Genomic DNA, 144,179 nt, shown 5'->3' with positions numbered 1-144,179 from the left:
ACTTACAACAACAGAAGGTGCTTCAAGGATCTCCAGTGGTTCAAACTCTCCTTTCATCACCTGTGTTCACAGTTTCAGTAAAACTCATCAGATAAATCATTTAAATAAGGATTTTTCACTTTACATCCAGTTCTCTCTGCTTCATTCCTATTTATTTAGCTGTGATCAGATTGCATCAGCTGAGGGTCATGCTCTGAGAACCTGAAAGCAAAAGATGAGTATTAAACAAGATGAATTGCACCACCTGTAAGGACTTCCCTTACCTGGGTTTACCAGTGCCTTCTTACCTTTGCCTGCCATACCTTCATCGTGTTCTTGATGAAGGGGAAATTTCAACTGTGAACCCTTCTGGAGGGAGGACTGAGGGGGGACCTTATATCTGCCTATAATTACCTGAAAGGAGGGTGTAGAGAGGTGGGGGTTGGCCTCTTTGCCCAATTAACTTGAGAAAATGGTGTAGAACAGTGTGAGAGAGGTGATCTAAGAGGCACTTCAGCCAAGGACTTCCTTCTTCCTTCCTTATCCACATATACCAGCAGCCCCGTGGATGTGGGGTCTGTTAGCAGTGTGTCAGCATGCAGAACATGCTGTTTCTGGGGTGGTTTGTGTTACCTGGAGAGCTTCAATGTCATGAATACACATTTTGAAGGAGAGAGGGCTGGAGGGTCAGACCATAGGCAGGATTATGGGTTTGTTAGGCTGAGTTGACCAGTGTGTTTTCCTCAGGTCAACTAGGGCTCAGCCCTTTTAGTCCTTGCTCCAGTGGGGGATAGTTTTAGGATGATATTTTCATTACACAGGAGCAAACCAGTATTTTTTCTCTTATATTCTCAGCAATGGCTGAGCCATTTAAGAAGCTCCCATAAAATTCGGGCTGGGGCAGTGAGATTCTCCATCACTTCAGAAAAACAAGCTTTTGCCAAACCTTACCCATGTTTCCTTTGGTACATCGGTGGCTGAGAGGGCTACGTCTGAGCTCAGCAGATACATCCCCACAGCTCAGATGGACCTCTGCCCTCTGTATGCACTCTTCCAAGCAAAGATCCTGAATGTACTCCATCCACTTGTTCCAAGGTCTGTACAGGTTGCTCTCCTTAGAGGTCAGGAAGCACAAAAACAGAATCAAGGTATTTTGGCTCCATCTCCATTTCCTGTAGAAGGCCAGGCTAGGAAACAGATTAAAAGGATTATATTAAATCCAGATTAAATCCTGGCGTATACCCAGGCCTGACTTGCCCATTCACATTGCCAGTTGCTCAGTGCCCATGTGGCCAAAGCATTGCACAAGCAGTTCACGTTCGAGCTAGCAGCCTTGTGAAAGATGTCGGAGGAAGCACCCCAAATTCAGTTTATCTGCTTGACCACAGCTGTGGGGTGTCATTACAAGGAGCTGGGTCCCAGCACTAAAAGACCAGATGAGGGAAGGACACTCTGCACAAACTGTTTACATCACAAGTAAGGGCACAACTGAGCACATACTAAAATACAGCCCAAACCCAGATCTCCTCTTCCTGGCACACCCCGAAGCTTGCTTCTGAACACCACCTGGTAACCTTATAGTATGGCCATTAGGTGATCTGGGGTATGGGCCCAGGTTCAAATACAACCTAAATAACAGGTGCTGCCAGAGCTTTTCCTGCTGACACTGAAGCAGAGGGGCACAGCAAATGGTATGTCAGGCTCTCAAGAGCTAGAAAACACCAGCACAAAACTTCAGTATGTCCCTCTAAGCTGTGAGTGTTACGAGCAGTGTTACCCAGATGCCTGTGGTTGGGTTTTGTTATTTTCCCTATGCCTCACTGGATACCTAGGATGGATAGTGATTCAGAAATAAATCAGGCATTGTTTTCATAATCAAGAGATGCTGGTGAAGATGCTGGAGGATCTAAGGTGGCTGCGATGAGGGGCTGCAGGCTGTGCAAGTGAAAGGAAGACCAAAGACAGACTCACAGTAAATCTTGCTGTCATATGAGTGAGGCTTTCCCAGGAGGGAAGTGGGGCAGTTGGACTGCTCTTAAAACAGAGCACTTCCCATCTGGCACTGCCTAATCTTGGATTTGAAGTAGAGTCATCTTGCCCTGAGCATCTATTGAACAGCAAATGGCTGTTGACAATCACGTGTAATGTTTAGCAGAATGCAAGAGACCAAGGTTTTTGCAGCATATAACAGTGTTTCCTAAGACTGGTATTTCAAGGGTGGATAGAAAGAATTCATTTGTATGTAGGGCAGTTCTTAAGACCTTCGTGTTACCTTGACTGAAAGGGAACAGCTTCTACACCCTCCTCCTCCTCCCTTCTCTTGCATCAAAGAGCCCAGGAGAGGGGTGACTACAATGTTACATGGTCAGGAGTCACTACAAAGTCTGCTCTTATGTTAATGTGCCTGATTTTGCTGCTGCTTATACTTTACAAGCCTCAGATTTCTCCTTGACTTTCTGTGGCCTGGTCTTGCCAGGCTCCTCACAAACCAAAAGGAGGAAAATGCATCTCATTTTTCAAAGGCCTGAACTGCCGGCGCAGAAAATAGCTGAGCGCTAGGCCTCGAGCTCTGGCCCTTTCTCCATCCCTCATCGCCTTCAGCTCGATTTACTCCCCGTTTGGTGTAACCCAAAGCAGAATTTTCCTCTTGCTGCTTTTTCCACGGCATTAAGGCCTTCAAAGAAAATCCCACAAAAAGATTTAGGCACGAACAAAATCTCCTGCTTTCCCCAAATCTGTCTGAACTTACACTGCGAATGAAAGCGCGGAGGAACCGAAGCCTTTTGGGGGGGTGGGGGGCTCTCTAGCAGGGTCAGCTGTGCATATATTTACACATGATATTAGCAGGAAAAAAAGGCAAAATGGGTGCATCGTGACCCAAGGTGGTCCAAATGGTGTGTGCTGTCATTACCTCTGGGGTCAGCTGGTGACTTGATAAGCACAATGAGTTAAAGAGCAACAGCTTAATCAGTAGAGATAATTCTTCTGCAATATATGAGATAATTACACCCTTTTTTTTTCCCCTCTGATTTTTAGGAACCTTGTGGATTTCTTCACTCATAAATATGAGATAATGCCATACAACTCGACCTTCCCTAACAAAGCTTTTGCAGAAAGCAGCATAATACCCACCGGTTGGTTGCGAATATAGCTACTGGCTTATCTAGGATGGGGTTTTTGTCCACTGAGGCTGACTGACTGGAAGGAACACCAGGAAATCTCCAAGAAAAACCTTTAAAATTAATTTCATTTTTTTGTACACATGGATAAAACCCATCAGGTTCTGAGTTGAGGGAGTTGCTCTTGTTATTTTCTGGGAGGCACCAAGGGCAGGATGGAGACATCTGCGGGGTCTCATCTGTCATCTTCCCAGAAAGGACCCAGCTCCGCAGCAATTCTGGGGAAGGAAGCTGTTTGCTAAAGACGTAAGCTTTGTATAACCCATCCCTTCACCTGGCACTTCCTTCCCCTGCCCTGACTAAAATCACACCTCTGAGATGCTGCCAGTAGGACCTCCTGAAACAGCCCTTCCACCGGAGACAAAGAGACACCGTTCAGACAGCCCCTTGGTTCAGACAGCCATGGCAGAGCAGGAGGGAGGCTGGACAGTCTGTGGACTCTGGGGTGGCCACATTGAGATGCCACATTAGTCCTGCACTCCAGACAAGATGTGTCAGAAGTCCAGATTGGAGGGTGGAGGATATTCTGTCTCCCACCTCCTTTGGCTCACTTGAATTTCTCCTGTCTTGGGCCGGCTGGAATTAAAATAAAAGAGTCAGGACTGCACGCTGCCAAATTCCCTTGGTTGCAGTCAGATAGGAATGGCTGCCCATCTCCACCCCTTGCTCATTTGTTTGTGCCTGTAATAACTGGATTTCCCAGCTGGTCTTCCAGCCCAGGACCTGCTTAACTCCAGTGAGCAAACACGAGTAGGGGAATTCTGTCCAAGCAGGCAGGTGCAGTGGCTGGATAGCTTGTGGATTTCCCTTCTGCCACAAAACAACAGTAACTGCACATATGTTGCAAAGATAAGCATTGTTTGCCATCAGTGGAGGAAAAGCCAGAGGCTCGCTGCAATTTGGGAGTCTCGCTGCTGAAGAGATGCGGGAGCGAAAGGTGTATGTGAGAATCAGGGAGGATGCTCTCTCAGCAGCTCAGTAATAAAAGACAAAGCATTCTGACTTCAGCTTCTTGCAAACAGGGAGGGCATCTGCCCTGGAGGTAGCAGGTGTGGGCTTAGATCTGTGGCCAGCACTGGCAGGAGTGTTAGGTTCAGGTTAGGCTTCCCAAGGAGACTTGTTAAAACATAGGAGAGGTCTAAAAACTGCTGTAAAAATCAGTAGGGGTGCAAAAAAACCCCTCGCAGTTCCATTTAGCAATCTACAGCTTAGTGGAGAGGAGGGTAGGCAGTAACTTGACCATGCTCTGTAGGTACCCCATGAGGAGAAGGTTTCTGACATTAGAAGGCTGATTAATTTTGCAGACAAAAAGTCAGCCTGAAGTGCTAAAAGCTGCGATTAGGTAAACTACACCTAGAAGTAAGGTGGGCGGTCCTGAGCGAAGAGAACTAAACACTGGATAAATTTGCCTGAGGAGACATGCACTGGTTCCCTCCTCTGCGTGGTGATGGCCACACACCACACCCCCCCACTTTCTCCTCTTGATGTGCCCTGCTTCTTTTCCAGTTCCCTCTTGTCTTTTCCAGGGGATGCAGGGGACTTGAGATGACTTAAATGTCCCTCAAACTATGTATGGAGACAGACACAATAACAAACAGCCCAGCAGAACATCCAGGCCTGTGGGATTCAGTGTTTACCCACCAGGATACCCCAATTCCCAGACCAGCTGGGAAGACTTGGGTCTCCACTAGAACATTCGCTTTAGGGATGGAGACTCCAGATTTCTTCCACTGTCCCATGCAATATTTCTGAGGGACTAAGACAGGCAGAGTGGTCCGGCCCTGTATATGACACAATCTGTAGATATGACCAGTGCCACCAGCAGCACCGGCCTTATTCCACCCCATAAAACAACATCCCAAAGTCCACGGAGCTCCAGGAGGCCAAGGCTGGGAGGAGAATAAGACCTCCCTGTTTTTAACATCCTCTAATCCCTGCCCTCCATAATCAGTTTTAAAATGGCCATCAAATCTTCCCTCTGCCTCTAATTGAAAAAAGTGATGTCAGCAATAATCTGCTGCCCCAATTTATCTCTGTGTATTTGGGCAGTTGGGGCTAATGCATTGTTTCATAAACATATGTTTTAGCCCAGCCGTGCGAGCGCGCACACAAAGAGAGAGCTCTGAACGCTCTACACTAGTGATGGAGACTAATGCCTTAAATATTACTTTTAATACTAATGTCAGATTATTAAAAACATAATCCATTCTCCTGATTGGACCTAATGTAAGCAGGAGGATAAGAGGGCTTCTATCCATGCATTAACACATTTCATGGAGTGTAAAGCCACTTTCTTCCTCTTAAAACATAAGGTCAGGAACTAATAGAATCTGTACTTGGAGTGGGTTTTTAAAACATATTACATAGAAAGTTTAGTGAAAGTTAATCTGTCACTAAGTGTCGGCTGGAGCTGTGTGGGTAAACAAGAAATAAATATAATTCACATGCAATTTTTCCCCTGTTAAAGGTCTATCTGTGCACTTTAAAACATTTATGTTTAAATAGAACAGAGACCAGCACTTAAGAAGCACTCAGCTCAAAGCAGCTTTATGTAAATGTGTCGTAAGGGACTAAAATAAAGTAAGCTACCCAAATCTCCCAAAGATAAAGGGAGAAGGGCTCTGACCCCGCGTGAATTCTACCCCCATCCCATCCACATGCCATTCCTAGGCTTCACGCCCATTCTCCCATCTGCATCTCTACATGGTGACAGTCTCCATCTCCCTCTGGCTGCCCCACACATCTGCTTTGTGCTCAGGCAGCACTGGGGCTCCGAGATGGTTTGGCACTGGTGGTAGTGGGACCGTTCCTGGCACCCTAGTCCCAACCAGCGGGTCTATCACTGCCAATGTCCTCTTTGCCAACCGCAGGACCTCCTCAGTCACACATTCCTACCATGGCTGGCTGGGTCGTTTCCAAAACCAGCCTGTTTTGCCTATTTCCTTTGCCCAACCTCTGTAGAGAGATTTGGAGAGCCCAAACCAGGTGGTGAAGCAATGATGACATACACAAAGGGCTAGTTTTTGCACAGGACCTGCAAATTTGGTGAAACCATCATTTTTAAGCAGCCTCAGCTCTCCAACGTTGTCAGAGGCCAGGCAGCTGACCCTGTTGCAACTCATTTAATTGCTTATCTGGAGGTTTGGGGGCAGGGAGGGGGCTGGCAGGCGATTCAGAAACCAGGCTTTGGAGCGCAGAGCCGGGGTGACTGTCGTCCCTGGGGGAAGGCACACAGCCAGCTGCTGCCCAGCTCTGCCTCCTCCTTGCTCCAACAGCACATCCTCTGGGCCGCTCCACCACCACCCTGGTTACAACAGGAACCATTTGAGTCCCCGAAAATGGAATTAAGAGTCACTGGGAGGGGTACTGGCTGCGAATGGGGGGAGAAGAGAGGGCAGCGGGAGAAGCAGGAGGTGGAAGCCTGCGCTGGCAGGCACCAGGACTTGGCCCCCGTGCTCCCAGCTACATGCCAGAGATTTAAGCTTCATAAACGGGCTCCAGCCACATGAAAGAGATTGATGACATATGGATTTCATACATTCGGCAAATGAAAGAAAAGCTCTCTACGGCTGCATGAGATTAGCAGAATTTATGTGCTCTTCCTTATAGCAAGGGTCTGGGAGGAGGGCTGTGTCGCTGAGATGCTGGCAAGGGTGTGCATTCAAATCTTTGCAGTGCAACTCTAGGTACAGTCATACTTACCTCGACGACTTCAGAGAGGGCTTGATGCCCTCCGAGAGCCAGGCATGGAGAGGGCATCGCATGGCTGGGGGCACCCACAGGCAAACAATAGGGATGGGGGCCTGGAGGGAATTCAGCCCCAAGTGGGTCCACACCCTCCCTATAATAGACACAAGCGATTCCCCTCCTTCTCCATCTTTCCAGGCCAAAGGCAGCTGGTGTGTGGCACCGGTCCCTGACTGCCACGCGGGGGTGCTGGCAACGTGGGGACTGTGTGGCGTCTCACCCATTACCAGAATGGAGCTGGTGCCTGGAAAGGATAGCAATGGGTTACAAGCTGTGCTGGGACTCAGGGGAGTCGGAGGGTCTTCCTCACTCTCTCTTTTTTAGGATCCCACTCTCCCATCCCTACACAGCATCATGCAAAGGCACGGAGAGGCTGCTCTCCATGCACAGGGAGAGGGAGGGGGCTCTGTGGCTGCAGCAAAGTGGACCAGGGTCCACCCAGGCTGGCACAGCCAGCTTCATTCGAGGCTTGAATTGGCTCTGTAAATCCTAGAGAAGAAGCAGTGATGCAGAGTATTGGGTGAAGGAACAGATAGATAAGAATAAGTGTCAAAATTTTGGCTTTCACACAGTTCCAGGGAAATGTGGAACAAAGTGATTTGGCTTTTCCCACCCCGCAACAGTTGCTGGTCTGAGAATAGATTGCTGATGCTGCTTTCAACCCAGGGCTGCTACAAGTCCTTTAACCAACTAGTCTGGTACCACTAAAATCAACCAGTGAGACCTTTCATTCCAGGGGTCCAGTTTCCAGAAAAACCCTTTTAACTTCAGCTATCCTCAGGACATGACTGTTTCCAACCCACTTAACCCTGTCAAACATCATGTGCTGGTTCATGAGCAAAGTCACTAAAGAAGGAAGAAAAAATCCCAAGTAAAATAAAAAGCCAGGGTGCTGGGTAGCAACCCCCTGGCCATGTTATTTCACTAAAACCTTTAAGACCCCTCTTTGAAACAAATGAAAACTGTTTTGTGAGTCTGATGGTGGTACAGGGGAGGAGGGAGCGGCTACCTAAACCCCTTATGTGGCTTCTGTCCTTAACAGAAGCTGAGCAGGCCTCAGGGGATCAAAAATCCCCACAAATGGGAATTCCCTGGCCATCTCTAAGGCTATGATTTTGTCATGGCAGGCACAGGATCCATGAATGTGAATTAACTCCATGAAATCTTACAAATGGATGGAAAAATACCTCTAATTCAGCAGATTCTTTCTTTTGTTTCCAAAAGATGGTGTCGTGCCACAAGCTGATGGCAATTCCAATCAGAGGAGAGATCACTCAGCGGGGAATTAGCTCTTGTAGCTGTGCCCGTGTCCAAGACAGGCAGCTGACTGGGGATGTGGAAGGAGCAGGGGGACACAACCAAGGTCAGAAGGGGACCTGCCTTAGGCAGAGCATCGTTTCAGCAACAGCAGGTCGGTGGCAGTGCTGGCTTTTAGCACCAGATAAAGAGCAAACCCAGATCAGAGCTGTGAAGGGGCAGTGGCTGGTCTCTTGAGCAGTCACCTATGTGGCAAGCAACCCTGGGTTGCCTCTTTTGGGATTCTGGGCACCAGAGACAACGTCACAACCTCTGTGTCTTTCTGATCCTTCAGCAAGATGTTCCCTCTTCCCCCCACATCCTGAGTAGAGGGAAGATTTCCCTCAGAACAGGATAAGGGCAGACAATGGCTTTATGCCTCGTATTTATTTCAACAAGAGCTCTACTGCAAAGGCATGAAGCAAGGGCATGGTGGGACTTGGCATTGTTGCATCCCAACCTTAGGTGGGCAGAGTGGGTCTTGGCTGGTGGTGAGGTGCCCCGAGGGAACATCTGAAGGGAAAGTAAGGGGTGAAATAAAGATGGATAAAACCATGCCTGGCTTTGGGCACGCAGAAGGGAGCCACAGAATCCCAGAATGACAAGGTTGGAAAAGACCTTTTGAATCATCAAGTCCAACCATACCCATCCATCCAACCATACATGAGACCATGACACAACTACATGATGCAGGTGGCGTAGGGAAAGAGGCAGCTCGTTCACCACGCGTGGGAGAAGCGCGGGGGACAACATGAGGAGGAGAGGCTAAAACCCACCTGAAAACCCAGGCACTGGAGGTTCAAAACATTAACAAATTTGGCAATGTCTCCTGTTTAGCAGTGAGTATGGAAACAAAATGGGGCCAGAAGCTAATTATATGGAAAGATTTCTATTTGCACATTTCACTGGAAGGCAAAAGAGGGGCTATAACAAATACATCTCCACAGCTGACAGGAATATTAAGTTTTCCATCACTTTGCTACCACGGCTACCTTTCTCAGCGTGCATCCTGTCCTAGTTCCTATTAAGGTGAGAGCAGAATCAAACTCATTAATTGTCTGCATTTTAGATATGATAAGAATTTAGTGGTTGGTGTTAATTAAACTACAAAACAACTCCTCTTGCTGCGGTGTGCATTCCAAGTTGGAGCAATTAATTCACTCACTTAAACTGATCAAGATTTAATTACCATCACTCTGTGCAATTACTCCATAATTAAAGTAATTTGGTTCATTCCACTTGCTGACAGTGTCATTGAACAGCCATTCATGGTACCAAAAGAAGTGATAATTAACTTAAAGAACCGCTCAAGGCAGTTTTACATGGACTTTTAGTTATTCCTAAATATACCTATACATGAGGAAGAAGCCCATCACACAATACAGGTGCTTCCCTAGTGGAGGGTCTCAGATATTTTGTGTTCAATTATTTTCCAGCCTGCACACTGTAGCAAATCCCATTTTGGGTGAGGCTCTGTGGTTGTCACCAGACAACATGCCATTTCAGACAGGCAAGCACAATAAAACCCAGATCCCTCCAGCAGTATGGACATTCCCTGCCTGTTCCTGGAGACTCTTCATTAGGAAAGTAACAAAATCCTTGCTAAAAAGCTCCCTCCACCCAGAAAACGTGGCAGCTCTTGGATCTTACCGAGTATCTTGTGGCAGAGCAGGTCCTCCGTCGCTGGGACCAAGGGAAGGCAGAGGAATCTCAGGGTTTCTAACAATCAGTGTGTTTAGTCCCCTGATTTGTTGACAATGGCTCGACAGCTTGATGTAAACATCCTCCAAAAACTGAGGCACCTGAAGACAAGTTAAAAAAAACCCCAAACTTATGACTCTGAAGCTATTCTTGTGAGTAAAGAGTGGTGGACTCTGGCTCAACAGCTTTTAAACTTGGAGAGCTGGAGACACTACAGATAACACCTGAAAGCTGTAGAGCTGATGAAGAGCATCTCCATGATACCTGACCTGCTGCTGTTACCACCTCTCAGCCCACCTGTTTCCCTCTTTCCTCTGTGCAGCATCTTCTCCTCCCATGGCGTGGAGAGCAGCCACAAGCAGCCCTAAGCTCTAACTTGGCTGGCCCTGGAGTTGGACTTGATGATCCTTATGGGTCCCATCCAACTCAGTATATCCTATTTTATCCTAAGCACAGGCTGTTAGGGTGCTTCCCCAGCTGCCCTTGGTGCTGTCACAGGAATGTTGCTGGTGGCCACAAGGCTCAATGAACGTGTCTTCAGTGGGAACTGCAGTAGATGCCTGCTTTGCCTTGCAGAAAGCACTGCACTTGGAGCAAATTGAAGGCTAGAGGTCTCAGGGGTATTTCTGTGTATACTCAGGAGTATTTTTGTGTATGTCAACCTTATTTTTAAGAGAATGTTTAATATCTGGTCTTGCTGCTCACGGTGCATCTGTTCACAACCCAATTTTGTGCTTATTTTATTCTAGGAAATGATTTTGCTGGTTGAATTATTCCTCAAGAATTGGAAGTGAATATTGCTGCCTGTTTTCAGGAAAGGGTGTTTTTCACTCACAAGTACAAAGCTGGTACCAAAAACCTCTGCACTGAGCCACCTTCTAAGAGGTTGGACTTACTAGACCAGCCTAATCTTTCCTTGGTAACCCTGCAAAATGTTCATGCCAAGCTCTCTGCAAGAAGGGCAGAGAAAGGGGCTGACATATCCATCCATGCTTACTTCTGAAGGATGCGGGGGCTGAAGTGGCAAAGGAGACCTTCACCAGATTGTCCACCCATTCCAAAGTTCAGCCTTCTCAGGCCATACATGGAAAACCAAAACCTGACCTGTCACAACTGTTTGGAGATGATGTAGGTGATAATCTGTGATGAATATTTTTTCCCACACACAAAAGTGATTTAATCTAAAGAATCATCTCAAATGGTGGAAGAACTAAACTACGCTGGGAGCTATCTGTGAGTATCAGACTAGTTGCTGGCATAAGCCTTTGCCAGGCTCTCTACTGACTTCATCCAGGCAGACATACAGGATAGATGTCACTTAATTTAAGCTATATTAGAAATAGGCATCTGGTTTTTTGTTAAAAGTACAGATTTCCTTTTCTGGAAAGAAACACCTCTGGAGAGCATCACCTGCTGTTCTGAGTAGGGCTTAAGACAGCTGTGATGTGTTGTCTCCTGTTACCCACCCCACACTTAGATAGGAACATCCTAAAGAACCTTCTGTGGTTCTGTGAAAGAGGTTTAAGCAGAAGGTGAGCAGCCAATACAGGGGATTATGATCCCTGGTTCCTGGTCCTGCGTGATCCTGCAGTCCTGTGACCCACTTTGGAGGTGGGATATGGCAGGGACCCTGTAGCTCTTCTCTCGGTGCTTTTCCATCAGCCATTCAAGTTGCAATTCCTTTTGCCTTTTGGTTGGGCTCCCAAATGCTTGTTAGCCTTCTGTGACTCAGCAGTGGCTAAGTTAATGTCAGCTCTACCCGGGGGAAAATCTCCAATATTTCTTTTTACTTAAAAAGAAAGAAAAAAAAATCCCAAACATTATTTTTAAGCTCCTAAAAGAGCATTACAAAGGAATGAAGAGGAAGAAAAAAGACACTCTGTAAAGATTGCTTACCAGAGCCCTTTTACAATAGTCAGCCACACAACAGAAATAGGTGGACATTAATTCATGCTAACCTTGCACACCTAAATACCATTAATTCATCAAAACTAATAACATTAATTCCTTCAAAAATGAGATTAAAGACAGGCACCCCTTGCAGCCGTAATCTGTAGCTGATGACACTCAAATGAAACCTCTGGTATACAAAGCTACCAGCAGAGCTTGCAGAATCTCATAAATTGCAGCTGGCAATACATAAATCCTCGAGACAATATACGTTATTTTCCTGGGAGCGGGTGTTTGCACACTGATCACCAGCCAGAATGGAAAGCAAAGCCCTGGAACTTCTCTCCCTGCACAGGGGTTGTTGTCAGAGAAGAGTGATGCTGCTCGGACCGTTGCTCGGCTAAATCTGTTGGGTCAGAGCAGGATTTAGGGCACATGTCCTGGGAATCACATTGGGTTTGGATTTGCAAGCCCAGCCAGCAGAAACAAAGCATAACTCAGGGCTGGAGGTGTCTGGATCTGCTGGGAATATGATTTTGGGTACACCACCCACCCTCACCAGTGGTCGAGCTGGAAAATGTTGTTACCAGGACCTGCTGATGCCTGTGATGGGTGCTGAGATGGCATTGGGTGAATAAGGGCTCAGCTCTGCATTGCTTCCTCCCCCAGAGCTGCATCCAAAGGCAGCTGGAAGTCATCTAAAGGTTTCCCTTGGATTTCAGTGGGTTTGGGCTGGTGGCTGGTGGCAGTGGCGTGCTCTAAGGGCAGGTTGGGTGGGACCAGTGAGAAATACGAGGCAAAGTTAGCTCAACAACCCTGCCTCAAAGCAAATGGGAACCTGAGAGCTCATCTCCCACACTCAGAGTCAGAGCTGGCACCAGGATTTGCTTCTCTCTGCTCCCTTTCCATGTTTTTATCCTCAGGCCTCGTCCTGTCCCCTCATCCTGGAGGGATGAGGTGCTCTGCAGACAGAGGGTTTCACCTGTATCCATCAGGATGGGCTTAGACCTCAGCTTTCTCCCCAGGGCTGCATTCGCCTGTGACAGCAATGGGGATCACTGCCCGGAGCAGGACCCTGACAGCAGCATGTCCCATGCCCCACATCCATGTGCTACCTACAGCTGCGTCTGCACCAGCCTGAGGCTTTGACTAACTCCACTGGGAAATGGGGGAGTCGTGGGCAGGCCAGGGAGGGCATTCACAGGCTTGCAAATTCACAAACTTCAGAGGTCTCCAGCCTACAGATCCTGGCCAGGCTCAGACCAAGATCACTGGTGGCCACAGAGACCAGAGATGCTCGCAGGAGGCAGCAGGATGCTCCTTGTGCTGCTGGTTTGCCAGCAGCACTGCCCAGGGCTTGTCAAGGACAGTGTCTGGTCCCACCGACCCTTTGAGGCAGCGCTGATACATCCAAAACACCGGAGGTATTATTTCAGATTAAGCCCAGATTAAGCCCATTTAATTTTAACTCAGATTAATCCCCTATTTAGAACCTGGCCCTGTTTCCGATGCAGCCCAGCCAACCCCCCTCGAGGGGCTGTGAATCACTGCAGCCGGGTGCAGGGTACCACCCAGCCTCTCCCCCACATCCCCATCCTCTTAACACAGACCAGTTAAAATACTGAGTTACTAAAATAAGGCTTGGCTCATGAAAACTCATTTAAGAGCAGAGCCCCACATGGCTTTTGGGATGGGGTTTAATGCATCGTGGCTTCAGGAGGGACCCCCACGCCTGCTGCAGTCCACGGGGGCTTCGGGCAGACGTGAGCGCTAAGGAGCTGTGCTGGTTTAATCTCTAAATAACGATGGAAGTGCAAGTGTGTGTATTACTCCAAATGAATGTATCACCCACACACGCTACGCCCTCTGCATATTTAATTACACAGCGATTCCTCCTGCCCTGCTTTTTAAGAAATAACTCCACATGCCATCAGCGACTTTCAAAGAATAACCAATTTCAGTGAAATTTAGGGAAAGAAGAGTTTTGGACTCATTCAGACTAGCTGGAAATAACCATTGGGGAGAAAGGGGTCAATCTCACTCATTTTTTTATTCCTACTTGTTCTGAAAGTCCAAGCCCAGACCAGACCCAGTTGTGCAATGAGATACACCCCCCTCAAGGCAAGGAACACCCCCCCCCCATCAATTTCTGAGATGTACCAGTGAAATGCAGCATGCAAGGGCTGCACGTCTCCTTCTCTGGAGATATTTAAGACCCGTCTGGATACCTACCTGTGCCATATGTCCTAGGGAACCTGCTTTGGCAAGGGTGTTGGACTCGATGAGCTCTTGAGGTCCCTTCCAACCCCTACAGTTCTGTGGTTCTGTGATTCTGTGAGCGTGCACAGCGAGAGAACGAGATGCCAGATGCTCTTTCTTTGCCCAAGAACCACCAGTCTTTAAGGCGTCTTGAAAACCAGGCAGAGGCGCCGGGGTTTTCCTCAGATGGATTTCGGGAGCAGGTCTTATTCTCACTCACCCACTGCAGCCCCTCATCCTAACCCAGCGTCGGGGCTGTGATATTAGGCGGCCGCGCGGGGTGTTTTCACTTCCTATTGACTGGTTGTGTACTTCCCTCCCGCTAATCCCTCCTTAATGGACACTTTCTTTGAGCCAGCTGAGATCCGAGTTGTGTTGCCTTTGTGCTTCTTGCCGGTTTTATTACTTGGATATCTTTGTTTTCATTATTTTGAGATTTGGGGGATTCTTTGGGGGGGTCTCTTTTCCTTCAGCTTGATTCGCCTGGTTAGAGACGGGCTTGGCCTCCCACGGCTCCTGTTTGCGTTTGAGCCGGGAGCGGAGGGAGAGCAGCTTCTTGGCTGCCAACAGCGCCGTCGTGCTCCGCAGCCACCAAAGCCAGGAGGAGACCCCACTTTTGGCTTTCACTGGAAAACGCCTCTTGTTTGCACAACAGAAAAATAAAGCAGTTACGCTGCTCCCTTCACTGAACTGGGATACGCTGGTTTTAACTGGGCTCTGCTTGCAGGTGCATGCCCAGGAAGCTAGAAAACACTCACAGAGACAGGGAGGCGGCAGCTTGAGCAGGCAGGAGGGGGGGACCCCCTGAACACTGTCCCTGGGATGCTGGGGGATGCTGGGAGTCTCTGAAGCGTGGAGCCCAAGACTGATGGATTGTGTCTGGGAGCAAGCTGCTCGGGTGATGGAGCCCTGGGACAGGCTGCCCAGAGAGGCTGTGGAGTCTCCTTCTCTGGAGACATTCAAACCCACCTGGATGTGTTCCTGTGGGATTTAGTCTGGGTGATCCTGCTCTGGCAGGGGGGTTGGACTAGATGATCCTTTGAGGTCCCTTCCAACTCCTGACCTTCTGTGATCCTGTGATATATGGGGAAGCTAGTGGTGACATCCCTGGGCACCGTACCCATGGCGGTGAAAATGCACGTGCACAGCCGGTTCAGGGGCATCACTCTGACCTTCAGAGGAGGGAAAAAGCACCTGTGGGGCAGTGAGGAAGGATGGAGAGCCCAGACAGAATCCACTGGCAGTGGGATGAAGCTGGGTCTCTCCTCCAGGAGGGATATAGGACCTGCTGGGCAAATCTGGAGTTGGAGTGTGGGTCAAGGACAGGCTCCAGTGGGAAAACAGAGGGGTGGAGATCCAGCCAAGCCATCAGCAGAGGAAGACACACAGTAAAAAATCTTCCCAAACATCTTTTGCCCTTCTGAAACATCCCTAGGTAAGGAGTAGAGCTATATGACTATATTTAGCCCCATCATCCTTAGGATGGGAGGAAGGGCAGAGCAGGCAGTGTTGGCAGAAGTTGTGCAGTCCTTGGTGAGCTGAGCTGGCACTTGGGGACCAGACAGGCCAGCAAGGGCAGGTGGGAACCAAAGCAATGTTTTCTTGGGTTTCCAGGGCAAGGCCAGAGGGTCTTTTCTGGTGCAGAAAACAAACCTTGCCCAGAGGTTCAGGTGACGAGTGAAGAATAAGAAGCCTGACTGCAGCCAAAGGGACATGGTTTGTGGGTGAGTTTCTCAGCTAGGGAAGCAAAGCCCAACACCAGCCATGGCAGAGCTGTGGCCACGATGTCCCTGGAGCTGAAGATTGGCCATTTTCAGACTGGGAGCTGCTTCCAGCCAACTGCCAGAGCCAGGAAATCTCAGTCTCCCCACTTTGCCATCTTAGTGCCCTCTCCTCAAAAACTCCAACGCAAATCTGATGTTTTGATGCTTCCTGTTAAAAGTTACATCTGTCGAAATGACCTTTTGGTTAAACAGCAATAGCTGGCATTAATCCTATTATTTCATCACGATTATTATTTCTTTTCATCAATCCAAAGCAGCTGCCATTTCATCTCACACTAAGTGAATTGAAGTTCTCAGCTGGGGCACGCCGCACTCTCAGATGTGCGAGGCGCTGATAGCTGCGACATGAATCACCTCTCCTTCTCCCTTCTGGGACCCCACACTTGACTCCCAAGTCTACATTGAGATGGTCAGAAAAGTCAGCTCAGCATCAAGGAAAAATTAATCTCTTTCCCCATCGTGGATGCATCAGAAGATTAAATTCATGGTTATCTTCTGTGGTGCCCAGGGCTCCTCGCAGCTGGGCGACGTGAGGATGTTCATTAACTTCTGCTAAAGGAAGAAATGGGATAGAGTTGCTGAGGTCTTACAAGAAATAAGGTACATAAGACAGTCCTATTCCAAGGCTGATTTCAAGGCAGATAAAGATGAGGGCTAAAGCATTTCAAATCCAATCCAACAAAGTCCTTAAGCGCGTGCTTTAAGGCAAGCAGAGGAATAATGCCATCCACTCAAAGGGGCTGTTTATCTGGTTATATTTATGAGGGCGCTTAAGGGCTTTGCTGGATCATGGTGTCAGGTGTGGGAGGTGAAACAACCTGCTTGGCCGCCTGTAGTGATGCCACACACGGCCACGCTGGTGTGAGCTGCTCACAAGCTTCGTGGGGAGATGCACCCAAAGGAAGGTATGGCTGTGACAGAGTTAATTATAGGGAGAGCAAAGCCAGAATGGGGGGCCAGGGGAGGTGGTGAGGTTTCATAGGAGGTCTTTTTGAGCCAGTTAGACAAACATATGTCCAGTTTAAAGATCATTGATTCTACCAGAGGGCCAGGCATAGATTAGGTGGCCTTTTGAGGTTCCTCCTGGCCTTATTTTTGGGTTCTGTGCAAGGGAGGGGTTGAGTTCACAGGGGTTGGGCGTGATGAGCTAGTCCTACTGAGCTGACCATGCTGCACTGACTGTGGATAGACAGGAGAATGGGCATGGATATAAGCATGGGCATGGACAGAGCATGGACACAGGGATGAGCATGGACATGGGCATGGACACAAGCAATGAAGTTAGGCCTGATCCTCACAAAGGCCCTCTGGGACCCACCTGACAGCAGATGCCCAGTGGTGGTGGGAGACTCTCGTGGGACTGGGGATGTCCCAGACCACGCAGTGAAGAAGTGACAATATTCACCAGAGCAATTCCCAAGGACCTCATCTCTAGAGAGATTGCCCAGCACAGCAAGTCCCTTTTCCTCTTGCAACCCTGCAGCTGGACTCCAGGCAAACCAAGGCTGAAGCCTTCTCCAGGACCAGGCTGACACTCCCAGAAGATGATGAGCCTTAGAGGATCCCTCTGTATTTCGGAGACGGTGTCGGACGGCGCCGAGTTCTTCTGCAACTCCTCATTTGTCCTTTACAAGGTTCTGTGATTTAAGAACGTGTGTTAAATCTTCTGCAACAATCAATTCAAATATACAAGTTTGGCTATTCAAATTACTTTTCCAAAAGTACTTTAAAATGCATTAAGTTATTAATTGCCTGCTGGCACTTTAATCAAATGGGAAAATTGACATAGCCAGAGGCATGTATTTTTGTGGAAAGGAAATTTATTTAAGAAGAAACAGCGGCTCTTACTGCTTAATTTAAACTGAGAAAACTGTGGAAAATCAACTGCTATGGAAAATTAATAAAACATTTCCAGCTGCAAACAGTGACTAATTGTACAAGATGAAGACTGCCTGGAATTAATAACTTGCAATCTTCTGTGTGAAGAACCCCCTACCAGTTCAATTTACTGGGAGATTAAATTACTTCTAAGTTTGCCATATTAAAACAGAACATGAATAAAATGTTAGTGAAAGCACATCTATTATTTACTGTCTGTGATATGGATATAATTATTTCCAAACAACCACAATGTGACGTGACTGGCAATATTTAAATTATTTACTAGTGAATGTAGTTACACCACCTCGGTTCTGATAAAAGCCACCCAAATGGGGTCCTACAGATGGCATATTCCTGCCATGGGGAATTATCTCCTCACCCTCTGCCCCTGTGGTGCCCCAGCATCCCTGGTTTTACTGCTCTTTTAGCACCACCACCACCACTGTGCTTCCCCCACTGCCCTGTGCCCTATGAGCTCCGTGCCTCTTTGTTTTGCTCAATCCTTAGGGGGGGGTTCTTCCCCCCCCCTTTTTAAAGTTGAATACCTGGTGCAAACAAGAGCTTCGGCAGTGGTAGAGCATAATCAGGCGAATGTTTTCCCTGCATGCAAGGGCTCCTTGCTGAACCCAGAGCAGAAAGCTCACCTGTGGAGCTGGCAAACCTCACTCTTGCTTTTTCAAAGTGTGCCAGGTTCGTGGGGTGCACGAAAGCCTGTTGCAAGGGAGCAGGAAATAGGAAGGTGAAAAAGAAACAAATCCAGGCGAAAGAGTACTCACTAAAACCCAAACAAAACCCAGCAGGGGGTCAAAGCAACCCGGGAAAGAGCAGGAAGTGGGAGAGCCACGGAGGAGGGAGGAGTTGCCAACCCTTGGGGACACCCACTGGGATGCTGTGCTGTGGACCCAGCGTGTCCATGGGTGAGGAGATGAAGTGAGGAGAGGAGAGGTTGTGCAATGTGTGGTTTAGGCAGCGGAGATTTTCAAAGCACCAAGTGAGCTGGGAAGGGGGAGACGCCACCTGGGACGTGTTTTGGGGCTGATGTGGTTGAGCACATGCCCACTGCCCTGCTGTGAGATGCAAAGCATTGCCAGGACCTTAGCATAAAATTGAGGTCCCTAAAAAGGCCCTGAAGTGCAACGTGTTGCAGAAAGAAGCCATGGGAGGTTGTTAATAGGCTGTGGGGTGTCAGTCCTTGTCCCTCTGCTTGGAGAAGACAGGGAGAAGGACTGTGTAACAGCATCCCTGCTTTACAGAGGGGGAACAGAGGCATGGAATGATCTGGAACAGACAATTTCTGGACATCAGGCTGAGGATCTTGCATCTTGCAATCCCAGCCCTGGCAGAGACACCCCCTCCACATCCCTCTCTGTCCAGCCATCACCAGGAAAGCTTCCTGACTGCTGGGGGATGTGTGGGCACGTCAAAGTGCTCTCAGGAAGCGATAAAAAGCCATGAGAGCAACAGAGCTGGGTGAACCACAGCAGGAATCACTCAGCAACTCATTAAGGTGGAAGTTAATTATTTACCATTAAATAGGACTGTCTTTAAAGCTTCCTACTGATGTTCTTTACAAGTGCAACAAGCCTAAGCTGTCCAGGCAGCAGTGTTGGGGGACAGGCCCAGCCACACCATGCTGCCCCAAAGCCCACCTCACCCCACGGCCCCTCTTCAGTGTTGGCAGTCGCTGCTGCCTGGGTCAGAAGAAGTTAAAAATGGAGCAGCACCTTCACATCTTTTCCTCACCTCCACTGCTCTGCCACACACCAGCTTCCAGCCAGACTGGTGAAGAGGTCCACAGCTTCATCATGTGTCTTGCAAGGCAGGGCTTCCTTTGGACACTTGGGAATGATGTGGTAACCTGTCTTAGGAACCTGCTAGGCTGTGCTTTAAGACACAGAATGGAACAGTGTGCCCTCCTCAGCCATCCCCACTGCTCAAGGCTCTGCAGACCTCTGCCACCTCCCTTTTTTAACTGATGATTTTCTGGAGGGGCTCTCACTGGAACAGGATCTCAACAAGAACCAATTACACATGTTTAAAGGGATTTGTGGATGCTCTGTGAAAATTACTGTATTGCAAAAGAAAAGGTAACTGTGAGCATCCTTATTTGCCACTCATACTCCTAACCACTCCTCCAGTGTCCCTCGCAGATGGAGGTGAGGTGGTCCCTCCTGCTCTCTGCCCAGGAAGGTTTCACCAAGAGGGTGCTGAGCCCAAGCAGAAGGCTCTGCAGAGACAAATCATCTTGCTACCAGCTCCTCAGCTGGTGAAAAGGAGCTCGTGTTCAGAGACAGCCTTTTGCAATGTTTTTCCAGGGCCTGGGTACGATAATGAGCCTAATTATGGGCATTGGGTGGGGAAAGTTGAGAAGTCCTCCTTCTCTGGCCACAAACAAATGAGTTGTAGCTCAGATCTGTGGGTTAATGCAGAGGACGTGCGTGGATGGAGGTGGAGTTTCCCAAAGAGGTTTTCACATTTCAGTAATTGAGTGTGTCACCTTTAATTGCCATAGGCCTGTCACTGTGCAAACCTGGGGATGTCTCATCTGGATGTCAGCTTAGACCCGATTGCCTAATTGCATTACCTGAGTAATTAGATAGAAATACAGGAGCCCTGTGCTGCACAATAGTGAGGATCCACTTCCTGAGACAATTAACCTGGCTTTAATGTGAAGAACTTGTACAACACAGGTACACAGATACATACAACATAACCTGGCTGATATCACACAGATTAGACCCAGTGCCAGTTCCCTTAAAGAAATAGTTTAAAATGATGCAAGTTTGATACCAAAGAGCCTCCTTTCTTCTATAGTTTGGATCCCAGCAACTACCAGAGACCATGGGAGCCACCACACTCCCACCATGCAGCACCTTTGCAGGATCACCCCTGAGCTCAGGCCAGGCCAGCTTGGGATGCTCCAGACCTGGACGCAGCAGCCACAATGGTGCATTTTAGGCTTTGTGGAAGCACGGTGCTGGTAACAAATTTGGGGGGGGGGGGGGGGGGGGGGGGGCGGGTAGTGGGCTTCCTTGATGAGTCATGTGGGTGTTTGGTGCAGGTCTTTTATGGTGGTAGCAGGACAAGAATATTGAGGGACTGGTGGTGTAGGCTGCAGGGTTCACTGCCACCATGACTTGCTGCCACCATGTCTATTGCCACTGTGCCTTTTTCTCAGCCAAGGAGAAGTGGCTTTGCTCTGGAGTGGGTTCAAGAACAAGAAGAAACCAGTAATCCCCCCCACAGCAGGGTGCAAGCCTCATGAAAATGAGTGGCTGTGATGTTCATCTGGAGACCTGGCCAGATTTGTTTGCCTGCCGGTTCCCTTTCCTCCTCATAGCTGTGGCACTGGGGACATGCCAGCCCACAGTTACCTTTCCACTGGCTGGGGACAATCTGCACCAACACTGGCCGTGGAGGAGCAGGAGGAAAAAGGCATCTCCATGTGGCTGGTGTTTAAAGCAGGATCAGCCTTCACACCGCTGTTCACCCTTTACTGGGACAACCTTTCATCTCTTTGAAGGGCCCACCCCTCATCCCATCTCCTCTCTGCCTGCCCCTGTCCCACCCGTTCCTACCACCCTCAACCATCACGTTTCTCTCTGACACGCCACCACCCCTCCCTTTCTCCCCCAGTTTTTGGCCTTTTTCCCCCCTCTCCTTTCTTTTTTTTTCTTCCCCCCCCTTTCTTCTTCCCCTTAAAGACCCAACAGAACACAACAAGAGAAAGCAGTGCCGGGCCGATCCTCTTAGCCCAACGCTCGTACCCCGGGGAGGGCTCCGGCAGCGCCAGGGTGCGCGGGGAGACAACCCACCCCCCACGCATTTCGTCCTGTTTCTTCATAGCAACTGGAGCAAATTGAAAGCCACGGAGGGGTGTGCCCCCAGGCACTGGGTAAATCCACTTCCTTTGTCATAACAAGAACAAATCCCACCTTTGAAGTTTTTCCTTCTTGTTACAAGGGGAATGTCTTTTGTTTAATCCATTTTAGCCTTTAATGCCTGACCTGGATCAATCCTGTTGGGTAGATTACACACTACTCACGCCGACTTTAAACTACCCTACAGGGATTTTTATTCTTTCCCCCCCCCTCCCCTCTCTCTCCCCACCACATTGGTGTGAGAATCTCAGCAATAATCAGCATTACGACTTTAGACCATCTCTCACTTTGAAGGAGGAGACTGTCCTTTAACAAAGAGGAGGGAGGGGGAGGAAACCCTCAAATATCAAGCAGATTTAATCAGCTTTGAGGGCTTTCATTCTCATGTTCATACTGGATCTTTATTAGTTATGAAAATCAGTGCAGAACTTGGCTGGGCTCTGTGTCTCCATGTCCTCCTCCTCCATTTCAAGCTCTGTTTGGGACCGAACTCACACACCCTCGCAGCCTTCCCTGTGCTGATCTGGGGGGAAAGCCTGGGAGACATTCAACCCAACCCAGGACTGGTGCAAATGGATTGTCAGGGTGTCCATCACCCACACTACATCTGAACTGCACTGTCCTCCTCCACCCCGTTGCTCACACAAGTGGAGGAGGATGAAACTTGCTGCCAAGAGGTGCCCTCCATGATGACTCAGACATGGAATCTATACGTGAACCCAAATTTCCTGGTGACATGAGCTGTGAGATCAAGTGGTCCCCCAGCACTCTCTGTTCTGCAGCACTGAAACACTGGCTGTGCTGTAGGTCTCCATGGCAGGTTAACATTGGGTTTGTGGCTTGTTGCTGGCTAATCACCAGCCTTGCTCCTGAAGACAGGCAAAGCAACAGGGCTGCGGCACACACAGGGCTGCAGGGCACCTCCAGACGTGATTACAGGCAGCGTTTCCTAGTCCTCCCCAGATTTGGCACCTGGATGAAGCTAATAACACTCCCATCAGCCTTGCTTTGCTCCTGACAGCCATGAAGTCTGCCCTGGGGAATGACCCAGTCCCTCCCCAGGAGGTCCCTGTCCTATAAAGCTCCAAGATGGGAACTTTATGTGGCCTCTTCAGCGTGTCACTGCCCTTCCAACTCAAACCAGTTTTGCCTTGAGTGTAGTGGCTGATGCTTCCACCTTTCCCAAATGACAGGGGGGGGGATAATTCCTGCTCCTAGAAGCTCCTAGCCCATCTCCCCACACTGGCCATGGCCCAGGATTGCTTTTGTTCCTCCCCTCTGGACTCTGTCCAAGTTGTTTACAATGTATTGATGCCCCAAAGTGGACTCACTTCATGTCTGGTAGGAGCACCTGAGGCAAGACCACTCCCTGCCAGGGGTCACATGTGACCCTCTAATAAATCACTAAATTAAGGGGGTTTTAGTGTCACTTCACCTTTGGACTGCGATTTGCTCTGTTTTCACAACACAGCCCCCGATGCCACTTACTTCCCCATCTCTTCTCCATTTCATCCTCCAGTGTGCAATTTTTCCCTCCTAACTGTACCCAGAAGCCCAGATATGCCAGGAACATCTTGTATTGCAGTCCTTAACACCCCCCCCCCAAACCTCTTGAACAGCAGATCCTGCCCCATAGATGCCCTGTTGCACTGGGGCATGGCTGAGATGGGGCCAAGATGAATTCAGGACTTGCCCATGAGAGGAGATGAAAAGGGAGACTAGTGAGTTGTAAACACACTCAGTGTCACTAAGCAGACACCTCACAGGAACTGGGAAGACTGGAGACATGAGGACATTGAGGATGTGGGACTCCCATAAGAGACCAATGAAAGCCAAGACAAGATTTTGCCAAAGTTGAGTGACTTGAGGACATCTTCCATCCTCACCCCTCAAGCAGTTCACAACCAGCAACCAACCAAAGTAACCCCCAAGCACTCATCCCACAAGAGGTGGGAACCATCTGCTTATGTCACCAGCCGTGGCCCCATTTGGGGACTTGCCAACAGGAGCCATAGAACACCCACTGCAACCCTGCTTCGTCACCCAGGGGGGGAAACAAAGAGTAGGACCATTTTCCAGCAAAAATTCCTCCTGGATTAAAGTGGCTATGGGTTAGAGGAAAAGACATTCCATCCCTGGTCCTGACAGCATCAGGTTGGGAGATGAGGTGGCTTTTCCTTCACTTTTGTAGGGCCAAGCCTCAAGGATGGAGGTGGCAGAGCATTTGGGCGTGTGGAGCCAGTGGCTGGCTGGAGAAGGGGCTCATTAGCCCCCAGACATCCTTCAGGACAGTAGAGTAAAGAACCATCTCCTTTCACTTCTTACGAGCTGGATATGCTTTGAAATTAGTAACCCTCCATTAGCTCTCCAAATAGCTCTGAATCATTAGGGTCAGTACGTCTGCACTCCTCAAAATGAGCTTTTACCTGAATTAGCATCTCAAAGAGGCAGGACTCCCTTCCCTGGCTTTAATTCCAACATCTCCCTGCGCATCAGGATGGTTTTGGTGGCCAATCCAAGCCCTGCATCCCACATACATTCAGGGGAACCTGCTGGCTTGTATAAAATGTTCTTTTTCCTTCCCATTCTTTACTAAATGCCTATTATATTAATGTTTAAAATCCATTTAAGTTCATCATGGGTGGCTTTGCCAAAAGACACCGGCTCCGTCACTGTAATTAGATGATTTATTGCCCTCTCGTGGTGACACACGCTAACTAGAGAAGCTGTGATTTAAATTGGATGATCCTTCCAGAGGGTGTTTGAGTGAGAACTAAAGGGAGAATTATTAATACTATTAGAGAGCAGCAGCATATACGTGCGAGGGATATACTGTGCAAGGAGAGGGATTAGCCAAAACTGGCTGGTGTGCAGCTGAGCTCTGCTTTCACAGGGGTCCAGCCCGATGTGGGACCAACATCGCCTGTCAGCCAGAGCTATGAGTGGGGCCAGATGCTGGCATGGTGATGGCTACATCATAAAAACCGACAGGTTGGCCAAAATCACTGGGGTTAGAGTGGGGAACCACAGGGAAACCATCACCCTGGGATTTACTGCTCCTGCCCTGCCTGTTCCTGGCTCTGCGCTGCCAGCGGGGCCATCTCTGTTCTCCCTCCTTTAAGGATGCTGCTGGCCAGAAAAAGAAGGGAAGGGGTTGATGGTTCTTTGGTTTAAATGAAGTTTTGATTCCTCTCTTCTCCCCACTGATTAAAACTGATTAACCTGGGTTACAAACCTTCATCCCTTTGAGCATGCACCCCTCCTCATCCCCACCCTTGGGAGAGCTAGCTGATTCCCAGAGTTACCCACTGTAGGGTAATTTCCCACCACACATTACCATTTTTCTTTGATTTAATTAAAAACCCAGGCAGGCCAGAACTGCAATAATTCAGTATAAAACCCAAGCATAGACCTAGCCTGGGGCTGTGTTCAAATGCTTGGGTTAATGCAGTGTAAAGCCATGAGCACATCCTCTTACGATGGGGCTTAAATCTGTTAAGAGTGGCTTATATCAATCTAGTTTAAGTCAATTCCTTCCCAAGTTAAGCTAAATTGAAAGAAGCACTCAGACCCCAAACACAGAGCCAGTATTACCTAATCTCTCTGCACAGAGCAGTGAGTTTGGCCAGGTACCTGCTGGCATGGGGGGAGAGGACAGGGTACCAGGGAGCCTTGGCCAGACACCGTTGAGCACCAGGGCAGAAAGTTTCCCGATTTGGTCCATACTGCTCTCTGCAAACTCATCTGCACCCCTCTTAAAGGACCCCAGTGGTAAAGGAAAAATGAAGGAAAAAGGCTTTTCTCCTACCTGACATGAAGCCTGGAGGCCACACACTGGTTCCATGCCCAACTGCGTCAGCTTCCCTGTCAACCTGAGGTCGTGCTGGCTGGCAGGAGACCCAGTACCTCCCATCAGGAGCATCGTGACCTGCACAGAGGCAAACTTCTTTCTGGTAACTAAGCAACACCAAGCCTTGATTTTTGGCAGAGTCATTATGAAGCTTCTTGGTTGGGTCCCATGAACACAAGGGCCATCAGCTTCAAATGCACCAGTACCCTTTATCTCTGCTCTCCTCACCCCCTAGGACCCTCACCCTGGTGCTGAGCAGCACCTTTCCAAAAGAGAGAGGCAACCCCAGATGTTGTGACCTCCAAACTCTTGCTTGTCTACAGCCATGTAGAGTTCCTGCCCTCTGCATCCTCTACAAACCATGAGGAAGGAAATCCCCCAGAAACTAAACAGATAGATGGACCTCCCATTCCTCCTGTTCCCAGAACTGGAGTTTACTCTTTGGGCAGGACAAGAGCTGCTTTTTAATCCACTTCACATGCACTCAGCACTCATTTGGGCAAGTGATAATTGTGACTGTAACGTCAAATGGAAAAAATGACCCTCTGCAGAGAGATGCAGAGTAAGGAACCTGCCACTGAGAACTTTGATGAGTGCTAAATAAACAGAAAGTCATTACAGGCAGCTAAAATACAGAGATTAAGTAGCCCATAAGACTTGACTTGAGGACTCTGTCCTTCTGCAAGCTGCCTGGCTCGCCCACCATTGCAGCTACCAAAGAAACCAACTCCTCGACCTTCCTGGCAGAAAAAGGCCAAGGGGGAGCAGTTTGGGTATGACCAGAGTCCTGGCTGTGGTGAGACAAGAAGGTGGTAGTTTGCCTGTGAGTTTTGGCCGTGCTCAGCCAAGCTGTAACTCAAAAGCACCCTGGGCTACGCTGTGGTCCTGCTCGGCTGCTCCGCAAGGGCACTTGGAGCTGGTTCTTAGGAAGGGAAAATAACTTACCTGCAGAAACAACACCCCTTAAAGGAAGAGGGGGTGGGGAGGTGGCTCCTCTTTTTCTGGCTGCCCAGAGGTGTCTGGTGCCTTCTCCCCGGGTGATGCTGTTCTTCCCGGGCTGCAGGCTGTGGCCGTGCCGTTCCCGAGCCTCCTGCACCATCCGGGATGGGCATTAGATGGCAGCAGTGCCCAGGGATGACGGAGGGGCCGCCGAGCAGCTCCCACCGCCCCCTCCCCGGCACCAGCCGAGTACCGGGCGGGGGGGGTGGATTTCTGCAGGCTGGGGAAAGGGGGGGTTGCATCACCATTGGACACTGGCAATGAATTTTGGAAGGAAGTCGTCAGCGTTATCCTGGATGCATCGCTGAGCGGGGCATCCAGAGCATCTTTGGGATTGATCCCAAAGCTTCTCTTCCAGCCTGGGCCAGGGCAGAGCAGGAGCTAACCCCAGGAGGACGGGGGTGGGTGAGGGTGCTGAGCACAGGGGTGGTGGGGGCAGAGAGGTGGGGATGGCTCCTGCAGATTGTGACTCCATTGATCCTTAAGGAGACACAAGGTCACCTCCTTGTTCCACACAGAGAAGGCATCTGCTGGGGGGGAAAAACCCACAATAGGAAAAATGTCACTTTTAATAGTACAGATTGGGCCCAACATTCACTTGGGGTGCTGGGGGAGCCTTGGGATACCCCCCTGACTGTTGGGCACAATTTGCAGGAGGAAAAGTGATGCCCCCACCTCCAGGCATGATTTTGGGCTAACCCAAACCTGGGTACCCTCATCCCCAGAGACACGATGGCAGCCAAACAGGTGATTAAACCAGCCAGCTCAGTCTCTTGGGTGTGAGCTAAGAAATCCCCACGGCTTTTTGGCTTCACGGGTGGTGTTCAGGAGACGCTGGGGTTTCCTCGGTGCCAGCTGGGATGTGGCACCAGCCCCGGAGCAGTGACACGCAGCGGCTGCTCCATCTGGAGCGCTGGAGCGTGGTCCCACTGCTGGGAGCCGGCTGGGAGCTGCAATGCAGTCCTGTGCCAGGGAACACCTCCAGCCCTGCGCCCAGCCTCGCTGGGCAGGAGCGGGAGAAGAGCTGGTTAATGTCTAAACAGCGATGTTTCCAGCCCTGGCTTGGCGATTCTGTTCCCGTCAGGAACAGCCCCTTACTTTGTAAAACCATTGGAGAAGGGAGAAAGATTTCTTGGCTGCTGCTGCAGCAAATCCTTGGGCACAGGAGGGGCCTCGTAAGGCACAGGATTTGTTTTGTTATCTGACATATCCACGTGCTCAGTCTCACATCACCTTATCCACCGTCCCGATAAGAGCCCCAGAGAAAAACCCAGCAGAGAAATTAGCAATCAGGAGCTGTTTTATCAGGTCTGTGTGGCAAACTAAGGGACAGAGCGCAGCGTTTCCTTTGGCCCCTTGGAGATAGGGGTGCCTGGAAAGCAAAGGGCTGTTGTACAAAGCTGCTCAGAAAGGTGACACGGCTTTGGGTTGTTTTGGTGTGGGGTTTGGGCAGACGCCTGGTGCACCCATCTCCACACCCCATGGGGAACAGCAGCTTCAGGGCCTGACTCTGGAAAGCCTTTGCTTCTGCAAAAATATGCTTTTTTCTTCTTTTTTTTCTTGCTGAACCCTCAGCTGGTTTTGTTCCAGTGCCCAAAGAAAGATGCCCATCCCCACCTGCCTACTGTATTACTGGCATAGCAGCACGTGGAGTGACCCAGATGCTTCATGCGAGTGGCATCCCCCCTAAAAATATCTCTTTGCAAATGCAAAACCCTCATAGCAAAAAAAAACAACCCCAAATCCACCACAGACTGGAGACATCACAGAGAAAAACCACTGACCACAGTCTCCAAACCTGGGAAACAGCCCTTTCCTGAGCCACACAGGGGTCTGGCATCATGTGCTTCCACCTAAATACACCCAGCAGAGCCACGCTGTGCCTTGCAGAGTGAAAGAACCCTGCAAGCTGCAGGCAAGCAAGTTAAACAGATCAATAGTACTCAAATTTATATTGGGGGGTGTGTGTAAAAAAAGGAGGGAAGAATAAAAGGTTGGCTATAACCTTCGACTGTAACCTCTCCCCAGCTCACTGATGAGATTCAGCAGTCTGCCTGCCAAGAAGGAGTCGCAGGGCTTGCCAAGCACTATGGAGCAGCGTGCCCTCTGGCTCAGGGGGATTTCGTGCCTTATCACATGTGCACTGCAGTGATTTCCACCGTTGGGGGGGGGCGGGGAAGGGGGGCGTGGGGGGGAGCAGGAGGTCACATTCACAAATGTTGTGAAAATAAATGAAAAAAAATCCTTAATTACTCCCCCAAGGGCTGTTTTGGAGCTCGTTTGAGGCCAAAAGTGAGATGGGAAAGGTTCATTAAGGGAAGTTGGAGGACAGATGTAGCCGAATCGCTGAGTCGGGTTACAAGGGCTGGGGAACCTGGGCACCGTGTGATGGGAGTGGAGGATGGAAGAGTTCTAAAGCAGCCCCTCTCATCAGGCATGGTGAGGGAGGCAGCTGCACCGAGAGGGGGGTTTTTAATTTGATTCTGGCTGGGGATTTTGCTCTGTGCATCACGCGCTGTGCCAAGAGAGGGCAGCCCAAGCCACCACATCTCACCACCCGGGTTTTCCCCGAGTCTGTGCACCAAGCGGTTAGGATGCTGAGCAAGCAGGAAAAGAAAATAAGGCTATTTATTTATTTATTTTAAAAAATCTATTTAGAGCCCAAATCCCAGATGCAAAAAAGCTGGGAGAGAAAATACAGGGGGACAGTGAGAATCCCAGCCTGGTCTGGGTTGCAAAGGACCCCAAGGATCACAGAGCTCCAACCCCCTGCCACAGGCAGGGACACCAACCTCCAGCCCTGGAGCTACACAAGGTTGCCCAGAGCCCCATCCAACCTGGCCTTGAACACCCCCAGGGATGGGGCACCCACCCCCTCTCTGGGCAGCCTGTTCCAGCCCCTCACCACTCTCTCTGCAAAGAACTTCCCCCTAATATCTCCTCTCCCCCTTCCCTCCTTCAGCCTCACTCCATCCCCCTTGTCCTGCCAGTCTCTGCCCTTTAACAAGCTGATTCCCCTCCTGTTCCTCTGCTCCCTTCAGGGACGGGGAGGCTGCAGTGAGGTCCCCCCACAGCCTTCTCTTCTCCAGGCTGAACCAGCCCAGCTCCCTCAGCCTCTCTTCATAGGGGAGGTAAGGAGGAGACCCCCACCTTTGGAGGGATGGAGGGATTGAAGCCACAAGGTTGCCAACTGCTTGTGGGCAGGAGAATTTTAAGAACTGGGAGATGAACCCATCCCCAGTAAAAAGGGCCTACAAGGGGGATGTGCACACGTGTCCCAGTGCGATAGTTCTAGCCCATGTGAGGGAAGATGAGCCCAGGGGTTGAGGTGTTTGGACGCTTTGTTTTCAAAGTAGTTTGGGAAATAAAGGAGCTGGGAAAGTTTCCTACCCAGGCCGTATGTCGGGTTCACGGCAGCTGGTCCCAGCTACCTCACCAACTCAGAGAGGCGCAGTGATTTTTCACGTGGCTGGGGGGAGATGTCAGGTGTCCCCCCAGCCCTTAAACGAAAGGAAGCAGAAAGAAGCTGCTCTGTGCAGTTCCAGAGTGGGTAATAAACGGTGCTGGTCGAGCTGGGTGATGCACTGGGCCGATGTGCAAACACAGCTTCAGGGCATCTCCAAGCAAGAGGCTTTAGCTCCAGGCCCTAACTGAGGGCAGGGGAGGGGGCAGCAGGTGGGGTCCAGGGCAGGGGGAGGCAGGTGGGGTGCATTGCACTCCCCAGGCGATTCCAAACCCATATTATTCCCAAACACTGAGCCCCTTTCTTCCATTTCAATGCAGATTTGGGCAGTTTTAGAAAGCGGGCACGTGTGGCTGGGATGGTGGGGGGGAGATAATGGCACATCCTAAGCTATTGCTCCCAGAGGGTTTGGGGAAGGGTTTTATCCCTGTTTGTGGCACTGAATGTTTTTCCTTTCTGAAAGAGAATCAAACCACAAGAGCCCTTTTCCCCCCTCACCTTCACAGTGCCCAGCTGAAGCTACATCCCAGTGAGTGTTCGGAGAGACGGCGTTGGTGAAAACCCAGGAGGTGGAGATGAGGGTCTGTCCCTGAAGCATCTGACATTTACCCAGAGAAAAGAAATTAATCAGGAAGAAAAAGAATCACCCAGCGAACTCCCACGACGTGTTGTACCAATTTAAAGCAATGTTAATGTTGATTTATTGATTGGGAAAGGTACTTACATTTATAAAGGCAGCGAGGGCTTGTCTATAGTGCCAATAATGTAACACAGACCTGCTGGCTCTAATCCTTCAAGTCCCTTATCAGCATGTAAAATTCATCACGTGAGAAAGATGCAAAGGGGGAAAAAAAACAACTCAGGAAACTTTCTTCTTCCTGCAAAAAAGGAGAAGGAAATAAGAGGTTAAACCACATTCTCAGTACAAGCCAAGATGCTGTGTAACAAGCCAACTATCCTGCCTTTGCAAGGAGTTAACTAGGCTGGAAATCAAAGCAGAGATTGGAGGGAGCAGCGAGATTACTGGCACATCTGAGGCTTAGGGATCAGTTACTTGAATAACATCATAAATCCCTCAAAAATCCCCAGAAGCAAAAGGCAGTTCCCCCAGGGATTCAATGGAGCAGCTGGAAAGGGATCATATTTCCCAGGCGCTCCCAGAAGGAAAGGTGGGAGCAAGGAGCAGTTTATAGGGTATCTTGGCATGGATGATGCTTTAGGGCTGGTTGAATAAGAGCACAGAGATTGTATGAATAAACCTGACTTTTCCCAAATCCAGGGGTTTTACACCCAGGTTTGATGGCAGAGGTTGGTTTCCATAAAGCCCTGGAGGTGTTAGGTCAGAGTTACTCAGTGAAAGGACACTTTTCAGTAAAGAAGGGCTTTTCAGGCACAGGTTTATTCTGGGCAGCTTGGCAAAGGGTGATGCCAAGTGAAAAAAGGTTTACAGGAGGAAAAAAGGCAGCGAGATGCTGGATGCCAAGGGCCTGGCAATGGCCATGGACTGACAGCCCTGGGGACACCATGAGCTTTTTCCCAGGTCACTGCAGCTCCCTCTGCTTGGCTGTTTGTCCAGGAGAGATTCATCAGTGGGACATGGAGCTGTTGGAGTGAGTTGGAGTGAGTCCAGAGGAGGCCACAGGGATGATCCGAGGGCTGGAGCCTCTCTGCTCTGGAGCCAGGCTGGGAGAGCTGGGCTGGCTCAGCCTGGAGAAGAGAAGCTGCTGGGGAGAGCTCTGAGCCCCTTCCCATCCCTCGAGGGGCTCCAGGAGAGCTGGAGAAGGGCTGGTGCCCAGGGCAGGGAGGGCCAAGCCCAGGGGAACAGCCTCCAGCTGCAGGAGGGGGATGGAGAGGGGCTGGGAGGCAGAAATCCTTCCCAGGGAGGGGGGAGACCCTGGCACAGGGTGCCCAGAGAAGCTGGGGCTGCCCCTGGATCCCTGGCAGGGTTCAAGGCCAGGTTGGATGGGGCTTTGGGTACCCTGGGGTGGTGGGGGTGTCCCTGCCCATGGCAGGGGTGACACTGGGGGGCTTTGAGGTCTCTTCCACCCCAAACCAGCCTGTGAGTCTATGAAAATCTCCTTACATCACAAAAGCAAACGAATAACCTGCTCCAGGCTCCCTGCTCAGAGAGATGTGGGAATAAAGACATTTTTCAGAGTAAGATACAGAAAAGAAACAATTTCTCACGGACCCAGCACAGCCCAGGTCAAACAGGCTCTGTAGGAAGGACTTGCTTGTCCAAAAAAATTCTATATAAGCTCCCCACCATTTGATCAAACTCCTTACCAGCTTTTCAAAGTAAGGGGAAAACTGAGCTTCTTGCACAAATTCTGCCCCTGGGATTTTTCCAGGCTGGGCCAACCCAGAGACAATAGAAAAACAAGAAAACCCAGCCAATTTTCTCAGTCTGGACATCTTCCTCTGCTTCCCATGGATGGACACCCCCCCACACACCATGTCCCCCCTGTGCATTGTGGAGGGTGAGGTACCCCGGCTGCGATGGGGAGGAGGGAGGTTGCTTTCTCAGCAGACAAATTATCCACAAATTGTACAAGCCACAGAGGTTGCTTCAGTTACTAAATGATTAAAGCATCTAATCTCTGGAGCAACGAGGATGAATATGGTTTGGAAAAAGAACCCGGGCTATTTGAGGAGGGGAGGGGGGCTCCTCCGGCGTCTCTCCAGGGCCTGAAGCCATAGGAGCCCTCCAAAAGAGCCCCAGATAAGTAAGACATCATTAATAAATCAATGACAGGGAAATGAAAATGGAAGTAGATGAATCAGCGAGCTGATCGGGTCACAGATGAAAAATAGCACATCTGCTGCTGCTTTCAGTGCATTAACAAATAAGGCCACTGGCTCAGACACACTAATGCTTGGAATAATGAAGCTTCAAGACCGATTAGAGCATAAATCACTTTTTTAAAGCGCTGCAGGTCCCTCCCTGGCCATCAGGAGACATATTTGCTGTGTCCTACGTGTTCCCAGCAGCTGCCGGCTGGTGCAAGGGGAGAGGCTGCTGCTGCGTCCTGCGCCCGGTTCCTGCCTACACCGACTCCCAGTTCCTGCCTACACCGACTCCCAGTTCTACGTTGACTCCCACCGGCTGAAGGCACCAAACCGCAGCTAATCCTTCTGTTAAATCCGTGCCAGTGAACAGCTGCCACCTCCACACCAACCTGCTCGCCGGCCGGGCAGGACTCAGGTGCCTTCCCCTCTCCTCTGCCCACCGGCACCAGTTTTGGGGTTTATGTGGCTTGAAGAGGGCAGCAACCACAGGCTGGAAAGTAATCTGCTCTGTGTTGTCTTCTGGGATTTTGGGAAGATGAAGCGACTTTCAGCTGGTAAAAAGGCTGAGAGCAGGGAGCAGCCCCAGCATTAACCCCGGGGTTTCCCTGGGGACCTTGGGTGCCGGGACATGAGGGTCATGTCCTCACATGGCACATCACAGGCTGACACTGAACAGCCACAGCTCACCAACTCCTGCATTTTCCATCCTTCTCCCCATTCACGTTTCCCCATCTCCCCATTATCGATCACGGTGACAGCACCTGGCACCCCAAAGGCTCCTGCTCATCCATCAGCTCTGCACCAGCCGTCCCACCAGAAAGCAGCCTCTGAGGGAGGGCATTCTGGGGACACAAACCTGGAGATGCCAGCACCATCTGGATACCCACACCATGACACGTGGATGTGGCCAGGGGGTCTCCCCTCCCACCTGCTCCCCAATTTCTCCCTGTGCATCCCCACCTCCCCATCCCCTTTCCTGGACACCATGGTCACTTGCACGTAAACGAGGAGATCTATAAGCTAATCAAGCTGCTTTCCCTCCGGGCTTGATTGAGAGACAGATCATTATTGGTGTTCCTATTTTTAAATACAGGAGAAGTGCCTGGATGTTACAGGAATAGGGTCATCTGTGTCCCCAGTTCCCTGAGTTCTGACCCCTGTTACCCACAGCCATGGTGCATAAAGAGAGGCACAGTCTGTACATGGAAATTTGGCACCCAAAATATCGATGGGAAGAGGCAGTTCTTCAGCCCCCAAGGACAACTCCCCCCCTCTCCACCCTCCCTCCCCAGGCTGCTAACATTGAAAGGGGAAAAGAAGAAAAGACAAGCCCCAGGCTCCTGGCATGGGGACTGGGGCACGGACCATGGAGCTGCATCATCCTTCATCCCGTGTCAGGACTTGCTGGGCTGACCCTGGGTCTCGTCCTGCGCTCAGCCCCCGAGCAGCGCACCCCGAAACGATTCTCCTTCCGCTGCCGCGCTCACACTGCCTGCCCATGAACCCCATCACAGCCAGAGCTTGCCCTTCCAGCCTCGTTAAATGGCATTTAAACGAGGGCAGCGCTCTGCTCGGGGGTGGGGGTGGTGAGAAGGGGGAGCCACCCTCTGCATCCACACGTGGGATTATTGTAGGATGAGATTACTGAGCCATTACCATTCCCTCCGCCGCCACTACCCAGTTACTTACGTACCAACCTCTGTCCCGCACGCCGCGCGAGCCAGCCCGCTCGCTCCCGAGCTCAGCCGCTGCCCCCGCTCCTGCCAGCACGGCCGATCCTCCAGCCTGATTGCTGCCTGTGGAGAGTAAACTGGAATTATCAAGCTGCAGGGAAGGCTGGAGGGGCCAATATCGCTGCTGCGTGTCGGCGGCGGTGGGAGGACGCTGGGCCAAGGGGTTTGCCAAGGGGATGGTGTCAGATCAGGTGGCAGCGAAGAGCTGCTGGGGAGTATCAAGGAGTTTCTAATGCTGAAGGAAGAGGCCTGCTCTGGCTGCAAGATGCTCTGTTTATTCTGGTGGCAGCCACCTCTCTTTGTGTTCATACTGAAAGGCAAAGGACCAGCCAGCCACATTCATTCATTAAGGAGAGGCATGGTGAAGGAGCCTGCTCGGGCTGCCATTACCTGTTTGCAAGGGATATTAATCACTGAAGCAAAAACTAATTATGTGGTTCACTAGTTTTCCCTTTCCCTTCCACAGCTCTGCCGGGAGACCCCGGGCTTGGTGGGCAGGGAGGGGTGCTCTGCCATCATCGGGGCACAAAGTGCCTCCTCCTTCCCAACAGGAAATGTCCGAGCGGTTTCAGCTCAGCCTGGAAGAGCAGCGGGAGCGTCGCGGGGTTTGTGTGTCAAACCCAGACCTCAGCAGTGAGTGACCAGGAGATTTGCACCCGGTGCTGGATGGGGTTTGCCCACCATGAGCCTCCGAGGGGAATCGGAATGAATGGCAGAATGATTAGGTTGGAAAAGACCTTTAAGATCACTGAGTCCAACCGTCCCTGTCCTGTCTAAACCAGATCCCTGAGCACCTCATCTCCCCTCTGTTAAACACACCCAGGGGTGGGGACTCAGCCCCCTCCCTGGGCAGCCTGTGCCAGGCCCTGACAGCTCTGCCAGGGAAGAACTTTGCCCTCCCAGCTGAGCTGACCCTGCCCTGGGGCAGCTTGAGCCCATTGCCCCTTGTCCCATCTCCTGTCCCCTGGCTGCAGAGACCATCGCCCACCTCTCTGCACCCTCCTGGCAGGGCAGGGGAGGTGGGGAGAAGGTCTCCTCTCAGCCTCCTCTTCTCCAGGCTCAACACCCCCAGCTCCCTCAGCTGCTTTTTGTTGGATTTGCCCTCCAGCCCCTTCCCCAGCCTGGTTGCCCCAGGGTAACAGCCCTGACAGCCACACAGCAGCTGAGCACAGGCTCAGAAGTTCATGTGTGTTTAAAGGTCATTACAAAGACCCATCCCAGGGCGAGGTGGCTGCACTTCTGCATTTTTAAAGATGTGCTTATCACATTGTAAAGTGCTTGAAAATGCAAAGTTTGACCTAAAAAGAGCACCTGGGGTGTGCTTTCAAGAAACGCTCCTCCTAAGAATCCAAAAGCCCCTCTGCTTTGTCTGGTGTGGTGGTGTAGGGCACTTACAGCTGCCAGAGTGGACCCTCAGCAAAGCAAAGGAAAGGGAAGGGCGGTGGAAAAAATAGGGGGGAAGGGACAAAGAAGAAAGGTCCAAACGTTTTCCAGTCCTTGAAACAAGGCAAGGGTGGGAGCAGCAGCGGGGACCATGGGAGAGGGACACCTCGAGTCCTCACCAAGGGAGGAACCCAGAGTGCTGCTGATTAAGTGGGTTAATTCCCACCCTGAAATGATTATTTTATCACAGCAGCATGAGGCACGGGCCCTGCCTGCGCCGGCTGCTCCCCAACCCTACTGCCTCTGCCAGCAACAGCCTCCCCCCGAAGAGCTCCCAATCTAGGTCAGAGCCACGCTTTAAACGTCTTTCAATATTAAACAAAACTAAGGCACCGCGAATAACACATCTGGGGGAGGAGAGGGGGGGCGTGGGGAGGGGGATTCTGCTCCCATCCATCAGCTTTGTGGGAAAGGCAGCCTGAAAAAATCCCTGAGATAAAAGGGCTCTTAGTGCTACCTGGGCCTCAGAGCCCAAAACAATAACAATATCATGAGGTATATCATGAGGTATATCGCGAGATATATCGCTTAACCTCACGCCCTGCGATGGTGGGTTTGTGTGGATGCTGGAGAAACCTGAGAGCCTGCTTTCTGCTTGGGCTCCAGGGGTTGAACAAGGCGTCTTGTGTTTTCCCCAGCAACCCACCTCTTCACACAAAGCTCCGTGCTGCTGCTTTCCCATTAACATCAGCATGATGGGTCCAGCACCGCCAAACCCCCAGATGGGATGAACCCCCATGTCTCCAGGGGGTTTTGGGAGTGTTGGCTGTGAGGAAAAGCAGTGGTGCCCTGTATCCACAACCAATAGCTGTGGAATTGCTGTTGAGGGGCTTCTGGTGGGGGGGGTCTGCGAAGGGGATGGAGCTCAGTTTGGCTGCTGCCCAGCTTTGCTGCTTCGTGCCCTGCTCTCTTCCATCCCAGCTGCGAAAGCGCCTGTCGAAAGGGGTTTCAGACCCGATAAATCCAACCTCAATTTAGTGCCTGTTACACTCCACAGGGAGAAGGACGCCCCTGTCCAGAAAAATGCACTCGCTGATTTTCATCCTTTTGATTTATAGAGCTTCTAGTTTAAGAGATGTTCCTCTCCTCTCCAAACGAAGCTGACGCTGACAGCTCCATCCATCACCCGGGCTGTCAGAGGCCCAGTGCTTTAAATAAGCTATTAAAGTGAGATCTAGCTGGTTAACAGTCATAACAGAGCAGAAATCAGAGAGCTGGCTTACTTCAGTGCCCGGTGAAATTAATTTCCTTTTAATGACCAGGGACCAGAGGGAGCGATCGCTCTGATCTGGGAGGCACGAAGGTGTTTCTGACCCCCAGAGGTGGCTGGAGCATCTCTTAGAAACACCTGTCTGCACACATGCTCCTGAGTGGGAATCCATCCTCGTTACTGATAGCAAAGCCTAATTAATGCCCATAAACACCCACACAGCCGGGCGAAGAAGGTGGCAGCACTTTCCACAGCAGCCCCTGGGGACCCCTGGGTGACCTGCTGGGGATGCGCTAGGATGAGACAGGCATAAAACGTGTCGGCTTTAAAACTTGTGTTATGCATTAACATTGCCTGTTCTGCTTTTTGCTTCCTGAAAGCAGATGTTCATTCCTTACAAAATGAGCTAAAGACCAAAGTTTTCTTGTATAATTAACCCCCAAACTTGTTTGGGTAAGCCTTTAAAATCACAGCGTTAATAATTAGTGCTGTTAGCCAAAGTTTCTTGCATATGTATGACTACAGAGAGGAGTCTAAGTGATTATCTGAGGAAAAGTCCTAAGGAAGATTGAAATTGAATGTAGTAACTGTAATTATCTGAAAGGAAATCCATTACTGTATGATAAAACTGTCAAAATAATGATGGAGCCTCCTACAAGTCATGCAGGGATGGGTAACACTAATCCTACATCGTAGCTTGAGAACTTAGAAATCGTATTTTCACCTTAATTCACGATGGAGCCATTCAACACATACTTAATTAATGGGTTACAGTATTTCTTAATTAAAAATTAAAGCTATTCCTGCTGGGCTTGGACCACCCTGGGGCCAGGTCCTGCTGTGCTTTACCCAGCAAACCCCATTGCATCCCCAAAACCAACCAACATCAGCAGCAACGCAACGCGTTCCTCAGTGTTCCGCTTCCCTGCCAGCTCCCCTCAGGAAAATCCCAGCACTTTGTCTTTTTTAGTGAGCCCGGCGTCCTTGTCATCTTTTCCCTTTCGATTTCCAGCAGCCCATTTCATCCCTTCCCACCCCACCATCTGTCTTGCCCACCTTCGCTCCTCAGTCCAATCTCCCTGCTCGCATCCCCTCGCCTCTGCGCTGCAGCTGATTTATTTCGGAGCAGCCGGTTTCTGCGCCGGGTGGGTCAAGACACCTGGAAATTGGCTCAGATTTAATTTCCAGACCCAGCAGGGGACCAGGGAGGGTTTGCTGGAGATGTCCATCAGGAATAGTTCCACCGAGACAGACCCCAAAGGGGAAATCAGCACCCCAAACTTATCCCTGTGCTTTTTCCTCTGGGTAGCTAACAGCCACCGGTGCCTTGGGGGAAAGCCTCCTCTCAACCCTGCACTTGGCTTTAAGGTGTCCACCAAAACAAACTGCTTTGCCTCCAGAGCATATTTGTACCCCGGGCTGGCCAGCAAGTGCTGGTTCCCAGCCATTACAACACTGCTTTTCAGCAGGAGGAACAGTTTGCTGTCTGCTCAGTGAATATTCAGCTCCCCCAGAACATCCTCTGGCCCCATCTGAGCCAGCCCTGTTGACCACAGCTACAGCTGTGTGTTGAGGCAGGGCCACCATCACCCCTCATCAAGCACATGAGTGGTGTGGACACCTACAAAAAACACTTCTCTGTATGTCCACAGGGAAGTGCTTGGATCTGCAGCCCCCCCCAACCCTTCCCAGCCTGGTAGAAAGCAGAGGGCACAGCGCAGAGGGATGCTGCCTCCCCCAGGGTGCTACAGATGGGAAAAAGCCCTCAGAGCAGCCTCCATCTCCAACCTCCATCACCGACCGTGCCAAAAGGCAGCTACAGCTTACGTCACCACCCACACCAAGAGCAGAGCGCGCTCGGAGCTACTCACCTCTGAGCACCATCTCTCCATCCAGCAGCAGCTGCTTCATTGTCAATCCGTGTTAAATGCCTAAAATCGGTCCTTGGGATCGTCCCTCTTGCCCAGGCAGGAGCGGTCCAGGCTTCCGCTATCCCGACACGGAGGTCGCTGCGCAGAGGAGTGGTGAACCTGGGCACTGAGAAGAATTTGAGAGGAGGGGTATGGCCAGGTCTGCAGCTGTAAATTCACCCTCCCCTTTGCCTCGTGTTGGGAAGCAAAACGATGTTCGTTAATACACCAGTTGGGCTCCTCCCTCCCCATTAATTAGGGCATTACCTGTTGCACATCTCATCTGCTGGAGAGGTAAGGCACATCCCTGCCAGAACTCAATGAGACATGGTGCCCTCACCTGCCTTGAAACGAGTTTGTAAACAGGGATTTTGCTGGCATTTGCTTTCATCCAGGGAATGCTTCTGGGCAAGGAGACAAGCCCAGACCTGCTGTCTCATCGCTTCAGTCCCTTTAATACCCAAAAATAGTGATTTTCCTCCCTGTGCTCCCACTACCACTTGTTCTTCACACCTCCCATACACAACCAGTGCTACCAGTGACACACACAGCCGGGTCAGGGGGCTTGTGGGGATTAAACCAGCCTGCAAAGAGAAAAAAAGCCATGATTTAACTCAGGTCAGTTCCCAGACCAGGTTTACAGTGCATCCCTGGGAAGGTTTGCACTGGCACGAGGAGGTGGATACTTGGCAGCAGCACGAGGCGCAGCCAGCTCTGCTAGGCTCAGTTCAAGGCTATTGCCAAAATACAGCTCGATTTACCCTAGTGCTAAGGCTTGGCCAAGATTGGGGAAGAAATAAGATGTGAGGATAACCCAAGTCCACAGATATGTCTGGTTATGGCTACAGAGATCTAATTACAGGTAAGCAGGAGCATCGTGGGTGCCTGAACTGCATCCTGCCCCTCTTCCTTCCCCATGGGACCTTCTGCTGGGGGAGATGCTGAGCGACCTGTTCTCAGGGGCTCCACTGTTCCTTCCATTTTCAAGAAAAATAGATAAAAATAATGATAATGAAGAAAAAAAAAAAAGAATCAAGGCCACAGCATGAGGGCAACTGATTCCTTTTGGGCAAGGAGACGGGGCGAAGAGAAGGGTGACGTGCAGCGGTGGGGAGCGCACCCAGCACCCAGGGAAGCTCAGCCAGACAGTGATGAATGGGGAGGGCGATGGGAAGATACAGCCCTATTTATTACCACTGGTCACTCCTGACAGCAGAATGTTAATAAGAATACTAATAGTCAATATTTCTTCAGGAGAGGCTTCATCCATTTTTAGCAGCTTGGTGGAGCAGAGCAGATGAGTTTCTTATGGGCTGTTTCTTGCGGCTGCCGACATGACGTGATGAAATCTGAGCTCCTCGAGCTACGGCACAGTGCAGTGGCACAACTTTATTGGGCTCTCAGAAATCCAATTCTACTGTGTCCAATATTGTGAGTTGATTAAACCTGATTTGAATCGACAAACGTCTGGGAGGGTGGGCGGCAGCTTGCTGTGAAAGGAGGGAGAGAGTTTAATAAACAGGCTCGGGAGATAAAAATCTACTTCTATTCCAATAAAACTCCCGTGTCAGAAAGCTGATGGGAGCGTGAAGGGTAAGAGACAGAGAGGAAAAAACCCCAAGATGTCTCCAAGCCAATGAAGTCTTGAAGATAGCAAGAGTACAGGAGATTAAAAGGGAAAGGCAGGCATGAAGGTGGTATCTGGGCACAGGGCTCATGGGCAGAGTTTAGGGACAAGGCGCAGAGCTGGGGGTGCAGGAAAGTGCCCCCCAGCATGAACTGAGGCAGCATGTTGGCATTTCAGTGGGGGGGTCGGTCCTGGGAGGGAGCAGCTTCTTCTGAGCCCAGGGCAAGCTCAGCCTTTCCTGCCACCTGCACAAGTCCAGCTGGGCTTGAAAATGGGCGGCTGCTTTGGTTTAAGTTGAGGGATTGTGGCACCCAGGGTGTGGGAGAGCCTGGAGTGGGGGGGCAAAAAGCAAATGGGAGCACCTACCATTCCCATCCTGCACCTTCACCCAGCCTTATCCAGGGTTGGGATGGAACATCAAATCCCACCCCAAAACCCCAGCTCATCTTTCCCCTCCTTCCTGATGCAGCTGCATCAGAAAGCTGCAGTCCCCAGGGGAGGATGGAGTGCTTGGCCATCCCCGTACCACCCCCAGCTCTAAAACCTCTGCTCCCACAGCTTAAACCACCCGAGCTGGGAAGATCCCATCCAGCTCCTGCCTCACATTTGTGCTCCCCTCTCGATAAACCCCGAAATCCTCCACTGCTCAGAGCCTGCATATTAACCAGCAGCAGTCAGTGTGCTATAAATTGTCCTCATCCCTCTCCGGTAGAGCTGTTCAGCGCTGTCAGAGCCCCATAGAAAACCCTCCCCCATGATTTAGATTGTGGTGGGGGCATGGGGGGTGGTGGTGGGGGGAGAGATTAAACACAGAGAGCTCTGCAATAGTCTTTTTTCAACAGCAGCCCCAAAACCAATGGGGTGCAGGCAAACCCCCTGCTCCGCATCGCTCCCACCTTGACAACAGCCGCGGGGATGGGATATGGGGAACGTGCTGTACAGAGCTGTGGCATGGGGCTGAAACCACAGAATGCCATACCCAGCAGAGAGGAGGAAGCAGCTCAGAGCTGGCACGGAGCAGGTTTTACTGCCCTGCAAGAAATATATCGTCCTGTCCACTGCAGCCGCCGGAGTCCTTGTTATTCAGCCCGCGTCCCTGCCGATGGCTCTCTCCCAGGCAGCTGAAGATCACAGCCAGGGCTGCTCGAGACAGTCGCTGTGGCTTTTTTCAAGAGGAGTACGTTGTCAACTCCTACAGGCTTTTTGCTAAAGGTTTAAAAGAATTCTACAGCCAGAGAGCACAGATATAAGCTGTTACTCCCTGTCATCCTGGAGAGACGACAGGCAAGCCGCTGGATCGGTCTCTGGGATGATGCTCACAGCTGTTTGGACAAAAGAAGAGAGCAAACTTCTCCCATCAGGCCACCAAACATGTGGCTTTCCCCAGATTTCTCAGCCTAGACATCTGGTTGGAGCGAAGAGGTAGCATTTTGGCTCTCTGTCCCTGATCTCTGGGCTCCCTCGGCAAATCCCCCCATTGCGCTTGCTAAGGAAGGGTTTCTGTGTGCATGGGCATCCCATCGCCCTGACACATGGTAGACACATCTGCCCCCACCCAGCAAGCACAACGTAGCCCAGCCCTGTTGCTTGCAATCCCCTCTCTGCCCAAACTTCAATTAAATGGGAACACGAACCACCTCACACCACCCACAACCACCGTGGTTACGCTGGATTTTGGTCTCTTTTGGAAAAAGATTGCAACTTTAGCATAACCAGGTAAGGCAAAACTCAGTAGCTGCTTTAAAACCTGCTTGTGGAGCAGCAGCCAGCCCTTGCCATGCAGTTCCCTGCTGGCACTGGCTCCTGCATCTGGGCAGGCACTGAGGAACCCAGAGCAGACACATGCTGCACCTCCTCATTTGATAGATGTTACACTGTCACATGCCCTCTGCATAAGGCATCCAAACACCCACCTGGACAAGAACAATTGTGGGTCTGTATCACAGGGTGACCCCCAGCACCTCTCCTTCACTGCATCTGGCTGATGAACTCATGTGGACAGGGAGGCAGAGGCACAGGGACACCTTCGCTCAGCATCCCTGGTCCCTCCGTGACCTGAGTCCGGCAGCCACTCCAGCCCTCCTCACTGGTCCAGCCCTCCTCCTCACTGGTCCAGCCCTCCTCCTCACTGGTCCAGCCCTCCTCCTCACTGGTCCAGCCCCATGCCAGTGACTTCTTTTTTTGGGGTCCTCGATTCTCTTGACAGCCAAAGCAGAATAGCAACAGTGCTGCTGGGAGCTGGGGGTGGTTATGTGACCATGACTGAATTTGGAGAGGCTTTTCAAAGCCCCCTCCCCACCTTTCCCCTTGGCTGGACAGGAGCATTGCCACCCACGGAAAAGGGTGGACAGACCCTGAGGAAGGAGGTCATGGACCTGGGCTCCATCCCAAACTCACACTATTTTATTGCCCCTGTGGCTATTATAAGATAAACATACCAGAGGATCAGCCCACCCATCCTTTTCCATCCTCCCCCACCCATTTCCCTCAACATCCTGTTTTCCCTTCATCGCTTCCATCCCTCTTTCCTTCTCCCATGAAACCAGGAGCATTTCCAAAGCTGCCAGCCTGAGGGGTTTGCCCCTGACAGGCTTTGACATCCACAGTATGGATGGGTCTCTCCTGTGCATCCCCTGCGAGTGCAAACCCACCAGTGTCCTGGGTGCAGAGTACCCACCCCGCCGTGGAACAGGAGCAGTTACTGCCAGGACCAAAAGCTCTCAGCCCTGGCCAGGGTAAACGTGGATGTGCAACCCCCCAGCTCCCCCATCCCGTTGGTGCTCTGGGTCTCCGAGTTACAGGAATAGGACTAACCTGGGTGGACCCCACAAAACACCCCAGTCAGGCTTATCCTTTGCTAAAGCATCTCTGAATAAGTGTGGGCAGCAGCAGGCAGAGCCCACAGGCAAAGGGAATTGCTGCTGGCCAAGGGAATTGCTCCCCAAAAACCCCTTTAACAGCCCCAGACAGGTTTGTGGGTTTTAAGCACTCTCAAGATAAAACTGGTTTACCACAGACTCACAGAGATTGGAAAGGACCTTCCAGAGACCATCGAGTCCAACCCCCCTGCCAAAGCAGGGTCCCTAGGACAGGTCACACAGATCAGTGTCCAGACAGGGCTGGAATCTCTCCAGAGAAGGAGACTCCACACCCCCTGGGCAGCCTGTCCCAGGGCTCCCTCACCCTCACCAAGAAAAAGTTCTTCCACATTATGCCAGGTGGAGAAACCACCCATCTGCAGGGGAAAGGGTCAGAAGGAGGTGTTCTCAATCCAGCTCATAGGTGAGGGATGGAAATGTCAAGACCAGGCTCTCCCATTTTCTAGAAGATGAGGGCTAAGCAAAAACATTTCTCAGGGATAAAGTTACATGTTGGTGTCATTTCGCTGCTTTAAAAGTTGTATTTCAGAGAGTCCATACTCATATCTCTCAGAGGGATGGGAAAACTAAACAAATCCCCCCCAATTTTTGACCACAGACACTCCAGAACTCTTTTTTTTCCACCTTCTCTGAGAACCAGACCCTGTCCAAACACATCAGGTTTACCTGGGAAAGCTGCATCCTTCCACACACCACCAAGCTAGCAGCCCCTGGTCCTTCACACCAACCCCAAATCCCTGCAGCAAACAGATTTTTATCTGCCAGGGAGAATAAAGAGGGAAACGACTCAATCAACAGGTCTTTCAGCTGAAGGAACCCAGAAGCATCCCTGGCTCCAGCATGGGTGACTGTGACATACCAGACACTGGGACCAAACTCCCTGCCCTGATAAGCAGCATCCCCGTTCCCTCCAGCATCCCCCTCTTCTCTGAGTGCTGCCCACACAGAAGGTCAGTCAGTTCATTAGTGTGTTTATTCCCTCATTCCATTTTCCTGTCCCCAAGTCCCTCAGCATTTTTAAGCCAAACCAAACCCCTGTTTTGGGGGTTGGTTTTTTTTTTTTAATTACTCATAATTAAGTGATTCTTGGCAGAGAAGATCATGAAAACAGCATTATCCCACAGGCAGGAATTCAGCTAGGAATTTCCTCTTACCCCCCTCAGCCCCAAATGCCTCTGGAAAAACGTCTAATCAATTTATTTATTACAGCAAGTATTTCCTTGCATATACAGCCCTCTCACAGCACTCTGGGACTGTATCACAACAGCCCCCAGCAAGGCTTTGAGCCACACTTGCCTTTCACAGGATCACAGAAGGTCAGGAGTTGGAAGGGACCTCCAAAGCTCATCTAGTCCAACCCTCCTGCCAGAGCAGGATCACCCAGACTGAATCCCACAGGAACACATCCAGGTGGGTTTGAATGTCTCCAGAGAAGGAGACTCCACAGCCTCTCTGGGCAGCCTGTCCCAGGGCTCCATCACCCTCACAGTGACAAAGTTCCTCCTGACATTCCCATGGAGCTTCCTCTGCTCCAGCTGCACCCGCTGCCCCTTGTCCCAGCGAGACAGGGAAAGGCAGGAGGATCTTGATAGGAAAGGCCAGGACAGCAGGCTGGGGTGGTTTGCCCTGATGGGAAGGGAGGGGGAAAACAAATCTTACCCAAAGGATCAGGTCGCTCAGAGCCCCATCAAGCCTGACCTTGAATGTCTCCAGGGATGGGGCCTCCACAACCTCTCTGGGCAACCTGTGCCAGTGATTCACCACCCGTATATTGAAGAACTTTTTCCCAGTACCCAACCTAAATCTCCCCTGTTCCAGTTTAAAACCACCCCCCCTCGTCCCATCGCTCCATGCCCTCAGGAACAGTTCTTCCCCAGCTTCCTATAGGCACCTTTCAGGGACTGGAAGGGGCTATCAGGTCCCCCCAGAGCCTTCTCTTCTCCAGGCTGAACCAGCCCAACTCTCTCAGCCTGGCTCCACAGCAGAGGTGCTCCAGCCCTGGGATCATTTTTGTGTCCTACTCTGGATGCGCTACAACAGGTCCATGTCCTCCTTGTGCTGAGGGCTCCAGAGCTGGACACAGCACTGCAGGTGACATCCCACCAGAGCAGAGGGGCAGAATCCCCCCTCTCTCTCTCTCAAGCTGCAGATACCCTTATTCCCATTTCCCCACTTACCACATGAGGTGACAATTCATTGCAGCTCATTAAAAAAACTGAAGTGAAATTAAAATGTACTCACAGGGACTGTGCACAGAAAGGGACAAAGGCACCAACAAACCACCAAATTACCACTCTGGAAATTAATTTTCAGAGTCAGGAAGCATATTATTCCTGGAAATTGCTTTTATTTAGCAATTGTGTTAACACCGCAAGAAGGCAGTCGGCATCGAAACAAACAGTTCCACTGAAAAACCAGGGAAGTGAATGAACTGAAATTTCAGGGCACTCACACCTCAATACACCCCCACTACCCTGAAAGAATCCTCAGAGGCTCAGGTTTTTGCTTGTTGAGGAGCAGAAGAAAGGGGATGAAAGGGTCAGAGAAACTGTTTGATTTGGAGTTAAGTTGGTTTTGCGAGTCGAAGTTCAACCCTGACAGCCAACCAGCAGCAAAGAGAAACCCTGGAGGAGTCAGGGACAATATTGAGATAATATTTTAATTATTTAAAGGTTTTGTTGTGGGTTTTTTCCTGTAAAATGGCTTGTACTTCCACAGGTACAACAGCAATGGAATCACTTCAGTCTGTTTCACACTGTGTATAAAAGACCAATTTTACACACACCCCCCAAGTTTTAACAGCTGCCAACACTGTCTGAAGGCAAACACCACTCCTGCCCTGCACAGGGAACAGGACCTCTGTGAACAAGACCTTTCCTACCATCATGCTGACAGAAGGAGCCTTCGGGGGGTCCCCATCGTGAATCTGATCCGAGAGGAAAGCAACACCCATCCCTCATCACTGTGACACAGAGAGAAGGGATTTCCAGGTGACTCCAAGACTGGTTTGCCCACCATGAAGACATAGAGATGCCTGGCTGTAAAGGAGATCTCGACAGTTGTCAGGTTCAGCGGTAGTTTGGCCATCCCAGCAGTTCAGTCCTTTCATTCTGCTGCCAACAGATGAGAGCTCTGATCAGGCAGACAGTGAAGCTCACCCTTTGCAACCTGTTGAAAGCTGACTGCTGCTCCTCCAAGGCCCATCTGCTGCTCAGTCAACAGGGCACGGTTCACACAGGGGCTGCAGAACTACGGTGACTTCATCCTAGGAACTACCCCCTCCCCACCCCCCAAAAACCACAGCCTTACCTAAGTGTTTCCTTCCCATCCACAACACCAAGTGTGGAGGTTTGTGAAGAGTGCTTATAAAGAAGATCAGAATAACGAGCAAAATCTCTAAGAGACATTTCCAACTCCAATTTATATTCTCCTTGAAGAGAGGAGCAAGCCTGAAGTTCCCTTTAATTCTCTTCCTTGCAGAATAGCTGGGCTGCCCACACCTCAGAGACTTCTGTTCCTACCTGTTCCCATCAACAGCTCAACCCATTGACTCCGCTTTGCCTCCAACATAGCACAGTAACAAGAGTCTTGGGGGAAACCAGACTTAACCACCATGGCAGAGCGTTCCTTTACGAAGGACAGACAAGCACAGCTCGTTTCTAAAGGGTATTTGCAGCTCAGCTTTAAGTAAGACCAGGAGTTGAGTCAGCTCAGCTTTCCTCACGCAGCAAAAATGCATTTAAACACCTTGAGCTGCTCTCACGATGGCCAGATCACTCCCAGCAGTTTGCTGACCCCAGAAAAGCATCAAGACTATCAGCTGGACTAGCAACTGGCTGGGAGGAGCTTCCTTCTGCTTCCTGGAGAACAAAAAAACCCAGGTGAGGACAGTGATCAGCTACTACAGCAGCCCTAAAGGCCAGTTACCACAGTAAAAACCAGGAGCTTCCCCTGGGCAGTGCATGGAGTTGGAAGATAATGAAATTCCATCCAGAAACCATTGGGGTTTCTCACGCTCAGCACCTCTGCTCCTCACTCTGGCTCTGAAGCAGAAGCCTCAAATTCCATCAGCTGCCACAAAACACCAGAGTGGGTTTTGTTGGGAAGGGACCAGCCTTTCCATTTCATCCTGGAGCTTCCTATCCGACCGAGGAGGGTCACTCTTAGGGCATGAACTGGGTTCTGGAACAGCTACAATCACGTTTCTGATCGGTTCCTGGCATGTCTTTGCTTCCAGGGGGGTTGTCCCTACTGACAGCTTTGTCTCTTCTGAGCCCCATTCCCACCTTCACAAAGATGCCCTTCCTTACCCTGCCAGCAGAGTACGACCACCTTGTGCTGCAGGATACAGTAACCACACCTGAAAAGCCCAGACAAACCTGTGATTATAACACAGTGTATCACACCGACTCTTCTGTGCAACCTGGACCACGACTCTGAAGAACACCCCAAGAACAGCGCTTACTGCTTGGTCATCTATTTAAACTTCAGCTCTATCAAAAAGCCATCAGGAAAAAGGAAAGCCTTACAGACCCAGTCTGTGTGGACAACAGACTTCTTTTTTTTTTTGGAGAAAACCGGTTTTAGCTTTAAGTTTCACTGTCAAAGCTGGTTCTGAAGAATTCAAATAGAAGCAACAGTAACAGGTGGGAAAAAAAAGGGTCCTTCCAGAACACACTGTGGCATTTGAAGTGGTGCCCAAGAAACAGAACACTGAAACTGTGAAATAAACTTTAAAAACAAAAGCTTTGAGTGTTGCTCTCCAGTTCACATACTCTGAACTGGTCTGATTTATCCAGGAACAACTTTCTCCTGGAGTTCCCAGGAAAGGTGTTGTGTTTACTGAGATGAGAGAAAAGCAGGGGCCGAGCAGCTGAGACATCCATCCTCTGACCAGAGCAGCGTACAGGACACCAGTGCTTGAGAACAGTGATCCTGTATAAACTCTTCTGCCTTCCCAGTAAATCCAGCTCCGTGGGACTCACCCTAGATTTGAATACTGGTTAATGGCAAAGGACCTGGATCCACGTGCAGGTACCTTGTGAGTTTGTTTCCCAGGCAAGAGGGGTTTCCTTCCTGTGGTGTTTCAAGCATTCCATGGAACTGCCAATGGTGAAAGAAGCCAAAACCCAGTCTTTCTGGACAGTTCCCTTGGATACAAACCACTGGCCAGTGTTGCACCTCAGGCAAGCTGAGCACACCACAACCAGTCAGCGTGCCAGCCTCCCAGCGAGCTCTCTGCCAACACTCCGCTCACACTACAGCTCTAGGAAGCCCCGAAGCAGCAATTACACCACAACAGCACGGGAAGGAAGTCAGGAAGCTCAGCAACAGGGACACCTGGGAACCCATGTGTTTAAATCCATTTACACTGAGAGAGATGACGTGTGCCCAGTCCTGAGCTCAGCAATACAGCTGCCAGCCCAGCCCTGCAAAGCTGCCACACGCGGAGCTCGGGACCTCCAGCCACCGGCATGGACACGCAGCCTAAATTCAAGGAGGAAGATTTCCTGGAAGCATGTGTTCATCTCTTGTGAGAAATAAAGGTCAGTATTTCCCAGAGCCCCATGAGAAGGGGCTGGAGGTGAGGCTGCCTCTCGCGGATGAGGTATATGCTAAAGAGAGAGGATGCTGCAGGATGCGTATGGGACCTGAGGAACCTGTGCTGAATATAAACAAGGAAGAGGCACCTTCACGCTCACGACAGAAACCATGACCAGGAACTGAAGGCCAAAGGCGTTTCCTTCCCAAGCCGGCTGGGCTGCCATTCTTGATGAAGATCAGCCCCAAGGTTGTCCTGTGGGAATAAGGACTTGGAACACGGAATTCACAAGAGGATCTCATTTGAAAAGGCACTAGGAAGAAGCACATAGTTTTAGGTTAACAAGATTCACCCTATTTCCAATCGTTGAGTGGGACAAACACTCTACAGTTTGGGATTTTTAGAGAAGACGCTGCAGAATTTCCTATTTTAAGAGCCAAAAGCATCAAAAGAAAAGTAAAGCTTTTCCCAAATTATTAAAACGCTGAAGATTTATACAGCAAAATCATATTAAAACAGCAGCAGACGAAGTACGTCCCTTTACTGGCAGCAAGGGACATGTAAAATGTTTATAAGGTTAACTATAAAACAATTTTACAACCAAAATATGAACAGGCCAATTCAAGTATATATATACAGAATATATTAAAATCATATAAATTATATATTTATACAAAGGGCACAAGTATAGCGAGAAGCTATAGTTGATTAAACAGATCTGAGCTTGAATGATTAATTTCACCTGGAGATGTTATAATTTTCTCCCAATTTTTTGTTGTTGTTGTTGCTTAACCTGGATAGATTGATACCTCAGATACCAAGAGTAAAGAAAGTAAAAGGGGAAAAGAAAATCCCCCACCCACCACAAATCAAAGAGTTCTGGTTCTGTATGAATTGGAACTAGCCATGGGTGGGGTACACCTCATGAAATTCTGATTTAATTCTTCCCATAGTAAACATTTATCAGCTCTCTTAAAAAAAAAGTCAGGAATTTCAAGGGATCCAACTTCAGATGTATCACCCTGGTGCATATATTTGATTATATTTGAATGTTGTTTGACTTGCAAACATTGGGGGGGGAAAAAAACCCAAACCCAACCAAAAACCTGGATACAAACACATCTCAATCTGCAAAAAAAAAACCAACCCAAAAAGGTGGCAGATGGCAGCAAGTTGAGAACTGAACAAAAATGCTCAGCTGAACTAGAAGCAATGCTCACCTTACAGCGTTTTGGCTAGTAAGTGAGCTTAAAAAAAAAAAGCCTCTTATTTTTAACTGCTTTTTTATTTCAAAATATAACAGTGTATGACCACGATCCACTGAAGCACTCGAGAAGCTAAACAATCCCAACCTGTGGGTTTTAATTTAAACACCAACTAAGTGCTTTCCTGAACTCAGGTCTATTTTAGTAAGTTCTGCATAAGTTGTACCTAAACCTCCCCCCCTTTGTTAACGCAGTTTTCAAAGGCTTCTTGCTACATCTTAATTAACCCAACGACCCTGGGCATGCAAGGAGCAGTTAGGGCACAAGGTAAGTTAAGCAGAAATAAAAAGGCTGGACTACACAGACACAGGACGTTGGCTTAAAAAAAGCCAAAAGTGAATGAGAATTAAGGATGTAAAAGAGTAAAGTGGTTTCACCAGATGCAGGTTGAACTGGGGGAGCTGAGGGGGAGGAGAAAATGAAAGAAGTAAAATAATCAGCCATATCCCATACATAACGAAGAGCAGTTATCTATTACGCTGAAAGGAAATCAATGCAAACAGGATTTCCTCAGTTTCAAGTAATCCTTGATGCCTTTTTGGCCAGCTGTGTTATACCATAATAGATATTTCAATAGCTTTTATACTCTACAATTTAGGCAGCTAATTTTTCCTCTTACATCTCCAATTATCTCTAGTGAACATTCACCTACGGTTGTCCACACATTCTGTATTAGCTCCTTGAGAAACTATTCAAGTTAAATCATATTGCAAATTAAAGACAGTTACATTCTGTACGATCCTTCTAGATTTGAAAAATAGGTTTTAAAGGCTTGTCAAAGTTTAGAAGAAAAAACCTTCCCATTAAAAAATCTTAGCTTAAAAAAATCATTAAGACACCTTTTTGTTTTTTGTCTGATCCAGGGTACTAATAAAAAGGTTACAAATATACTACAATTTGACCAAGAAGACTTCATGAATATGCTGCTTTTGAGCATGCAACACCACTGATATCTGTCAAGTTCCAGGTATCAATGTATCCCAATTCCACCACAGTGCCTCGCAAGTTCCTCGGCAGTTCCCCATCCCCACCCGACCACCCTATTAACACCATTATAAAAAAAGGTAAAATCTAAGAGTTAGTGGCAAAATCTTCACAGTAAATTGTTAAAGACATCGTTATCGTGGTCACTGCGGAGTGTTATCAGTCAACGGGGCCCTGGAAAATCAGCTTGATGCAGTTGTGCTCCCCGGAGAGTTGTGTTGCACAGAAGGGGCAGGCGGCGTGAAATGCATGAGTACCGTGGGGCAGAGGGATCTGGGACCAGTACTTGGCGGATTTCTCAGAGCACACGTGTCCACAGGGGGTGAAAGCGTGCGTGGGAGGGCCAGCATCCACGTAAAAACCAGCCTCGCAACCCAGCCAGAGGGGCACGTAGGGGCCAACGGTTCTGCACATGGGACACTCCCGCTCGTTGGCTTCCGTGTCACTGCGGTGCCCCCAGTTGTGATAGCCGTGGACGTGGCCACAGCTGAGGTATGCCCAGGGCTGCTTCTCCTCCACCACATCTTTGCGGTTGATGCTGGGAAACGCTAAAGTGTTTAGCCCAACGGGACACTGCGGCCTGGCAGCGTTTATCTCCTGGCGCAGAGCTTCAATGTGCTTCTGAGTCGGGGTGTGGAAGAGCCCGTCTGCTGTTCTCCACAGAAGGGTGGCTCCACACAGGTCAATCAGAGAGCCATCTTGTAGGACGTTGGTCTCATTTTCTACCTAGGGGGAGAGCACAAGGACAAGTAGAATCGCAGAATATACCTGGTTGGAGGGGGTCCGTAAGGATCATCAAGTCCAACTCCAAGTAGTTAAGCCCAAGAGCTTTTGCAGACAACTGAGTTTTGTAAGCATGTCACCTCTCTCACCAAACCATCACCCTCCCTAGCATGCTACCTAATTTTCCCATCTTGTTTCCTTGTGCCCCCCCCCCACCCCCCCCCCCATTTACCTGAATCCATCTCATCTCTTATCCCATATTTAAGGCTATAATGAGCATTGATCTCTTACACTGTGCTCGTACAGGAGGTCCTAAGTTTGCAATCGTTACACACTATGACAATACTAATCAGCATACACAGTCCTCCTGCCTGCAGTTCTTTGGGAAAGGCAATTAGTAATCACCAACTACTTCACAAATGCCAGCCACCCCGAGCAAGCCTTTTCTCCTCTCTAATCCTGATCTTCTGCATGTCTTCTCCACATTCAGGGCAAGTCACAATGGACCAAAGGGGAAACCTGCCATTCCTTAAGGGCTGTGTTAACAGACTGCCCCTCTCAAACTCATTGCCCACACAGACTGGCAGAGGCAAAAGATCCTTCTTGGACTAAAAGCTGCCACCCAGGCCTCACTGGCTGTCCTGCCTCTCAGACACCTCTCTGTTTAGGCTTGCAGCAGGCATAAAGCATTCTGCAGAAGCACAAACTGCCCCAGCACAGCTCATCACCCCACAACTCTTCCAGAGAGGAGTGAGAAGAGCCACACCAGCTCTGTGCACAGGCACTTGCAGAGATTATCATTGCATCAGGATGAATTACCAGTTCCCTTCTTCAAGTGACAAGTTCCTCAACTGAAGGCACACAGGCTCAGCTTCTGAACAATTCACCGGCCCAACTAATTAGGCCCTTCATTTAACGAGGTGTTCCATGCAAATACAGCCCCAGTGCACGCTGCCCAAAGGCTTCTCGGCTGACTAAAAGCAGGAGCTTAATCCCTTGAATAGGTTTTTAGCCAAGCACATTGTGCTTTGCTGAAATACTCTTTATTTTAATGTCACAAACACATAAGCAGCCTGTACTATTGCTACCAGCTCAGTAATGATGAATATATGTTTAAAAGGTTCTTTGTGACATTGAAGAGGAAAAAAAAAGAGAGACCCACTGCCTGTCTCTATACATGGAAAGTAGGTAGAAAACAGCACTAAGGTGAAACAAACACACACAAATACGTTAAGTAGGTCACATGAAATCATCCTGTCTGCCTAACAACACTATGAGTGACAACCAATTCGGTATTTACATTTTAATCCAGTTTAAATTCACAGATTAAGCATGGATCATCCCCTCACAAAACACCTCACTGGTACAATGGAGACAAGAGGTCACCGGTGTAAAGTACTTTCAGCAGAGAAATCCAGCAGTTCAAGTACAGATGAGGGAAGCCTTGATTTGATGTACTTCTCAGATAATTCCTTCACAAACAGCAGAGCAAAAAGCTTTCCAGCATGCACTGTGTTCAGTTCATTATACAGCGTGCATTCGGTTTTATGAACCCAATCAACAAATACTGATCACATCAATACCAGTGTGCCATGTAATTTTATTTAAATGAGAATTCGAATCATTTTGGATGCAGGGAAGGGAATGTATTTGTTTTAGCAGTGCTTTTCCTTAGCAGCACTGAGAAGGTGTTTTGCTAACCGCATACAAAGGGCGCAATTGCAACATCATCTGTCCCAGTCCCCCAGGTGATGTTTGCCTGCCACCATTAAAGTGACAAAGCAATTTATGGACTGCAGGTTGTCTGCTGAGAGCAGAACCAAGTAGTCAAACTCCCTTTTCCTAACCCCTTGCAGCAGCCACAGTGTTCTGCAAAGCCAGCGGCGAAGCTGGAAAGCCAGTTCAGGGTGAGGGTGTGTGATCACCTAATGGGAACTCAAGGTAGCAGCAGAACTATCATTGAATCACAGCACAAAAGCAACTCTGACATCAAGATGACAAGCTTATTCCCCCCCCCATGCAGTCTCTCTCATCTTCAAACTCTAACAGCTGGGTGATAAAGTTGCAGAAGAAACAGGGCATCTTCAGTTGCAGTGAAGATGATAGCATAGCATTCTTCCTCCTAGGTTCCACAAACAGTGGGAAGGGGAAGAAGCCAGAGCCCTGTGGGAATTCCCTTTCACCTTCCATGCAGAAGTGGTCACATCCTTTCATGGGAACCTCTCTCCTGGTGATGCATGCCACAGCTCTCTGTGGCAGCCGAAATCTCTCACTTTTGGTAAAGGCAAAGCTCATCCTGCCCCCCAGGGCAGAACAGAAATATACTTAGCAGGCTTCCCTTATCTTCCCAGCAGCAGGTAGATCAAACAGAAGCTGCATTATCCCAACTTGTTTTGCATGCAACTAAAGATAGTACTGCTAAAGACAGCTCCCTACGTGGTAACTTCCAGCTGTCCCTACATCCCAGGAGAACATTTCAGAGATGGAGATTCAAGAGTGAAGCTTATTTAGCTTTTACACTCTGTGCTATTGCAGTCAGGAGAGTGGCATTAGCAGAAAACTTTTAGAAGAGTGTTCTCCTGTATAAACAGAACAGCATGTAACACACATGGGCTTAGATGGTTTCAGTGCCCACTATGCAGGGACAAGGCTTTCCTCTGCAGCCACCTACGACTGCCTCCATCACCAGGAAAACAAGTATCCCCTGCTTCATTATAACTACCAGTTACTTTCAACTTACCAGTTTCCCCCTCTGCTGAGCAGATCTGGTTTCCCGAAGCGTGTACACGTCGCCACAGACAGAGATTTCCCTCCAAACTCCAGGTTTGGACTCCTCGGTGAAGCCTCCCTTGGGATGCATGACCAGCACCCCGTTAGTCGTCAATCCATCCATATGGCCATCAGGATTTTTCCACTTTGCTGCTTTTTCCTGCACATGACAACCACCCCAGAGAGGTTTCTCCATAAGTTTATGGACTAAAGGTTTACACACTGAAGTTTTAACTGTCTAAACCCCAACATTTCCTCACTGGCTGGTAGAGCTTGGGCATAGCTTTTGTAAAGATAGTAAGTGTTTTTAACAACACCTAGTGCCAGACTGGTACCATCTTCTGTTTATGCATCAGCAATAACTATTCTGGCTTAAATATGATTTTTAACTCAGTTGAGCACCTCTGACCACAGGTGAGGTAAGAGTAAAGGCCTTGAGGGTCCTTCTCCACAAGGCAGCTGATGCAGCTCCTTGGTCCTCCCAGCGCTCAGAACAGCAACAGTGGTTTATTCCCAACACGTATCAAGAATATATCAAAGGAACCTAAAGGAAGTCCAACTAAAGCACAGCTTCATTGTTAAAGACAATTATGACCACGAGCCCATGCCAGTAATAATTCAGACATATAAAACTGCAGCTTCTACTTAACACTGCAGCTGGTACACTGGAGTAATAAAAGTCTAACACCAGTGTAAGTTATCAACTAGTACAAGGAAATTTGGGGGCTTGAAAATAAGAAAGTAAAACCCAATTTGCTCACACGTAACGATTATTAGCAGTACTTACACCAAGAAATATATTTTTCGAGGAGTCGAATCCAGCTGCAAAAATCCTGGCTGTGTAGGGTGGGCTCCTGTCACACACAATCCTGCAGGCAAAGCGGGAGATGGTGCTTTGGGTAATCTGGCTTTCATCGTTATTCGGACTTCCAGAAATAGTATCTGTGACTACAAAGTCTATGGGGCTTTCTGTTGACCTCCCAACCTGCAAAAAAACATTAAGATAAAGGTGTAGTTGGACAGAGACACAGAAATGCCAAGCATTAAGCACACAGTTTGGCCAAGGCAATGCTGATGATGTCAGTAAGGTACCGTCTACTGTTTTTTTGGATGGCAAAATCCAACCAGAGACTAATCTGTATTTTCACACGGGTCCCAGGCACAAGTGCATCACTGACCTGGCATGACAGATCTGCACATATTCTCATGCACATACTTAATTTCTCATCATAGAATCACAAGGTTGGAAAAGACCTTTAAGATCATCAACTCCAACCATTCCCATCCTAAGCTAAACCATATCCCTAAATACCTCATCTATCCTTTTTTTAAACACATCCAGGACCCCCTCCCTGGGCAGCCTGTGCCAGGCCCTGACAGCTCTTTCAGGGAAGAGCTTTTCCCTCCCATCTGAGCTGACCCTGCCCTGGGGCAGCTTGAGCCCATTGCCCCTTGTCCCATCTCCTGTCCCCTGGCTGAAGAGACCATCGCCCACCTCTCTGCACCCTCCTGGCAGGGCAGGGGAGGTGGGGAGAAGGTCTCCCCTCAGCCTCCTCTTCTCCAGGCTCAACACCCCCAGCTCCTTCAGCTGCTCCTCAGAGGATTTGCCCTCCAGCCCCTTCCCCAGCCTGGTTGCCCTTCTCTGGACTCGCTCCAGGACCTCAATGTCCTTCTTGTAGTGAGGGGCCCAGAACTGGACCCAGCACTCGAGGTGCAGCCTCACCAGTGCCCAGTACAGAGGCACAACACAGCAGGAATGAATCGTTTGATGGAGTATCATCAACAGCACAGAGGTATCATCACCTTGGTATTTCATAATCCAACCACAGCAAATCACCTACCACCAGATTCTGACCACTGAGAAAATACTACCTGGAACTGGCAGGCTTTATATGCATTTCTACTGCCCAGTTAATTTGCCATGAAAATAAATGACTTCAGACCAAGAACTTGGTTATATTGATATGTCACAACAAAAAACCCTACCTACCTTCATGTTTGCAGAACTTGTAATTCCAGAAAAGAGTTTTCTGGTAAAACCCACAATATGATTGTATTTATTCTTAATCATGCCTGTGCAAGGCTAAAGAAACTTTTAAAACTGCCTTCTTCAAAATAAAACAGCTGATCAGTAGACAAGAACATTCTTCCATCTGACACCTAAAAAAGCCTAAAACCAGAAACTTCTAGGCATCTGGAACAGAAAACTTCATTACAGAATGGAGAGAGGAGTCTGGCTGCCAACCAAACACACAGCGATGCTTTAGCAATAATGCTTCTCCAGGCAAAGCAGTGTTACACCAACTTTGAGCATAACTGGGAAACAGGAGCTGAGGAACCAGGAATAGAATTTGAGAGGCAAAACATCTCTCTTATTTGTGTCAAGTTTGTCTATATTACACCAATTATCTTAAGTATTTGGGTAGGGTTTTTTCCCCACCTCTTGAAAAAGCCTCCTGGACAATGGCTCATGCATTGTGCTACATGTTAACACTAGAAATTATTTTGAGAGGTGCCCTTTGTGACATGGCTATTTCCCCACACTCCATGCCCATTCAAAATTCCATGTTTGAAATCATTAGAAAGGAAAACCCCATGGGAACAGCTGAAGAACTTAATGCTACCAACTTTTACCCACCAAAAATTCTAACTTACCTGATGTTGCAGCCAGACTACAGTCCCTACAGACCTAATTCCATTACTCAAAGCTACTCCTCACACTTTATTACTCAATTTTCTTCCATTTTCCTCTACAGCACAGAATACTACTCCTTTTAGTAATTTTAGGCTATATTTTGGGACTCTACTGGTTAAGTGTGTCATCTTCTGTATTATTTCACTAAGTTACTTCCAATAACAAATCGTAAATCTTCCAACTGATGCATGGGACAGCTTCTGTTGTCTACACTACTGGTTATTGTTAAAGGCTGTGTAAAAGCCAGGCAGTCAATCAATCTGCTAGTGTCTACTGTCAATCAAGGAAGTGCTATTAAAAACACTCACTCCTGAGACAACACAAAACCAGACAACCTGCCAGCAGATAATTTAACAACTGCAGATTCCTGGACTTCAATAGAACTTCCCTCTGATGATACAGAGAGCTGGACCATGCATCTTCAGGCCTGTTCTTCAGGAGAAAAAAAATAAATCAATTTTGACTGAATGTACCTGGGTTCTTGTATAAACTTGTAGTTATTTAGGATTACATGTCTTGGTTCCTTGTGGTGGTACAAACAGGTGTAATCAACTCATGAAGCTACAGGTTCTATTCCAAATGATGTGTCATCAACAGAAGAAAAAGCTTTGAAGAACTCTGAGGAGAATCTTTGTTTTAGCAGCTCAGAGATGTCACAGCATATGGATGCTGCAGCATACAGACTTTAGGAGATGCCAGATGGAACACATTACTATATTCTTTGTGTTATTACGTGAAGAAATCTGATCTGTGTGTCACTAGGACAAAGCCACGTAGATGGTACAGAAATGTCACTATGGAATTACGTGAAGGAAAAATCCAACACACACAACACAGCAGAACAAGTAGAGCAATGGGAGAGAAAAAAGGAGGAAAGAAAACCAACAAAAACAGCCTATTCCTCAAACCAAGAACCAGGCAGAACAGAATCCTGTGAGACCTCCATGACAACCTTGCAAAGCAGCTGAACACCCCCAGGTTTCAAATCCCTGCTGGGCATCCTGAAGCCACTTTGTTGAAAGGATCCACAGCAGGAGCTGGTTGTCAAGTGGCACAAAGGGCTCAAGTAAGCAGGGAAGTCAGGAGCACCCATTTCTGCATCATTTCCAGCTTTCAAGAAACAAAACCATTCCTTAGAAGAGTGTGCTTACTTGTAAGGAACTCTTCATCTTCAGAAAAGAGCTAGTAGAAGGTGGGTAAGATGACTCCTGTCTAAAACTTGCCACTGAATATGCACAAAACCTGCATAGTTAACAAATGATGTCTGCCTGCACGGGGGGAGCTGGTAGAGTACATGCATGGTCATTTAAACTACTTATTAACTGACAAGTTATATTCATGAGAACATGGTCATTTTCATTTTATTATGGAAAGGGTCAGGAAAATTGTCATTTAGCCAGCCTGCTCTTCAGTGCCTCCTGAATCTCTTTACTGCCCCTTGTACAGTCTCCCCACATTTTCCATACGTGCTTTGCTTCTGATAAGCACCTACTCAGGCTTCTGCTGGGTTATGAGCTTGGAAAGCATCAAACAGGAAGCTATTCTGGATTTGCAATCTTCAAAAATTTCCACTTTGTTCATGGAAAAGTTGCAGAATACAAGTCACCAACACAACATTTCCCATGTCTTCCTTCAAAGAGCAAGGCTGACAGCAGACTCTCAAAGCAGAAGGAAGAAAAAGGTGGCAGCTTCCCCCCCTCCCCCCCAAACTCTGAATCTCCCTCATTTTCCCAAGAAATCAGTTCTAACCCAACAGGTTCAGTCCTCACAGGTTATAAATGGTATCTTGAACAAAGCCAGAGACCTCTGCCATCTTTTTTCCCCTATTTTAAGTCCCACAAAGGTATTACTAACCACCACCATTCTGGTTACCTTAGAAAATTCAAGCAGTGATACTATCCCATTTTACAGAGAGGAATACTGAGATTAAAAGACAAAGCTACATGATTTGCCCAGGCTAACACATGTTACCAGCAGGCAAGAAGGGGCCTCAAGATAATCCTGTGGTCCAGGCATTATCCTTCCCCCTTTTCAGCTTCTACATCCTTGCCAGTGTCCTACAAAAGCCAGGGAAATGTATTTGGAAAGAAAAACTCCAAGGACTGTCTATTCAAGCAATGCTCCATCAACAGGAAGGTTTTACTCAGTGGATCAATACAGACAACGTGGAATTTGCCATCACGTACCACAGGGCAGCACAAAGCAGCCCTGCAGCAACCCTCCCTCTTACTGCCTACAATCAGATTACTGAGAATTAAAACCCAATAGCTTATCTAAATAATGGAAAACTCTTCAGCTGCTGTCTGGCATCACTTGAGCAGCAAAATACAGCCAGAGTCTACCAGAATATTCCTTCTGCTGCTCTCACGGCTCTCAGACCCTCAAGGCCAATGCTTGCAGAGCGATGCAGAGAAGGCAGCTACAGGGAATGGGAACCAGGACACAGTGCCTGAGGTGAAGCTGAGATCAAGTCACAGCACGACAGTCTGCACATCTCAAGACAGAATGAACAGACTGCACTGCAAAGAGGAATTTTAGCAGTTCAGAGCCTTCCCCAGATATGTTCAGGCATTTCAGGGGGCACCAGAAGAATTGAGATGCTCTACCAACACAAAACTCAGCTCAGAAAGTTTAATTGTTATTAAGACAGGACAGTTTGACCTGTTATAAGCCAAACCAGTCACATAACTATGCATGTATGGTAGGTAATTGCCTGAACCACAGGCAGCCTCTCTGGGTGATTCAGCACACAGGACACAATGAGGGCTTTTGTGACATTTCACCAGGTACCAGAGACCCACTGGAAGGAAGAAACCATACAGTGACAGTTAGAGACATGTCCCAGTGCCAGCCATGGAGCCACAGCAGGTCTCTGGGCCAGGTAGCACAGCCCAGGCTGTCTCAGTGTAGCACCCTGCCCAAACTCCTCCTCTACTGAGCACCAACAGACGCTGAAGGGGAGCAGAAAATCCATTGGTAGCTGGGCTGTGCTACACTTAACCAGCCCACTCCTTACTACACCAAAGCCCTGCTTTAGATACAAAGCATCTTTAATCAGCTCCCTTAACCTACTCCCTCAGAAAAAGGGCACTTGAAGTGCAGTCTTCAGAGCACTGCTTTGCTGCTGCTCACCTCAGGCTGCTAGATTTCATTCCAGTGGCTGCTAAGCACCTCAATCTACCTAATTCCTTATCAGTACCTCCCGCAAGTAAAAGCTGTACCTACCACTAGGATATTGTGCTATCAAGGAAAACACTGTCTGTACAACAGAGCCAGAGAAGCAGCTGTTCTGCAACTCCAGTCATTGTTTTCATGTATACAAGTGAAACTTCCACCTTTCAGAAATACTATTTTAGAATTTACACACAGAAAAAAAGTTTCACTGGAGCTACTCAAGGCACAAAAGCATCTTGCAAAGATGAACAAGTATCATACAGTAACCCAGAAGGATGGATTATGTTTTGCTTTTACTCTTTTAACATGTAAAAACCTATTTCAGGTCACCCTGGCTGTGTGATCCTTTCCTAATCACCTATTCATGCAGCACCACATGAACAAGAGTGGCTTTTATCAATCTCTATTTGGACCTAATTGTTTCAAAGTCCCATTAGAAACAATTTTATAGAGAGCAAAAAAGAGAAGCCACATGAAGCGAAACCACTTTCATCTTAACAGAGCCATTTCATCTTCTGTCAACAACACTCAACTGCTGACCCTTCTACATATGAAAGGCTGCATGAGGAGGGGTAACAATTCAAGATAAGATGCTCTAATTACAGAGGTCACTGACAAGACACACCCCATTAGTCTAGATTGGAAAAGGTTGGGCGTGTTTGCTTTTCCCTGAGCTTGAGGTTTAAGTTTGTACAGCAAGTCTGCTCTCCTTTTATATATAAAAATAAGCATTGCACAAGACAGTAACAGGTTTATCAGAATGTTAGATGATGCAGAAAAACACAAATCCATATGAGAGCAAAACCACACTGAATAGCAGGCAGCTTCAAGAAACTCAGCAGAGTCCCCTACACCATTCAAGACATCTGCATCCCTTCAGAAACAATTGGTCATTCTACCACCACGTTGTCTCCTTTAGTGCACAGCTCCCCTATTCCCCCCCTACCATTGCTTTTACCTTCCTCCTTCCCATGTCCTACTCCAAGCCACTTCCTTTTTTACTCCAGGTGCTTGGTTAACTGCAGGGTGGGCAGCGTATTCCTGTGCTTGTTCATGAATACACATTTCTTCCTGGTACTAATTGTACAGTCCTTGCAGAGAAAAGCAAGCAGGGTATCAACAGCTACTGGGGCTGGTTTGAGAAGATCCAAAGTTTCAAGCACTCCCATATTAAACACAACAGGGTTCAACCACAAAATATTCCACAATCATGGAGAATACCCAGAAAAATATAATGCAGGACCATGGTTCCACATGTTGCTTTTAAAAACCACTGCATGTAGTGCCCAGAGCCTTACCTGGAACATGTCTGTGTCCTTATCGTGAGTATACTCCACTACCACAGTCTGGTTTCTGGATAACGTGTAGGAGATGCTGTGCTGACCTTTACAGCTGATTGCCTGTTGAATTAAAAACATTAAAAAAAAAAATCTATTATACACAGTTTCCACAGAAATATTATAATCCAATTCCTGCACTATCTAAGCACCTTTACTATGATCAGGAAGAGGAGTGCATCATAACGCTCTGACAAGGCTGTGTAAATACATCCAACAGGACTTTGTTTTGCTTTTAAAGGAAAACCCCAAGCTGCACTTGTTTGTTTCTGGTTCTGAAGTACCCAATACCTACCATTTTCATAGCTGAGACTGCAAATACACCATCTTCTCTTGGATTAAATCCCTAATCTTCACAAGAATTTGTACCCCAGCAAAGACCTGAGCTTTAAGGTCACTTGGTTCATTTGTTTTTTGTAAGCAAGTGAGGAATACAACTGATTTCCAGTTCAAAGTGCCAGGATGTCAGGGATATCATTACAGTTAAACAGAGTTTTAGTTCTATCAAGAAGAGCCTGCCAAGTTTATGTAAATTGTGACACAGAGCGAGCACTGTGAAGTGTACTTCAGGAAACTGAGCTCTCTAGATACAGATACTGCATCACAGACTAAATAGTATTTAAAACCAGACCAGAAGAGGACAATTCCTGGCATCCTGCTCTATCTAAGACCGACTTCTTTACTTATTAAGACTTCCCACGTTTACATCTCAGCTTGAGAAAGACAAGAAGTCCAGGTGTCTTTTTACTGGTCCAGAAACTACTTCAGCAAACAGGACAGAGACATCATCCCAAGATGGGCACAGTCCAAACTTGGAAACAAACAGTGAGAACCAGTTTTCCTTGATAAATGGGCATACAGCACAGTTGTGACAGCAGAGAGCCATGAAGAGTGGTACAGTGATGCTTTCAGGACCTCTGAGACTCAGCACACAAAACCCCCAATCTTTGTGGTACTGATGCTGGTTCCTCAAGCTTAAAAACTACCACTCACTCCAAATGGTTAAGCAGGGTCCAAGTGTGACTGTGTCAGCTAGCAATGTAAATGCAAGAGTAAAAACTTCAGGACAGAGGGAAAAAAGCTGGGAAATTAATTCTTTGGCTAACAGGGAAATGTATGTAAATATAAGGTCCATATAACTGCACACAATTATGACTGCTACTCATCAGAAAACACTCTGCAGACACTTAAGTACTGAATTAATAGGATAATTAAAGCTTTCTTCAGCTTTCTGCCAAGGGGTGTTATCTTCTTGAAGAGTTTCCTTCGCTAGCTCCATTCCTTCGTGCTGCTCTTCCCCTACAAAATTCACAGGTAAGGATGACTAAACTAAGGAACTAAATATAGTCTCCTCATCCTGCTGTCATCTCTCACAAAAGCCTAAATGATCCCAAAGCTACAATCAATTATTAAACAAATCATTACTCAATGTTGGAGGTACTAACAACACCCACCTGCATACTGAAAGTCTACTAAGGATTAGCAGAAGCATTTGAGACAGAATTACTGAAAAAACACAGAGAAGAATTATTTTTTGAGCCACGTGCATTTAGAGCAGCAGATCAGGGCCTTTTACAACACAGCTCCTGCTGAAAGCTCTTAGCAGCTCTGATACCTGAGAACAGCTTAGGTGATAATACCTGGAGGCAAAGGATAGGGCAAGATTTGGTAATCAGCAGTATGAAGATTCTGAGTTCCCAGTTGAGGTTTACAGCGTTCTACAGTAACCATTACACCAGGCACAGATGCTGCAACACCAAAGAGCATCTCAAGATGCAATTCCAATGAAGTCACTAACACTTGGGGACATGCTGGGACACTGAGCTCCAGGTTCGAGGCATTATCATGAGCTTTTCCTCTAAGCATGTTTGACAGCTGGCAAGGGGACCTTCAGTCCTGAGCAGGTCTCAGGTACTATACTCTGCATCAGTGAGGCTGCACCTTGAGTGCTGGGTCCAGTTCTGGGCCCCTCACTACAAGAAGGACATTGAGGTCCTGGAATGTGTCCAGAGAAGGGCAACCAGGCTGGGGAAGGGGCTGGAGGGCAAATCCTCTGAGAAGCAGCTGAGGGAGCTGGGGGTGTTCAGCCTGGAGAAGAGGAGGCTGAGGGGAGACCTTCTCCCCACCTCCCCTGCCCTGCCAGGAGGGTGCAGAGAGGTGGGCGATGGTCTCTTCAGCCAGGGGACAGGAGATGGGACAAGGGGCAATGGGCTCAAGCTGCCCCAGGGCAGGGTCAGCTCAGCTGGGAGGGAAAAGTTCTTCCCTGGCAGAGCTGTCAGGGCCTGGCACAGGCTGCCCAGGGAGGGGGCTGAGTCCCCAGCCCTGGGTGTGTTTAACAGAGGGGAGATGAGGTGCTCAGGGATCTGGTTTAGCACTCAAGATGCAGCCTCACCAGTGCCCAGTACAGGGGCACAATCACCTCCCCAGAAGAGCACACAAAGTTTTTATTTTCAAAAAACTATTTCTTAGCACTCCTTTTTAGCAGGGATGCAGAGAAAGGATGGAATGCAAACCTGAAACCCAGCCTTCAGTGGGTTGGGCACAGCCCAAGCGACCAGCAGTGACACTCAGCACCACATTTACCACCACGCTGCCTTACTCAGGAGTTACACAGCCCCTGCACAGGCACAGCTGAGAGTGTCACCCCTCTCTGACCTGCTGCCCTGGAAATGAGCAGCTGAGAACTTTATAACCGTTCCCTACTGCACAAGGACAGATTAGAGTCAACCACATCTCCAGAAATGCCCTGACTGACTGGCAAGCCACAAGGACACAAGGCAGCAGCCACCTCTTCACCATGAGCATACAAAAAAGCCTGTAAAAACATCTGCCCTAAGCTGGAACTCTCACTCAAGACAGTAACTGCCCTGGTGTTGGCTTTATCCAAGTAGCAGAAAACCTGCATTTTTCCTTGTGCTCTTTTTTTTATGGGCTGTTCTCTGAACTCTGTAAGCTCCTCTTCTCCACATGGTGATGACCTAGCGAATACACTTAGAAGCTGTCTTCTGCAATAAGCATGTCATCATTTCGACCAACTAGAGAGTATACACACAGTATACACAGTCAAACCCAAAGAAAGGCTTGCACAGTAGGCCTGTATTCCCTCCCCCCACAATTACACTAGCTGGTTTAGTAAGAGATCCTACATTTATCTACTACACAGACCTTGTATCTACCCTCAGAGAGATGCTCCCTATCTAGGAGCATCTTCTGGTGTGCTGCAGCTCTAACCAGCACACCGATGCTGATAAAAGTTGCTTGTTTCCCATCTTCAGATCAAGAGTTCAAGAACAGGTCAGGGGCTCACAGCGTGGCCACATTAACCTAACCCTGTTAGGTCAAGCCTGTGTAAGGGGGGGTGCCAAAGAACCAGAGAATTGTCACAGGCTGCTGCTTACAGGGCTTGTGGGGTGCAGGGCTATGCAATTCCAGAAACAGAGATTTTGCCCCTTTCTTCTGGTCTGCAAACAGTGTTTCCAAGGGGGAGGGAATAAATAAGAGTATCTGCATTTGGAAATTTATACTTCCCAGTGCATTTGTGCCTAAGCAGGCTCCCCACAGATCACAGGAGGGGCTTGGCATTGTTGTGGTTACCCACTCTTCTGCACTAAAGCAGAAGCGAAGGCTGAAATCCACCAAGAAAAGAGGCAGATGTCTCACAGGAAGGGCTGCTCCATTAGAATAAGAGTTTTGGTTTAGTTAATTAGGTTGAATTAGGACAATAAAATGATTTATGGGAACACTTCAGTTTTCTTTGTTGGTAGTCAAGCTGAGCGACACCGCACTGACGTGTGTAAAATTAATGACAGCAGTGCCTTCACGAGTTAAAGGCTCTCTTCCTTGGCTGCTGGCCTTCAATTTCTTTTATAGAAAGAGAACACAAGCAACACTCAGGGATGTCAGACAAAAGATCTTGCAACTTAAGAGAAAAAGGAAGCTTTAGCGAGGCAGGAATCCTTTTAAAGAAAGAGCACATCACATCTCCACTGGCTCTCTGAGCAGAGTGGCAGCCAGAGCTGGCAGGCATCAGGTTGCCATAAAAACCCACAGCAAAAGCCCATGATTATGACACACCAACACGCTGCCATCCATGAGTGTGTACACATAGGATGTTTCCCAGTGGATTATAACACATGTGAATTTATAAAACATTAACTAAAGCCTGTTTGGATTTTACTCTGTCTCAAACCCAACAGTAATTGACCAGAATTGCTGCTGATGCTTTAACACTTTATTTCAGTAACACTGAAAATTTACACTGACCTCTGGTTACTGATACAGCTATTACACACCATTTTCCTCCAGCAAAGAGAATGGAAACTTTACAGGCTCCATGTGCCTACGGGAAGGGCTGAAACGACTGTCTGAACCAGAATCACAGGCCCAGCTGTTGAACATCTGGTTCTTGCACAGCTCCATGCAAGCCCGTCTTTCACCCCCCTTCCTTCCTAAAGAAATGTCTCCCTCAGAACTGCAACATCTATGCGTGCACTTTTTGAATACCAATGCTAAGATTGTCTGTCTCTAACAGTTCAGCTGTCAATATTCTCTTGACAACTTAAATGAGTTAGGAAATGGTCAAAAAAAAAGAGACCTAGAGTCAGCAAATGCAGATAAAGTACCAGAATATGCCAACAAAAATCAATCTAATTTTGTACACAGCACTTAGTGAGCTTTCTGACAAAGATTTTTAATACATATTCACAGAATTACATATTCTAGGGGTTGGAAGGGACCTCCAGAGATCATCAAGTCCAATCCCCCTGCCCAAGCAGGGTACCTAGGACAGGTCGAACAGGTTGGCGTTCAGATGGGTCTTGAATATCTCCAGAGAAGGAGACTCCACACCCCCTGGGCATTCTGATGTCACAACTGCCTACAGGCAAATGATTTCCTTCTGTTCAGTACTCAGTAACCTGAATGGAACAATATTCACCTTCTGAAAAGCACCATTTCACTACAAAAACATTACAAATTCCTTCTTGGTTTCCACTAGAGTTTTGTTCATTTGGGAACAGTTCCAAGTACTACCAGACAGACTGGGGGAAAGATAAAAATGCCCATGTAATGAGCAATTGGCCAACAGACACTTGGTATTTAAAAAAAAAAGATTAAAACTCCCCACATGTGGCACTCAGGCATAACAAACAAATCACTGCATGTGACTTGTGGTCACCTCTCTTCAACCCGCTGACCACAAATCACCTCCCCCCCCCAAACTCACCCTACACAGACTATGCAGAAACAAATTCAGCCAACAGCCTAGTTTATTTACACTTCAAGCTTTTATGGCTTTCAAAGCATTCACAAGGCTGCTCTGATGTGCCCTTTCCTGCTGAGCGTGGAGGTTTGAGGGGAGGGGGCTGCAGGGACACCACATTTGTCTCTTGCACACATCAAAGCCATCTGCTGCGAGTGCACATGTGAGGTTGTGTGCTGCTACTCAAGCGATTTACCATTTATCAACTCAACAGGCAGATGTTGAACGATTTTCCCCATTTGCTGAGTTTGTATTGATGTGGGACTTCAGAGAACCAGCCCACACAGCACACACCACCCCTTCTCCCAAAGGGGCATCACAGAATCACAAGGGTGGAAAGGACCTTTAAGATCATTGAGTCCAACCATTCCTGTCCTGTGCTAAACCAGATCCCTGAGCACCTCATCTCCCCTCTGTTAAACACACCCAGGGCTGGGGACTCAGCCCCCTGTTCCAGGCCCTGAGACCTCTTTCAGGGAAGAGCTTTTTCCTAACATCTGATCTGACCCTGCCCTGGCACAGCTTGAGGCCATTTCCCCTTGTCCTGTTGTTGTTTGGATGAAGAGACCAACACCCATCTCTCTACACCCTCCTTTCAGGTAATTGCAGGCAGTGATAAGGGCTCTCCTCAGCCTTGAGAAGAGGAGGCTGAGGGGAGACCAAACGACCCATTCCTGTAAATTCTCTATTTCAGGTACCACAACAAGAGACAACAATCTAAAAGTATCACTAGATAAGGTACTGTAGAGCTAGGTAGGGGCTGACAGACTGCATGCCAGTACTCCAGGGAGTAAGGCAGACTAGGCTGCTCCTCAGACACAAGGGAGTATTCAAGATGCATCTGTTAACTGTGGGTTAACTGAATTGCAGGGGTTTAAGTTAGGTGGCCAAAGCCATCACTGTTGCAGCCACCTGAAGTCCTACCTCATATCTCAGACTCCTGACCAGCTCTGGTGATGCAAGCCAAGTTCTTCTATTTAATAATTCAAAGTACTAAAAGCAGCTTGAAATAGGTGCCAGTTCATGCTGACAGGCATGGCTATATGAAACTGTGGCACAGGAATTGTTTTGTAAATCCCAGACTTTTGGTGGTTGCAAATCAACACTTTACCTAACCAACCTGAGAGTCATTTTCCTCCCAATCTCATCTCTTTTCTAACCCCTACAACCTTCCTTTTCCCCTTCCATTTTCTTCCATCTGTGTTTGGTAACACTATATTGCAAGTGATCTTTCATCCATCTCTGAAATCAAGTCTGCAGTTTTCCTCCTTATGTCAGCTCACTGGATTTCCTCCCCCAAGCAGACTAGAGCTAGAGCCAGCTCAGAGGCATAACACAGACTCGTGGCACTGTCAGATTATCAACTACTCACAGCATAAGTCGTTTACCCCAAGATCCAGAATGCTCCTTTGGGCAAATGACTGCCTGCACACTGCTGCCACTGCAACTGCTCTGGAGCTGCCTGCTGTAGTACTGCACTGAGGACACATTTCACCTGCTCTGGAAACCCAGGAGACAATACATGTTGATCACAGTCCTGTTGATCACCTATTTTGGCTGTGTGACCTTAAAGGGGTTTGAAGCAATTGTTTCAGACTGTCAGTATGCCCATAGTCCTCTAATTCATAATTCCTGTAATTTGTACTATAATGTACTCATACTTTAAAAATAAAGTCCAACTTTTCCTTTACTCCACCTCTCTCCATTATCTCAGCTGATCACTCCAGAGAAGACAGTGATCTGCCCTCTGTATTACATATCAGGTTTCCATGTACCTGTCAACACAGATTACAACCAAATGATTAAGACACTTTTTGGAAGACACATCTGTTCCTGTTTCAGCTTCAATCCACCACGCAGTCATATTGCTACCTAAAAGAAAAATGCATATGGGCATGAATTTGCAAAGTGGTTTTGCAGAGCATTTCACTGCTCTTTGGGAAAAGGAAGCAGAACAGCCCAGAACAGTAGGACCAAAAAGCTGGATGTATTCCTCTGAGGATGCTGCTTTGGAACAAGACCTTGTGCAATATACTGAGCGTTTGAGGTCCTCCTCTATCTGCAACAAAGTAAAATAAGAGATAAGCAGCTGAGTTCTACTAAGAGCCACTGTTCCTGGTCACACTGATGGGACTTTGGTAGCACTGAAGCTTGTACCTTCATCTAATGAAACTGGTTCTCATCTCCTCAGTAAAGCAGCCTAAGAAACCTTCCTGTTCCAAAGCAAGAGAAGTTTAAGAGAAGCAAGACCAGTACCCTACTAAAAGACTTTGCACAAGACATTTCAGCTACAGACTCTTCAAGGGAGAGAGAGATTGAATGGTTGAGTGGAAAAAAGCGTGCTATAGCAAGAGCTGTGCTATGGTGTTTACTGTACTAAGATCACATGCTGAAGACATTTCTTGATGAGTGACGTACAAAACTTCTGCCCCCAGAACTCCTGGCATTAGTTCACTGAGGGCAGGATTTCTTTTGGAAGCCTACAGAGCCTATAAATTTAAACATGAAGGCATAAACATGATTTTGCCACTGCAGCTGGAGCACATCCCCCAAAACTCTTGATACACCCACAAAAATATGGGTAATTAGAGAAGGATGCAACAGTGTTTGTAGCTGACAGTCTGGTGCCAACAGTCTACAATTCATTTATATACATCAGGAACAAAAGCAGCAGATGCCTGGCTACACTTATGTATTTGGATATGCCAAGCACACAAAATAGCCACAAATTAGAATCTTTAACTAAAAACCAGGCAAAAAAATACAGTGCTAAAGTCCCCTTGAGGGCTTCTATCAATACACAGACTGGAAGATTTGTACACTCGGCGCATCAGCAGTGAAGGCTTCTGTGAATCAAAGCACCCACGAGCACCAATCTAAGCCAGCCTGCCAGAGGAGAGCACATAATAACAAGATGAGAAGCTGCATATCATTCTGCAGCTTCCAGAAACCATAAATTCAGTCTGACACAAATCAATTTTACGTTAAGACAGCCAAAGACTCTCCAGACAGTTACCTTAACAGACCTGTTAAGCAGCTGCACAAAAATATCTCAAGAGGAAAGAAAAAGTGAACTTCCACTTGCCAGAAAGGGCATTTAGTGCTTATAGAAAGCCATTAGATTTTATAAAGGCCAACAAGAGGCAGAAGCTGCTTTCTAGACTTCTCACTATAGTTAGAGCACTGTCCTCACAGAAAGCACTCTTTTAAAGAGCAAACCTAAGAGCAACCAGATTATTTTCCATTGGTCTGAGATTCCTACAGAAATCACAACTGGTCATCACAACAAACTGGGGTCTGAAACATTTTCCTTCAGAGACCAACAACAATCCCTGTAGAAAAACACTACTGGGAGGAGTAGCTCAGTGGCTGCCCAGGGGCTGTGGAGTCTCCTTCTCTGGAGAGATTCCAGCCCCATCTGGACACCGACCTGTGTGACCTGTCCTAGGGACCCTGCTTTGGCAGGGGGGTTGGACTTGATGATCTCTGGAGGCCCCTTCCAACCCCTGTGATTCTGTGAAAAGCAAGTTAAGCCCACCTTTCAAACATAGCATCCTTACTGCAAGACATGTCAGGGGCAGAAGGAATAGATGGGTCCATCTGTAGGACCTGTCTCCTGTGTAGATGGAGGTCATAGGTCTGACCAGCAGGCTCCTGGTAGGCTACTACTCAAGTAGAAGAAACAGTGAGCAAGTTAATAGCACACATCTTGCATGTGGGAAATGATCACTTAGAGTTTTTTTCCAAGTCCTGTGAGTCTACAGTACACAAAAGTGTTTCTAATCTTTCCAGTTATCATTTATACATACCATCAAGCATCCTCCTGTGTAAAGTTCAGAGCTTACATTCCTTATACATAAATTCATATTTTTAAATAAATACACATTTTTGTTTGAACTCTGTTTGACTGAGCTACTTAAGCAATTTAAGTCAACAAGTAACCCATTAAACAGCAGTCAAAATGCAATCCTGATTTATGCCACTGCACAGGAGTTGAAAAATCAGCTTGCTAACAAGTGGGAAGCAAGGAGCTTTCTTGACTATACGTGCAGTTGCCAAGCTCATTTCAAAACATAACTGATTATAAGCTCCTCCAGTGTTGTCTCTGAATCTGTACAGAACTGAAAACAGGTCTGGCCTCGATTCCCACATTTTAAATTTAAATTACCCAGGGGGGGAAAAAAAACGACAGGCCATCTCTTCACACAGGAGATGGCACAGCTCAGAGTACACAGCAACACTGCCTCTCCATCTGGCAAACCAAGGACAGTCCGAGAGCAACGAGTAACGTATCCCAGTCACCCACCTGAACTATAGCAAAGTGGTAACAACCAAACTCAGGATTCCTTTATCCAAATGTTTTTTCACTGCCTGTCACTCCAAAAATTTTATAGCCCAAGCTAACAGCTGAGTTCACAAAATACACTCGACACCAGTCCAGGGAGGTTCAGCTGAAAGCCAGGTATTGCACCTCAGCCTCTTTGTCTGTTTACTTACTACAGCGTGGAATCCCTGAAGGCTGGGGGAAACTTTGCTACCAACAGCACACTACAGTGTGACACGAGTACCGAGAGCCAAAACACAGGTCATGTCCACTGCTAAACAGCTTTGCTGTCAGCCTGGAGCCAAACAGAACTTTCACAGGCCAGTCCAGCATAGTGCTGCATACACCCTCCACTCAGCCCTGCCTCCCCAGAGCAGAGTGCTCTACATCCTCAATTAGTTACGTGTCAAAACCCAGGGGGGAAAAGGGTGAGCATGAGGCAATTAATGCCCAGGAAAACTCAAGCCTGCAGACACAGCAGAGGCTACGGAGATGACTGAAGGACTGGAGCATCTCCCCTGTGAGGAAAGGCTGAATAAACTGGGACTGTTCAGCCTGGAGAGAAGAGCCTGAGAGGGGATCTGATCAATGGGTATCAATAGCTGAAGGGTGGGACACAGAGGGACATGGGCAGCCTCTGCTCAGTGTCTGTGGGGACAGGACAAGGGGCGATGGGCTCAAGTTGGAGCACAGGGAGTTCCCCCCCAATCTGGGGAAGAACTTCTTCCCAGTGAGGGTGAGGGAGCTCTGGGACAGGCTGCCCAGGGGGTGTGGAGTCTCCTTCTCTGGAGAGATTCCAGCCCTGTCTGGACACCGACCTGTGTGCCCTGTCCTAGGGACCCTGCTGTGGCAGGGGGTTGGACTTGATGGGCTCTGGAGGTCCCTTCCAACCCCTACGATTCTGTGACACATTTAACAAGGCAGCCCCATCTGTTTCACTTCTATCAGATAAAGACCACCACAGCCCATTACTATTCTGAGTGGGCAGCAAAATCCCTCCCTCTCTAGCTCTGGAATGGAATACATTCAGCTTACTTTAGATTGTTCCGAAGGAAATTCTGCAGCACAATTCCCAGTGTTCAGAGAAAGTAATTAGGGGATTAGTCGCTTCTATCGGTCTCGGCTCCTGTTATTTTCATTGTGTTCTCAAATTCAAATCTTCTGTCATTTTTGAGTAAGATGGATTCAGGCAGAGGGGAGGAAGGAGAATTTACGTCCCTAAAATTTAAATCTATCACGCCAGCCTAAATATCCGAGCCACAAAGATTTGTTTTAAACTTGTAACACTGGGATTTGGTTTTAGCTGGCTGGGCGTGTTGCACTCCCATCCAGCAGCTGCCACTTTTCTGCAGGTTATTAGAAGTTAAAGCTAGTCTTACAGGCAACTCTCTGCACATTGATATGTAATATGAGATAGGAGTGCAGCTCATCAGAAGCCATGCAGCCCATACAACATGATTTTACCAGCGATACGGCCCGTGTCCCTTCCTCCCCTGATTGGCTGTGAAATTTAAGAAAATAAAGAGTAAGGCTGTTACTTTAGTTAAGCTTTAAGTATTAAAGCTATTACTTTTTGGTTAAGCTTTAGCTAGGATAGAATAGGCATTTAACTTGAATAGGCAATAATTAATATATATATAGAACAGCAAAATGGGGAACTAAGATTAAAAGGGAACTGGTGATTGTTCTGTGTGCAAGATTTATCTCTTAGGGAAGCAGCGAAGCAAGGAAATAACAATCACCATGCATGCAACAAGGCAAGCCAGGCCAGCTGGAACTGCATAGGTGGTCAGAGGTATATTGACTCGGGTGGAGGGTGAAAAGGACAATGTGAGGAAGACTGTGAGCCTTCCTCCTGAATGCCCCGAAAAACGGCCATCACTGTGTAGGCACCAGAGGGAGGAGACTTAGGATAATGAATTCTTGGAACTGCTTAGAATAACCCAGCCTTTTCTCAGAAATCTCATGTATACATATGATTTTGTGTAGTAAATACCCGAGTGCTTGTTGAAAGGGTGTGAGAGTTGAGAGGCACAAGCCCCCTCGCACCCAGCACTGCAATAAACATACCTGTGACTCTGTGAGTCAATTTGGTAACCCAGATGGGACCCCCTCTGTCTGACTACAGGACCTTCTGAGGATAGGACTCCCCTGGGCATCCCAAGATTTTTTGGAAGGACTCCCCTACTGACCCAGATCAACACAGGGACCAACAACCACCATCCCTGGCAGAGCAGGTATGTTATAATTGGGTTGGGGATACCTGTAAGTCGTGAGGAGACTTCCTACAGTGAGGTAAAGAGCATTGGTGCTCACCCCAGGGTGGGGATTCAAATCTGGTGAGGGTGCTCATGGGAATCCCCAGAGTTGTGAGATGGCTCGAGGTAGCATGTGAGCTCTTTTTAGAGGTAATCTCACAGGTTGGGAATTGAAATTTTGATTGTGGTCAGAAGGGCAACCAGGCTGGGGAAGGGGCTGGAGGGCAAATCCTCTGAGGAGCAGCTGAGGGAGCTGGGGGTGTTCAGCCTGGAGAAGAGGAGGCTGAGGGGAGACCTTCTCCCCACCTCCCCTGCCCTGCCAGGAGGGTGCAGAGAGGTGGGCGATGGTCTCTGCAGCCAGGGGACAGGAGATGGGACAAGGGGCAATGGGCTCAAGCTGCCCCAGGGCAGGGTCAGCTCAGCTGGGAGGGAAAAGTTCTTCCCTGGCAGAGTTGTGGGGCTGTGGCACAGGCTGCCCAGGGAGGGGCTGAGTCCCCAGCCCTGGGTGTGTTTAACAGAGGGGAGATGAGGTGCTCAGGGATCAGGTTTAGCACAGGACAGGAACAGTTGGACTCGATGAGCTTAAAGGTCTTTTCCAACCTTGTGATTCTGTGATAATTGGGATACTCATAACTGTTGTTATGCTTTGTATCTGTAAGAAGTTTCTGTGCTTGTGCCTGGTACCATGTGCTGTGAGTGGTCTGAGTGAGGGTTCTGAGTGAACAAGACACAGTCTGACTGTGAAGCGAGTGCAGAGTCCCAGTCCGTGGTTCTGTGTCTCCACAAGCAGAGCAGCCAGAGACAGGCAGATAAATTTAACCTGTGTAAGTGAAACGAGTTCTGAACCAGTTGCTGTTCCCTGGTGCTCAATACACAGCCCTGAGGATTTTTTGTGTAAGCCACTGTTTGTGTTTGAATGTTCTACAGGTAGGCAGGAGGTGGTTGTTCAAATTGGAAACAATTGTTGGGGTGGTGAGTGTGATGAAAACTGGTCTGAGTGGGAGAACACTTTTAATTCAGGGCAGCTTAAACAATGTGGGAATTTAAAGAATATGAAAAAAATCAATAGTATATGGGAGGCCTTTCTGAGAACATTCAATTCTCCCCATCAGGTGCAGGAACAAATCTTTGCCCATTTTGTAAACAACACTGTTTGTATGTAATATGAAGGTGCTTTAGGTGTTAGAAGTCAGAAGGGAAGACAGGAATTTTACTGGAACTGGTGTACTGAATTTAGGTGTATTCATTGCAGGGGAAAACACTCCTTTAGTACTCACCCCCTGGAAAAAGGCATTTTGTTGCAGGTATCATTGCAAAGTAAGATGGGCAACAAACAGGGGGGAGGAATATTGAAAAAGAGCCCCCTGGGGTGTATTTTGGCACACTGGAAAGCCCTGGTAGGGACAGGGGGAGCAGAGGATCGAGAAACCCTAATTAAATATTGTAATCAATGGTGGCCTTTGTATAAATTAGAAGATGGAGAAAGATGGCCTTTTAATGGGTCACTAAACTATAATATGATTTTACATTTAATGTTATTTTTAAGAAGGGAACAAAAATGGGATGAGGCTTCTTATGCAGATATGGATTTTTACACTCTGTAACCATCCCAAGCAGCAAAGGGGATGTGGTTTAATACCCCTGCAAGGCCCTTGAGTACTGGCTTTGGAAAAGGAGAATCAAAAGGAAGGGTAAAGAAGAGTCAGGAGGTGCTGTTCAGTGTGTAGTATTGGACAAAGATGTACTAAATCTGAAAAAACACATACACCAGAGGATATCTCTCACCTACACCAACCACCAGTGGCACCTCAGAGAAGGGAGGAGGACTCAGACAGTACAGAAAACCCCCTCTGATAGCCCAATATCCATAAGAACTCAAAGGAAAAAGGAGCAGATAGTGATACAGTCTCCATTAAGAGAGGCTGTAGGACCAGACACGGGGCAAGGCAGTTAAAATTAAGGTTCCATTTCCCTCTTTTGGTCTTGAAACCTGGAAAACTGTGGCTTAAGGCTACTAAAGTGACTCAGTAGGGGTGACTAAACATTTTCAGTTTCTCATAAAACAACATAATCCTGATTGGAACAACATTCAATTGTTATTAGACCATATGAAGGAAATGAAAAACCAGTTAATTTTAAAGGTAGCCCAAAATTTAGCCAGTGATCAGTTGAGAGAATCAGGAGAGGACATAAACAATCACTTCCCCCTTCAAGACCCACAGTGGGACCCTAACAGGAGTTCCCACCTGAAAAACTGGTCCTTGGAACCAGAGCCAGAGGCCTCAATGGCCCAGTTCATAATATAAAACCTGGTGATTATGTTTATGTAAAGTCCTTCACAGACTCACCTCTGGCACCAAGATGGGAGAGCCCGTTCCAGATGTTGCTGACGTCTCACACTGCAATCAAGATTAAAGAACGAGCATCGTGGATACATCATTCCAGGACAAAGAAAGCCCCTCAACCATGATGGGAATCTATACCTCTAGGAACAACAAAGCTACACACCCAGAGGTGATTTTAGTTGTACTTTCTGGCACCATTTGTTCTGGAACATTGGGGTGGGATAACAACACTTATGTACAGTTTAACACAAGCTACTGGGTGAGCCTTGAACTTATCTGACTGTTGGGTATGTACAGCACTCCCCAAGGAAAACTTGGAACTGCCCCTCTGGAATACCAGTGGCATATGGTAACTGGAGCTGGCTCTACAGCTCTTTAGAGGAGTCTCTTGCTCCAGATGGTATAGGGTCTATACACTGGTCTTCCAAAGGGACTGAGTGTTTGCCTGGTCAAAGTACATTGTGACTTCCTACTGGAGAAACACTATGCTGGGGAACAGAAATAGTGATGTCAAATATTTCAACATCTTTACATAGTTGCAAGAAGAATAAAGGGTTAGAAAATGGGAGCAGTCTTAAGTTTGAGCTGCAGAATTTAGGCAAGGCCATAATTATAATATAAATTGATTCAGGACCCTTAAGATGAGGAGATTTTGGTGTAGATTATTCAGCCCTAAATTGGAGCTTGTGTTCTGCCCAGTGTAAGAATTCTTGTCCAGGGTGTCCACTCCCCATAACCGTAGGATTAAGAGAAAATTCTTCTGGAGCTGCACACATTAACTGGAAGAAACATTGCTGCAATAAACCTACCTGCTTTATAACCCTCTGTGAGTTGTGAAGTTAATTTCCATGGGTCACCCCCAACACAGAGGCTCTCACAAATCAGGCAGGCAGAACACCCCATCACTTATCACACTTTATCTGAGCTGTCAGAGAGGCTTCTTTGTTTTTCAAAAAGCACAGCACAAAACTGGAGTTGCAGTAGCAAAATTCAGTGGATGAGGGAAAGGCTGCCAGTGTTATCTACCTGGACTTTAGCAAAGTCTTTGATATTGTTTTCCACAGCATTCTCCTGGGGAAGCTGGCATGACTATAAACAGCACACTCTCCACAGGATAAAGTCTGGCTGGACAGCTGATCCCAGAGAGTTGTGGTGAGCAGAGTTAGATCCAGTTGGCCACCAGTCATGAGTGGTGACCCCCAGGGCTCAGTCTCAGGGCCAGTCTTATCTTTATCAATGATCTGGATGAGGGCACTGAGTGCATCCTCATTAAATCTGCAGATGACCAAATTGGGTGGGAATGTCCATCTGCTCAAGGGTAGGAAGGCTCTGCAGAGGGATCTGGACAAGCAATCTGAGCTGGGGAGCTGCTTTGGCTGGGGGTTGGACCCGATGAGCTCTCAAGGTCCCTTCCAACCCCTGTGATTCTGTGATCTGCATGGTATCCAAAGGAATCCTTGGGGCACAGTGCAAGTAGCAAGTGAACTCAATTGCGTTTGAGTGAATTTGGAAGCAGCTAAAGTGACTCCTTGCAGCCAACACTATCTACAAATACCAGATTATCTAATGTAGGCAGCAGCAGAAAAATCATTAATAAAGAAACCCAGCCAACCCAACAACAAACCAACAAAAGAACCCCACAAACAGCAGTGACCACGAAGATCAAACTGCAAGAACTGATCTGCCAGCACCCTGCTGAGATTTAAAAAAAAAAGAGTAATTTAAGAAGAGTTACTATGGGAATCTGCAGTGAAACGAATTGATTCTTTCACAAGTTATAAACTGTAAACCTACAAAACCCAGCAGGAAACCTGATTAATGACAACAGATAAAAATGGCAATCCAGATCAAATGTCAGATAAACAATTAAGTACTTAGATATTTTTAGAGCAAAAAAATGGAAAAAATAATCTCTTCAAAGCCAATTTAACCAAAGAATGTATTCAAATGCATATTTTCTGTAAACTGAAACAAGCTTACTAGTCCCCTTAACCACCCAAAAGGCTAGTACAGGTTCACTGAGTCTTAAAAAGAACACCACCATAGTATTTTTGGAGAGATGCAGACCACACAGAGTGCAATACCAATGTGAAAATTCTTTTTACATACTGTACACAAATAGCACTTTAAGGAATTACTTTGAGAGGACTACAGCAGAACCCCTATCCAGCTCTTCTATAAACATGTAAGGAAAGGCTTGAGTCTCTCAGCAACTGAAAGCACTCCCCACCTGCAACATGACATCGAACAACTTACTGTCTCAGCTTGCCTTGTGCTATCAAAACATTAATTCTTGCATTAACTCTTTATTAAGTTGGACTTGGTGATCTTAAAGGTCTTTTCCAACTTCGTGATTCTGTGAAGTCTCAGTGGCATTCATTCATTCATTAGCAAAAAACCTACTGAGGTAACATATAGAAAACACTTCACAACTAAAGGGTTTTTTTCAGCTACATTAGTCTATTCTGCTATATCAACCTCTATTATTACTTATTACATATAATAGCTCTAATTTAGAACAACTTTTATCAAAGTATCTCAATTTGGCCTTTTAGTTCCTGTGCATGTGCACCCTCTGATGACATGTCAAGTTTGGTCAGTGCGTATGGATAAGATGGGAATTTAAAGTCCTGGCAGGAGCTATGGCTAAAATTTATGATTATAAACCAGTTTAATTAAAGTATCATTCCAAATCTATAATTCAGCAGATTAAATGCAAACTTTGGTTTGAGGAATTTTTTGGTATTGGATTTTGCTATTGAGCCTCTACAAGAGCATCAAACAACCTCCTCAATCTCAGTTCTGCTAAGGGTGGACAGCACCTGCTTTGTCTAATGAAGCACCAGAAACAAAAAGACCCAACAGCTGAAAGGGTTTCTCCACATTCACAGAGAGATGGGCTTTTATCTCCTGCCCTTCACTATGAGGTGTCTGCAGACAGAGCTGAAGCTCTGAATCATGTAGGGGCCATAAAGCTGGTACCTTCCTTTAATCTTCCAAGACTAATGCTTCCCAGGTTTTCTATCCACATTGTGTAACACAGATACTTCTCTCTCTCTCTCTCTCCAAGCACTACCATTTTCTACACCTAAAATGAAATTTCAATGTCTCAATTTTGGCATTTGCTCAAATAGCTCTAATTTGGCTTTACAAGATCCATTACCCCCCACATCCAGTTCCCTGGCAAGCAGTGGATACTGTAACATACACAAACATTCTCCATCGTTCTCAAAACGCCACAGTTACTATGACCTAACTGACCCAAACCCCCACCCTGACTTCATAAAAGAGTGAATACCTGATTCAGAATAACCAAATAACTTCGTGCACTTTAATATCAATTTCTACAGAAGGGCACTAAAAGAAATTGTAATTAAGGTTTTTAAACTCTGAATTACTTAATCAGCTCACATTTTCCCCATACCAGATGTCTTCCAATTTTATCCAGTTGTTCCCACATTGGTTTTTAAGCACACTGTTTGGCTAAAATCTTTCAGCCTGCTCCATATACTCATTAGCATTTGATTTCATCACGATATTAACTCATCTTTCTTACTAGCTTGCTCTAGTAGTTGACTATTCTCCTAAAAAGCTTCCCATTTGAGTCAGTTTGGCTCCATCTTCTACCTGTTGTTACTGATTCTCCTGCTAGAACAGAAGGCCTTTTAGTACCTGCATTGTTATAGCTGCAGGACACACACCAGCAGAGCTCAGCAGTCTGTGAGAAGCAAACCACAGAGTGCTGCAAGGAGCTCCTGCTCTCATGCAGCAGCCAGTTCCAATTGCTAGGCACTTGCTGCCGTTCAGAAGGAAATTTGTGAGCCACTTTGTGCCCCAGAAATGGCAGTTTCTTGAGTAGCTGTGGTAACTTGTGGAATAGCTAGTTTAAGCTGCCAGTTTTCATTTGATGCTGTAAAAGTCAGAGTCACTCTATTCCCTCCTTCAAATCATTTTTATTACTTCTGGTTGCATCCTCTCCAGTTTTTCAAAATCCCTCTGAAAACTTGACAGCAGAACTGCACACAGTATTTCACAAGGCAGCCTTGTCAACACAGGCTGTACGATGCTCCCATTCCCTTACTCCTACTACTTCCCTCTTCATCCAAGCCAAGAACTTTACTACTCTACTATAGAAAACTGTTTTCCAATAGCTACAGACCCTACAGAAACCCTCTAAATATTTAGCTGTACTAGGAGTTTGGTTACAGCTGGATTACAACTAACATGTTGTTTAAAAAAACCCATCACCAAGCCATCTAGACAGCTCTATACAACCACCTCTATTTTATTTACCTTTCTGACAGCTGAAGTGATAGGAATTTTGTCAGGTGAAGTTTGTGGGGTTTGTGTTTGCTTTGGGGCTTTTTGTTTGGGTTTTCTGGGGCAGTTGCTTTTAAAAAAAATTCTTTTCTAAGATACATTTAGTGGAGCAAATTGCTTACCTCTATAGAATCCCAGCAGTTACCAGCTTATGAATTTGAATTTTTCAAATAATATCTTGGGATTTACATGAATTAATAGCTAACTGATAATGGTGAACACACCACATAGTGCTCCTTCTTGTTTCTCTCTTCCTGACTCTTCATACCAGAACATCACTAATTAAAACAAAAAAATAAGGCTTAAAAATAAGGAGAATACAATACACAACTTGACACCAGTCAGCTGTTGTACCATCCTTGCACACAACTCAGTGTCACACAATACTGTGGGACACTGGCAGTCATTCTATCCCCCTCAGCATAAAACCAGTAAGCTTCCTCAGATTCACCATAGTAACAGCACAATTAGACTGTTATCACCAGGCAGCTGAAGCAATAATGTGTTTGGGATTATATGCAACAGGGTATTGATACAGGGAACCCACAGGTCCTGTATAAACCAGCAGGTTATTGACAAAAGCTCATTATCCCCTGAATTGTGTTCACTAGCACCCACCTCCTGTGCTGTACATGGAGTTTGAGGAAATTCAGCTCTGGTCCCTAATCATCCAGTTTACCTTTTCACTCTCTTAGCAGCCCATTAAAACTCTCCAGGAACTCCCCCACGGCTCTAATACCAGCAATCAATTACCAAGCCAGCATGTGCCTGCTCTCACTCACTCTGCCCACTTAGGAGCCTTGGAAACACACCCCTTTACAAGTGGCATTTCTAGTACTTAATAGACCAGGACACAGAACATCAGGAGTTGGAAGGGACCTCAGATGATCCTCTAGTTCAACCCCCCTGCCAGAGCAGGATCACCCAGATTGAATCCCATAGGAACACATCCAGGTGGGTTTGGATGTCTCCAGAGAAGGAGACTCCCCAGCCTCTCTGGGCAGCCTGTCCCAGGGCTCTGTCACCCTCACAGTGACAAAGTTCCTCCTGACATTCCCATGGAGCTTCCTCTGCTCCAGCTGCACCCGCTGCCCCTTGTCCTGTCACTGCCACCCCTGAGCAGAGCCTGGCTCCAGCCTCCTGCCTCTCACCCTTTACGTATCTGTAAACATGAATAAGGTCACCCCTCAGTCTCCTCTTCTCCAGGCTAAAGAGCCCCAGCTCCCTCAGCCTCTCCTCATAAGGAAGGTGTCCCACTCCATCACCTTGGTGGTCCTGTGCTGGGCTCTTTCAAGGAGCTCTATGTCCTTCTTGAGCTGAGGGGCCCAGAACTGGACACAATATCCCAGGTGTGGTCACTTTATAATCCTCCAGTGAATACACACACCCTGTTCTGCTTTTCTCCCCAAATATAGGCAACAACTGTAGAGTCACAGACTGGTTTGGGTTGGAAGGGACCTCAAAGCCCAACTAGTCCCAACCCCCTGCCATGGGCAAGGACACCCTGCACTAGAGTGAATACACATGAGCAGGGATGAAGAGGCACAAAGGGGCACTGAGGAAGTGCTGTGCCAGCTGGTTTTTAATGCCCACCTCCCCCTGGGAGGAAACACAGACAGGCTTTCACGTCTCCAACAAGCTCACTACTTTAACTACAAAAAAGACCTGTAAGGGGCCCAAATTTAACTGAAACAGGGGAGAAACCAGATCATGGCATTCATGCTGTGCTCCTGCCCCCCTCCTCAATGACCATGAGGGTATTTTAGAGTCCTACATTCCCCCTTTCTACTTGTCCATATGCTTTCTGAATGTGTCCTTTATTGCATCAACACTTTCTTTACAGAAATAATCAGCAAGTTGCAGAAATTCCAAACAAAGTTGCTTCTAAGTGATGACTTACAGGGATTCCTTGCATTATTACGAGGGCAAGCAAGGAATTTCTTTGGGTCTAGAACCTGCTGAATGAGCTTCTCACATACATTGCTTAAACTCACCATAGACACTTCTCCTGAGTGCTCTAAATTGCCTTCAACCTACATGACAATCCCATTTGCAAAACATTAGGGTCATCCTTTATATAGCCCTGTCTTCCATTGAAATGGAAGAAAGTAATTCATAACACTAGAACATGGAATTCTCACTGGGCATGGTACATTTTTCCCCCTCCTCCTTGCTGAGAGAGGCTGAGAAAGGCAAAACTGACATATTCTCTTTAGAAAAGTATTTTGGATAGAGCACCCAGTCTCACCACTATTTCTAAAAATGAATATTGAACAATAGTTACAATTCATTTTCCAGGTAAAACAGAGTACTGTGAATTGCAGGTAACAAGCACATTCCTTTCAGAAGATTCTAGATATCCCTTAACAATGAGCTATAAATGGAGTAAAATACTATTTGTTTCCCAACTTGCACTCAGCAATTAAATACAGAGATAGCCCCATATGTGATATGCAGGAAAAGGAATACACCCCACTAAAATACAAAAAAACAAATCAGCATTTCACAGTAAATTAGAAGAATTCTAATAGAAATTTAAATTGTTAAACTCCATAGAAGAGTCATGAAATATTCAGGTGCCCAACTGACACACATTCTTACACAGTGGAAAATATAAACATCAGAGAGTTTTTGTGTCCATAACCCAATGAATATTTATTACAGTTTCACAGAGGCTCAAACTTTGATTTCATAGCTAAAATTGTCAAATGAGAGAAGATTTAGCTGTTATGAAAAAAAACAGAGCACTACCTGAAGAGGACAAGTTTACTACAATGCCTGACTCACAGCCTGGAAGGTCTGAAGTACTAAATTCCTGCCCTCAGGGTGGATTATCAAAGCTACAACTTCAGGAAAGCCTGCTTAGATACACACTACACAAAATCATTGTTACAGCATGATGTTTTAAGAGTTAAAGTGTCTGACAAATCATATTAGACAATAATAGAAACAGCAGTTTAAAGCCATTTCAGAGATGCAATTCTCCCTGGGTTTAGTGGATGGCAGTGAATGAGCTGATGCAGCAAACCAGCCAGTACTTTTGCTATCAAAGGTGTGAGGAGGTCTGTCAGATCTCACACAGGTTCTCCTGCTGCTACAAGAACAGCACTGTCAAACTTTCCATCTCAGGTATGAAACTCTAAACACACACAAAAAAGTATTCACTACATCTGAATCCTGAATTTCAGGGTTCTAGGAAACAAAAGCAGCTAAAGAGGAGTTACTTTAATGAAGCCCCATGGGAATACAAAGACAGAGATAATTACAGCTTTGTATCACTGCACATCAACCTGCCTAACTTGGGTTAGGAAGTTCAAACACAATTTCACAAATTAATGCAAGATTTTTTGCTTTAATTATTTTTTTTAAGTTAAAACCAAACAAACCCCCCACACAGCACTCACTGAAAGAACACTCATAAAAGAACAACATGCTTAAGTTGTAAGAACAAGAGACAGACTTTCTTCTTGAAGGAAGAAGAAACACCCAACCTGAGATGTTTATGAAGTTTCTCCAGTGCAAGTGCTACAGGAAAAAATGAGCTGAAATTCTGTCTGGATCTGGAAAGACTCATTTTATTTGTGCCACTATGAGATCACAAATCAGTGTTCTGCTGCTAGACACGTGGATTGATGGCTGACAATTTCTGCTCAGACTGGCTTCCAAGCAAAATAATAGTTTGGAGGAAGCGATAGCTATGAAAGAACAGCATGGATCCTACATTTTTCACTTCAGCAGCAAAAGACCTCAGTACCAAGGAAAACAGAAAAACAGTAGAAGTGTTTGAAGTCAACTGTAACATGTAATTTTTAATGCTTGTCTCTGTGCATCTCACTTAGCACAGCATATAAAGTACTGATTTGCAGAATGAAACAGTGAAAGGAAGAGATAACCTAGTGTAACTAATATTTCAATAATAGAAGCATGTTTATTACTCCAAAGCAGTAAAATCCTACAATTTCCCACTTTGCAAACTTAAGCCCTATTTATTCACTCAAAACCAGGATTGAATGAAGGTTTTTAGGATTTAAGCCAGAACTGGCAGTGTCCTGAACTACTTCCACGAACAAAGACATTGAAAACAATTAAGGGAACAATTTGTAGTAGTACATTTTAGGTTATTAACATATATTTTTCCAGATCTAATATTAAACATGAATGGTCTGTAAACACATCCCCTTAGAGGTCTGCTCTGGGGACCCCAGAGCTGGATGCAGTACTTCAGGTGGGGTCACACGAAAGCAGAGTAGAGGGGGAATATCTCCCTTCACCTCCTGATCACACTGCTTTTAGTGCAAGAGTTAGTGGTATGAATGAAAACTGGGACACATCAAGCCTCACAATTCCTGAGCACACTGGACTATTTTTACTCTACATATTCCAGTAGGAACAAGGCTCTACAACAGTAGTGAGTGCTAAGCACAGTGCATGTTTTATATATTAAATGCAAAATAAGGAGGAAAATTCTCTTTTAAAACCCCCTGAGTAGAGTTTTAACGTTTTTCTTTCTAAAAAGAAAATGTTCAGCAATGTTTTTCTCAGATACTCAGAGTTCTCACTGACACCTACCCCAGGCCAGCTAGAAAAAGCCTCCAGACTCCTGGTGTCCCTTATCTCCCAGCGACAACAGAGAGCTCAGTAGAGCAGCAGCACAAGACGGGTAACTGGCAGGGGATGGGAGAAGGGAGGTGTGTTGGGCAGGAGAATAATTGCAGGAAGACTTTAACCCATCCTTTCAAACTAATTCACTAAATCAAAAGCCTTCCTTAAGCGAAATACCTGTTTTCTTAAGACACATGGGAGATTCTGCATAAGGTAGAGAGACAAGTGCAAGCTTCTTCCTTAGCTTGTTTCCACATCCTGTGTCATCTTCTCATGAAAAGAATTCATTCTTTCAAAACTACATCACAGCCAGACCCTGTATATGAGTTATTTAAGAGTTTAACACAACATAACCCCACCACCACAGAAAAAGTGCCTTTAAAATCTGGCCAGGTTAGGAAGTCAGTCCCAACCTAGGGGGTTTGCAGCATCACAGAACTGTAGGGGTTGGAAGGGACCTCAAGAGATCATGGGGGTCCAACCCCCCAATTCACCCAAATCACCACATCAGAAAGCAAGTCCTTGCTCTGTTTACACACACAAGCTTGTTGAGAAGACAAACTGCCCCAGACAGGTATCAGCCTTAGTTTCTGCCAAAAGCACTTTAATATAACCACATTCCCTACTTTAAAGGCAAGATGTTTTCCCCCTGGGGCAAAGTGAAACATACACTCAGGGTAACAAATGATTAACAGGGTTACTACAGCAAGGCCCAAGCATAAGTTACAGCAACAGCACTGACAGGGCCAAGACACTGAGTACATGTTTGGCCTCTCCACCCCACATGGGATTGCTTGCTGTTCAAAGTGACATTACCAAATTCCAACAGTGCCGATTTTCAGATTTTTATTCCACCCCAAGTCCTCACCCAGTCTGGGTAAAAGGACATTCAAACACCACACTGGCTACTGCTGGATTCAAACAAATGGGTTCACGTGCATGAGAGTTGCTTCATGACAAAGGGCTGGAGGTTTCCTTTGAGACTAGTTATCCTTTTTAGTAAGGAGAGGAGTGAGGTATCTAGACTAACACATAACCAAAAAAAAACCAGAACAGAGAAAGTGCAAAAGCAGCAAAACATCCCATCAAATTCATGTGAAGACTTTAGCCAGCCACTGAAATGAGACCACAAATCCTTAATATTTGAATGAGGATGTTTCTATTTTTAAAGGCCACCTGGTATTTATCTTCATTGGCCTTCAAACACATGGATATGCAACTGAGTTCTATGGATGATACAGAAGAGACACTATATGCTTGTAACAAGCACTCTCTCCTTCCTGTTAATTCAGCCTGAGAAACACAAGACTGAGGCAATCCTGAGACACCGAACAGGCTGATTAGGCAAAAAGGAGGTACTAGTGCTTTATGAACTTTTACCAGCACTAACAGCTCGACTGAAAGCCAGGAGAAGCACTGCCTTTAAGACAAGGGTCTTCAAGGCTAATAAAGCCAGCCCTAAATATGAGCAGAGCGATGCACAATCAACTAACAACTCTGAGTATGATATTTCCTCACAGAAGAGTTCCTTGACTTCAGAACAAGGAGTATGTGAATCTTGGCAGGAGTACAGAAAAATTACTCAGCAGATACTCCTTCACTAATGTTTCTGCCAAACACTGGAGGACAGAGTACATGAAGCTCACAGAACAGCAAATCTCCACTGCACTCAAATTTGCTCAAGTTCCTTCTGGAGTCATCTTCAGCTGGGGTTAGATGAGCGATGAAGACACCTAAATTGGTATGACCTACTGTACACATTAGATGTCAAAGTCGCTACTGAATCAGTGGAGCTCAGTTTACAATGCCATACTATATGATGGCTCCCTCATCATCTGCATTAGATATGCATATATATATATTACCATTATTATAGATAAAGTTTAATCAGAGTATTTTCTACACACAATTCCTGAGCCCTTGTTTCTTCACAGTCACGGAGAATAACCAGGGACTCACTTCTTCAGCTTAGCAAGTACATATTCATCCAGAGAGGCGTTACAGGGAGGGAAATCCCTCCTTAAAGTGATGGAATTGAGTGATGTAATGGCATTGGTTCACCACCACACAAACTTCAGCTTTCCAAAGCATGAAACAACATTCCATGTCAAGAGTTTACAAAATGAGGAAAAGGGAACCACAGCAGTGGCAGACAGGACACCAGTAAGTACACAGATACTGGGTATAGAGGGAGGTTAGTCCCAAAGCACCAGAAATTATTTTGGATGTTAGAGTCGTACAGGCTGATCTGTCAGGATATGGAGATGTTCATGTCCACTCCCCAGAAAAAATCCTTCTTAACTCGAAGGTCTAGAATTAAACCCCACAGCAAACAGGAATTAAAGTATTCTGCCAAATAATAGATTATAAAGAAGTAGTTTTTCCTCCAACATCCAACACTGGAACAAAGCACCAGTATAGAACATTTAACTCCTGTTTAGGCTGAATGAATCAACTCTGAACTCTGTATCCAGTCATCTAAAGCTACAGATTCTTTAAAAAAACTTCCAGTATGCTTTAAATAACAATTGGTATGCTTTCTTTTTTCCCTAATCCCTAAAATATTTCCCTGGTAAAAGCCAAGAAATTCAGGAAAGTATTCTTAAAACATATGCTGCATCATCTAAATATGTACATTACATAGATACTGGACAGAAACACTTCTGGAAGAGTTTTGACTTAGTGTAGTAACTCAATAGCCTGATCTGCTCACAAACTACTTGAGTCCTTGCACCAATTCACATATCCAAAGGAACTTAAGGAATATGCAACTTTTCCTTTATTTAAATCCTTTCCTATTATTTCCAGGAAGGGGGGACGAAAGAGTTACTGAGGAAGAAGAGTCCTGTTTTTCATACGTGTAACATCCTGACACATTCATACTCTCAACTCCAGTAGTATCTGCTACTACAGTACAAAGATACAAGTACAACATTAAATAACCAAGATTTTTTTAACCAAGGAAACCAGAGTTAGACCTTCCCAGGAACAGTGAAGAAAACAGAGTGATATTTTAAGGTATTTAACATGGGTTGTCTCTTGCACAGAGCTGCAAACATTTTGTTTTGCCTTACAGTTTATTTATTGCAGTCAAGCAGCAACAGAGTCAATTTTTGTTACAAAACACCAAAGGGTATGATTTGAGAAAGCACTGAGGGGGAGGGATGAGTTAGGAAGAACACTATGAGCTATTAAAAGTTTTGTAATCCAGCTTTCCAAGGCCAGCTTTTTATTTGGAACAAAGTAAGAGCAGCTGCCTGGGCTGAAGCAAGGTCAGCTTTGTTCCTGCCTGCCTCCCACCTGGACCACCAAGGCACTGCCTCTTACTGCTGACCTTCAGCAGAGGAGGATTCTTTGGTGGGCTGAAGCAGAGAGAAAATGAGGTGGAAAACCCAAATGCTAGCATTAAAAGAAAAAGGGAGGAGGACAAGTTTCTGCATGTCTTACACAGTAGTCTATTGTGTGAAGTCTATAATGGCAAGCATCATTGTTTGAAGGCTAGCAGTGAAAAATAATCCACAAAACCCCCTAAAGTTCCCTCCACTCCACCTTCCATTTTTTGTAGGTTTGCAGTCACTATCATAGACTCACAGACTGGTTTGGGTGGGAACTCAAAGTCCCCCTAATGCCACCCCCCTAATGCCACCCCTCCTGCCAAGGGCAGGGACACCCCCCACCTGCCCAAGGTGCCCAAAGCCCCATCCAATTTGGTCTTCACCACTGCCAGGGATGGGCAATAATCAATATTCTAATTCAATTCCTTGCAAGTCTGCTTTGTGGAAAATCCAAAACTACCAGGAAGGTTTGGATGTATCAAGTTTGATGCCATCAAGTGTGCAAGCTGGAGAAACTGCTGGGTTTTGACCATTCAGGCACTTTCTGCATTCATGCAGTAACAGATAAAAAGTTTTAATAACACTCAGCAAGCACTCTAAAGCCTCAAGGACAAAAAACACACCTCTCCCTCACCTTCTCTCAACCACATGATCTCCTTAATTACCTCTTCTGGAATTCCAGACTCAGGAGGAGACTGCATGTTAAACAGTTACCCAGTCAGAATCCTGTGAAGGCAAGAGCTTCAAAGAGACAGGCTGGCTGCTTATCTGTGCCATCAGCTTGTGTCCACCCATACAGAGAGGGACTCCAAGCAGAACTACCAGAAGACCAAGTTGTGGAGAAAGGAAAAACACAACACCCCTCTCACTGAGTCAGTTTGGGGTTTTTTACCCCAATTGCAGCATGTGCATGTTTCAGGAATGATGGTGTTACACTGGTGATGTGTAACTACAACCAAACTGAGGAGCTGAACACAAGAGACCACAGCGGGTCTTTAACACAGCCAGAGCATCACCAAGGCTTTGGCCATTTGTGGTTAGAGACAGGGAGTTGCTGGTCCTATGACTTTAGTCCTGTCAATGAGACAGCTGCACAAATCATTCAAGAATGGACACAGCTTATGAAGGGGAGGAAAAAGGTGCAATAATCTCGCTCAGCTCAAATTAAGCCTAAGTGACAGTAGTTGCTTCAGAAGAGCACTGTCTGGGGAAGGGAACAGAAGCTCTACTCCCCAGAGGCTGTACACCCTACCCAAAGATCAACTTCTACAGAGAATTCCTCAAAGAGCTGGAGAACAAGCAATTTGCAGGTTCTGAACCACCTGAAAATGTGTACACCCTGGTCCCACAACTCCTGATTCCTGGAAGAAGACTGACTCTACAGAAAAAAGTATCTCTTCAATTAAACTTAACTGAGATTTGAGATTAACTAGCTTGAAAAAAAAAAAAAACAGAAGTTTGCCTTGCTGCAGAACAAGTAAGAAATGTGGTTTGTATCACCAGGAAAGTTCCAGGTTCCTTCTAGATTGCCCTGCTCACAAACATCACCTCTCACTGAAGCTTAGCAGTGGTGTTTTAGACACAAGAACTATCCAAGCTGCAAACTGGGAATAATGTGGCATCTAAGCTTCCAATTGGTGAAGAAGTCTAAGAGAAGTGGAACTGTACAGCTACAGGTAACTACATAAGCAGCCCTGGAAACAAAGTTTTTGGTCACATTGGAGCCATGAAAGAAAAATAAATCCATAAAAATCAAACTTACATTTCCTTCCTCTTTCTTTACCCCAGATTATGGCAAAAGACAAAGAAAAGTGTATCTCAGTGTGCCTTAAAACTAGTAAATAGGAATAGTTCCCAGGGAAGTCTCTGGAACCACAAAAGCAGTAGTTGTCAAGATCCAAGACTGAGAGCACAACACTTCCAAATAATCCCAGTCCAGGAGAGATCACTGTTAAAGACACTGGTCTTGTTCTCATGAGCAACCAGTCAAGTGTCAGGTCAGTAGTCACTGGGGGGAGAGTTCCAGGGGGAATATGTGAATCTGACCTCAGTGCACCAAACCCAACATATATCCAGGTACCAAAACCAGTGAACTCTGTGTAGGAGAGATCACTCTGAGCTGGAGGAAAACCAAGAGTACTGTTCAACCCAGCAAGCTGGCAGTGCTGGGCTTTTAATGAGCTTCCTCAAGTCGAAGCGATAGGCATCTGCTGTTACTGAAATTAGAAGGCTGAAGTATATATTACCACACACATTATCTTACACCAGACTTCTCAGGAGTCCAGAATTTCCTGAAGTACAGGCAGAATCACTATGGACATCTGCAGAATTTAAAGACAAGCCTGCAAACAACACAGCCTTTCACAGAGGTCATGTAAGTACAAGCTCTGATGTAGACCCAGTGGCTAGACAAGCTTGTTTTCATGGAGGAACAGCTCCTGAGACCATCAGAAAAACATAATCATCTTGTGGAAGCAAACTCATAGTGCTGAAAGATTCTGAATTGCTCTTATGCCCACCACACACATAACAGTTTCTGCACCAGTGCCACAGAACTTGGAGCATTCAGTGAATGAAGCACTTTGCTGGGGAGACAACCCTTTCTTCAAAAGAGATCATCCTGATAAAGTACTCCCTGTTTTCTCCTAAAAGCTTTGTGAGGTCTTTGGTGTTGATCCTGCAAATCAGCAGGATCCCAACACAAAGTAGCCCCACATCTAAAAGAAAACATAAACAAGTCTCAGACAAGAGACCTACAAACAGTGGGAAGAAGAATCTTGCAGTCTCACAGGTCAGTCACCCTTCCACTACTTCACTTGAACAGTTACAATAGCTCATTTTACCAATGCAGTCATAAAAGACCCCCCCCAAAAGAGAAATATTTAGATTTTGTTCTTTCCATCAACAAAATGTCAAAGTACTCTGGAAAACTGAGTATTTTCTCATTTATAAAACAGGAATAGCAGCTGTTTGTTTCTTTGAAAAGTTACTCTTGGCCCACAGAGCTTGAATTGCTTTCTGGGTTTTGAAAATAATTGCCCCTCTCAACAAAGCCTCAGAGCACAGGAGTCTCATCTACTCTTTGATGCAGTTCCAACCGCTCTGTTCCAAGAAAGCTGTTCCATACTGCTGTGACTGGGAATACGCTACCTGATTTTTCCACAACACAACATTCCTTCCAGTTAAGACAATTTTGTTTGGACACCAGAGTCTGAGATAACAGGAAAAGCACACATATTATTAATTACATGCTCTTCTTGTCACCACGTTTTCTTTAGAGCATGATGTGACCTATATACACATCAGTAGCAGCAAATACTCCAAGAACCTTCAATTTCATTGAAGGAGGGTAACACAAGAATGAGATGCCCACTGCCTACACCTCTTCATAGTGCCAGAAGATCTGTCCTCACTGTGGTAGGAGTCTCTGCCAAGCACAGGCTGTGTCACATGTGCTATACAACTACCTTCTAGACAGCCCAGAATCCAGCCCTGTCTCTCCATGGGGGCTTTGCAGTTCAAAGCTCAGGTGAAAGTCACACTTCAGACTAGTGTACAGTCCTGCCATGACAGAGGTGATGACACAGGTTTCCAAAACAGTAGTTGGGAATTCCTGTACTATATAGGCTAACAGTACAGTTGTATATGAGTCCCTGTAGTTTTCAGGCTGTCTGTAGTTGTGTTGTGGCACAGCCCACCCAAACACCCAGACCACAACAGCAGACTGTCATTGCTTCTTAATATTCTAGGGAGGGTCTCACTTGGCACCACCAGCTCGCAATGATGGGTTATCTGACACAGCAAGCTCAAAAAGCAGGAGTACCTTGCAGGCAGGAACATCATGGGCAATCTGTGTGGCTTGCTTTGATCCACAGTCAGTTTTGGGTTTTCTCTTCAGGAAGCTCAGCCCAGCTCTCAGGAGACAGGCACTTTTAAGACCAGATCTATTCTAGCCAATTAACAGTCCAAACAGAATAAGTGAGCAACAGGACAGGGCTTCACCACTGCAGTCAGTGATCCAAAATTACCACTCTAAATCCTGAGGAGCAGCAGGGAAGCACAACTAAACCAAACTGCACCAAGATACTCACACTACATGAAGCTGAAGCATGGGAATTGTTACCTCTGCACAAGATGAGCAGCTCTGCTGCTTGCAGTACAAATCCTACTTGTAGCTTTCCCAGTGGCAGGAACAATTCAGGGAAGCAAAAGTTTGCAGCATCTGACCTTACAGCACTCAGAATACAGCTGAGAGTCTTTATTTCACCTAGCTCTCCTCTCCCACAAGCCTTTACTCATCCAGGTGATTTCTGACAAGGTAAGGGAAGTTACAAAGCAATAGACACTGAGCAGTGGTGGGTTACACATGCCTGGCTCCCTGGGCAGAAGTGGGAGTGCATGTGGAAATGCAATAATGCTCCTGAGTTTCTTAACACTAGCCCTGGTGGATCACCACACCTTCCTCTGCTTCCACAGGGCACCCATATTCAAGCAGATATTGATTTACAGCAGATGTGGTTTAACCAGTTTACAAAGAAAGTGTTTTTTGATCTTTTGTCTACATTCTGAAGGCAAAGCATGAAACAAGAAACACTCTGAAGTCATAAAAAATAACTGTTGTAGTCCTCAGCAATTTTTAATTCCCTTCCTTCACTAAACATCTGGCTTTTGTTAGAAAGCACTGTAAAATGATTTTCCAAAGCCTTTGACATGCATTCTGCTCAACGGGTCCCAAAAGCTCAGGAAGGAGAGCTTCAAAACAAGCAACAGTTGTTATTTATTAAGCCCTACTAATGAAAGCCATCTAACCATTTTCTTCTAACCATTCCCTACTATTTGCAAGGGCAAGGGGATAGGGATTTAGCATGTTAAGATGCTGCTCATTTAATAGAGGAAAAGGACATTACACCAAGGAAACTGGTATTCAAGCAGAGTCAGTCTGATGAGCCAAGAAGAAGCTGCCTCTGCACAAATCAGGACTCTGGAGATACCTGTGTGATTAAGTTACTTCAGAACAAATTAGTGCTCTGTGAACTGATTACACCATAAATAAGCCCAATAGGAAAGAGAGAAGCCACTGACAGATACGGTATCCTCCCAACAGCAGCTGAGCTCTACAGCTCTCATCCAGAACACACACCAAAGAGCTGTCAGTGTCAAAAGGATTTTGGGTCTTTTTACTCCGAATTCACAGAGTACGTCAGAGCAGATGCAATATCTGCACCAGAGAACTAGTCACAAGCATCCTATACTTTCATTTTCTCTTGTCACTCAAATCACAAATTGCAGCTCTCTCCCCGACCTAATAATTATTCGTGTGGCTGCATTTTGCTCTTCTCCAGGAGCAGCACGAAGCTTGATTTGAGCTGCAGGAACCCAGCCAGTGACTACAGAGGCTGCTGTTGTGATAGCACAAAGCAGAAGCCAACTCGGCAGGTAATTGGACTTGAAGTCAGAAAGATCTTCCCCAGTCAGCTTGAAACAGTAATTTCACAGGGGATAAAATAGGTTGTCTTTATCTACTGCAGGTTACCAAAGGAAAACTTTGATTTCCAAGAAAGACAGGCACAATAAATACCAAGACATGCAGCCATAAAAAGGTACTAAAGGTGAGGGGTTTGTACTCTGCAGCGATTCAAAAAGACACCTGCAATCTTCTGTCAAGCCAGCAGTAAGAATGCAAGTGCTTGGGTATCCAAGCAGAACATCCATGTTACACAGGAGCACTTCCAGTGCTTGCAGGCTACATGCTCTTGCCCACTGACTCGACAGGGACTTTTGGAAGGACTCAAATACCATACGTGCTGTTACCATAGAATTCATCCCTGCTTCCAGGGAATCCTGGAGGGCTGACATCATCAATTTGTGCTTCCTTAACTCCATACTTCTAGTGGCATTGAAGTAACTCAAACACACACAAAGCTCTTTCATTTTCCTTACCTTCACACACATGGAAGTGATTCCAAAGCATCTGAAACCAGTAAGGACACCTTAACACCTGGAGTCACAGGGGTTACAGGACTTGAGTGCTCAGCATTACCAGTAACTCTGTAGTTAATGGCAGCTGCCAGTGCTTCCCTCATATGGAGCTGGGGGAGTTTTCTCCCACAAGAACTCCAACAGTCTCCAACAAGGAGTTAGTGACAGCTACGAAGAGGAGAAATCAGGAGTGAAGGTCCACCTCTGTTTGCACAGGGGAAGTGTTAGCCTAACAGCTCCCTGAACCAATAGATTGATGTGTACAGGGAAATTAATATCTTTGCTTGGCAGAAATAGGGATCATAGTTTTATTTACTCACTACTTAAGATCTGTAAGATAGATACACTGTACTCAAATATTATTTTACAGAGGTATTGAACTGGTTTTGTTTTCAGTTGCAGACACCTTTTGTTCTGTCAGACATGTATTCCCCAGACAAACACCCAAATCCCCAAATAAAAAAGACCAAGAGTTTAAAGATCCCCATATGCCCCTCCTCAAAGCCCACTAAACTCCAATTTAGCATCACACCGTTCCCAAGTGATTACTCTGTAAACTTAGATCCCCCTCTCCAGGTTCAGCACTCACTGGTCAGTTTCTGCACAAGTGAACCTTCTGACCATCTCAGGCACCAGCAGAGCTAGACTGGGGTTTCAACTATTGTGTGTGAAAGCAAGGGTTAAGACAACTCAACCAAACAAAAACATCACAAGTAACTTCATAAACATATCTTACTGATGTTTATCAATATCTGAAGTGTGGGACACAGAGGGACATGGGCAGCCTCTGCTCAGTGTCTGTGGGGACAGGACAAGGGGCGATGGGCTCAAGTTGGAGCACAGGGAGTTCCCCCCCAATCTGGGGAAGAACTTTTACCCAGTGAGGGTGAGGGAGCCCTGGGACAGGCTGCCCAGGGGGTGTGGAGTCTCCTTCTCTGGAGAGATTCCAGCCCCATCTGGATGCTTCCCTGTGCAACCTGTCCTAGGGACCCTGCTTGGGCAGGGGGGTTGGACTTGATCTCTGGAGGTCCCTTCCTACCCCTGCAGTTCTGTGAACTTCTGATCTTGTAACACATCTCTAATAGGTCGAACACAAAGCCCAGCAGTGCTAGCTATGTCATGATGAGCTAGCAGCAGCCTCACAATTAGAAGTTTGGTAGTCCAAGGAAGGTTTTCACAGATCATGTGATTATGACTGCTGACAGCCTTCCTTATCATCATGAGACCCAAGCCCATGCAAGGAATGGCCCCTCCTGTGACTTGATTCTGAAACAAACTCTCCCATCTAGCAAAGGGGATTGGTTAAGATCCTCAGTAAGGGTAACTAATACACAGCTGGAGTCTCCCACTCCCCTGACACAGACAAGGGAGACAGCAGAAGAGTTTCAAGCTTCCTTTCTTACAGTAATTTTGACAATGCTGGGAAAAGTCTGTCTCAGTCTGAGTTTTGTAAAATATGGGACAACAGAAAATTCCCTGAATGGTGCCTAAGTATAGAGTTAATAAAGTAAGTTTTAAAGTGCATAATGTTGAAGACACACAAGCATATTTTAACACTAAAGCCTTAATACCCCATACAGTGCTTTCCCCCCAGTACAACCCTCAGACAGCAAAACAATTCTAAGTTTTATTCGGCACCTCCAGACGGCAGAGTGGCAAAAAACAAGCACTCCAGTGGGAAAAACAAAGGGCACTGATTCACATGCAATTAGCTCAGCTAAATTTACTACTGAAAACTCTGCCACTCCAGCTGTCCTTGACACCTGCATAGCAGGGACAATGGAACATGACAAGCATCCTCTTACAATCCATTGCAGTTTTCAGACTGACACGCTAACTTAAAACTGGTGACAGTTACAGTTCTTGTGCTGCTTCATTAATGGAATTAGCACAAAACCAGCTATGCATCTTGTTCCAGCATCTATGCCACAGCAGTGACAAAAAAACCCAATGGAGACAGTCAGATCTTTATCCACCACTCTGAAAGCATCAGTACTCAAAAATCCCCCATGTTTCTTTCTATTCAAAAGATTGGGTTTGTATAGTGACAGGCAAGCAGAACAGAACTGGTACCTGAAAAGTCAGAATGAAGGATTTAAAGGGAGGAAAGTTGTTAATATCCTGTGCAGCACAAGTTCCCACTGCTTTACTTTCCCTAAGTAGGAGACTGGGAGCAGAACAAAACTTTTGAGGTCAAGTTGCACGTTATTTTCTCAGAACAAAGCAGCTCACTTTTCTCTACTGCCTGTGTTTCTGCAGTCATTTACAAAAGTTGTATGCAGAAATCATTCCTGGTGAAACACATTTAGGCTCTGGTGTTTAAGATGTCAGAAAAGGCTCTTAAAATGTAAACGTCCTTCCTGTGAGTGGAAAGAGCCCTAACTGAAATCCACTGCATCACTGTTCTGGCACAGGTCCACCAGCCCTGCCCCAGACAACAGTATAAATACACAAAAGCCCTTTTATAAGGGTTCAGAGAAAGTGCAAAGGAATAGATTCAACCTGACAGAACTACCTGAATCCAAACCCTCAACGAAGGGGCTGTCATGTCTCAGCCCCTATGCTATCTTTATAAGGGCACTAATCTGGACAGCACACATATTTTATCTGCACTACAATAACAACGCAGAGGAACATTAACCAGATACCTTGTGGTGTCTGCCAGGTGTTTAAATATTTTGCAACTCAAATGCTGAAATACTATCTGCAGTCCAAATGCTTAAGATTACCCAGTGAGAACATGTGTACATTTCCATCAGCTCTGTAAACCAGAGGGTTTTTTTCATTTGTTACATATTAAGCAACAGACCAGAGTTACCAACATATACTACAGGTCTTCTGTTTCAGGGTTGATTTCATTAAGAAGATTGAACTCTCAAATGCATTTTGAGAATGCAGACACTGAACAATTTTTACAGCAAGTTTTAACCTAAAAAATTATATATTTTATCTGCTCTAGGCAGGGCCTAAACAACCTTAAAAAAACCACCAAGCTCTGATACTGTATATTTTGATAAGTTCAGGTGTATACTGCATATGGTATGTATTAGAAAACATAATCCTGTATTATGTATTAAACAATATTTTCTCCATCTAAGTGATACAACACACTTCTGAGAACTGAGTACATTCCCTCCCTCCCTTCCCTCACACATTTCAGGAAGAGGGATGCACACCTCTTACAAACCACCCACCTTTGTGAGTGCCACCACAGCACCCCCTTCCAGTTTGGCCTGAATTCCAGTTATTTTTTGCTTTCTAGGAAAAAGGCTTTGAGAAAAAACAGACAGCCTGACTTTTTGCAGCTTGACATATGTTCTACCACCAGAACTCTAAACAGTTCTATATGTTAATATCATTAACAGGGTAACACATTTACTGCTTTTCCTGCTTCCCCTACACTGAACTCCAGGTGAAAACACATTTAGTATCATTATTAACAAGAAAAATAAAAAGCCCAGAGGCATCACAACATGGTTTATAGTATGTCAGTTATCTTCCTGAGGAAGAAAGAGACATATCAATCTAACACTCCAGTGAGAAAGAAATTGAAGTACTTTTTGCACGAGCATCACCTGGCTGCTCTACAGCTCAGATAAAACAGCACTGACAAAGTCAGCTTTCTGAACAGAGGCAAAGAGGTCAGATTATCTCATCCTGAGGTTAAAGACTATTTTCAACAGGTAAAGGGATTAAAGTGGCAGATATACACCCCCAGAACGAAAATCCACTGTAGACTGTCAGGCTGTATCTGACTACAACAGAATGAATCAGCAGCAAGGCACATCAGCAGTTACATGCAAGTTGTTGCCCACTCAGGAGCATCAGGATTTTGCCCCACTGTCCCTTACCTTCGAAGCCTGGGGAGTAGAAATCACGTGAACAGTGCTGGGCTTAACTCCATTTGCCTTGGGTCGCTTATAAAGGGCAAATCTGCTTTTCCTGCGTCCTCTGTCACCGTTAGGAAGGGATCCATTATACCTAGAAATAGACAAAAAGGAGTTTGGCATAAACCACCACCACTTTGAAACAAAGAAAAGAGATCAGCAACTTAGACACAATATCCTCTTGTCATCAAATGCATGGGCAAACCAAAAAACCAACAGCTACAGTAGGTTTTGCTTCCTAAATTTTGAGTATTCAGACATTCGTTACCTACCAACAGTTAAAATTTTATTCATCATTAACAAGGTAATCTACTACAAATGAAATACCAAGTTCTTCAGTCACAGAAATACTAGTCTAGAATCAAAGGGATTTGGAAAACCAAATCCTAAATCTTCTCTAATTTCAGAACATGGGAAGTTTTAGATGTTTTTGCCATACCATCCTCCTACCCACACCTCATGCAACAATGAAGGCAAGAGTAGAACAGGGAAAACAAATTTAGGGGCAAGTCAGATGAAGTGAAAGGAAATTTTACTCTACTCATAGGGTTTAGTTGTTTTTTTTTTCCCTAATCCTAAAGGCTAATCTCTTATTAAAGAAAAAGGATGCACGTGTTCTTACTTCACGTGAACGTTTCTGAAGACTTATGACTCCCTCTCTCAGGTGTACCAGAGTAGCCTTGCACAGTTCTTTCATCTCTCTGAGGACAGAGACCCAACAGATTAATTATTCAGAGAAGCCTTAAGCTTCCAAGGGATATAGTCCTTCCCCAGGGAAGGAATCGACCAAAAATTTCTTCTCAATACACAAGCATTGAATTCACCACCACCTCACCCTGAAGATTTAGGGCAAGTAGATGCTTCTCATTACAGCACCATCACCTGCAACATGCTTGTCACACTCAGCTGGCCTAGGAAGATCTCTCAGGGCTGTTCCTTGCTGCATAGAAATCTTTTCCATTCCTGATCCTCAGAGATTTCAGACTTTTGCCTGAAGTAGTACAGATGTTATTCCACTGGCCAGGTCTATTCTACACCAGCCCATACATCCCTCCCCTATAGTCTTTACAATTGAAAGGTTAACATTGCAGACAGGAAAAGAAACTGAAAAGGAAAAAGGTTAGATTTAAAGGTGGCTAATACCCTACAAAGCATAAGGGGTGAAAAAAAGTTAGGAGAACTCATTATCTGTTTAAAAATACACTTAGAATTAGTTCAGCTCTACATGCACCACGCTATCTGCAGAATAAAATCATTTGTTTGTTGCCCTGCTCAGGCTGTGAGAGCAGCTCGGTGACAGGCACTGACCAGGACGAAGTAATGCAGGAACCCAGCAGCTTTTCCCTCCCACCCCCCTTATCATTATGTCCAGTGTAAGTAGTTTGTGTGAATGCACCTAGTGAACCCTGTATCTTTTGGCAAACAAGAGAGACCTGGGTAGTGGCTGGAACAGGCGTGCTCACTGCGCACTGCTCAGCCCCTCGCTGCTGGCACGGCTCACACCACTGACCCCCACTGCAGGACTGACAGCTCTTTGCAAGCACAAACAACAGACTTCACATTGAAATAATCTCACATTTAAGTACTATCAAACACAGAAAAAGACTTTTTGAAGTACACATTTAGTACGTGATGCTAGAGACACGTAACAAGGGCTTTTCGGCTGGGCTGCAATTGAACTTGTCGGAATAGAACAGAATGGGCTGGGCTGGAAGGGACATCAATGACCATCTAGTTCCAACCCCCTGCCATAGGCTCATTCTCCCACTTCCATTTTCATAGGGAAGACTAACTGTGTCTTCCTGGAATATTAAGAGACCCCCTCACACAGCAGAACAACAGGAGTAAATCACTGCTATTCCACACCAGACCTTCCTGTATCTGGAAACTCGTTATTAAACCTACACAAGAGACAAGCAGCAGAGTCAGTTAACACAGCAGATGCTGTCACAGGAGCCCAATTCCTAAAAAGATGTATCAATACAATTCACAGGCAACTTAAATACCAGCCCTCAAAACAGGAATGATTTGACTGCAGCTTGAATCTTCCTAGATATACATACACAAGCTTTCTCTAAGGCACTGCATTATCATGAATATGCCAGCAAGTTTTAACTTGCCTGAAGACAACATTCTTTTGACAAGTATTTTTACCCAAAAAACTTGAGAAAGCAACAAATCCTTCAGAAATACCTAAGTAGTATCATCACTACTTGTATATTCTGTAATTAAATTTTCAGTATTTGTGTAACTCTTAAGCAGCACTGAATTTAAGTGGCTCCACTGAAAGTTAAAACCAGCCTAGTGGGGTTACTGTGTTTGGGTTTTCTCACATTCACAAAGCAACTACAACTGAGAAAGGCTACTTGACTTCATTTCAGGTCTCTGTGGGATTTAATAATCTTTCCTTGAGAAAGAAAGAAGCCACTCACGGTTAAAAGACCTTTAAGAAACATGAAATAGGAAGGAAATACAAGCAAAGTGAAAGTTGACTTCTTTCATCCTGATTAGCAGGGAACAAGTTTTCACAAAGGCTTTCCTTATGCCAACATCTACGTTTCATTTGCACACGAGGGCAGGACGACTTGAGCAGTAGTTCTACTATTTGTTATGCTTTAATTACAGACCTGCAAGTTTTATCTTGATCTGACACTGGTAAAAAGAGCCAGGACAATTACTAAGCATATGTGTGTGTTTTACAGGGGGGTGGGGGGAAAAAGAGCATCAGAGAACTCGCCTCTTTCCTCTCCACAACTAGCAGACACCTTCATTTTTGAGGCCAGGACTCTCAAGGTGTTCACCACAAACCAACCCTCCCCAGGGCACTTGGGCCACACCTTTCCTTGCCACCACCTAAACAATCTACATACCAAAGGAACCAATATTAATGCCATGGGATCTTGTAACCACAACAGGACCTGCACCCACCCACTCACCCAGCCCCTGTGTCCTGGTGAGCTCACAGCTACTGCTGCTCCTGAGGCAGCAGACCCACGTTCACTTGTGGGCAAGCCCCTGACTTTCTGAACAGACATCCAACAGTGGGCTTCGGCATTCAGGAGGAGGAGTAGGGACATGGCCACCCACACCTTGATGAATCACCTTCTCTAAGCACAGGTACACAGAGTTGTGGCAAGAGAACCAGCCTGCTCCTAATTTTCTCAACTGAGCAGCACTGGGGTGAGCAACAACTGCCTCCTCCCAGGCAGGTCCAGGATGGAACCACAAAGGGAGAGGAGGGACAAGGATTAAGGCACAAATTCCTCATCCTTGGACACTGGGAGACTCAGAGGTTCCCCATAGCCAAGAGGGGCTTCAGAAACAAACAGAAGCTCCTTGTTGAACCTCTCACAACCCCTCTCCACAGGCATCAGCTCTTTGCTGCAGCTTATGGACCAGCACATTAGCATGCCAACTCCTTGCTTCACAAGGCTGCCAGCACTACCAAAAGACAACACATGGCTGGAACTCTCCTCCACCCCACCAAAAAGCCTAGAACAAATGTTGTTTCAAATAAAACAAACTCACAAACAAAGTTTCACAGAGGCAGAACAAGCATTTCCAAGACCATCCCGCTCACATGCGGATCTACAGGGCACTTAAGTTCCCCAGATGTTCTAAAACATCAGTCCATCACATGTGGAAAGAGCAGCCCTATACCTTCTTCCAAATGCTTCTCAGGGACAGCAATGCTGGGACAACTAGCATTATGAAACCCTGTGGGATAATTATCTCTGTTGATAGCACTATTTCTTGCAAATAAGGGGAGTGGTGCTGGCATAGGCTATGGGCACCATAATTACCAAAGCCAGTTTCCTACAGATTTACATCAAACAGTTGAGAACTTTGGTATATAATGAAATGCAAACTCCAATTGAGTTTTTCCCATAGTTGGGATATGCAAAGAAAGCCTCCTCTTTGTGTGGATTCATGACTGTCTGGAGAGCAAGACCACACACGCTCTCTCCCACAGTCCGAACACTGAGGCAAGTTACCATTTTCTACAAGACTTGTAGGAACCTACTTGACTACTTCAGACACTATCAACAAATTTTGAACCACTTGTGGGATGGCTTGTTACACAGGCTTTTTTGTTTAATGCTTTTTCAAAGGAATCAGGCTTACCTGGTGGCAAGGAGTGAGGAAGAGCTCTGCTATTTAGGAGAAGAGCTCTAAAAAAATCTTGACCTGCACCTCAAAAAGTTAGGTATCAAACCAGGGAAGCCATCCACAAGATGAAAGGGAGTATCTACAAGCTACCAGACACAGAAGCTGCACCACATAGCTGATTTTTCTTTCCTCCCAATGCTCTGAAAATACAAAACTATCATAAAACTTCAACAGTTCTCTGTACTTAGGCAACCTACCTACTAAAAAGCTGAGTAAGACAAGCTTTCACAGGTAGTAGTAACTTCACTTCGCTTTTCTCACCTACTACTGACTGCACATCTCATTTTTAGATGCAAGCCACTGTTTCAGCCTCAGCTTTGAAGAGATGACATGCTACAGTTCAGTTGTTGCCATAGCTCTAATGCCTGACAGAAAGCACATCTCTGCTGTGCTGAACAACAAAACCACAGAAGTATTAGCAACAGCTTTCATGATGAAGTGAGCTGGAGTGAATTTTTCCTTTTAAGTACATTCTGATTCCATATTTGGTATCATACAGCAGTATATGCTCAACACTTATCAAAAATTCAGCTTGTTTCCACTGTGTGTTTACCATCACTCAGCTAGTGTGGGGCTACTTCTGTCCCTGGTTCACATCAAGGGGAAACAAAACCAGATTTATGCTTTAAATTTAGTTTCAAACTCCATCAATTCCCCCTTCTCCAGTTCACTGTGAAGCCACAGAAGCCCATCAGCAAGCAGGGAAAAATGGTAGAGAGGGCAGGTGAGATTCCTGTGGAACTTTTTCAAGTCTACAGTTAGATTCCTAGTGTTGTAGATGCCATGCTCAAGATACATTATTCACCTTCACAACAACTAGCCCCAGAGTTTTACATGGCTGCATGCTCAAGTCCTGCCTAACTGGAAAGCCCTCTTCTGCTGCAGCATCCAACATGCACTCCCTTGAAGAGATTAAAAGGAGAAAAGCCACATGCCAGTTTACATCAAAACACAGACACCTTCAACATGCACAACACTGACAACAAAATTAGTGAGCTTGTCTCCTTTACATAACATCCCCCCCAGTGTTTCACACTCTGTACACCACCACCATTGTATCATATTGAACAATGAATCCTGTATCTAGAACTGATGCACTATTTCACCAAAACAAAAAATTCCCAAGCGTTGGGTTTAAAACAATATTTAATCCAGGTGTGTTTTCCTGTATCACACCTTCATAAAACAAGCCATTGCTTCCTGCCAATTATCTGGGCATTTCAGTGAAATAGGACAGTGAATTTAACCTTCCATTTAATCTCACTGGCAAGTGTTGCCAAGTAGGAAAAGCACAGGTAAGCAGTACTTCGTACTACCAGGACACCACTGGTTTATTTTCTAGTCTTTTCTTTAATCCTGTGTCTCAGTATCAATATGAATTTCAGTCTAAGCTTGTCTCCAGCTGATTATCACATGCCTCAGCTGCTGCCTCAGAAGCAGCCTCCACCACGACAGGTACTGTTAATCACCAGCCTGTTCCTGTGGTGAGGCACTGGCAGCCAACCCCAGACTGCTTCCTCAACACTGCAGAGCTTCACAGATCACTACAACAGATTACAACAAGAACCTTTAATGCTGAAGGGTTTTTTCTGAGGGTGAAAGGACAAATACTGTTGTCATCCTCATGGTCATCCCCTGGCATTAGATACTCATTCAGAGCTAGCTCAAGCCTAGACTGACCAGAAGGCTCCCTTCTCTCTTCCAAAGGTGCACTTTCCCCATTGCATCACTTGGGCAGCTGCTTCCTGATCACAGAATGACAGAGACAAGCACTAGAGAGAACTTCAAGGAGTCACCCAGCCCATCCCCGACTCAAAGGCTTGATCCAGTCCATCCACAACTTCTCCATTTCAGTTAGACTGGAAAACCTAGGCCTACCCACCTTGTTTCAATGCCTTTTGAGTTCCAGCTCTCCCTACACAACATGACAAGGTAGATTCAGGTCAAAGCAAGTCTCCTGCAAATCCCCCAAAGAATCTAAGCAACATCTTTTCCTTTTCACGTGCTACAAGATTTGATTCCCATCCAATTTCTCTTTCTTTCTGAAGGAAAACATTTTAAGTTACAGCAGCAAGCTTCTAAAGTAGTCTTAAATAGAATTTTTATTACTGGAACAACTATAGCAATGAGTAACTCATGGGTAAGCAAAGGGCTTCCATCCTTTGAGTAACTGCCACTGATCCAAACCCTTTGGTTTATGCAGCTTTGGAGGATGTCCTGGATAAAGACAGTGCCACCTCAGACTGCTCTGACCAAGACACCTCTATAGGCACAAACACTTCCTAACCACTACGGATTATTAAAGCAGTCTTCCTGCAGAGCAAGAAAATCCAAACTAGCAAGTTCCAAAGTCCCAAACAATCTCATCTCTTTCCCCAATTAAGAGCAACACTTTTGCATCTGTGAACTTGATTATCCCTGAGAAAGGTATGGTGGAGTAGTTAATTGTGGCTATAATCACCTTTTTTTGAGACAAGTGTTTATTCTTGCCATTTGCATCTGTGAAGTCATTTTCCTCTCATAAAACACTCCCTTCTCCAGTACTTCTGGAATACTCATTGGCACAACAATCAATCCTGTGTGTTCACCAGAAGCCTTCTCTTCCCCAGCACTGAGTGAGCTCACTGCTACCTGTACAGCCCTGGAGCCTCCAAAGAGGTTGCCATGGTTCAGTGAAATGCAGTCTGACCTGATAACCCCCAGAGTTATTAGGCAGAGTTTTCAGAGCACACACTGATTTGCATCACTAGCTTGTGATTATGGGTTATTTTAAATTATTTTAGGCTGCCCCCTTCAAAAGTTGCTCCTGCTGCCATTGGGAACCTCGTAGTCAGCTTGACCAACACCTGTATACCATGCTCATGGTGCTTTTACATTCCAATACAGCCTGACTCTCTTTGGTCAGATCAGAAGTGTGGATTAGCTGAGCATGTGGCTAAAAGGCCATGCACACCATAAAAAAATAGAAATCAGATAAACTAGAATCTACTTCCCTCCTTCACAAGGTACACAAATGAAGTAGAACTTTGTCTACTGAAAACAGCACCAAAAATATCAGATGTGAAATAGCTGGGGCTCTCCAGGGTGATCTCACTTCTCCCTTGGTGTTCCACAGCAGAACTCTTTGCTCTTCTGGTTATCAACAAAAAAGCCTACATCTGGCAGAGAAGAGAAAAAGCCTATTTCTGGCAGCTATGGCCTTCTCCCCTTCCACCCTGTTCACCCCCACCCCAGCAATGAAAGCATCTTGGACACCGCAGGCTGCTTTAACTATCCCACTTCAAACATTCCCTCCACTGTCAGCAGGACTACCCCACTACTGCAGCAACTGTAATGCAATATAATCAAGTTTAAGGAGAATATTTACAGAAAATACAGCTGACACATCCTCCTACATATTTATCTTACATAATATAGCCAATTCCAGAGAATAATCACCTGATCTGTATTAACTTCATCTTACACAAGAAGCTACAGGATGCTATTGGGTTGCAAATAACAAATTGACTGTTTAGGAACTGTTTTTAAACAGCTTTCTTTACACTACACATCCAGTTTCCTTCAAAACTCCCAAACCTCTCTGCTATTTCAATACTCCCCCTCACTGATCTGGGAGAGCAAGAAAATACAGAAGTAGCAAAAGCAACCAGTCTCTGAGTGAGGGGCACAGGAGTCCAGTCTATTGCTACTTGTAACTTAAGACAACTGAAATTCAGCCACAGGCAAACGAGCTGATGTGTCTTCTGCAGTAGGAGGAACTTACCATAGAAAATTGTTATAAATTCTCTTTGACCATACATTTCTTAGCAAGTGGTTTGTTACTTGCCCCAGATTATTCCTCTGGAAAGTAATTTGTTACTTTGGGAAGTCAAAGCCAGCAGACCCTTGCCACCACTTCTGAAAGATGCAAAGTTTCTGTAGAAGCTTCACTTGGCATTGTCATCTTAGTTTAATTAAAGAAATACAACATCTTCAATTGCATGTGTTAATGAGAAGGTGGAAATAGGTGTTTCAAGAGGGAGCAATGGAGGGTGTTTGCTGCAAAGGCTTCTGCATGACAACTATCTATGCAGCACAAGAGTTTGATTAAAAGCTAATATTCCAGAAGTGCCTAAAGGAACATGCTAATGCAGACTGCTAGAGCATCAGGATAAGCTTCAATTAAAGCAGTCAAATAACCTGACAGTTCCAAACAACTTCATAGCTGAAAACCTATATAGGCAGCCCAGTAAAGCACTACAGCCAGAGAAAGGAATGATTATAGTCTCATCTACAACACAGATTTCTTAGAAGCCATCTGTCCTGGTTTCAGCTGGGATAGAGTTGATTTTCTCCCTAGCAGCAGGTATAGCGCTGGGATTTGGATTTGGGATGAGAACCATGTTGATAGCACGCTGATATTTTTGCTGTTGCCAAGCAGGACTTCTCAGCTTCTCGACTGGCTTGCCAACAAGAAGGCAGGGGGGCTGCCAAGAAGCTGGGAGGGGACACAGCCAGGACAGCTGCCCCAAACTGGCCAAAGGGATATTCCATACCATATGGCGTCATGCTCCATATGGAACTGGGGGCTAGCTGGGAGGCAGCACAGCTCAGAAACTGGCTGAGCATTGGCTTCATGTGGTGAGCAATTGTGCTGTGCATCACTTGTTTTGTATATTCTTTTATCATTATCATCATCTTCCTTTTATGTCCTATTAAACTGTCTTTATCTCAACCCACAAGTTTAACCCTCTTTCTTTCCTGACTCTCTCCCCCATCCCACTGGGTGGGGGAACCAAGCACACAGCTGTGTGGCTGTTTTAGCTGCCAGGTTAAACTACACCACCATCCATGACCACGATACTAGTAGGGAAGAAGAGCAGATATCTTGAACAGGGAAAAAAATAATCCCACATTTGAGATACTATTATACCACACCAATATAAGTAACATGCCATAAGAGCGTAAGAATACAAGGGCTTTTTTCTTTTAGAACACAAAGGGTAAGGGAATCTTTCACATAATGACTTCCTTAACAATCCTTATTTCCAACATTTTACTGCTCCCCCCAGCATTCATTTAACAAGGAGGCAATTTTATTCAGTGCTTCAAGCCCATCTTCGGAGCTGTCAAGTGAAACTATTCACCACTGCATAAACCCAACAATGCTAGTGCACAGCAAAATACAGGGTATAAACTAATCAAGTTCATTTCAAAGCATGCTTTTTATTCCAGCTAAAAGAGCATAAGAGATGGGCAAAGCATCATGTTTAGAGAATCCTCTTTCCAACCCTAAACCTTTCATGCTATAGAGGAAGTGTTATTCATCTGAGAACTATCTATAATCTAGCCAAATGTCACTGAAATTGTTTGATACGGCATTTTGTTAAACTAAATACAGATAAAAAGTGAGATCCAGCTTTTACGACATTCAAAACAAGTCAGACAACACAAAATCCCTTTCAAAGCAAAGTGCTACGCACAGCTGGGTTTTGATGCAAAGGGGGAAAGTAGTGAAGGAGGAAAACTGTTTATCCAAAACACCAGAGGCTTAGGATCCACACACTTTTGTATGGAAACAATTGACAATCCTCTCAAATACCAGATCAGAAAAACAAAAAAGAAAAAAAGGCTGAAAGTTTCAAAATTAAGACAAATAAATCTTCAGGTAACTCAACAGGACAAGAAATCTCAGAACAGCCCTGCCCTGATCTACCACCCGCCCTCCCAACCGAGCTATTTGTGCTTCATACCTGCTTGAAGGTGCAAGAAGCAGGCTGTTCAGATTCTAGTCTGAGCAATGACCAGTAATAACACATTACATCTGAAATTTTACTACATTAAACATTATGGAGAAACTATGTTTGATTCAAAAGGGCCATTTGGGTCATTAAAAAAAAAAAAAAGCACAATTCAGACAATTCATTTCCTAAGCAATCAAATGCTCCCCCCCCAAAACACTCTCAAGGACTATTTGACAGCTCACATTTCGGTAGGAAACAGCCACAGCTTTCTTGTACCTTCAATTGCTTGTATTTGGGAGATAACTGCAATATCATTTTTGTGATTCCACAAACAAGTAAGTAAGAGGCATCCTGGAAGAGCTTTTTTGAACGCTCAAGCATGACAAGAATCCTCTCAGGTCCATTCCAGTATCATTTAGCACTGAGGAGGAGATAAATCTTGCATCCATTTTGTGGATACAGGTGATGTCACAGGCAGCACACTGAATAGGAAGCGAAGCGCTCAACTACTGTATCCTGACCTGCAACATCTGTGTCAAATCCTATCAGTTTTAACATCCCTTCTAGTTTCCCTGGGAAAAGACAGCCTTACAAATGCATAGTGCTGTTCAAGCCCAGCTGCCTAACAGAATGCCAAATGTTTGCCTGGGAAACAGAAAACAAACCCCTGGGTTTCCTTCTCTGCAGCACTTGTGTTACTGCATCTCAGAACACAGCAGCCTCCTTAGTATCACTGGTGCTGCCTTACCACCGACTGCTGGAGTGGCACAAGCAGTTAAAGGCAAGATAACTGACCACACAGCCTGCTCCAAGCAGTTTTAAAGCAGGTAAGTAAAGAGAAAAAACACCAAAGAATTACCATTCCAACTTCCAGCACCCACTGAAATCTAGAGTTTGAAAGTTTCCAGATGGAGGATGTTTTAGAGGTCTAGGGACGCAATCTGTGGCTGCATTTAGCATGTAGTATTCAATCAAAGTTATCATCAGAGGTTCCTGCTTTTAATTCTTATTTTCCAACCAATTATAAAAAAGAATGAAGCAGACATAGAAATAAAACCAGTGAGACAAAGAACACAGGCAGCTAGAAGAACCACACAGCACTAGAAGTCTGGAGAGCAAAGCAATGCATTGTTACACCTAAAACAGCCAGCAGTGCCTGTTCTTTGGGAACAAGTATGTTACATGCCCTGCAAACCACAGAGGACAAATTCTTCATACCCAGTTTTAAAGAACTACCTGAAACCTACCAGATCAGCATGTGTACCATAACTACACAAGCAGCACAGCACAGCTGAAGCTGTGGGTTTGAGGGGTTTTTTTAATGTCTTAATAAAGCAGAAATTAGCAGTGCAGCAATGCAGGGAACTAGACTTCAATATATCTTCTTCAGAGTTAAAACACCCTGACAACTTATTAATTCACAGCAACCTTGGACATTTGCTTTTATCTGAATCTATAACAAAGTTAATCAGTCTCCTCCAGCCAGGAAAAGATTTTGCAGGGCTGTTGAATGTTTACTGCTGATCAGCAAAACTAACTCTGATCTATACAGCTTTATGACAGCAAAGTGCTTCAGTTTCATCCTTTTACCAACAGAATTTTGAGGGTTTTCTTCCCTTAAGAGGGCTGCCCAACACCTCACATCGAATAAACACTGACCCTTTACAGGTCTCAGAACACCATCACAAGTATTTAGGGATTACAGGGTATCTGCATGCTCCAAGAATGAGTTGCTGCCCCAGAAGTGATGTAGTCCTAAAGTTTTTCATTCCTAAATGCTCAGAGATTATGATATCTGGAAGTATCTCACTAAATAGCTTCTTGCAGAGACCACTTGAAGAAGCTGTTGTCTCCAGATGGGAAGGCACACTGTTCTCAGTGGTGCAGGGAGACATTGTTTTATGTAAGAACTGTGTGAGTCTCTGTCTATATACAAATGCAAGCACTGAAACCCCAAAGCCACGCTGAGGGCTCTATAGCAGCAAAGCTTCAAGGACCAACATTTTCACTTAACATATCTGGAGTGCTAATCCAGCCCAACTGCTCCTGGTTACACACACCATGACCTGAAGTTTCTCAAGATATGCATTTATACATTCCAACAGATATTAAGCAACTTGCACAAATGGCACAACGGTTTGTAGAACACGAAACAACTTTAAAACCACATGTAGCTCTCCCTCAAATTTTTTCCTTTTCTTAGCCAAAACCCACAAAGACAGTCAGCATTCTATGACTATTTTTGTTCACCAGCTTTCAAAGAATAAGCCACCCCAGATGTTTCTCTCTTTTTATCTACACTTTTTTGATTTTAAAAGCAAAGGTGCCCTATGGGGCAAACCAGAGCAAGAAAGGCAATGTTTCCCAAAGTACAGAACATAATTCCAAACAGCATTACAGGACTTAGAAGTAGCATTTCCGAGCAAAATGGAAATTCAGCTGTGGAAATAAAGCTCATGAGCCCTGGCCTGAAGTTCGGAATGGATTCCCCCCCAAAGCACATCTGAAAAGAACTAGTTCAGAGACACAGAAGTCAGGTATACTAGTACAGCTGGCTGGCTCAAGAGACTCTCATGCCCTCAAGTTCCTACACCTGACATCCCTCTCCATACAGGTACCCAGGCCATGATACACTGTTTTCAACTGAACGAGGGAGTAGGATGATGCCAAGAAAGTCTGCATCCCACTGCCCTGCCAGGACTTGAGTATGCACAAGAACACAGCTTATCTCCTTTTTATGTGGGTTTTGCAGATACCAAGAGTTCTTACCTCTTCTCCCTCTCACAGCCAAAGATAGTGCATATGCATTTTTGGAAATAAAGAGCACAGACCCTTGCTAGTCTGTCAATACCTTGGCATTCTACCCATAAGAATATCTGTAAGGGTGTCCCACCACTGTTTTGCTTTCTTCCTAGAGCCCTATGAAAAGCAGAGGAAAGAGCTATGGCATTTGCCTCTACTCTCTCTCAGTGAGAGATGCCATCACTCTGCACCTTGGAGTGGCAGCAGAAGATAAGAATGATGCACAGAAACTTGGCCCATCAGCATGTTTCAGTTTCTTTGTAGAACTCAGAAGTCTCCTGGAACTGCCCAATGTAATGGAACGAGCTGTAGGTCCACTAGAAAGGCATTCACGTCTGGACAACTCCCAGACTTCTGTGTTACACAGAGTGCTCCATGAAGCACACTTAGTAACACAAAATCTTTCACATACAATCCAATTACCATCAACTACACAGAAGTTTTCTTCACAAACACCTGTGACAGACCTCCCAGTGTGATCCAGGCTGCCACAAGAGCTTACACCACTCTGCTCTATCCAAACTTCACCACAGCTAGTTGTGCTGCCAGAACATTTATGTCCATTCCCATTCAAAGCTGACACCCCACCACTGCTCCAGGCTGTAGGGGTGAAGCAACAGTAGTGACAAAGTGAACAGACAAAACCCAAGGAGCTTCAGAAGCCAGAGAACCAGCAAAGCATGATTTCCTCTGGGTGCATGTCTTGCAGTTGGATTCCTTCTTTGTCTACCAAGGTGACAGCTCCAATTGAAGCTTTTCTTCAGAGGTGAGAATCACAGTCACATGGATTCCCTGATGCCAAATGAGGTGGGGGTGTGAGGGGCTCATTCATCTCTCAGACTCTCCTCGATAGAGCTCAAACAGCACTGGGAGGCTTTGGAGGAAAATCAGCTCAATGACATACTTCATTTCCAGTTACAGACTACAACCTCACCTGTCAGTGCACCTTTCAGTAAATCACAGAGTATTCATCAGAGGCAGATGGAAAATGACGGGAACAGAGAGCTAATAGTGCCAGCAAAGGGGAGGATACAGCATCCTCCTGCAAGACCACTCACTGGGTGGCCAGGAGCAGTAACTGCCTCAGACATCTGAGTTCAATCCATTTGTTTGGGTCACCACCCCAAAACTAACTGCCTTGTTCTGCCCCTACCCAACACCAGCCCTTTCCAGTCTCAGAGGTATCAGTTCCTTGAACAGTTTATCCCACATCACTTAAACACAACCAGCTCTACGAGCAGCTAACCACCATCCCTTTGAAACAGGCACCTGTTCAGAAGCTGCCTGGAGTTTAACCAGGCTTAATTTATGCCAAGTCAAACCACACACATCTCAACAGTCACTGTCAGGACTTTAGTTCTTCCAAAGCAAATTAAAATAAAACAAGCAACAACCAGGAAGCTAGAAGGTCCTGTCAAACACCACTTGCTGTACGACTTGGTTTTAATTTTGACAACAGTTGTCACACTGTGCATATGCCTGTACCTGAAATAAAACTCTTCTTTCTCCAAAAGCAGCCAGCAGCATATGTAAAACCTAGTGATGCAAGAAGGGAGAAGATGAAAAGTATAGATTATCCCTAAGCAGAACCTTCTTTACACTCAGCCATGAATATAGGTGGGAAGTTACCTTCATTTAAGTAAACTAGAGACTGCCTGACCAACCCAGAGGCTTTCTCTGATGGAGTGACTACATCAGTGGGCAAAGGAAGATCTACAAGGTCCTGCACATGGGTTGGGGCAACTCCCTGTATCAGCACAGGCTGGGGCACGAGGACTGAGAGCAGCTCTGCTGAGGAGGATTTGAGGGTACGAGTGGATGGAAAGCTGGATACAAGCCAGCAATACGTGCTCACAGCCCAGGAAAGTCAAGTGCATCCTGGGCTGCATCAAAAGCAGCATGACCAGCATGATTCTCCCCTCTTACTCCCCGCTGGTGAAACCTCACCTGAAGTGCTGGGTCCAGCTCTGGGATCCTCAGGCCAGGAAGGCCATAAACCTGCTGACATGGGTCCAGAGGTGGCCAGGAAGACAATCAAAAGGCTGGAGCACCTCAGGACAGGCTGAGAGAGTTGGGGTTCAGCCTGCACAAGAGAAAGCTCCAAGGAGACCTTATGATGGCCTTTCAGTACTTAAAGGGGGCTTAGAAGAAAGATGAGGACAAACTTTTTAGCAGGACCTATAGCCTGCTAGTGGTAATGATCTTAAACTAAAAGAGCATAGATTTAGACTAGATACACTAACATTTTTTATGATGACCATGGTGAAACACTGGAACAGGTTGCACAGATGTTTGTAGATGCTCCATCCCTGGAAATATTCAAGGTCAGGTTGACAGGGTTCTGAACAACCCGATCGAGTTGAAGCTGAAGCTCATTGTGGGGAGGGGTCTGACCAGATGGCCTTTAAATGTCTCTTCCAACCCAAACTAGTCTATGAATGACTTACATAGGCTTCACTTAGTTCATGTAAGGAGGAGGGGAGGGAGAAGGTCACTTTGGACATCTGGTTTTAATGAAAAAGTTGTAGTCTTTACAAGTGAATAGACTTTTCTGGATATTCAAGAGCATCACACATGCTTACCTTTTCCTTTTTTTTTTTTTGTTTAACTCAACTAAAGTGTTTTGCTTCCTTGACTTATACAGTACAAACACCTCTAATGGATTTCTCCAACTCTGCATAGCACAAAGCATCAGACTTTTACCACTTGGCATATTCATAACACATTCCATCAGTTCACAAAAATGAGACTATTGTTTTTTCTCAACTGCCATCTCTGCCCAACACTTACAAATCAGCCTGCTCTTTCTGGCTGGGGCCTGAATAGTCTGCAACTGGAACCCAGCCAACCTGAAATCCAGTTCCTTCCTTCCTCCCTGCACGGGCTATGAAATGCCCAGAGGAGAAAGAGCAAATCATTTTTGCCACAGAAAGATCTGCTTACCCTTTAACAAAGTATTTTACAATTGTCCTCTCTGCTGAGAGATTTCCAGTAGGTAAAGCCTTAATATAAACCAGTCTCCTCCACAGAGTATAAAGTACAAACTAGAAATAAATGATCAGAGACCAATTCCTGAATTGAATTTAAAGTCACATTGCACATAATAAATAGGAGGGTACACTGAGCTTGACTTAGACCCTGCTAATCACTTAAATCCTAGCTTTGCTTACAGAGGGAACAGTACTTTCTAAACTTTCCATGTAAGGATGCAGGAAGACATTTGCTATATTAAAGCAGACTCTGCATGCTGGAAACTCAAAACTTGCAATAAAACTAGATACACAGCACTTGAGTATTGCAGCTACAAGTGCAATTGTTCGACCAAAGAGATAAGGTGGGGCTGAGCCAGCAGTATAACAACAGTATTTTGTCAATTAAAATCAAAAGTTAAGGCTTTCTCTTTGCTCTAACAGCAAGCAGGCTGAGATTACTGCAAACAATGGTTTATCTCTCCAAGGCAAAACAGCAAATGTAGAGCTTTTGGGAAAACTCAAAGTCTTTGAGCAGGTACAGGGGCTCACTGCCAAGACAGGATAAGAAATGGTTTTGGAATTGTGCAAAATATGGCAGCACACAGCCCTATAAACAAATGAGCAGCTTGCAGTCTCCACCCAGCACATTCAACAAGCCATCCTACCTAAGGGAAAAAATAAATCTCACCACAGCCAGACTACAGCACTGCAGCTTCCACAGACACTGCCCATGGAGGCACATTCCTGCAACCTCCAGGCACACCGGCATGGTCCCAGGAGCAGCCAGCTTGCCAGGGGCATTCAAAGGCATCTCCTGTATTTTAAACTTCTCATTAGCCCAGTGAAGACCAGCTACAAACAGAAGAAGAGTAAAAAACCATGCAAGGCTGATCTGCTTGGCTATTGCCAAACTTCCTTCTCCAGATTTAGCGCTGATGGAAGAAGTTACTCAGCTGCTGATGCCAACCAAAGCTTGCCTCCTCGTACATCTGCCCTAAGAACAATTTGTTCCATTTGCCTAATTTGCTGGTAGCTTCTTGGCAAAAGCCACTGAGGTATGACAGACCATTTAATTAAGTCTTCTAGCAAAATCAGATTAGCAAACACCTTTAGGAAGCAATCCTCTGTCTCCACTGCTGTTCTGCCAGAGGGAGCAGGAACCTGCACCAAGGCACTGTTGTTACCTTCTCCCATCACACACAGGACTCTGGACCAGGACATCTGCCCACAGCCTGTGACAAAAGGCCACACACTGAAGTCAGGAATTCAAAACTCACTCCCTGATGCACTGGGAAGCTCTCCCAGCAAGTTTTAATGTTCAGAAAGTAATTCAAAGTAGGTCTTGCACATCTGTTAGTGGGAAGGTTAGGACAACTACCACAGGGTAATGAATCCTATCTAGTCTGAGAGATTCCTCTCCAATGCCGACATGATTTTTGAACCCAAGGACTGGGTTTCCCAGCTGCTTGCTCTCAGAGGTCACACAGGGACTATCAGGCAGACAAGCTGAAATACACCAACATTGTGGTTTATTAGTCAATGCTCCATAAAAAATGCAGTCATCTGTGAGCTACAGAATCCTGCCACAGGACATGCAGGGAAGCTGGAACCCTACAGCTCTAGGTGTCTTTCAACAACTCTGGCTTTCCTATGAGAGAAGGACATACACACACTATTCCTGTTCCAAGGGCTATGACCCCCCCATTACTATATCAGAAATCAACAATCAAAATAAAGTCATGCTGTTGCACATGAAGAAATACAGCTGTGCTTGTCTCAAAGTCTCAGCCCATTAACTTCTGTGTCCAGACTAAACAGTTCTTTCACTCTTCCTAGAGGCACGTGCTAGAGAGTTCGCACATTTGGTCCCCAGTTTATTTGTAATAGGCAAGAGAAGACTGAAGGTTTTATATGCTTCAATTTGTTTAGTTTACTTTCATACAGTGACTAATTGTCTCCACAGTCAGTACCACTTTGTCTTCATCCATGACATTCATATACCTTAAGAGAATACACCTCAGTCTGAAGCCTACCTGCTCATTTAGGCAATACTCAAGGCATGCAGCTTGAAGAGTATTATTTCTTCATTTATGAACTTACTGGATTCCAAAATAAAGATAGCATACATATTTGAGGGCAAAGAGCAGTTTGAAAGCCTACTAAATGCATCACCACAGCTGATTACAGAAGAACACGTGGCCTCTGTACCATTCCCTAGCATAGAAAGCCTTCTGCTAGGTTAATTAGGAACAGCCCCACATCTAGCTCATCCTCATTTAAGCACACTAGTTTTGAGCTACACGGTCATAGTATGCCATGTGCTTAAGTCCAGTATTAAAGATGATACTGTTATAACAGGAGAAAGAAAAACACTAGCTAAAGTACATGACTTCCAGAAGCACAGAGCAGGGCTTGCTTAACTTTCCTCCCTACAACAGGAACAAATTGCTATTGATAGAAGCAGCCTAATAGGTCCTTCAGCAATCGGCACCTTGAAATCGTGCCTAATCAAATTCAGCTCATCTCAAAACCACTTTGCTTTTAATAAAACAAACTCTTCAGCACCGAAGATGATGTCTGTATCCATTCTCACAACCGCTGTTTATAATATCCTTTGTCTCTATGACATTTCTGTTGTGAAACAGAGGAAAGCTTTTAGCTGACTTATTCTTCCTTCACCATGAGCTAATAACTGCTGCTATTATGAAGCTGCATGCACACTCCTGACTGACCTGACAGGACTTCATATTCTAGCCTCAGAAGAGCCACACAAAACTCCAGTGCAGAACAGCTGATTCTTGCACACACTGCTCAGAAGCCCCCTATATTCAGGCACAGAAGTTACACTCACCGAAACACAGACAGGCTATCCTTGACAACAGAAGTCCACCAACATTGTGTTCACCTATCACAGCACCATCACATTAAAACACTGCATCCTCCTGCCATGTAACACCCCAGTAACAAGCTTTCAAAGGCTGAAAGTTTATACTGATGAAGCTTTGCTGTGAAAACATTTCCTACAAGGACTATCATCTTGTATCTGAACCTCTATTAACTCTAGGCACTAAGTGCTGCTTATGGGAAGGGCAGTAGAAAGAGGTTTAATTTGAAGAACCAAACCCAAAGACAGGTTACTCTTACTGCTGAACTCCCAGCACCACGATGCTTACTCAGTTGTTAAGACAAACCACAAACAGCTTACTGTTTGCCACCCTTCCTCTCCCCCCATCTCTGTTTAGTGATAAATCACATAGCCATCATATAGTCACCAAGAGTACACAGAGACCCAGCAAGAGAGTACTTGCACAGGAGGTCATGTTACAAGGTTAAATGTACAAATCCTCTCACAGAAGAGGCACATCTGGTCATCCAGAGAGGATGCACATGCAATCCCCCCTCACACCCCCATGGCACACTGCTCTGGAGGCCCCTACTGCTCTTCAATGTGCTATTTGCTTAATATAAGGACAAAGATGTATATTCCAGGCCCACAAGGGGTAGGATTAAAACAGTCTAATCCCAGATGTTGCATAGAGTCTGCCAGAGAAGTTATGAATTGGTTCCCCAAAGTATGTAAATGACACTATGATCTCAAGCACCCATATTAACCCACATAAAGCTACACAAGTAGACATCTGAAAAATAGGAGGCAAAGGTAAAGGAGGCATACAATCCTGAACTGCATCTTGTCACCAGGAAAACAACTCATGTGAAAAGTGGGACCCCTTCACCACAGTATTAGCATACGCAGGTAATAAGTGAAAAATGCTAGGACACCAGTGAGTGATGTATTTACAAAACAAACAGGAGGAGCAGCTTTGCCCTACAAGTCTCTGGAAGCAGGCATGCTCTCTGCCAGCATCCCCGCTCCTGCCCCTCAAGGTTTAAGCTCGTGACAAGTCACATGCAGGCTTTTCAGTGGCGACCTCGACACAGAGTGAGAATAAGGATGTTTGCTGATAAAAGGAAAGGCATCCTCAACACACGTGATATTTAGGGTATCAAGCAGTACAAGTGGAACAGGATTTGGCAGTACAAAGTATACCTGGAAGCCAACTGGAGCTTCTGCTTGGAGCTGGAAGCTCAGAGCGAATCCTCCTCTACTTCACCTGCCCTGCTGACCACAAGCATGACAGCGCAGAGGAACCACACAGCTCTAGATGAAACCAGCAGGAGCGCTTCTACAAAACACAGAGTAAGACTGCAACTGTACAACACACCAGAGTCATCTTTGTCACTAGTATGGGTATGAAACCTTCCAGATACTCAAGAAAAAATTCAGAGCCAAAACATGTGCAGACATATACAAGAAGAAAAAGGACAGGCGAAGAGGGCTGGTTCAGCCTACCTAAACAGCTGTTGCCTACAGGCACGGCTGTAGTATTTTGCAAACAGTTGTAAAACTCCTCTGCTGGCACTCAGAACTAATAAACCTTAACTTCAGCAAGGCATGTTGGCTCAGGCTCAGCGCCATACTATGCTCCCACAGCTTCTCATTAGCTTAGAGTACAGGAAAAAGAGGTTGCATCTTCTCAAAGCATCGAGCTGGCACACACGATCACTTAGTAAGGAATAAGGACTAAGCAAGTTAAGAGAGCAGCATATTCCACTCCACTGTAAGTAAGACTGTTATAATTTAGTTTGAACTGGATAATAAGAAGTTCCTGACTTCTTAGAAAAAAAAGAAAATCTGTTCTCAAGCAACCTTGTAACCACAGTTGAAAAACAGCCTCCTGTCAAGACAGAGCATGAAATAGCTTAAGCAAGAGGCTGCTTTCAGCAACAAAGAAACAAATCTTAGTAGCCTAGAAAGTAATTTCTAGGTTTATATGCATATTTTAAAGTAGAACCAAGTGGACTTTCACAGTATCTACTCATTTACAAATTTCAGCTGAAAGCAGAAAACCACATCCCTGATCCTGCCAGGATAGGAAAGCAGCAGCTATTTGTTACCACGTGGGAAGTGCATGAAAGGCAATGAAGTTGTTTGCCTGGAGTAAATGGTTTGTTTTCCATATTTTAAGGGGAAAAAAACCCTAAGTCTTCAACTTCTACATGTGTGACCTACCACCTGTACCTGCCAAAGGGATTACAGTTTAACTTCCAGACTGCACACAGCTTCTTTATAACAAGTATTAAACATGCAGATGTTTGATGCTCTGATTTGCTTCAACAAATATAGATTTTTAGCTTCTAGAGTTTGAAGTTTCTGCTCTCTGATTTCACATCAGTATCAAGATGCTGTGAATAAAGCCTTCAGCTGAATAAAAATCTGCATTCTGAGAAAGTCAAAAGTACTCCAAGGAATACAACAGTCGCAGAGAACCAACTCGGGTATGTGTTCTTTCTCAGCTTAAATGGAGCAAAACCTTTGCTCTATCCAGCCATACAGAAGCTTTCACTGAAAAATCCATGAACCTTTCCTCAAATATAACCTTTCCTACTATTTTTCCCCTCTACATTCCAGTTAATGTTCTATTCAGACACAATTCTGCTGGTGTTTGATTAATCTGCCTGCGAGCTCTGAGCTGGCACTGATCACGTCCTCAATATGCGGCATGTAAGATCCATCATAAACTAAGCACAAGACATTAAAGTCTCCAAGAAGCTGCTGTCAGTATCAAACAACAACAAAAACTGTTTCTCCAGAGCAGCAGCCTTCCAGCTATGACTGCTGAAGCAAATGATTCTCAGAGAGAACCATGACCTTGACCGTACTTAACGGGTGGCTACCGTTATTTGCCATAGACTCTTCTTTCAATGAAGCCTAACGTGCATTTTAAAATAAGGCTCAGAAGCAGAACCCCTGTCAGCTGAGCAGTCTCACCAATATAGTGCAGAGAATTACAGAATCATTAAAAAACAAACCTTCAGCTTGATATCAGACAGCAAATCTGTATGAAATGCAGCGTAAGTCCCCAGTTTAATGCCACAGCCAGGATGATGCCACCACCCCCCTTGGGTCAGTAAACAGAAGCAAAGAGATTCCAAGAAGCAGAAACACTACAGTGCATCTGTTTTGCCAACAGTACTAGAAAACAGCATCAGCTTCTTCCTGAGCTGCACAGCAAGTGATTAACAAGAGAGTTCCACGAAAGCCAAACAGGTGAGGTGAAAACTGGAAACGTGCTTAGAAGTAGGAAGCGCTTCAGGAACTTTATTTAGCTCATCCTCAAGGAGGTAGTGGCTGAGGGGCAACTTTGATCAGTCTGAAAAAGCCTGAATGAGAAACAGGACTCCAAAAATGGAGGTCCTTTCAGATTAACACAGAAAGGCATGCTCCAAATCTAAATTTGCTCTAAGTATAAAGTGGGTCATCAATCAGAACACCTTCCCAAAATCTGCCGTAGAATTTATCACCATAAACACAGATGAGAATTTTATTCCTTTTTTTCTAAAAGGTTAAGAGGAGGACCAACAGCCCATGTAAAACAAAGCCCAGGTGACAACTGATGGAGGCTCCTTGGGGCACTGCAGCCTTTAAGTTAAACAATGTATTTCTCTTAATGTGCAAAAATTTGTGCATAAAATGCCAAGGATTTCAAAGTGACCACTATAACAACACTGGACAACAGCCCTTAAGAGCTCTGTCTAGTTAGATAAAAAAATAATTAGCTATTGCAAAATCCATTAAGTCTGTGAAAGTCTAAGGATGCATCAGGCTGCACCTCCTTGCCAGTGATTAGGTGGCAGTACACTTATATACACACCCCTATTAGAAACTCTATCGAAACTCCTTAAATTGGTCATAATACATCACATTGGAAGTATCTATCTAACATCAGGTACAAAATCCTTTTGCTGCCAGGGAGCTCAGCCATTGACTAAAACTTATCCTCCTTTGGTATTTCCCCTTCAACTCACACCAAGTTAATCAAATGACTTGTCTGACAAGTTAAAGTCCATCAACATCATTCCATATTGGAACAGCCCACAAAGACATACTCACAGCCTACGTTACGTGTTTACATTCATGCAGTCCCAAAGGAAGAGAGGTTTAGCACCAGCCCACTGACACCTGCCTCCAGTGGAAGCTGCCCCACGCAGCCAGAGACCAGCACCCAGCAAAGCCTCACTGGCCTGAGCACCATCATACCAGAATAAATTCTTCAGAGTACAACTAAACCTGGGGGAAAGAAAGGGGTACCGGGAGGAGGGGGGCAGGACTTACAACGCACTTCAGGAGTTGATTTTTGCTTTCCCTAGCACAGTTCTTAACTGGAAGTCGTTCTGTACTGCTAACCAGGTAACAGACAAGTCAAATGAAGGCTACTGGCAAACAACATGTTTACACCATGACACTCTATTCAGGTACTCATTACTGTATTCACTGTCTCCTTCAAAATTCCTAGCAGCCCCACGTTCCAAGAAATACATAATGAGCCATTACTTTGACAGGACTTCAAGCACAGCTTTGTCTTTTCTTTTTTGGTCTTGTTTGGTTTTGTGTGTTTTGTTTTTTTTTTTAAATTAGAATATGAATGTTTCTGCTTCACCAAGAAATCCACAGCCTTTTGTGAACAGATGATGCTCCGAGCAGATGTACACAATCAGATTCCACAAGCAGATTCACAATCAGCAGATGATCTCTTCTTTACCAGCCATCTTGACCTGTCTGGCTTGATTTACATAAACTGTTTTTGTTCATGACAACACTGATTATGTAAACCTCAACAAAATCTTAGGCAAACATGCACTGCCACATCACATGCAGAATGTACCTAAGGGGCTACTGGGAGAAGGTTATCAGAAATGTATTAGCTGCAATGACCGACTCCAAATGCCTTAGGGTTTACCCTCTGATCACACTAACAGGCAGACAAGGAGTCACAACTATCACAAGACAATAGAGGAACATGTTCTGGTGGGAGAACTTGCCAAAAGAACGCCATCCCCTTCAGTTAAAGGTCGAGTATAGAACAACCCTACTTTAAGACTTCTAAGACAGAGGAAGAGCAAAAGATAAAGGGAAAGTTTTGTCATCTAAAAAACCAGGAGTCTCAGCAGTTTGTCAGGTACGCCAGTTCCTTTGTTCATCATCCTTTTCACTATCTAATTCAAAAGTCTCACAGCTCCAGACAAGTTACTCGTCAACATCACAATCGATGCGCTTTTTAATCATTTTATTAGAGAAACACACAGTGTCTCAAAGCAACTTTTCCTTTAATCTAGCTGTAAGGTCACTTATCAATTTTAAGCAAGCAGCTGTAACGAGCTGCAATGCTATGCTTCTGCAGTGCACAGGTCTCAGCTTCGCTGTGGGGAGGAGATTTGCATTGTTTTGTTTAAAGGGAACTCCAGATTACAAGATTTTAATACAAAACAGGTATTATTTCTTTTAGAACACTGAACAGATGCTTAAGCTGTTCCAAGAGTTCCTAGTCACAAATGTTGAGTCACCAAAGGAAAAGAGGTATGCTTGTATTACTTATGGCACTGCACGTAACATTTAAGACATCTTTTAACAGGAAACACAACAATCAAATCCTAAAAACCCCAATCTCCAGTCCAAAAATGGAAAAATGTAGTTACTGGAGCCATGGCACTTCCTGCACTGCTTCCATCACATCTACCTACTTCTACATCACATCCAAGCACGCTGTGCCAGTAAGCCATGACAGCCAATGCCCTATTGTTTCCAGGCAGCCTACAGAGACATACTGACCAGCAAGATCCTGCTGCCAGTGCAGACTTCTTGCTCATGATCCTACTGCAAGGACAAGAGGATTTGTTTGCTTTTTTAGCATGTAACACCCTGAAGATAGAACCCCGGTAGTTTTAGAGAACAGCTGACACTCAAATAAAAACTAAACTCAGCCATATAAAGTTTATTTAGATTTTATTGGCGTGTTTCAACACACAGCGGTGAAGATCAAGACCTCTGGCAGAGCTGATAAGCTGAGATCAATGCATTTCCATATTAAAGGAAAAGCACACCAGACTCTGCTAGGTTAAGATCAGAGCCAAAACATTTCATACTTGTGTACTTTCAACTGCTGCTAAAAATAGTAAAGCAACAGAAAGGAAAACGCTTCCAGCTGTGCACAAAAAGCCTCTGCAGCACAACATCAATTTATGCACTCTAATTTAATTAAAGATTCAGCATTATACTACGACTTCATTGTCAGAGACAGCGTTGCACTGCTGAGGTTACCCACCATTCCCACAACTGGAACAGCAAGAACGTTCCTTTATTAAATTTAGCTCGATATGGAATATTTCTCCCAAATTAAGTCAGTCGGCATAAATTCAAGACTTTTCAAGCGCCAGCTACACCCCATCCATGGCAATCACTGCATTTCACTCCACAGCAACTCTGGCTTGACCTAGTCTCGTGATAAGAAACATTTAGCATCCCTTCAGGAAATAAGGTACACGGCTGGAGTCATCAGCGTTGGCTGCTGTTTTATAGCTGATCTGCTCCAAAAAGACTCAAGCAGTTCCTCTGCAGAGGTGAACGCAGCTCCTTACGAAACGGCCAGCCCAAACCAAACAGCCCCCACCACACAAACTCCTAATCAGTGTCAGGCTCTCCACGACCTTGCAGCACACGCGGAACAGGCTCCGGGGGAGGCTGAATAAGGCAGCACGGCCGCAACTGCTCTCCTTCAAGGCCGGCTCGAAACCTTCCCATTGTGTTCGCCGCTAAAAACTGTTCCCTCAACCCCGCGCGTCCAGCGTATCGAGCCACCAAAATGAAGCGTCTCTCACGGGGTCCGCAAGGGCTCCCAGCGAGCGCGGCTCAGGCACAGGCACCGCTCCCGCAGCCGCCGCTACAGCGCCCCGCCAGCTCCCGCAGCAGAGCGAGAGCACAGGACCCAGCGGATTACTCCAAGGTCCGCATCACGCTGAGAAAACAAACATTTCCACTACGAATCTGAAGAGAAGCGCCTCATCCTCCTCCTCCTCCTCTCCCCCCCACCCCCCGCCTTCCCTCCTAATTCCAAAGTCATCTCCCCCGCAGCCGGCGCGGAGGACGCCGTCTCTCGGAGCGAGGGGGGAAGCCGCCAGCAAGCGGCCACGGAACGCTGCTCGTCAGCACCTGCGAACGGCACCGGCGGCAGGACCGGGGGTCCCGGGTGTGTGCGTGTCTCCTCCATCCCCGCACCCCCCCCGCACGCACACGCTTCCCACCCGCATAAAGTTTCTTCCCAGCCCGCCGCGCCGGCCCCGCAAGGCCCCGCGGTCACGGTGCCCGACAACCGGCCCTCCCTCCCCCTTCTCTTCCCTTCCCTTCCCACCCCCCCCTTTCCCCCGAGGCAGCCGCGGCGGCAGGAGGGCGAAGTTGCCGCCCCCACGCAGCGGGACCCCAACGGCCGCCCAGCGCGCCCGGGCGGGGGAAAGGCGGGAAGCGGCGACCGCCCCCTTCTCCCCCCCCTCCCCGCCGCCGGCCCCGAGCGTCACCTCAGCGGGGAGACGACGCGGCCCGACCGCCCCCCCCCCCCCCCCCCCCCGTCCCGGGACGGGGCCGCGCTTCTTCCCCCCCCCCCCCCCCCCGCCGCCGCCGCCGTCGCCGTCGCCCCCTCCACAGCGCTCACCCCAGCACCACCAGCTCCCCGTACTTGACGGGCTCCTTGTTGGGCGCGCAGTGCTCCTCCTGGCTGGGGGAAAACATGGGGGCCGCGGCGAAATCACCCGTCGCTACAGTCCCATCCGCCGCGGAGGCGAGACCCGAGCGGGCTCCGCGCTGCGCCCCGCACTGAGCCGCCGGCTGCCCGACAACGGCCACTACACCGGGGCTGGAGGCAGGGGGGGGCGGCCGGGAGGGAGGAGCGCCAAGGGGGACGTACCAACTCGCCGCGGCAGGGGGCGGGAGGAGCAGAGCGGAGCGCCCTCCCTCCATGCACGGCCACGGGTGGCACCGCCTCCCCCGCTTCCATTTAGCGCCTGCGGAGGGGGCGCGGCCCGGGGGGAGGGGCTTAGCGCCGCTGCGCTCCGCCCCCTTACTCTCGCCCTCACACCTTCCCCCCTCCCCCCCCCCCTTCACGGCCCGCAAATGGTACGGCCTGGCTGTGTTATGTAAACATAGAGTAAAGGGGACGGGGCCGCTCTTAAAGGAGCCGCGCTCCGGCGGGGGCGAGGAGGGGGCGGGGCTGTGGGTCACCGAGGCGACCCGACTGCGGAGAGGGGATCTGGGGGGGGGGGGGGGGTGGTTCTAGGTCAGCTGCTGCCCCCCGGGGCCGTCACTCGCCTGGAGCCTGGTTCTACACCGCCTGGGGGGAGCTGCGGCACCTCCTGTCTGGCCTGGGGGTTCCAGGTCAGGGGTCTGGATCCTCTCCAGGGGCTTCGGGTCTCCTCTTGCCTGGGAGGGCCTGCAGCTGGCAGAGCTGTGTGTCCCGATCAGCTCCCTCTGGCTCTCCATCACTGGGGCAGTCTGCACCCTCTGCTGCTCACCCAGCTAAATGCCCATGACCAGGGGCTCTGGTGACTGAGAAGGCCGATGGCATCCTGGGGTGTGTTAGAAAGGGGGTGGTTAGGGGGTCAGGAGAGGTCCTTCTCCCGCTCTGCTCTGCCCTGGCAAGACTGCACCTGGAATATTGTGTCCAGTTCTGGGCCCCTCAGCTCAAGAAGGACAAAACCACAACAAACTCCTTGAAAGAGCCCAGCACAGGGCTACCAAGGTGACGGAGTGGAACCCTTTCCTTATGAGGAGATGCTGAGGGAGCTGGGCCTCTTTAGCCTGGAGGAGACTGAGGGGTGACCTTATTAATGTTTATAGATATGTAAAGGGTGAGAGTCAGGAGGCTGGAGCCAGGCTCTGCTCAGGGGTGGCAGCGACAGGACAAGGGGCAGCGGGTGCAGCTGGAGCAGAGGAAGCTCCATGGGAATGTCAGGAGGAACTTTGTCACTGTGAGGGTGACAGAGCCCTGGGACAGGCTGCCCAGAGAGGCTGTGGAGTCTCCTTCTCTGGAGACACCCAAACCCACCTGGATGTGTTCTGTGGGATTCAGTCTGGGTGATCCTGCTCTGGCAGGGGGGTTGCACTAGATGATCATATGAGGTCCCTTCCAAATCCTAACGTTCTGTGATTCCCTCCAGGGAGCTCCTAGGCCACCTCCTGTCCCAGAGAGTGGGGTCTCCAGGCTACCCATCACCTTCTACACCTTCTCCACGGTCTCCAGGATGGTGGTCTGAAACAGCGAGTCCACTGTCAGCTTCTGGCCAAGGAAGTGCTGCTCTTGGGTCCCTCAGTGCTAGATGAAGGAGGAGCTGGAGAGCCAACCTTCCAGCCTCTTCACTGTCTGCTGAGTCTGCAGAAATGTCCATGTCTCACCCCACATCTTCATTCTTCAGTAAGAGCTTTACAGAGCCAACACTTTTCAATGTCCTGGCTCGTGTCTCCAGGCACGACTGCCATTCCCAACATCACAGGGTTGCTCCAAAGCTGGGACTGGTGCTTCTTTATTCCTTCAAAAAACTTACTTTCCAAAAAAAAGAAGGGGAAAAAAATCTGGAATGAAAGCAGAAGATCACCATGTCCCCAAGGCTACGGCCCCTCCCTGAAAGCACATCCCCCTGCAGCACTCTGTGCAAACACCTTTTCACTCCATTTCTGACAAATTTGGGTGAGAGACACAGATAGATGATAGGCAGGCAGGCTATCGACACATGCCCCGACACCAAGACCTCATGCAATGCAAAAACACACTAAAAAAGCCAGCCAGTTGCAAAAATAAACCCCCAAATCCCAAACTTTGAACAGCGACTTCCAAGGACATACCCACCCCCCCAGCTCACTGCTGCCTCGGCATCTCCCCCAACACTCCTTCCGCTCAAGTTCTTTCCTCCTCAGTCCTGACACGAGCACAAAACCAACACAGATTAGCTGCACATCGATCCACAGTGAGGATGGAAATTCTCATTAGCTGCTATTTGAGGTCTCCAACCCGGGAGCCCGTTAACGAAGACAAAAGTAATTGCAGCAGCTGCCAAGCTGCTCCTGGCCCTTGCCGAAGAGCATCCCTCCAGGTCAGTGTGTTCAGACTCAGGATCGAGCCCTGCTCCTCTTGCTGAAAGCTTTCCCTCTGCCTGAAATTGTATTTAGCTATTAATTTTCCCCATAATGTTATTTTTTCTGTCGTTTCTTGTGAAGAGGTGAAATGGAAAAACCCAGCCAATCTCGCAGGGTTGCAAAATGGAGATCTTCCCAGGGGCTGTGTGAAGAAGACAAGATTTTATTAAAGACAGAGAGCTGAATTATTACAGATTTATCTTCTTTATTGCCCTAACAAAATAGAAAAGAAAGCTGGGCTGTAAGTCACTGTCAAACAAAACAAATACAGCCCTGAAAACAGTGTGAAAAACAAACCTCCTGGCTGCATCCTCTTCAACTTCTCCCATTTCTCCTCCTCCCCCCCACCCCGCTCCCCTGAAAGCAAGACCTTCACGGCAGCTTGGCTTTTGCAAGACATAAACAAACTTCAATCCTCTTCCAAAAAAACGCTCCCAAAGAGCTCAGCTCAGCCAGCTTTCCTGTAAGTCAAACCTCCCTGTGAACATGGCTGGATTTACACCATCTTCTGCTGCTCCCCCAGCCCCACACGGGGCTGGGATGGGGGTGATGGACAAGGATGGACCCTGAAGATCTGATTTTTATCCCTTTCCCCCCACTTTCTCATTCGCTAATACTATGGTTTTGGGAGAACAGGGCAAAAATTGAGCAGAGATTTGCCTAGTGGAGCCCCTAAAGTGCAAAGCTCTGCACCCCTCTGCCAAGCCCGCACGCTGTTTTTCAACATCCAAACTGGTGCAGTTTCCATACTTAACAATTTCTCTATTTAAATACAGAATTTTTCTCTATTTAAATACAGGAATTGCTGGGGAAAAAAAAAATCCCAACCCTGTAAAAAAACCCAAAAGGATTGATGGGGAAATATTTCACCTGGTGCATTTGTAGGAGATGGATGAGCCGCAGCGGGGTGTGGAGACCCTCCCAACGTGGGGATGGTGAGATAACCCCTTGGTGCTTTGCTTTCTGCATTGGTTTTTTCCTCCTTGGAGATGTATTTCATCTGTACGTGTGCAGTCTCATCATTCCACATCTCCCCGTGGGGTATTTTAGGCTGCCAAGGGAAGAGGGAGGCTCAGCCCTAGCCCCATGAGGTATTTTAAGGGCTGCTGGGGCTTTCTTCCCAAAGTGTAGGTTCTCTCATTGCAAATTCCAAGAACCTATTGCTCCCAGCACTGGAAACCTGCTTTTAATTTGCTAAGTTTTTAATTCTTGACTAACAAAGCAGAGCCAGGAGCAGGGAGCAGCTTTGCCATACATTGCACGGCTCCCCGTCCCTCACAGATTGCAGCCCCAAATCCCAACACTACTTCCTCAAGCTCCAAAAATTCCTTTCCCAACTGGTCCAAGCAACACTTGGCTGGCATTTCCCCCCAAAATTAAATAATTGAGATATTTACCCACAGTCACATTCATCATTTTTCAACTCAAAATGCCTGGTGGTCTCGGGTTTGGGATGGCTCAGCGTGGCTCCTCGGGGAGGTTTGCTTGTTTTCCCCCTGGAAGTTGGAATTGTGGATAACTTGGAGTTCCATCCCGGCAGCATCAGCACTGTGAGAGGGAATTTGCTCCCAGGTTTAGCACGAGCAGCTGCTTGGCTGGAAGGAGGGATATCCAGCCAAGCCCAGAAGAGCATTAAAACCAATGTTCGAAAAAAATCCCAAACATGAAGAAATAGTACATGCCCATTTATTTTTAAAATGTAATAAAAAGTTATTTTAAATGCAGGAAGATTAATAAGGCTCTAATTCAGCAAAGTACTTACAGATGTGCTGGACTCTGAGTAAGTACTTCAGTGCTTTTATGAATCAGGGCTTAGGGACTGAGCTCGAATGATGGAGAAAGTATTGAAAGATGTAAATAGCCCTCTGGCTTATACTGCACGTGAAGCTCACAGGATTGGTGCATAAATAGGGATAAAGGTTTCCATTCCCAGCCCTCGATTATTGCTGTTAATTGGAAAGGTTTCCAGGAGCAGGATGAGGTCTGTGTTCAACCATTAATGCGAATGGCTGGGGCTGGGAAAGTTGATGTCTGGGGTCACAGCAGCCTGGATTTTGTGCTCTGGGGCAGGGAATAAAGCCCAGGAAAGAAGAAAAACTGTCTAGCTTCAAGGTTAGGATCAACCAGGTGTCGCCTGGGTGGGTACAGGGGTCTCAGGCTGGGAAGTCCCCAGCTCGCAGGTGACTGAGACTCGTGAGCATCCAACAAGTGGAAGGAGCACAAGAAAGAGCAGAAGAGCTATGTTTTAAAATTACCTTTAAATCCTGTGGCAGGGGGTTGGGACTAGATGCTCCTTAAGGTCCCTTCTAACCCAAACCAGTCTGTGATTCCACGGTTCAGAAATACACCACAGGAAAAACAGGACGTGGTTGTTCTCAATGATGCAGTTCTGAGCTTGGCATGTTTTGGGGACCCTTTCAGTCCTGTGTTGCAGGGGTTCAGTGCCTAACATGCCTCAAGCTAAAGGAGATTGGGGGCTGTTTTAAATCTGAGAAGTAGTCTACATGCTTAGGACCTGCTATTGTCTTAATCTTTTATCATGCCAGGGAATGGCCTTGAGTCACAGTAACACCTAAAGTTCAGAAAGGGGAATCATTTAAAAAATAAGAATAAATATTTTCAAGTGTTGTGGCAGCAGCTTAAAGTTCTATTACAGGCTCCAGCCTAACATGCAATGCTCCTTAACAAAGACCCTAAAGGATTTTTCAAAAAGCAGAGAAGTGGCAGACTGAAGAAGGCTGTTAAGGAACAAAAACGATAGTCATCAAAAAGCTACGTCTAATGAGAACAGAATATGACATAAACACCAGCAAATATCAAACCACAATAAGGCAAGTGAAAAGGATGCTTCAGAACAGCTTGCCAGGGGCATAGAAATGCACATGAAAAACACAGCAGAGACAGAAAGTCTGCCAGGGGCTCACCAGGGCCAGCAAGCAGTGGAAGCACAGAAGTAGTTTTGGGTGAAGCTCTGGTGGGATGGGTAAATGAGCCCCCCCCCACGTGTCTGCACCAGGAAGGGGGCTAGGGACTCCCACAGCAAAACCCTCTTCATCTTCCTGTGATGAGCTTAAATACAAGTGTCACCATCAGAGCTCTTGGAATAAACTGGTACATTGGGAGATGTCGCTGACACGAGGCTTGTAACGAGAGTCAAATATAATTACATGAATATTTACCTGGCAAATAAACAGCAAGCACAGTGAAGTGTAGGCAAATAGGGATGCACAGGGATGTGTCTGGCAGATCTGGTTCTCCAGGGAAAGGCCACAGGGTCTTTTTACAGAAAGAAGGCAAAATTCCTAACACGTCGATATCCTTCCAGTCAACGAATACGATGGAGAAGGTGGTTGTGTGTCACATACCTGGGGTTCATGAAAGCGTTGCCACCTTACGAGCTGTCCAAGCAGTAAAAGTCACATGAGATCAAGAAAAGGCTTCCTGGATCAGCAGCTGACTATGAGAGAAACCAAAGGCTAGAAATGGGTTCTCATTTTCACAGTGGGGAGAGGCTGTTGCTGGGGTTTTAGAGTGGTGGTGTGGGGCCCTGGCCAGGCAGCTGACTTCTAATGGGAAAGGTTGCTGAGAAGCCAGAATTTTTAAGCTGACTGCAAAGAGTTTTAGAAGGACCGACCCAGCAAGAAAATGCCCAGGTAAAGTACATAAGAGAAGATGACCTTAGCCATATCTGTCTAATGACTGGCTCTAATTGAGCTATTATCATTCAGGAAAGACATCCTGAGGTTTTACAGTCACAATAGGTCCTTCTCTTGAAAGATCAGCTCAGAGATCAACCTAAGTCTAAAAGACAAATAAAATGTGCCAAGAAGCTTCTGTTTGCCAGTGACATGGGTTACTCTGGGTGGATGGGGCAAATTCTGGGGCAGAGCCAGCCCCATAGCTCACCTATCTTCCCTGGAGTGCCAGCACTGTGGACTCTCTTCGCAGCTTCTTTCCTGGAGGATTTATGATAGCTGAGGGGGGATAAACACCTTTTTAATGTGTCTGCTGAAAACAGAAGCACTGGCAACCCAAATCTCAGTGTTGCCTTCCTTGTCCTCTCCCCAGGAGGATCCGGGTCTCTCCACAGCTCCAACCCCTGCCGAAGACCTGCAACCCAGAGCCAAGTTCCCTCTCAAATCACCGCATCCCTCTTTGTGGGATGCTCTGTCCTGCCCCAGTTGCTCATCTGGGAATGGACTTTGTCTCTCCAATATGTTGCTCCCTTTTCCTTTTAAATTTAGTCTCCATTTGAAAATTAACACTAACAAGTGATGTAGATGATGGGGACTGTTTCCCTGTAATATACTTACAGCTAATTTAGGGAAAATTCTGCTACTCTGACCTTCATGTCAGCATTCAAAGTGGGTGAGACTGGTTCCCTGGGCTTGGACCACATTGCCCTACCATGGGAACCATCCCTGGTAATGATGCTCCCCATCTCCCAGGAGAGCAGCTATGAAACCAGATGGCTGAGTCCACATTCACAAAGAGATATTCAGCCGTCCCACAAATCAACCAGGCTTCCCCCCTCAAACGTAATGAGAGCACCAAAACCATTGCAGGATATTCGGTAGGGGAAGAGCTCCTCCTTTCAAGCGCTGAAGCTATGGCAAAGCTTGGGCTTACAGCACACCAGCCCATGTATGAAAGTCTCCTGTTGTGAGGGCTCGTCAGGTAATTGCACTGAACCCTGTGTGGGCTGAAAGCCTCATCTAGCTGCTGGTGCCACACAACCATTTTTTATTGATCAAGAAGTCTGCTTTTCAAAGGATGCTCGATGAGTGCCAGGATGGTGGGAGCTCCACTACGTCAGCACTGTGAACCTCAGACCCCAAGCTTTCCCAATTCACAGATGTCAAAGTAGCTCACCCACCAGCAAAGCATGAGCACCCACAACGCCACTTGAAACTAAATATCATTTCCACATATATCCCACTACAGAGAATGAAACACATAGAGTCATAGAATGGCATAGGTTGGAAGGGGCCCCAAGGATCACAGAGCTCCCACCCCCTGCCACAGGCAGGGACACCAACCTCCAGGCCTGGAGCTGCACAAGGTTGCCCAGGGCCCCATCCAACCTGGCCTTGAACACCCCCAGGGATGGGACACCCACCCCCTCTCTGGGCAGCCTGTTCCAGCCCCTCACCACTCTCTCTGGAAAGAACTTCCCCCTAATATCTAATTTAAACCTTCTTTCCTTCAGCTTTAATCCATCCCCCTTGTCCTGCCATTGTCTGTCCTTTGAACAAGCTGATTCCCCTCCTGTTCCTCTGCTCCCTTCAGGGACTGGGAGGCTGCAGTGAGGTCCCCCCACAGCCTTCTCTTCTCTGGGCTGAACAAGCCCAGCATCTTAGAAACCGCTGCCTATTAGAAACAGGAGACAGTCCCCTGGCTCCCATTCACCCAGCCAATAACCAGCAGGTTCCAGCAGCATCCTCCACATCTCCAGAGCCATCCAGCCCATGCTGTTCCCAAGCAGGATTCAGCTCCGCGCCCAGATGCACAGAAACCATCACTTCATCTCCCCAAACTCCTCAGCTCTCCCTTTTGTGATCTGTGCAGCACTGACACACACCTATGATTTGAGAAGAGAAGAAACCCACAATCTTTCTAAGGACTGTAGGATCTGTAGTTAATAACTACCTGGGAGTTCAGACTCCACAGGCAGCAAGACCGAGCAGTTAATCAGTTTGCTCCTCTGTATCTCGTTAGAGTAAAGAAGGCCAGGTCATATCTGAATATGTTAAAAGCAGCATTTGGCCTTCAAAGTATATACATCAGTAAAGTCATAACTACCTCCTAGCATCTGACATTCTTTTCATTACTATAATTTACTAAGTGCATTGCCAGGTGCTCCTGGCAGGCTTCCAGGCTGCCCTCAGCCAGGCGATGGACAAACTCTGAAAAAAGGCTCTTGTCGACCCCAAATCCTTGAAATCTGGATGTGAGGGGGTAAAAATACCCCAAATAAACCCCAAAACATCAAGCACCTCACCAAAACCCAGCCACCAGCCAAGCACAGGTGTCAGAAAGATGCAGCAGAAGGAGCAACATCCTGTGATATCCTTGTAAGTCAAGAGGCAGCTGCAGCTCCCAGTTGTGGGAGTTTTCATGGTATAGATGGGTATAGGTGATCACATCTACACCTGCTCAATATGGGTAATTAGGGAGTTGTTAGCTTTATAAGGTGAAAGGATTGGTAGAATCAGCTGAGACACTGCTCAGGGTTTCATTATTATGGGCTCTTCAGCAGATGGATGGCTGAAACTGTATTTCATGGGGAATAAGGTAATGGCTGAGAAATGCAATTCTGGTAGCCCCCTGATTGCCACTGGCTTTCTCTGGAATTGTTAGGAGATGAAGATGCCTCATCAGATAATGCTTTTCTTTAACAAAGGAGCCGAGTTATCTGGGAAGAGGCTGAGAGCTCATTGCCTTTCAGAGAGGGAAGAGACACTGTTCGTGTTGCTGAGATTTACTAGTTATGTTAAATTAGGCAAGATTTTGTATGGAAATACTAGAAGGAGCTATGAAAAGATTGCAAGGCATTTTTTTTTTTGGTATGAAAGGAGCACACATATACCTGCTGTTGCCATTAAGAGACAGAAGATGAATGAAAAAAGCCTTCGAGCTGAAAGAAAATCAACATGAATTCATTGCTAAGTGTTAGTGATCATATATATAGCATCCATCCAACTACAGCAACAGAAAATACCTTATTGAAGGAACAGAAAGAGCAGGAAACCACTTGCTAATAAAAATCTCCATCTGCCTTCTGGAACGAAGGACTCCTTGGTTTGGATGTTTTAGTCAAATCAAAGCATCCAGAAGGCAGCAGCAACCTTATAACTCCACATCTGGGTGGCAGGGAACTGTAGAGCTGGTGGGGAGATCTCGTTGACTTAATGGGTGAAAAGGGGGGTGTCAGGACTCCAGTTCTCCAATGGGTGAAAGCAATGCAAGGTGGCCCTGTGGCCCCGTCCAGAGCCCCCCCTGCCAACCTGATGATATGACAGGCATCCCAAACCTGCTCTGAGAAACAGACACACATACCATTTTCTTCTGTGCGGGCTGTTAAACCCACTGAGCTCCAGGCACATGATGAAGCCAAGGGTAGGAACACGCTGTAGGGTGGCACAGGCTGTGACAGCCCTGTGTGAGAGCAGGGAGTCACTTTGTGTTTCGTTAGAGTGATTTTTGGGGAACAGATGGGAACAGAGCCATAGGAAGCCTCCTCCTTCAAGAACTGGCCCGACTTGTAACTCATTAGTGAGGCCCTACGCAGCCAAACCCTCAGCTTGTCCCATCTGCAGCCCCCAAAACCTCGGTGACCTGCAAACCCACCACCTGGGACCCCCAACCCTGCCATCACCGCTTATAAATCTTTACATTTGAGACGCGTAGGAGATGGGTAATTTCAGGATGCAAATGGAGCATATGGAGACTATAGCCAGCAAAACAAAGGCAGAAGCCACGGGCCATTTCCATGATCAGAAAGAGAAAGAGTTTCTAATTATGCAAAGGTCACTGCCTGAGCGTGGTCCTACATTTCAATGTTTTAGTGCATCTTTGCCTGGATCCTCGCAGAGATGTTTGTGTACGTGTGGGTAAAGGCTCCTCTGTGGTTCTGGGAAGATAAGGGAGCACAGAGAAAGTGCAGATGTCTCCCTTTTGTGCCACGTGAGATCTTTAAAGCAGATTCAAGCATCTTGGGGCTTTGGGCTCCTTCTCTCCCCACCCCCCCATCGTTAATTATTCATGCCTTGACTCCTGGTTACTCCACACACTTTCCTGCATGAAGGCGAGATAAACCCTCCCAAAGTTCCCATCGCCTCCATGGATGCACTGCCAGGAGCTCCGTGCTGCTGCGTGGCACCTCCACCTCATGCCACCCTACCACCTCCTCTGTGACCACAGGGCATGGCTGGCAGGCTCAGGGAGGAGGAGGCAAAGCTGGACATGTACTTTCCTTCCCTTCCTCCTCTTCGCAAGCGTGTAACAGTGAGAAGGGACATTGTCTGCAGGTCTGTGGGAAGCACAAAGCGATGGCTGTGCTGACCTCCTTATAAAAATTCAAGGCTGTCCTCATTTTTCCTGGAGGTTTTGGTGGCTTGCACACATATATCTTTGTTATCCCCACCACCACAACCCCAGTGCTGGCCGGTCCAGAAGCCTCCAGTGCCAGCCCAGCCCAGCCCCACTGCCCACACAGAAACCAGAAAAATCTGACAAACCCAGTTGAAATTTGGACAATTAGGTACAAATTTTGAACATCCCTTCTTGGAAAAAAAACCCTGCTTTTCTTTGTAGGGATGCTGCCAGTTCCCAACTTCACTGGAGCTCAGTTGCTAGCACTGGCAACTCAGCTTTTCCCAAAATCAAGCCCTTGAAGCCTCCCTGGCTGGTTCCTCATTGCTGCAAGCGCAGGGAAGGGTGGGATGCTGAGCTTCCAGGGAACTGCTTAACATGTGTAACTTGGAGATTTTCATTTAAATATATACTCTGTGACCACTGAGGTCCCTGGCTGGAGTCTGTAGTTTCTAAAAAGGATTAATGCTGTGGGGGCCATCATCCAGATGCCCCCAAAGAGATTTTAACCTGGTTGTGTGCTGAGTACTTTGCCCTCCTAAACCTACCACTTCAAATCCCTTCTGCTTGTCTATTTCCAGCCTTATTTTTTTTTTTTTCCTTTCATGCATTTAAATCCTGGGCTTGTTACATGTTTAAAGGATTTTTTTAAAGAGCCCTTGACAGGTTATATTTTGGGGGGGGGGGGCGGGGGAGGGTGGTTGCCTGCAGTCATGTAGGGCAATGTTCATGGGGAGACCTGATCTCCACAACTGGGACATGGATAAAGAGTCCTCATCTTTCTCCACCACCCAGAAGTGTTCTTGGGTTGGTGCAGGGTAGCTCTACTCTGCTCATCTCTGAAAACCTGTGACTTCAGCAATATTTAGGAGGGAAGACATGCGCCGCTGGTAAACACGGGGGGTGTGCTGGGTTTCTTCCCTTAGCCACAAGCAGGATTAAGGCCAAAGAACTCCTTCCTGCCAAAAACAGGGAGTATAATCCTGTCATAAACTATTAATATGGAGCTGTATTGGCACTTGGCAGCAAACCACCGAACCCACAAAGTTGTGTTTAATTTGCTGTTAGAGGACAGACTGAGTCTTCTTCACTCAATTATACCGCGACGATATTTCAGTGCTGAGCCCTGGACAAATGCCACCGCTCAGCTCCCCCTGTCCCCACAGCCCCATTCCCAGCCATCAGCATTGCCTGCCCACTGCTACTTGAGAGGAAATTTCAGGAGCTCCTTTTTCCTGAGTACTCCCAGCTGGAGTCCTGTGTCCAGAGCTGGGGCCCACGATACAAGGAAGATGTAGAACTGTTGGAGAGGGGTCAGAGGCCACAGAGATGATCAGAGGGCTGGAGCACCTTCCCTATGAAGAGAGGCTGGGGGAGCTGGGCTGGGTCAGCCTGGAGAAGAGAAGGCTGTGGGGGGACCTCACTGCAGCCTCCCCATCCCTGAAGGGAGCAGAGGAACAGGAGGGGAATCGACTTTTTCAAAGGGTAGACAATGGCAAGACAAGGGGGATGGATTAAAGCTAAAGGAAGGAAGGTTTAAATTGGATATTAGGGGGAAGTTTTTTACAGTGAGAGTGGTGATATGTGCAATAAATCCCAAGGTTTTGCTGTGCATGCCATGGGAAGTCGGAGATGTTTCACTCCCCACCTCCACCCCACGAGCCAGCCTGAGCCCTGTCACCCATCACATTTTGGCTCCATGTCCATGACAGAGCAGCAAAACAAGCAGAAATAAGTGTGTTTCCCCCAGAAAAAGGGCTGTGTGTGGGGTTTTTGACTTTCTACACAGCTGCTTTGCACTCCTCCCATCCCAATCTGCAGATCCCCATGTGAACTAGGTTCCCTGACGGTGCTGGGCTTTGCCTAGTGCCTTCCTGCCTTCCCTGGCTCCCCACCGGACACGAAGCCTTCCCCTGTCTTCCAGGATGTCGTTTGCTATTTTTACTCAAACCCCATTAACTTCTTGACATTTTTAAGGCAGCAGCCTGGAGGAAACCGATTATCCCGACAGTGGTACCGCGCGACTCCAGGCCTTGGTTAAGAAGATAAAACTTCTTCTTTTCAGGGTTCATCACATTCCTGAACCGGCTGCAACTCCAAACTCACAAAACAGGGAATAAAATGCCCGTGAGCTCTTGTACTTTTATGATTAGTCATGATATCCTTCACGTAGATGGGGAACAACAAGAAAGGGACGTCTCTCATTTTAATATATACAGCCTGGGAGACAGCTGTAGCCTTTTATCTCAGCTCATTGAATATCCCTTGGCTTGCTCAAGTCCCATTAGAGGTAGGAAGCTGGTTAGCTGCCCCGATAGACAGCCTCCATTGTGTGGTGACATGAAAAACAGGATGCGAGGATGCACTGAGGTCTTTTACAGGCTGTGGTGACTGAAGCAGGGACTGCTGCTGGTATTAATTTTGTCCTACATTCATGCAGAGAATACGAGCCTGATACTTCCTTCTTTTTGTTCAGCAACTGCAGGACCTAATCCTGTTTATTGGGGGTTTTTGGGGGGGGGTGGGGGTGTTGACCTGTTTTAAACAAAATTACTACGAGGTCCCACTTTTCCTTTGTTTCCAGTACATGGAGAACAACCACTGCCTTAGGAGCACTTCAAGGCAGCAAGGGGAGAAACTCCAGAGCTGCTCCAGGGAGAACGCTCCCACGTTCCTGAGATTCCTCTTCCAACGCTCCACAGACAGACTCACAGTTTTATTTGCAAAAACTGGGAAACTTTCCAAATCCCAGCCTGAAAAGCCTTCCACACACACACACACACACATAACCAACCCCAAACCACACAAGGAAACCCCATTTTGCCCTGCTGTGGAGCGAGAGACCCTTGCAAGCAGCGGAGCCCCTGCAGATGTGCCCCTGTGAGGCACAGCGGGCTGGGAGCGCCCGCCACCGATATGCCGCTTCCCAACGAGCACGCAGGGCTAAAGATTTCAATTTGCAAGCACAGCTCTGGGTTGTGTCTCCAAGGATAACGTGCTCTTCATCTGCAGGAGAATTCAAGGCAGGGGTAAGCAGTGCTTGCTGGGAGCCCTGACAGATCCAGGGTCCTTTGGCTGAGCTCTCATGCCGATTTTTCTTGTTGGTGGCACAACCAGTGCAGGGTGGCAGCTGAATCCCACACGCCTGAATGACAGGCTCTTGCATTCACCCCATTTTCCCCAGCCAGTAAAAAACAAAACCAAAGAAAAAAAACTTAAAAAGGGGTGTTAAAAACCCTACTCACAACCCAAAAAAGGGGCGTTTCTGCTTGGTGAGGGTAGGACACGTGTAACCCCTCACGTCTGTGGCCAACCCAATGTGGCCAAGCACGTCCCTGCAAGGTTTGACACCTTGGTGTGATGTGAGCAGCAGTGGAGGGAGCCCTGCTAGCAGCACTGTTTGTGGTCTGTGCTCGGGGCTTTGTAGCAGAGATTTGACTTTTCCTCCTTCGTGTTTCCTTATCCTGCTGGAGCTCAGAAAAACCACTGACCTTGAAAAGGCTGTTTACCATCCTCTGCAAGTACTGCACTTTGTCTTGGTCAGTTACTGCTTGTGACACTAACAGAAGAGAAATAGAAAGCTGAACCAATGGATATTACATTGTTCTAACCTAATTTTGCACATCCTGAGTGCTCATTCTGCTGGTTGGGGAGATGGTTGAACTCCACCTTTCCACATCTACTCCAACTTGCTGCAACCTTTCCCCAAGCCACATACTCTCGGGCCCAGGGGTGATAACTCCCTAGGCAAAGTAAGGCAGAGGGGTGGCCCTGATGGACAAGCCACCTTTCAAAGATGGGATGGTCACAGAGGAGCGGGGCCGGAGCCCAAAGTCACCTGTGTCTGTCTGTGGGGCTGTGCAGCCTCACCACATATCAGCAATTAGCGTTCACACAGAGAGGGCTGAGGGACCCTGTATGGCGAATGCTGAAGTGTTGACACTTCACACCAAGGTGCACCTTGTGCTAATCTCAAAGGAAGAACTGCTCTGGTAAATTCACAGGGTTTCCTTGGCAGACCTTCCCCTCGCTCTAACTCAGCCCAGCACTGATGTCCCCGCTCATGTGTGCAGTGACGTGCATCCATTTAGTTGTCAATAAGGCTGGCTGGCTGCTTGCAGATAATCAGCCAGCAATGGAGAGGGTGCACAGGCCTGGCTGAGCTGAGCTGGGTGAGGCTGCACTTGGTGGGTGATGGGAAAGGGCATTATCTGGACCTGGCTCTGGCAGCGCCAACACCTGAGACATCTCAGGTCCAAACGTTGATATTGGTAGAGAATCCTCCTGAGCAGCCCAGCCCCCCAGTGCAGCCAGGATGCAAGGTGATAAAAAATACATCTTCCTTTCCAGTGTCTCTTCCCCAAGCCTCTCCCCTCCCAAACCTCTGCTGTGTCTGGAGCTGATTCTCAGGCACCACCCTGCTAAGAACCAAAATGTTCTCATCACCCTTTGGTTATCTTCATTGTTTGAATGCAGACTGTGCAGCAAGGGTGAAGGCAGGTGCTTAAAGCTCCCCCAGCCACCGATGTGCTGGTGTCCCACAGGAAAACCTCAGTGCCTTCAAAAGCCTTCCCTGTGGCTTTTGCTTTGAATCTGAGCTGCCTCACAAGAGTGCTCTGGGTTCCATCACCACCATCAGAGCAAGACCTGAACCAGCATGCTCACACACTGCAGCCAAACCCTGCTGAAGATGCTATCAGGGAAGGGAATTATGTGCTACTGGGGAATGCACTCCTGCCTCCCGGCTATTCGGCTGCGCGAACATGTGGCGTGGTGCCGAGCACTCGCCAAGGGAAGTCTGGAAAACGGATTCTGCAGCGAGACAATTCTGTCCAGAGACTCTTATTCTGGGTATTTCTGTTTCCTTCCTCCTTCTCCATCCCCCCCTCCCTCCCCCACACCTTTTCCATTTACATCTAAATGGGATCTTTGTTTTTTCTGAGTCAATATTTAGTCACTTGTTCCTTGTTCAAGCGTCCTAGCTCAGTTTCTCAGAGCTGAGGCATTCCCAGGGGAGAGCCAGACCTGAGCCAGACGTGGATCTGGTGCCTTTGCAGCTCCTCCAGGTATTCACAGTCCACACTGGGAATGACTTTTATATATAGACTTGTGATTGATTGATTGATTGACTGATTGATGCAAACTCTCTTAGTACAAGCACCCAGAAGTAAATGCCACGTCCTATATAACCAATATCTGCAATAGTTGGAATAGCAAAAGCCCAGGATTGAGGCCTCTTTCCAGGTGATTTGCATTATCATCAGCAGACTGAAAGTTGACATAACTCTAAAGAGACACTTCCCAAAGACCCTTCTCAAACAAGGATGTATTTCCAGCTAATTGTTTTAGATCCTCTCTCTTGTAGACACCTGCATTAACTCTGGGAACAGACAAGGAAACCTGTCTATTAACGGATTGATTTCCACTGAGGTATCAGCCACTCTTTGTCCAGCTATTGTCAGACCAGCCAATGATGCTCAGTTGATGTACAAGGCTCTAGCACTTCATTCTCCCTTTTTGCATTGAAGCTACAAGTATATATATGTTTGTTCCCGGGCTTGTCTATTTGCAAAAGTATTATGGTCTTATCTGCAAGCTGAGCTACACCAGCTGGAACACAAAGCTTGCCATTGTAACCAGACCCTGTTACATCATATGCTCCAAATTAGATTTAATTCATGTTTGTAAATAAGAAGATACATTAAGCAGAGGGGGGGAAAAAAGAAAACACAAATCTTTTTAGGCTTACATAAAGCATCTGCATAGACCTCCACTGAAATAAACACAGGCTGGCTTACAGCCTATAGATAGGGTAGTTTTTCAAACTTCAGACCCAACTGTAGTTTTTCAGTTCCACCATGTGGAGAACACTGCAAGTTGAGACCTCAAACTGATTTCACCAGACCTGATTCACACATCTGCATGGACCTCTGGGTTTATTTGCTCCAAGCCTGTTCCACCTTTGCTCAGGTCAGCTGGGAACAGGACTTGGCTGCATGGCAGGAATCCACTTCCCAGGGAGCAGCAATGAAACCCCAGGGATGCAGAGCTGGGTGCAGCTTCTGGGTGAAGACGAGAAGGTGTCAGAGACCATCTTACTGCCTGGCCTGCATTGCCTGGCAGAAGTGCCCTCACCCCATGAATTGCCGGGAAAAGAGAATTGCTGGATTCATCTTTGGTGTGAGAACACCAAGAGTTGTCCAGGCCACACATGGTCACAGATTTTCAGCCCCCACAGCCACCAGGGTGGGGGTGGACAGGGGAGACTTGATGATCTTAAGGGTCTTTTCCAACCTTATAATTCCATGATTCTGTGGGATGCACCCCTTTCCTTCAGCTGAGCTCTCCAAGCATGCACACAGATACTTAATCCTGCCCCCAAGAATCCAAGCAGCACCATTTACAAACATTAGGTTGGCACTTGGCTGCAAAGCCCTCCTGCCTCCTCACCACTGGCTGCAGCAGGACGATTCTGCAGCCGGGCTCAGTGGAACTCTCCTCCCTGCTGCCTCCAAACCACACAGAGATGGAATTATGTAACAATGTTATTTAAGCACCAGCAAAATGCACGATTTGATTAATCCCAGCAACGCTCCAGCTCTGAGATCTAAAAAGACAGCCACGTGTGTTGTGACCACGTTAAAGCCCAAAGCTTTTCACTGCATCCTAATGGATAGCAAAGGTCATTCTCCATTGGATAAATGACGACAGCACTGCTGCATCTTCCTCCTGGCTGGCAGTGCTGGGTGCCTCTGAAGTTCGTGGTTAATGAGATTCCTCCTACCACAGAAACAAACCCCTCCAGTGAGGCACTGGCACTGGATTTGTCACGGATGGAGCCTGTGCTGCGTGCCCACAGCAGGGTGAATGCAGCTTCCTATCCCCACTGCAGCTATGCCTTGATGGGATGACGTTGTCCATGACATAAATCCCAAGCAGCAGGAACTCACTCTGCAACTAGATGTGTTTCTTCTCCCTCTGACTCAGCTGAGCAGAGATTTTTCAGAAGGAACATGTATCAGCAAAGAATTAAAAGGGTAGATTTGGGATTTCCCCCTTGAGAAAAGCACCTAAAATAGAGCTATCAGCCCAAATCCTGGAGAGGTGATATTTATACTGCTTGCAAAGCCTCTTGGCAACATCCAGAAGCCATGGAGTTCCCAAGCTGGACTGTAAATTAGCAGAGATGTGTGCATGTGCTTAACATTGCTTTCGTGTCTTGCACGGTGAGAGGTGGATGAATTAAAGCTGTAGATGTGCAACCTCTCTTCCAGGAGCGAGGTGTGGGGAAAGAGAGAGACCAGACAGCAGCAGGGAGAGTGAGATCCTGCTGCAGAGGGGAAGGATGGGGTAGAAAGCTTGGGGAGCAGGCATGGGTGCTGTAAAATCCCAGAAGAACAAGCACTGTCTGAAAGACTCTCCTCCTTCTCCTCCTCCTCTTCCTCCTTCTCAAGGAGCCCAGCAGACCATCAGGGAGGCAGTGGGAAGAAAAGCCCAGAAGACAAAGTCTCCAGAGAAGAAATCCTAGCTGGAGCATCAACTGCCAGACTGGACAGGACTCACCTGATCCCTTTTGTCCCAACTCTTTACCAATTCCAGCAGGGAGACAGACCTTCCCAAAGACATGCTGCGTCATCTCAAGGATGTACAAACCCCTCATCCCTTGGCCACTCCAGCCTACACATGCACAGCCCCTTCTTTGAGACGGAGGCACCCACCCACAGCTTGGTTCTGGAGACTCCTGCCTCACTGAGGAGTGACTTGAAGTGATTGGGAACGCTTCAAACACAGGGGGTTGTCCTCAAATTACACAACCCATTAACAAGCCCAAATTAAAACAGCACTATTAGCAGAAGATCTGAGGGAGAAAGTGACTTTAATTTTCATATAAATGACGCACATCTGAAACCCAGAGACTTAAGATACAGAAAATAGTCCTTCCAATCCAGCATCTTACCAGCCACAGCTGTGTGAGTATAGACCAAGCACCCCAAAACCTTGAGGCTGACACTGACTGGCACTCCTTTTTTCCTTTTTTCTATTTTTTTAATAATTTGACATCAGGGGGTTGAGCTTTCACATTTTCACAGAATCACACAGAATCACCAGGTTGGAAAAGCCCTTTAAGATCATGGAGTCCAACCATTCCTGTCCTGTGCTAAACCAGATCCCTGAGCACCTCATTGACCCTTTTGCAACTGCTCAGGACCCCCACAAAATGACCTTCACATTTAACTAACCCACGTAAGGCTGTTTTGCAGGTAGTGAAGGGAACGAGTTAGGCAAGAAGTTCTGGGCAACCTGTTGCCCAGGTGCTCAAAGGGCTCTTTATATTTTAGTGTATCAGAGAGCAGCTCCATTATGGTCCCTGACCAGGAGAGAGCCACTCGGCCCCTGGCCAAGCAACATGGCCAGGGGAATTGAGAGAGAGATATCACAGCCAGCACGTCCAAGCCAGCCAGGAGCAGTAGTGGGTTTAAAACAGTTTGCCTCTGGCTATCATCTTATCCTGCTCTCTTTGCAACTGCTTTTTCACCCAGGGAAACAGTGGAGTTTCCATCCCTGGAGGGATTTAAAAGACCCTTAGATGTGGTGCTGAGGCACATGGTCTAGTGGTGGTTGGCAGTTTTGGGTGACCATTGGACTTGATGATCTAAAGGGTCCCTTCCAACCAAGACAATTCTATGGTTCTATGTTTCTACATCACCACCAGCATCTTTCCAAAGAGAGGACCACAAGGAAGGTCTCACACTGCCTTGAATGATCACACACTTCTGCAGAACCTCATGACTTCAAAGCTGAAAGCATCCCCAGCCTACATGGTGGCCAACACCAGGCTGATCGTTATTACCCCCAGGGATCAAACAAACCCCTCAGTCCCAAAATCAAAGGGCAGCAACTCTGCATCGAGCTGACACATGACAAGCCCTGCTGACCACCAAGCCCTTCCCATGCCGGGCAGCAGACACACACACACAACAGCTCCTTTCATCCTGACCTCCAAAAACGATCTCTCTTGGGGTGGCCACGCAGCCCTCGCTGCCCACATGACTTTGCCACTCACCTTTGCCTCTGGACAGGCAAAGAAATCACCACAGTAAAG

The 144,179-nt window shown here is 46.9% G+C and overlaps 1 protein-coding gene across 1 annotated transcript; it reads right to left on the bottom strand.

The window, feature by feature from the left end:
- Positions 1-51,451: 51,451 nt before the first annotated feature.
- On the bottom strand, positions 51,452-124,585 carry PELI2 (pellino E3 ubiquitin protein ligase family member 2; the record flags this gene model as incomplete). Its single annotated transcript, XM_084270640.1, has 6 exons — positions 51,452-52,018; positions 54,756-54,944; positions 55,572-55,769; positions 61,952-62,053; positions 98,265-98,394; positions 124,509-124,585. 6 exons carry the CDS (start codon positions 124,583-124,585, stop codon positions 51,452-51,454), a joined length of 1,263 nt encoding a protein of 420 aa, XP_084126766.1.
- Between the last annotated feature and the right edge of the window lie 19,594 nt (positions 124,586-144,179).

This window comes from Gallinula chloropus (genome assembly GCF_964237585.1).
Source record: "Gallinula chloropus genome assembly, chromosome: 14".
In the NCBI taxonomy this organism is placed as follows: Eukaryota; Metazoa; Chordata; class Aves; order Gruiformes; family Rallidae; genus Gallinula; species Gallinula chloropus.
Note: the sequence above shows the minus strand (reverse complement) of the source record. Positions and strands in the feature narration are given on the sequence as shown.